The following is a 144,179-nucleotide window of genomic DNA, read 5'->3' as shown; positions in this document are numbered from 1 at the left end:
CATTGACTAGAGGGAGCAAAAAGTGTATTGAGCTTCCTGAGAGATGATTTGGGCCTCATTGTTCAAGTTCTAAACATACTAAATACAGAAAATAGAGTCAGCAAGCGTATCGTGGAAACTATTCATGGACTAGACAGAAAAATATTAACTCAAAGAAAGCTCACAGAGTTGATTCTTATAGTCAGAGCACCTGTGTGCTTTAGTTTCTAGAGGAGATATTACTATTAGAATTGTTTAATCTTTCTGGAGCTCAATTTTCTCATCTGTAGCATAGGAATAATAAAGCCTATTCTTCTCTTGGGGTTGTGAAGCTCAAATGAAATAATAGCCATTACTCTTGACTTTTGTGCTCTTCCTAGGACCCTCTGTGGGCAGACTATATCTTCTTGAATGAGAGCAAGGGGCACATGTTGCTCCAGTTACTGTGAGCCTACAATTCTTCACCCAGTTCCAACATGTAAGTTTTTCCCCCACGCCACCAAGCTGGGTGTCCTATAATTCAACTCAATTCTGACACTGTTTACTTGGAGATAGATAGTGTCAGATTCCACAGGTTAAAGGCTCAGTCCCCAAGACTAACCTCCACTTCAGATACCAATCATAGTCCAGGCTGTCGCCCATGCTTCTGACCAACTGGCTATAAATTAGAGCATCCCACAACCCAATCCTTGGGTTTGATTAATTTTCTAGAGTGGATCACAGAACTCAGGAAAACAGTTTACTCACTGAATTACTGATTTATTACAAATGATTTTAAATGCAAATCAACAGTCAGATGAAGAGATTCATAGGGCAAGTGTGTGGGGAGGGGCACGAGGTGTCCATGCTCTCTGAGCATGTCATTCTCCCCAAATCTCTACTTGTTCACCAACCTAGAAGCTCTCCGAAACTCCTTCCTTCCTTTCCTTTCTTTTCTTTTCTTTTCTTTTCTTTTCTTTTCTTTTTTAAATGCAGGTTTCATTACATATGCATGGTAGATTAAATCCTGGGCCATAGGCGATTAAACTCAATTTCCATCCCCTTTCCCCTCCCACAAGGTCCAGAGTGGTGGGTGGAGGGTGGAGGTGGGGAGAAATGAAAGTTCTGACCCTTCAACAGGCAAGGAGCCCCCATTCTTAGGTGACCTAAGAGCTTTCTGAAATTCACCTCATTAGCATCACAAAAGACACCATATGGCTCTCCACACTTAAGAAATTCCAAGCCTTGTAGGAGCTCTGTGCCAGGAAAGGGAAAAGAAGACCAAATGTACATTTCTTACTGTAAATCACAATATCACATATCCTAAGCCAGCCTTCTCAGGAGAGAAGAATAAGCCCGCCATTTTTCAGCTTAATGTTCCTTCCATGTAGCAATGCCAGTTGGAAAATAGTCAAGACCATGTGGATATGTCGTTACTTGATTTATTATAGACTGACAATGACCAAGGCCAGGGAAAGAAATACCACTTGTGCCCAGAAGCTCTCACACAAATAGGTTCAATTTAACCCCTTTATAAATAACTTAAGAGTGTTTCTCTCTCGACTTCATCCTTTGTAACCTAAATCCCAAGGTGGACCTAGAGGTGCTAGCTCCACCTCTAATTACTATTTACTTCATTTGGGTATGTGCTGTTCTCATTAGCAGTTGGGCGAAGGCAGGTCCTCACCAAGGCAACCCCAAATGAGTATGTGTTCAGGCTCTGTGGGATTCCCTGCCCCACTGGGTCACATTCCACCTGGGTTCTTTGCTCAAATCACTGACATGATTTCAAGAATGTAAATAATTCGCACTTTTCTCCTCCTCGTGCTATTAGTTTCTTCACAAAGTCTTGGTGACCTGAACATTTCCCTGAATTCATAGTTTTCAGACATGCCATTTTTACAACGGACCTCAATATCTTTCCCTCCTTTGCTACAATAAACTTCCCAACAGATCCTCACAGGCTCCTCATAGTGAAAAGGCCATGGATAAACATGAGACCCTTCATAAACCTGACATTGCTATTGTTAGATTTGTGTTGCTCATTTGAAACCTAAACCATTAGCAAGGGTGAGCTAGTATCCAGACAATAATTAGGACTACATTTTGTCTTTCTTGTTTCCACATTTTTGCTCCTGCCCTTCTACCTCTTTCAAGGTCCTCTCCTCTTCCTCGGAAGGTTTAAATAAACACTATAAACACTTCCTTAATTGTTATAAATTGTCTCTGACATCTATTGTTTGTAGAATACATTTATTAATTTGCTCAAGAACTGCTTTGCAATATTACTTTGCTTGCTCTCTTTAGCACATATTTATTTTTCACTCTTCAGTTTCATGTTAATCTCACTTGTCCCTGTCTAGAATTTTTAAAAAAATATTTATTTATTTTGGCTGCACTGGGTCTCAGTTGCGGCACTCGGGATCTTCGTTGCGGCATGCGGGCTTCTTAGTTGTGGCATGAGTGGGGGATCTAGTTCCCCAACCAGGGAACGAACCCAGGCCCCCTGCATTGGGAGCACAGTCTTACCCACTGGACCACCAGGGAAGTCCCTCCCTGTCTAGTTTAACCTTGAAAACAGGTGTTGATTATACTCTAGGTAATACCACCTTACTCCATCTAACGCCTTCATTTAGGGGGTCTTTTAGGAATTATTGTTTGTATTTTTGTTTTAAACATATGCTTCCTGTATTTTGTCAAAGGAAATAAAATTGAGCTGGTACTTTAACCATTTCCAACTCTTTCACTCTGTGTGTGTGTATAAAATTTATACGTATATAGAATTTAAGATTTAATTTTTAATTGAAAAGTTAACAAAACAAAGTTGTCATGGGGGTGGTGGTGATGACGATGGTATCTGGCAGAGTTTCCACAAGTTAAGAATAATTATCGTCCATGTTCACTGAAAGATACCTATGTATCATGCTGTAGTATAATTTAAAAAAATACATTTGATTTTTGTCCCTAGTTCCTGGCACAGAGATCCAAAAACCATTGGAATTTCCTCAGGATTATCTTTTGCTATTCATTTGAGCCCCTTTCCACCATACTTGAGTTTATGCTAATGAGGTGACTTAAGATGGAGTTCTTATATAACTTCAAGAGGGGGGCTTGTGACCAGAAAAATCAACCACCTGATTGGAAGGTTGACTTTCAGCCCCATCTCCCAACCACTGAGGAGGGGAGAGCAGCTGAAGATGGAGTTTAATCATGTGCCTAATTATTTAATCAAGCATGCCTATGCAATAAAACCTCAATTAAAAAAATCAACGAGGCTCGGGGAGCTTTGTAGTTTGTGAACATTACGTGCTGGCAGTGTGGTAGACCCACTCCATGGGAATAGAAGCTCCTGTGCGCAGGACCCTGCCAGACCTTGCATCCTATGTGTCTCTTCATCTAGCTATTCATTTGTATACTTTCTAATAAAATAATTCTAAGTATAGTGTTTTGCTGAGTTCTGTGAGTTGTTTTAGTGAATTATCAAACTTGAGCAGGTATAGGAAGCCCTGAATTTGTAGCTCGCCAGCATAAGTGTGGGTGGCATGGGGACCCCTGGGACTTGCAGTTAGCATCTGAAGTGGGGGGGGCAGTCTCATGGGACTGAACCATTAACCTGTGAGGTCTGTGCTAACTCCAGGTAATTTGTGTCAGAATTGAATTGAATTATTGGACACCCAGCTGGTATCAGAAAGTGTCAGAACGTACATGTACTGGGCTAAGCACTTTCTATATATGATCTCATCTCATCTTCACAGTAAACCCATGAGGTAAGTGTGGCTATGGTTATCCTCTTATGCAAATTAGGAGGTTAATGCATGCAGACAGTGACTTCTCCAAGACCAGAGGCCTGATTTCTTGATGTCAAAGTCCAATGATGTAACATCATACTGCTTCCAAGGTTACAGTCTCATAAGATGAGGAAAACCCAGTTGGCAGTGGGGAAATAAAAGAATGCTGGACACCTCTTTTGCTCATCTGCAAATCCTTTGGGCTCCACCTCTTATTCTAGCTATTGCCACAGTGACCAGTTCAGGAAATGCCTTGCCCAGCTTTGAGGGGAATGTATCTCATTCAGACCGGCCACTCCCCTTTTATGCAAATACCTTTGGGAACAGCTCAGCAATTATACCCGTGCACCAAAATGAGAAGGGGTGTGGACTCTTAACCAATGAGGAATGGAAGCCAATGGATGGGTAAGTGCTTCCGTATTTTGTCCCAGTGATATGTTTTATAAGACTCTTCAAAAGTCTTACGGGGTCAACCATCAGTTGGTTGCCACATAGTGGTGTCTTACTTTACAACGTATTCCTATTTTGTTTCTCTTTCCTGCCCTGATGTCTTCTCCCTAACCCATATTCCTGTTCCATGAGATTATTTTACAAATATACTATCTACATTTTTTCAGGCTCTGCTTTCCAAAGAAACTAGCTGAAGACAAAATACTGTTAACTTCAGCCAGAGAAATATTGATTTTTTTTTTTTTTTTTTTTTTTTTTTTTTTTTTTTTTGCGGTACGCGGGCCTCTCACTGTTGCGGCCTCTCCCGTTGCGGAGCATAGGCTCCGGACGCGCAGGCTCAGCGGCCATGGCTCACGGGCCCAGCCGCTCCGCGGCATGTGGGATCTTCCCAGACCGGGGCACGAGCCCGTGTCCCCTGCATCGGCAGGCGGACTCTCAACCACTGCACCACCAGGGAAGCCCTGATGATATTTTAATGACACAAAGGCACAGAGGTAAATGGGCTCTCACTGAATTTAATGCTCCTGCACAAACTCTGATTTGTGCTGAAACAAAGTATGTTGAAACTAATTAAAAGTGTCTCACATCATGGAATTTTTTGAAAGGGATTACCCTCAACTAATAACATCTGACATGATGAATGGTATGGCAATTGAAAAATTAACAGCAATGAAGCTTGCTCATTAGACCTCATGGAAAAATTAACATGAAAGGATTTCAGAGTAGATAAGACATTCTTTTATGTGAGTTTAAATTGTGTATTATTTTAAATAAATTTCAATTTTATTTTATTCTAAATCTGAGGGATTTAGAATAAAAATCTTTGAAAAGTTATTATCTGGCTGAAGAAGGCCAGTGGCTATATCATACTGATGTTTGCATCCTCACTTCATTTGGTGTCTGACATATATTAGACACTTAACAAAATGTGTACGGAATGAACAGAATTTTAAAATTGATGATCAGAGGTGGTAGTGGGTTGAGTTGGCCCACCGAAAACATATGTCCACATTCTCACCCCTGGGCACCTGTAAATGTGACCTTATTTGGAAAAGGGGTCTTTGTAGTAATTAAATGAAGGATCACAAGATGAGATCATCCTGGATTAATAGGGTAGACCCTAAATCCGATGACAAAGGAGGAAGGAGAAGAAGAAGCAGAGGGGAAGGCCATGTGAATTTGAAGGAAGAGATTGGAGTTATGCAGCCACAAACCAAGGAAGACTTGGAGCCACCAGAAATTGAAAGAGGCAAGAAAGGGATTCACCTCTAGATCCTCTGGAGGGAGTGAGACCCTGTCAACAGCTTGATTTCAGACTTCCGGCCTCCAGAGCTGTGAGAGAACACATTTCTTTTGTTTCAAGCCACTAAGTTTGTGGTAATTTGGTATGGCAGCCCTAGGAAACTAATACAGAGGGATTAAAATAAAATAAAACATGTGACAAAAGTTAATGGAACCTAAAAGATGGTTTCAACCATAAAATCATTCAACAAATATTTGTTGAGCATGTACTATGCACCAGGCATTTTTCTAGGAAAGCTTCAGTGAGCAAAATAAATGGAGACCACTGCAGTCATGGCACTTACATTTTAGCAATATTCTTTCTGATCAGAGGAGCTAATTTATTTAAAACTCCTTTACCCTTAACCAAGATGTGTTTGTGTCCATACCTACATATCAGAACCAATTATTAAACACAGCTAGTGGTAAAGACATCACTCAACGAATAGAGATTACACAACAACTTGGGAAGGACTTGCTTTCCATGGAGAATGCAAGCCCTAGATTTTCAGATAGGAGATATTATTTTTTAACAATGATAATAAAAGGAAGACATTCAGGATTTTATGACCTCTAGATTTCTATTCAGCTGATGGGATAGACTGGGTTTGTCCACTCAGCAGCAGTGGAATGTTGACCTCCTGTGAACAAGGACAAGGGTTTCTGCTATAAAGAAACAGTATTCCAGTTTGGGGGGAAAAAAAGCAAGAAAAATTTTCTCAAATTTGTTTTTCTACAATGCTTTTAAAAATATAATGTTTCTTAAACTTTTGACAGGTGCCATTGATTATCTGCCAAGGAGGACCAGCCAACTACTAGAGCAATGAGCATAACAAACCAATACCAAGGGATAGGCTTAGTTCAAAAGGCTTTGTGTGTCTATTTGGATTTTATACTTGTGATTGTGATATACTATTGTCTTTCATACTGTATAAATTTAATTAAATTAATTTAAAATTTAATTTAAATTTAATTTAAATTAATGATTTCAATCAAAATAAATGTAAAACAATCAAGCATATAATTTTGGGCTAAATTATTATCTATATGATTGGAATAAAACATACCAGTAGTTCCTCATATTCTGGGGAAAGCACTTTGGTTTCCAAGTACTTTAATACTAGAACAATTGAAGAGGAAGCAGAGCAAAGCTCTAAAATACTGGAAAGAAAACACATAAAATAAGATATCAAATCCTAGAAAACTAATAATTCAGTGCTTACAGATGAATCAGAAAACTTCTTTACATTTCAACATTCAGTATTGAACATAAATGTATTTAACTTCTATGAATTCAACTTGACAAACACACACACCCTTTCCAATTAGCACTTGCCATTTCATTGATCGAGGGTAGACCCACAGTCAGTGTGAAATGGGAATCTTTTCCCTCAGCTTCCTAAGCCCCTGAATTCCGTGTGTGTGTGTGTGTGTGTGTGTGTGTGTGTGTGTAGCTGAGTTGAATATAATTCTTGTGTTTAAAGGTACATCATTTTTCATACAGCCTGTCTCCTGATGCCAAGCCAACAATTGTCACCAGCTTTATCCAGGCCTTTAACTGTATTAAATTCTTTGAAGAGGATAGAGACTGTCTTTAGGGGTAATTTGAGGGTTTTTTTTAAAAAGTAAATTGATGCTGGAATTTCTGTCTCATACAGAATCTAAACTCAAAAAGAAAAAGAAAGAAAGAGAATCTGTTTAACATGATACTGAACAAAGCTAAAAATATAAAAAGTGATGACTGTAGCCCTAGCAAACAGTTTGACTGCAATCTTATGGGAGAACCCGAGCCAGAATCACCCAGCTAAGCTACTTCTGGAGAAACACTGAGAAAATAAGTGTTTGCTGTTTTAGGCTGCTAAATTTTGGAGCAATATTTTTGTGCAGCAATAGATAACTAATAAGGTATATATTTAGATTTGAAGAAAATGTAGCTTTTGAATATTTTGAAATCCAGCGGGAAAAGATATGTGCAAAAAGCAACTGTAAATCAATGTGAGAAATGCTGTAATTGGGTAGGTCACTAGTGGGCCAAATAATATTCATGAGCAAAAATTCCATTCCATTGCAGATCACTAGAGGAGGACCACATATACTCCACTAGGCAAAGAATTATCTGCTCCCAGCAAAAAAAGTTCCCTACTTTAAGTTCAAGGCAAAAAAAGGAATAATTAGAGGAAGGAAGCACGAGGAAAGGCCACTGACTTTTATCGGTTACCTACTAGGTCCTGTGTGCTTTATGTACATGACCTTAGGCAGTCTTCATACCAGTTGGTTAGGTAGGTATAGATTTTTTAGTTTTATAGATGGGCAGTAAGTGGTGGTGCTGAGATCTGAGTATGTGGGCTGCTGGCTCCAAAAGCTTATGTTTGTTCTACTGCACCAGACTACTCTCTTCCTTATGCCTCAAGTTCTCATGATGCTCAGTGGAATATCAAGACATGCAAAGCCTTTCCTTTTGGAGTATTCCACAGCATTTGGCAAAGGTAATCACTAAAACTATGCTGAAAGACTCTCTGGCCTGTAGTAGACAGTGGATTGAATTTTCTTACAAGTGAATTGCCATCAGACATGTGTTAAAATTTCATAGGAGTTGGGCAAATATTTCAGGAAGGTGGAAGAATTAAGCAGTGAGTAACTGTGACCTAACCAATAGGTTGTCTTCTTCTCAGTTCCTTAACTTTATAGACAAACAATTCTTTCCAGTCTTATTAACCTTCCCGAAGTAATCCAAATGGAAATGTTCCTGTCATCTTTGCCTTGAGAGTTATCATTACGTTCAAATTTCTAAAAGCCTTTGAGTAATTAAGAATAAGCAAAATACATTTCTTTTCCAAGAAAAAAATATCGACAGCTGAAATTTCTTTGGGAACATAAACTTTAGCATCACTCTTATTGCTAATGATCTGTAATTCTGTGAAATTAGACTTGTAAAACTGAACTGAAAGGAAAATGGTTATTACCAAATGAGTAATGGTTCAATTGGCCCAGATAATTATATAGGCAGGATAGTGAGCCATCTACTTCTGCACCTTGAGAGGTGCTCTAAAAGGTTACCTCACCAATGATTCCTTCATTGTTTTGTTAAAACACCTACAATTCCTATGATTAGAGTCATTCCTTTTGTGTTTCTTCAAGGCTTAATCCTAAACTTGGATGGGTAAGGGTCACATGTTCAGAAAACAAAACAACAGCAACAACAAAAAAACACCAACCTAGGGACTTCCAGTATGAGCAAATCTTTATAAGTAAGCCTCTTTCTTCTTCAATTCCTGAAACTATATAATATTTTCAAGGAGAGTAAAAAAAGCACCCCCACTCCCCCATAGATTCCATCTTCTGTGAAAGTAGGAGACAAATATGATCCACAGACTGTGAAATAAATAAAGCAGCAGAGATGAGCAACAGCTGAAAGAAGAAAGGGAAGGAAAAAAGCAAGAGATTAGTAAACTAAAGACCCAGAGAAAAACAGATCTCAGAAAGCACTTTTAGGAATACACTTGCTGATCCCACTACTGGGCATATACCCTGAGAAAACCATAATTCACAAAGAGTCATGTACCAAAATGTTCATTGCAGCAGCTCTATGTACAGTAGCCAGGACATGTAAGCAACCTAAGTGTCCATCGACAGATGAATGGATAAAGAAGATGTGGCACATATATACAATGGAATATTACTCAGCCATAAAAAGAAACGAAATTGAGTTATTTGTAGAGAGGTGGATGGACCTAGAGTCTGTCATACAGAGTGAAGTAAGTCAGAAAGAGAAAAACAAACACTGTATGCTAACATATGGAACCTAAAAAAAAACAAAAGAAAGGTTCTGAAGAACCTAGGGGCAGGACAGGAATAAAGACGCAGACATAGAGAAAGGACTTGAGGACACAGGGAGGGGGAAGGGTAAGCTGGGACAAAGTGAGAGAGTGACATGGACTTATATATACTACCAAATGTAAAATTGATAGCTAGTGGGAAGCAGCCACATAGCACAGCGAGACCAGGTCGGTGCTTTGTTACCACCTAGAGGGGTGGGATAGGGAGGGTGGGAGGGAGGGAGATGCAAGAGGGAAGAGATATGGGAACATATGTATATGTATAACTGATTCACTTTGTTATAAAGCAGAAACTAACACAACAGTGTGAAGCAATTATACTCCAATAAAGATGTTAAGAAAAAAATACACTTGCTGAACGTGATGGGCTAATGTGAAGTGACTATGGTCAGTGAATATAGATATGTTACAAAGTACAAAAATTGGAGTGAAGCTAGTAGTTAGAATAGATGTGCTGATTGTCTCATCTATAGCAACTCTGATTTAAATGACATCATTAAAAGTTGACTAATCAAGCAATAGACATACACATTTTTAATAGTACAAATAACAGTAAGAAACATAATATTATTGATTTAAGTTGAGTGGTAGAGGAGAGAAAGGGATGCAGAAGAAAGAGAAAACACTATTTTTATTATTTCTCATAGCAGAGGACTATTATGCACTGGCTAAATGCATTAATAAGGGTAATCACCAGAAAGTTTTTAAAATATATAAAAACAGAAAATATGAAACAGAATGACAGAACCAAGAGCAAACATATGCCATCTCAGTAAATATAAATGGGTTTAACCTACATATTAAAATAAGAATTTTAGATTAGACTGGATAATAAAACAAATGCAAATTCTATCAATATGTCATATATAAGGGACACACCAAACAAAGTGATTCAGGATGCTTAAAATAGAAGGATGGGCAAAATCTACCAAAAAAGGGCACATTTTATCAATAAAAAAATGAGGACTTATGATCATAACATCAGAAAAGTGTGACTCAGCCCCAAATGCAGTACTTTGTAGTTTTGAAGAATGCAAAAATTGCATCATTTATAAATATATATGTATCAAATAACATAGCAACAATAATCATAGAGCAAAAATTATAGATGATAAAAAGAGAAATAGAAGCATGTTGTAGAAGACTTCAAATCAACTGATAGTTTATCATAGTTTGAGTGGACAAAAAATATGAAAGGATATGGATGGTCTAAATAACATAGTTATTTATGTATTTGGTATGTATCAAACCATATCCTGAAAATAGAGCACATGTATTTTTTTCAACAACCCGTTAAATACTCATGAAAATTGACCACATAAAAAAAAATTAAGACACAAAAAAACTTCAGTAAATTCCAAAAGGTAGAAATACTTGAAAATCCTTTAATAAACCAGTTTCTTCAAAATCCCAAACAGCTTTGCATTATTAATTGTTCTCATTTTAAAGTGTAAAATATGAAATGCATAGTAGTAGAGGAACATACAACTCGACTGTACCATAAGCACAGCATTAGCTTGCATCCAAATGCTTTTTTTTTTTTTTTTTGCCGTGACACACAGCTTACGACATCTTAGTTCCCCGACCAGGAATTGAACCCGTGCCCTGAGCAGTGAAAGTGTGGATTCCTAACCACTGGGCCACCAAGGAATTCCCCCAAATGTATTTTTAAGGAGAAAAATGAAAGAAATCTAAGTGCAGGAGAATGCTGGGTTTGTATTTTGCTAGCTTTTCAGGGTAACATTTTTATATCTACGGGAATAGACTTAACATTATTCTAGAACTATTTACATAAATATTTATGGGGTTTAAAACATTTTGGAAGCCCTCTAAATTATCACCCAAAAAAGAACACAAACAGCAGCTTCATAATTACATCTAAAATTTACTGAATGGTACTGTGTCCCAGGCTTTATCTACTTTACTATATCTTTATTTCCATTTCTATCACATGTTTAAAAATTCCTCATTTAATCCCTATTACAACATTTAAAGGTATCTATTATGTCTCCATAGAGCAAAAAACTAAGGCTTAGAAAAATTAATTAACTTTGCAAATACCACACAAATAGTAAGCTATAGAACCAATATTTGTATGTAGATCTATACATTTCTAAGTATTTTCTTTTAAACAGTATCTACTATTAAAGTTAGATATAAAACTAATCAAAATAAACACATATTTGTACCATAATTTGAGAAGGTTTAGGGTTCTAGAAAACACAGATTGGCATTAGTTACTTACCTGGCATAGTTATTTTATGTAGATAATCACAAAATTTTGCTTCCATACTTGCTTTCTTCTTAATGGTCTTCCTGCTGAAACAACCTCAGAATTTCCTGCATCACTGAAACTGAAGAAAAGAGAAGGCCTATTTTTAAGAAATTAATATCTAATGATTAGTATTATAACTTATATATGCTTATTGTGGATAACTTGGAAAAGACAGATTAAAAAAAAAGTATAAGGTCAAAATTACCTAGTGCCATTTAGCTGTAATTCCTGTGTATATGTTGTTTATATAAACTTCCAAAAAAAAGTTGGGTTACAAAATCGGGCACCTTTGACAGGGTATGATGAACAGCTTTCTTTTTTTTTTTTCCTGATAAAACATTCTTACAACATCAAAGAATTAAAGTGTTTAATATTATATTTATATCATAGTGAATGATACTAAATATCTGTGGTTTTAAGACATGTGAGTAAAATGTTTTGAGGTTGACCTTTTGTAAAACTTCACAGAGTTGGATCATTTCAAAGACTATGTTGGAACTCATGCTAGGATCTCATTCAACTAAAGTTTTTATGTTGCATAGTTTAAACTGTTCATTTTCTGACATTATCAAACATGATAAATTAAAGATTATGTCTCAATGGTCAACTATAGATATTCTAAGTTAAAGAGTGCCTTTATCACTGTAGTGAAAACCTTTTTAAGCACTTTGAAATTTTTGCAGGTATTATATAGATATTCTTGAAGTTTCAATAGTCAAGAATATACAAAAATATCTCAGTAAACATTTATTTCAGTTTATGTATTCAATTATGAGTAGCTTCTTAAGCAAGAATAAAGATTCTTTATTCCCTATTTTCTTTACAAATGTTTCATGTGACAACTTTTGTAAAAATCTTGTAGTAGGCTTAAAGAGTGTTAGTATTTCATATTTTAGTTTGTTGCCACTTAATTGAACAGACATGAATTTAAGAATAAAAAGCATATAATTATGAAAATAATCATCAGTTATGTTTTCCCAATACTGCTTTCTATACCTGACATGATTATTAAATTGTAAATTATTTTATTAAAAAAAAGAAATACTCAAAAATGTTCGATGAATGAATGAATATTCTTGAGCACTTATGTTTTATTTTGGGTTCTCCTAAAAAACAGGTCCTGAGACAAGGATTTGAGAGTAATTTGGGAACTAATTTGAGTGTAAATTGGGAAGGTTTCAAGATTATTTAGGAGGTGAAGTGAACACAGGTTGGAGATTTTCTAGGTGAGACAGGGGAGGAAAAAGGAACCAGTGACATGTGTCTCACTGAGCCAGCTACCGTTATGGATGACTGGAGCTTGATTCTGCTGGGGAAATTCTGTAAGCTAGTGTAGGATACATCAGGGTCAAAGGAACTTGACCTACCTGAGTATCAAAGGAACTGGGACATTTATACACTGACTGGCAGACGGGGCTCTGGAAGAGAGTGAAAACCCTGAGGGAAAGAAAGGCAGAGGCTGGCTGTTGAAAGTTGGGCCAGGGTGCACTGAACTACTAAGAGGAGTAGGGGGATGCAGGTGGGACAGGAGCAGCAACTGATTTTCGGTGTATAGAAGTATAGCATCAATAATTGAGGAAAGCTAAAATCAAAATGGATGAGTTTTTCTGAGCACACAAGTTGGATTGAGCACAAGTATAAAATCAGAGTTTTTTTTTTTCTTCCAAAACTCCCTTGTCTTGTTTTTCTATTTTCTTTGTTCTTGCCCTACGGGTTTTCCCAACCAGAGCCCCCACTGCCAATGGGTGAATAAATATCCTAGTCACTTCCACTAGACTATGCTGTGCAGTTCTTCAATACTCAGTCTTGTCTCGATTGTGCCTAGAGCCCTCCCTTAGAATAGTTTGCACAATCTTTCCACATTCAGAGAGGCTGGGATGTAGTATTAAGATTGGCTTCCATTTTAGGCTTGGTCCTCCTGTTCTTCTTTGTAATTTGTCCCTGCTGTTTTTTTTTTTTTTTAATTTTTTGCCTTATAACAAATTTAATCAGTTATACATATACATATGTTCCCATATCCCCTCCCTTTTGCGTCTCCCTCCCACCCTCCCTATCCCACCCCTCCAGGCGGTCACAAAGCACCGAGCTGATCTCCCTGTGCTATGCGGCTGCTTCCCACTAGCTATCTACCTTACGTTTGGTAGTGTATATATGTCCATGCCGCTCTTTCACTTTGTCACAGCTTACACTTCCCCCTCCCCATATCCTCAAGTCCATTCTCTAGTAGGTCTGTGTCTTTATTCCTGTCTTACCCCTATGTTCTTCATGACATTTTTTTTTTCTTAAATTCCATATATATGTGTTAGCATACAGTATTTGTCTTTCTCTTTCTGACTTACTTCACTCTGTATGACAGACTCTAGGTCTATCCACCTCATTACAAATAGCTCAATTTCATTTCTTTTTATGGCTGAGTAATATTCCATTGTATATATGTGCCACATCTTCTTTATCCATTCATCCGATGATGGACACTTAGGTTGTTTCCATCTCCGGGCTATTGTAAATAGGGCTGCTATGAACATTTTGGTACATGTCTCTTTTTGAATTATGGTTTTCTCAGGGTATATGCCCAGTAGTGGGATTGCTGGGTCATATGGTAGTTCTATTTGTAGGTTTTTAAGGAACCTCCATACCGTTCTCCATAGCGGCTGTACCAATTCACATTCCCACCAGCAGTGCAAGAGTGTTCCCTTTTTTCCACACCCTCTCCAGCATTTATTGTTTCTAGATTTTTTGATGATGGCCATTCTGACTGGTGTGAGATGATATCTCATTGTAGTTTTGATTTGCATTTCTCTAATGAGTAAAGATGTTGAGCATCCTTTCATGTGTTTGTTGGCAGTCTGTATATCTTCTGTGGAGAAATGTCTATTTAGGTCTTCTGCCCATTTTTGGATTGGGTTGTTTGTTTTTTTGTTATTGAGCTGCCTGAGCTGCTTATAAATTTTGGAGATTAATCCTTTGTCAGTTGCTTCATTTGCAAATATTTTCTCCCATTCTGAGGGTTGTCTTTTGGTCTTGTTTATGGTTTCCTTTGCTGTGCAAAAGCTTTTAAGTTTCATTAGGTCCCATGTGTTTATTTTTGTCTTTATTTCCATTTCTCTAGGAGGTGGGTCAAAAAGGATCTTGCTGTGATTTATGCCATAGAGTGTTCTGCCTATGTTTTCCTCTAAGAGTTTGATAGTGTCTGGCCTTACATTTAGGTCTTTAATCCATTTTGAGCTTATTTTTGTGTATGGTGTTAGGGAGTGATCTAATCTCATACTTTTACATGTCCCTATCCAGTTTTCCCAGCACCAATTATTGAAGAGGCTGTCCTTTCTCCACTGTACATTCCTGCCTCCTTTATCAAAGATAAGGTGACCATATGTCCATGGGTTTAACTCTGGGCTTTCTATCCTGTTCCATTGATCTATCTTTCTGTTTTTGTGCCAGTACCATACTGTCTTGATTACTGTAGCTTTGTAGTATAGTCTGAAGTCAGGGAGCCTGATTCTTCCAGCTCCATTTTTCATTCTCAAGATTGCTTTGGCTATTCGGGGTCTTTTGTGTTTCCATACAAATTGTGAAATTTTTTGTTCTAGTTCTCTGAAAAATGCCAGTGGTAGTTTGACAGGGATTGCATTGAATCTGTAGATTGCTTTGGGTAGTAGAGTCATTTTCACAATGTTGATTCTTCCAATCCAAGAACATGGTACATCTCTCCATCTATTTGTATCATCTTTAATTTCTTTCATCAGTGTCTTATAATTTTCTGCATACAGGTCTTTTGTCTCCTTAGGTAGGTTTATTCCTAGATATTTTATTCTTTTTGTTGCAATGGTAAATGGGAGTGTTTTTTTATTTCACTTTCAGATTTTTCATCATTAGTGTACAGGAATGCCAGAGATTTCTGTGCATTAATTCTGTATCCTGCTACTTTACCAAATTCATTGATTAGCTCTAGTAGTTTTCTGGTAGCATCTTTAGGATTCGCTATGTATAGTATCATGTCATCTGCAAACAGTGACAGCTTTACTTCTTCTTTTCCAATTTGGATTCCTTTTATTTCCTTTTCTTCTCTGATTGCTGTGGCTAAAACTTCCAAAACTAGGTTGAATAAGAGTGGTGAGAGTGGGCAACCTTGTCTTGTTCCTGATCTTAGTGGAAATGGTTTCAGTTTTTCACCATTGAGGACGATGCTGGCTGTGGGTTTGTCATATATGGCCTTTATTATGTTGAGGAAAGTTCCCTCTATGCCTACTTTCTGCAGGGTTTTTATCATAAATGGGTGTTGAATTTTGTCGAAAGCTTTCTCTGCATCGATTGAGATGATCATATGGTTTTTCTCCTTCAATTTGTTAATATGGTGTATCACGTTGATTGATTTGCGTATATTGAAGAATCCTTGCATTCCTGGAATAAACCCCACTTGATCATGGTGTATGATCCTTTTAATGTGCTGTTGGATTCTGTTTGCTAGTATTTTGTTGAGGATTTTTGCATCTATGTTCATCAGTGATATTGGCCTGTAGTTTTCTTTCTTTGTGACATCCTTGTCTGGTTTTGGTATCAAGGTGATGGTGGCCTCGTAGAATGAGTTTGGGAGTGTTCCTCCCTCTGCTATATTTTGGAAGAGTTTCAGAAGGATAGGTGTTAGCTCTTCTCTAAATGCTTGATAGAATTCACCTGTGAAGCCATCTGGTCCTGGGCTTTTGTTTGTTGGAAGATTTTTTATCACAGTTTCAATTTCAGTGCTTGTGATTGGTCTGTTCATATTTTCTATTTCTTCCTGATTCAGTCTTGGCAGGTTGTGCATTTCTAAGAATTTGTCCATTTCTTCCAGGTTGTCCATTTTATTGGCATAGAGTTGCTTGTAGTAATCTCTCATGATCTTTTGTATTTCTGCAGTGTCAGTTGTTACTTCTCCTTTTTCATTTCTAATTCTATTGATTTGAGTCTTCTCCCTTTTTTTCTTGATGAGTCTGGCTAATGGTTTATCAATTTTGTTTATCTTCTCAAAGAACCAGCTTTTAGTTTTATTGATCTTTGCTATCGTTTCCTTCATTTCTTTTTCATTTATTTCTGATCTGATCTTTATGATTTCTTTCCTTCTGCTAACTTTGGGATGTTTTTGTTTTTGTTTCTCTAATTGCTTTAGGTGCAAGGTTAGGTTGTTTATTCGAGATGTTTCCTGTTTCTTAAGGTGGGATTGTATTGCTATAAACTTCCCTCTTAGAACTGCTTTTGCTGCATCCCATAGGTTTTGGGTCGTCGTGTCTCCATTGTCATTTATTTTTAGGTATTTTTTAATTTCCCCTTTGATTTCTTCAGTGATCACTTCGTTATTAAGTAGTGTATTGTTTAGCCTCCATGTGTTTGTATTTTTTACATCTCTTTTCCTGTAATTGATATCTAGTCTCATAGCATTGTGGTCGGAAAAGATACTTGATACAATTTCAATTTTCTTAAATTTACCAAGGCTTGATTTGTGACCCAAGATATGATCTATCCTGGAGAATGTTCCATGAGCACTTGAGAAAAACGTATATTCTGTTGTTTTTGGATGGAATGTCCTATAAATATCAATTAAGTCCATCTTGTTTAATGTATCATTTAAAGCTTGTGTTTCCTTATTTTCATTTTGGATGATCTGTCCATTGGTGAAAGTGGGGTGTTAAAGTCCCCTACTATGAGTGTGTTACTGTCGATTTCTCCTATTATGGCTGTTAGTATTTGCCTTATGTATTGAGGTGCTCCTATGTTGGGTGCATAAATATTTACAATTGTTATATCTTCTTCTTGGATCGATCCCTTGATCATTATGTAGTGTCCTTCTTTGTCTCTTCTAGTAGTCTTTATTTTAAAGTCTATTTTGTCTGATATGAGAATTGCTACTCCAGCTTTCTTTTGGTTTCCATTTGCATGGAATATCTTTTTCCATCCCCTTACTTTCAGTCTGTATGTGTCTCTAGGTCTGAAGTGTGTCTCTTGTAGACAGCATATGTATGGGTCTTGTTTTCGTATCCATTCAGCCAATCTGTGTCTTTTGGTGGGAGCATTTAGTCCATTTACATTTAAGGTAATTATCGATATGTGTGTTCCTATTCCCATTTTCTTAATTGTTTTGGGTTCATTATTGTAGGTCTTTTCCTTCTGTTGTGTTTCTTGCCTAGAGAAGTTCCTTTAGCATTTGTTGTAAAGCTGGTTTGGTGGTGCTGAACTCTCTCAGCTTTTGCTTGTCTGTAAACGTTTTAATTTCTCCATCAAATCTGAATGAGATCCTTGCTGGGTAGAGTAATCTTGGTTGCAGGTTTTTCTCCTTCATCACTTTAATTATGTCCTGCCACTCCCTTCTGGCTTGTAGAGTTTCTGCTGAGAGATCAGCTGTTATCCTGATGGGGATTCCCTTGTGTGTTATTTGTTGTTTTTGCCTTGCTGCTTTTAATATGATTTCTTTGTGTTTAATTTTTGACAGTTTGATTAATATGTGTCTTGGCGTATTTCTCCTTGGATTTATTCTGTATGGGACTCTCTGTGCCTCCTGGACTTGATTAACTATTTCCTTTCCCATATTAGGGAAGTTTTCAACTATAATCTCTTCAAATATTTTCTCAGTCCCTTTCTTTTTCTCTTCTTCTTCTGGAACCCCTATAATTCGAATGTTGGTGCATTTAATGTTGTCCCAGAGGTCTCTGAGACTGTCATCTGTTCTTTTCATTCTTTTTTCTTTATTTTGCTCTGCAGCAGTTATTTCCACTATTTTATCTTCCACCTCACTTATCCGTTCTTCCGGCTCAGTTATTCTGCTATTGATCCCATCTAGAGTATTTTTTATTTCATTTATTGTGTTTTTAATCGATGCTTGATTCATCTTTAGTTCTTCTAGGTCCTTGTTAACTGTTTCTTGCATTTTGTCTATTCTATTTCCAAGATTTTGGATCTTGGAAATAGAATCTTGGATCATCTTTACCAACATTATTCTGAATTCTTTTTCAGGTAGACTGCCTATTACCTCTTCATTTGTTAGGTCTGGTGGGTTTTTATCTTGCTCCTTCTCCTGCTGTGTGTTTTTCTGTCTTCTCATTTTGCTTATGTTACTGTGTTTGGGGTCTCCTTTTTGCAGGCTGCAGGTTCGTAGTTCCTGTTGTTTTTGGTGTCTGTCCCCAGTGGCTAAGGTTGGTTTAGTGGGTTGTGTAGGCTTCCTGGTGGAGGGGACTAGTGCCTGTGTTCTGGTGGATGAGGCTGGATCTTGTCTTTCTGGTGGGCAGGTCCACGTCTGGTGGTGTGTTTTGGGGTGTCTGTGGACTTTTTATGATTTTAGGCCACCTCTCTGCTAATGGGTGGCGTTGTGTTCCTGTCTTGCTAGTTGTTTGGCTCAGGGTGTCCAGCACTGTAGCCTGCTGGTCGTTGAGTGAAGCTGGGTGCTGGTGTTGAGATGGAGATCTCTGGAAGATTTTCGCCGTTTGATATTATGTGGAGCTGGGAGGTCTCTTGTGGACCAGTGTCCTGAAGTTGGCTCTCCCACCTCAGAGGCACAGCACTGACTCCTGGCTCCTCAATTTGGGATGATGTGTTGTCTATTCATGTATTCCACAGATGCAGGGTACATCAAGTTGATTGTGGAGCTTTAATCCGCTGCTTCTGAGGCTGCTGGGAGAGGTTTCCCTTTCTCTTCTTTGTTCTCACAGCTCCTGGGTCTCAGCTTTGGATTTGGCCCCGCCTCTGCGTGTAGGTCGCCGGAGGGCGTCTGTTCTTCGCTCAGATAGGACAGGGTTAAAGGAGCAGCCTCTTCGGGGACTCTGGCTCACTCAGGCCGGGCGGGAGGGAGGGGCACGGAGTGCGGGGCGAGCCTGCAGCGGCAAAGGTCGGCGTGACGTTGCACCAGCCCGAGGCGCGTCGTGCGTTCTCCCAGGGAAGCCGCCTCTGGATCCCGGGACCCCGGCAGTGGCGGGCTGCACAGGCTCCCGGAAGGGCGGTGTGGACAGTGACCTGCGCTCGCACACAGGCTTCTTGGCGGTGGCAGCAGCAGCCCCAGCGTCCCACGCCCGTCACTGGGCTCCGCGCTTTCAGTCGCGACTCGCGCCCGTCTGTGGAGCCCCTTTAAGCAGCGCTCTTAATCCCCTCTCCTCGCGCACCAGGAAACCAAGAGGGAAGAAAAAGTCTCTTGCCTTTTCGGCAGCTCCAGAGTTTTCCCGGACTCCCTCCCGGCTAGCTGTGGCACATTAGCCCCCTTCAGGCTGAGTTCTCGCCGCCAGCCCCAGTCCTCTCCCTGCGCTCTGACCGAAGCCCGAGCCTCAGCTTCCAGCGCCGCCCCCCCTGGCGGGCGAGCAGACAAGCCTCTCGGGCTGGTGAGTGCCGCTCGGCACCGATCCTCTGTGCGGGGATCTCTCCGCTTTGCCCTACCCAGGTATGTGGGGAGTTTCTTGCCTTTTGGGAGGTCTGGGGTCTTCTGCCAGCGTTCAGTAGGTGTTCTGTAGGAGTTGTTCCACGTGTAGCTGTATTTCTGGTGTATCCGTGGGGAGGAAGGTGATCTCCGCGTCTTACTCTTCCGCCATCTTACCCGGAAGTCTTCCCTGCTGTTTTTAAAGAGATTTGCATTGATTGTGTGCCGTGCTAGTGGATGCCTAGAGGAACTTAATTGAAAAGGGACTGTGAACAATTTGGTAAAGTGGGAAATGTAATGTAGGGGGTAAAATGAAAAATATTTAGCACACAACATAGTGAGGACACTTAACAATCACCATGGCCTCTTAACTGAAGTTTGGTTCTCTACTCTACCAGAGTTAACTTTCTGGTAGTTGGGTGATTCTGGGGCTTCAAGGGAGAGAGGCTGGGATGACTGGGATAACTTGAGGATTACCTAAGGGGCTCACAGCCATGGCTAACTACCAATTGGCACTTAAATATTATAATATTTTAACGGACTGTAAGTGCTGGCTGAAACTCAGCCCTGCGTATAACCTAGATAAAAACTTTATCAATATTTACTTCTTTGAATTGGGTTTTTTGCCTGCACCTGTTTGCATATGGGAAAAGGGAGTCGACAGAATCTCCGAAAGGTCTGTAATTCACACTGGTTGTGGTCTAGTGACAGTAGGCGGTATGACCTCTAAAGTGACAATATGGACTGGATTAGTCTAGATGGGTATCTTAAAAGCCTTGCTCCCATGTCATTTCCAAACAATAATCGGTTGTGTAAGTTTATTTATCTACTTTTGTATATAAGGTTATCAAGGAAAAGCTACAGGCTACGTTTTCCTCTTTTTAAAAAAATAGTATTTATTTTTGGCTGCATTGGGTCTTCATTGCTGCTCACGGGGTTTCTCTAGCTGCGTCGAGTGGGGGCTACTCTTTGTTGCAGTGTTTGGGCTTCTCATTGCGGAGCACGGGCTCTAAGCACAAGGGCTTCAGTAGTTGTGGCGCATGGGCTTAGTTGCTCCGAAGCACGTGGGATCTTCCCAGACCAGGGATTGAACTCATGTTCCCTGCCTTGGTAGGCTGATTCTTTTTTTTTTTTTTTTTTGGTAGGCTGATTCTTAACCACTGATGCCACCAGGGAAGTCTACTTCTTCTTGAAAGTGTGATCCCCTGATGCCTGCTATACATAGCAAATTCCTGAAGGAAAATACCAGAATATGGATGAGCTGAATACCAAAATCTGGGTTGATTTTTCTTTTCTTTCTTTTTTCTTTGTTTTTGGCACCCAATCTCTTTTGTGGAGTGGGGGGAGTGGTGGGAGGCCCTGAGGGGGAGCTCTCACTGCTCAGCTTGTTCATTAGCGATGCTTCCTGGGTCCTGCAGCTTCATCACTTCCGGCAGCTCCGGTGGGCTGGAGAAGGGCTTGATGGGCAGGGTCTCAAATGCTTCACCTGCCTGTAAGGCTAGCCCCACCCGCGGCTGGGTCTGGCTGGTGAAGCCACACTCACCCAATATCTTGCCATCGTCCAGAAACCGGTGGTCCTTGTACAGCCGCTGCTCATCTGGCAGCTGCTTGAGGATGCCCTCGACGATGCGCTTCAACAGGAACACGGTGTTGGACTCTTTGCCTTCCATGAAGATGATGGTATTTTGAGAAACACGTCCACACCGGCTACTGCCTCTCCCTTTCGAGTAGCCGGCAGCTCCACCCCCTTCCTGGCAGCCCACACGCCGGCCCCCAGGGTGCCCGAACCTGGCGGCCCCGCCCCGCCCCACCTCTACTGGGTTGATTTTTCTAATCAAGGGGAAGTGAGTAATTTGGAATGCTAAGGATTTAAATGGGTCATGAGCTTTCTCTTAGAAATAAAGAATTTGGTATTTCTCTGTTTTCAACATGTGCAATAGATTCTGAAGGAGATTCTGAGAATCTATGGTGCTGTTAAGCTGAATCCATTGTAAAAATGAATAGTGTATAATTATTGCAAAATGTATAATTTTCAATTGTATATTCGTGGATTTAAATCACTTCTGATGTGACTTTCCCCTGAAGCGATGTTTCTGATTTCATGTTCATGTTTTTTTAATATTGTTGCAAAGAAAAAATATCCTCCAAAACTTGGAAGAAAAAAAAAAAAGATTGTGTCACCTTTGTTTTTATTTTTAGACAATGTCCTGTTCCTAGGTCAAAGTTGGCAAGTTTTGTTTGTTTTCTGTAAAGGGCCAGATAGTAAATATTTTAGACTGTGTTCACCACCTGGTCTCTATTCAACTCTGCAACAAAAGCAGCCATGTATAATATGTAACAAATGGCTGTGGCAGTGTTCCAACAAAACTTTATTTACAAAAAACAAGTGGTCAGCTAAGCCCAACTATAGTCTGCTGACCCCTGCCCTAAAGTCACAAGATATACCAGTTTGTTTGATTTGCCATTTACTGTTGATTAAGGCCCAGACAACTCACAACTTTGTAAAGTTGGATGTTCCTTTATTGGAAACTGGTAAGATATAAATGATTTTGCCCAATATTAGGCAAGTACTTTTTGTGCAATGAAAATTATTTTTGCCTGATAATAACATGAATTATTTTTCTTATGTAGAAAAGTTAGTCCCAAACTCTGGTCTTATTTCTGGTAGGACAATGACCAATTTTGCATCTAACTTTGTGATTTATCACAGCATTCTTCCTTTTCTTCATTGATTATATAATCATTAGTTCTCTGTATTTTTTTTATAAAGCCAGAAATGGTACGATCCTTATTTATTTATTTATTTATTTATTATAAATTTATAAATTTATTTATTTTTGTCTGTGTTGGGTCTTCGTTGCTGTGTGTGGGCTTTCTCTAGTTGCGGCAAGCTGGGGCTACTCTGTTGCCGTGTGCAGGTTTCTCATTGCGGTGGCTTCTCTTGTTGCAGAGCACGGGCTCTAGATGCGTAGGCTTCAGTAGTTGTGGCACGCAGGCTCAGTAGTTGTGGCATGCATGCTCAGTAGTTGTGGTGCACAGGCTTAGTTGCTCCACGGCATGTGGGATCTTCCCAGACCAGAGATTGAATACCTGTCCCCTGCATTGGCAGGCAGATGCTTACCACTGTGCCACCAGGGAAGTCCTCCCTGTATTTTTTTCTGAACCAACTTTGTCATCCTGCTGTCTCCCTCATTAATGAGTTTAATAAAACTTAGATTTCTGCTCATTATGGTTTTATATAAGAATTGTAATCTATGAAACACTTTGAAAATTATACTTTGGAAATCATTCTGTTAAGATATTTACCTAGATTAGACACCATGTTCTTGTCCTTCAATTTTATGACCTGGGAGAGGAAGAAAAAAATGTTCTCAACTTCAAAACCAACTGGCGATTCTAAAATAATGGAACTAAGAGCTAAAGATAAGTAAAAACTATCTGAATGTGATACAGAAGCCATGGTGCCTTGGATGGAGCAACCATTTAATCTAAATGCTGGGATGTGGCTTCAAGTTTGGCGATAGTAGAAAGTGTAGGAGACCAGAATGTGCGACCCCAAAATATACCTCTTTAGCATAAATGTCAATATTTAAAATTGACTATTTTGAGAAACAGCAGACACAGGAGAAGTTCTGAAAACAGGGTATAAGTTGTCTTTTTGTAAGGGAAATTTCCATTTGTAGAGGAAATTTCCATTTGTGAAGGTGTCTTCCTCTCTGTACCAGGAAAAGAAGGATGACTCTAAATCACAAGAAACTCATCAATAGACAAGGAACAGTCTTAAATCTGCATAACAAACCTTATGCTTCTTTACATACTTTTCCTGGTCACCTTCTCATAACTTACCTCCCCACACCCCCACCCCACACCCTTCTTCTTTTGTTTTAAGTGAAGATGGCATTTAGGCCCAAGTTCTAGCCACCTCTTTGAGTTACTCATCTGTGAGTTTCTCCCATGTATATGTGAGATATACATGTTGATAAACTTCTGTTTGTTTTTCTCCTGTTAATCTGTCTTTCATTACAGGATCCCCAGTGGAGAGCCTAAAAGGAGAAGATATTTCTTCTCTCCTACAAAAGTGTAGGCATGTGTTTTAAGTTCTATTATAATTTGATAATGTGCACAGGATAAACCTCTCACATCAGTTTCTATTTTCTGGCAACATTTATCTCAAGATTGCAGGTATTTTACCCACTGGAAGTAATCAGCACACTTCTCTAATGTTACCTTTACTTCCATACATTGAAAGTGAAACAGAATTAAAGTAACTTTCAAGTGTATGCTAAAACCATTCATTTAATAATTTTTCCCAAAAAGCGACCCTCAGGGGAATTTGAAAATTCCACCTACAGTTCCCCCTTTGGCTCACAGCAATGACTGTACCTGCTTCCAGGAGAGGCTGAAGCTTTGAAGGACAGCTGAGTTCATGCCAATCAGCAGGCAGTGGCAAAATGAAATGAATTTTTTTTCACATTACACTAGATGGTGTAGTGCCAAGCTGAAAAATAGTCTGTTTCATTTTGGATTCATGTTTTTTTTCCCTAGTCTTTGATTTGACTTGAAAGTCAAACTGAATGTCTGAGATAAAAATGTCATGCAGATCATAACTCAGTTCTCCTGGGTTCATTGGAGATGGACACAGTTGAAACTGTTGACTGAGGTATAGAGAGGTCAGTTCAGCTATGCTGTTCCCCAGCCATCCCCTGCTATTCCTCACTCCAAAAGAGTAGTTCACTTTATTATGTCCAGTTGAACCTCAGGTAAAAGGTTCAGCTGGGATCCTAGAAGCTTAAAGACAGTCAATTCATGAAAGTATTAAAGGATAATTTTTTAGAAAAAATAAACCCACATACATATTTAAAATGGACACATGTCAAAGATTTTATTTAATTAATTAATTAATGAGGGAACCAGTAAGACGTTACCACCAGTTCAAAGGAGACTCCAAAAAGAATACACATATGCAGGCTATCAGAAATGATGCAATGAATTTGGATTTGCTTAACTTGTGCCAAAATAGCTTCTTCCACAAAAAGGAGGAAAATTAATTGAACCTCCTCCAAATTCATTTGCATATTTGTGGACAAGAATCATTTGTATCTCTTTCAGTTCTCTAAAACTTACAGATTTGTAGAAAACATTAATACAGTGAAGGGTGTAAAGACCCCATAGAATCAGATAACTTGGAGGGGTATGCTAGACAATGCCTAGTTTTCCATTGAAAACATCAGGAATTTTTTAGCTGTATTTCAGTCCTTCATAATTTTTCCCTACAAAAGAAAACCTGACTAACATTATGTTTGTATCTCTAAGGTTATATACAACAAAAAAGGTGATAGTGTTCTCCTGCATCTGTTTGCCAAAAACAATCAAAATAGGACAACAAATGGATGGAGCAGCAGATACTTGAAAGCTGGAGAAATCAAATGGAAGGAAAGTAAACTTTAAAATACCTTTTGCTTAATCACTGTCTTTATAGCACATTACTTTGTGTTTCACATTGTGGAAAATTTTAAGAGAAACACTACAGGGATGAGCTGTCCTTTAAGTTACACTGTTTTGATTTCACAACCTTTCAGCATTTTGGAATGTCAGGAAAAGCACCATGAATCTTTTAACCCTGAATCAAAAGCTTTGGAAAATAATATGAAAGTCTTATGACAATTTTTCATGGAAGAATTAGGAGACACCACACTGCATTCAATCCAGCAAGGCTTCCTAACAACTCTTCTTATACACCTCTCCCCTCACCCCAAAATTCCACTCCTAATGGCTGTTCCTGAATCTCTTCTCTCTCACCTATGTTCCAAAGGCCTTTAGTTGTGCTAGCTTATCTCCATATCATTTCTTTTTTTGTTTTTATAAAAAGTAATTTCATCTTCTCATCTTCTTCAAGTTTTCTCCACTATGCCTTCTCTACTATTTCTTCTACTATGCCTCTCAGTACAATGTCCTGGTAAATGAACCAAGCAAATACTATATCCTTTGAAGTGAATGAAGAGGGATACCACAAAAACTTGTAATTTAATATGTTCCTTCATGCCACACTTTATTTTCAACTTAGAGATTAAATCTCTTAGCTATATACCTTGGAATATAATAGCTGCCACATCATAATTTTAAGTAGATACACCACACAAGATAATGATTTATATAAAAATGATAACATTTATAAAAAAAGGATTCCTAAGCTTTTTCTGAATGTTAACTGGGTTCCTCCTGACACTCTCAAAATTCAGGCAGGCAAAAGGACTGTATTAGTTTTCTAGTGCTGCCATAACAGAGTACCCCAGAATGGATGGCATAAACAACAAAGATTTATTCTCTCACAATTCTGGAGGCTGGAAGTCCAAGATCAAGGTGTTGCCAGTGTTGGTTTCTTTTGAGGCCTCTCTCCTTGGCTAGCTATCTTCTCCCTGTGTCTTTGCATGGTCTTCCCTCCATGTGTATCTGTATTCCAATCTCCTCTTCATTTAAGGACACCAGTCACATTGGATTAGGGCCTACACTAATGACCTCATTTTAACTTAATTCCCTCTTTAAAGACCCCATTTAAAAACATAGTCACATTTTGAGGTACAGAAGGTTAAGATTTCAGCATATGAATATTGGAGGGCCATAATTCATCCCTCAACAAGGACTGTTCTTTCCATTTCAGTAGAAGAAGAATGTCAGGTGTTCAGGGACTAAGTGACCTCTGAACAGTCTAAGGAACACAGCCAGCGCATCCAATTGATAACCTGTACTATGGATTTCTTTAAGTCATTCTTAGAAGAAAGAGTTGTTAGAATACAGACCTTCTTAGAGTTTCAGAGTTGGCGTTATAGAACAAGAAAACAATGCTTTTTTTGTCTTTAATTTAAAGATATAAATGATGGACATATGCCAACCTTATAAATATCCTTCAAGGTATCTAGGTTAGCTATTTCCATAGCTGGTCTAAATATTCATGCAAAAGTATTATAGGTATTTTTTTGTGTTTTTTAACAACTGTATTGAGATATAATTTACATAGTATAAAGTTCAGTAGTCTAAAGTGTACAATTATCATGAATATTTATGTGTGTAATTATGTGGGAAATTATTCTGCACTCTATGTAGATTAATTTTGATCTCTATGATAACTCTACAAGGTTGACATCACTGACATTTATAGATGAGGACATGAAGCTTAGAAATGAAAATAACTTTCTCAGATTCTCCCAGGTAGTAAGTAGGAGAGTTGGTCATTCAAACCCAGGTCTGTGGGGTCTAAAACCTAGGCCCTATACACCACACCACTCAGTTAGTCCTTCCCCATTTTACCATATGTAACACATTCTCATTGTATGGAAATCAAAGAGCACAGCTAAATAAAAAGAAAATAAGAATCATTTGTAATCCTTACCCAGAGTTTACCATCTATAACCATTTTGATATGTACCCTTACAGTTGTTTTCCCATTCATATGTGTCAAGCACATATAACTTCATACACATAAACTCAGTTGTATCTTTATTTTCTTCAAATAAAATTAAGTGTATCTCTGACCTTCATCCTACAAGGTTGTCAAGAGATCCTGGTAAGTATTGAGGCTCCTGATCTTCCTTGAGGTCAAAGAGAAAATTGGGAGATTTGTGTACTACTGGGAGAGTAGAGGGAGGCCTCTGATCTTCAATCTAGCATGGCAGCCTTCATTATTGTCTATGGTTCAGCAGTTCAGGAGAACAGGAACTGTACTACTTCAGGGCCCAGAGGAGCACAGAGAGCCTTGCTCCAATGGGAAGCTCAGTGCTAGTTTTAGCTTCCTTCTGAGGTCTTGCTACCACCTAAGGGTACTGAGAAACGTGGGGTCTGGGTCCTCCAGCTCACTGTGCACCCCGCTCTACTTTAAGGATTTTCCTTTATCTGCTTCTGACTGTCACTCTTTCTCCTGCAATTCCTTCTCCCATTGTATAATCCTTTTTTTTTAACATCTTTATTGGAGTATAATTGTTTTACAATGGTGTGTTAGTTTCTGCTGTATAACAAAGTGAATCAACTTTACGTATACATATATCCCCATATCCCCTCCCTCTTGCATCTCCCTCCCACCCTCCCTATCCCACCCCTCTAGGTGGTCACAAAACACCGAGCTGATCTCCCGGTGCTATGTGGCTGTTTCCCACTAGCTATCTATTCTACATTTGGTAGTGTATATATGTCCATGCCTCTCTCACTTCGTCCCAGCTTACCCTTCTGCCTCCCCGTGCCCTCAAGTCCATTCTCTACGTCTGCGTCTTTATTCCTGTCTTGCCCCTAGGTTCTTCAGAAACTTTTTTTTTTTTTTTAGATTCCGTATATATGCGTTAGCATACGGTATTTGTTTTTCTCTTTCTGACTTACTTCACTCTGTATGACAGACTCAAAGTCCATCCACCTCACTACAAATAACTCAATTTCATTTCTTTTTATGGCTGAGTAATATTCCATTGTATATATGTGCCACATCTTCTTTATCCATTCATCTGTCGATGGACACTTAGGTTGTTTCCATGTCCTGGCTTTTGTAAATAATGAACATTGTGGTACATGAATCTTTTTGAGTTATGGTTTTCTCAGGGTATATGCCCAGTAGTGGGATTGCTGGGTCGTATGGTAGTTCTATTTTTAGTTTTTTAAGGAACCTCCATACTGTTCTCCATAGTGGCTGTATCAATTTACATTCCCACCAACAGTGCAAGAGTGTTCCCTTTTCTCCACACCCTCTCCACCTAAATAGACATTTCTCCAAAGAAGATATACAGATTGCCAACAAACACATGAAAGGATGCTCAACATCACTAATCATTAGAGAAATGCAAATCAAAACTTCAGTGAGGTATCACCTCACACCAGTCAGAATGGCCATCATCAAAAAATATGTATAATCCCTTTTACTCAAGCTTAAAAAAACAAGAGCTAGGAAGGGAAATGTTTACAGTTCACAACTCACTTTTGAAAAAGGACTTGGCTATTGTGAAAAAAAAATTTAATGTATTTATTATGATTGTTATTTACAAAATCATATTCTACCTGCTGTTTTTATCTAATTTGACAATCTTTATTGTTTTTAATTTGTTTTTTTCTTATTATTGAGCTTTAAGAATTTTTTGTGTATTTCAGATATAAGTTCTTTATCAGATATGTATTTTGCAATTATTTTCTTCCATTCTGTCTTTCATTTTCTTAAGTGTCTTTTATAGAACAGAAATTTTAAATTTTAATAAGATCCAACATATCAGTTTTTCCTTTCATATATTGTGCTTTTGGTATTGCGTCTAAACACTCAGTTTCTCAACCCATAGAGATTTTCCCCATTTTCTTCTAGATGTTTTATAGTTTTTCACCTTACCTTTAGGTCTATGATTCACTTTGAGTTAATTTTTGTAAAGTGTTAAGTCTATAATCTAGTTTCCAATATCACTTATTGAAAATACTGTTCTTTCTCCGTTGAATTGCCTTTGAGCCTTTGTTAAAGATCAGTTTGACTTTGTGTGCTAGATATTTGGCTATATTTTGTGGGTCTATTTCTGGGCTCTTAATTCTATTTCTTTGATCTATGTGTCTATTTTTTTTTACTGATACCATGCTGTTTTGATTATGGTAGCTATATAGTAAGTCTTGAAATCGAGCAGTTTAAGTCCTCCAACTCTGTTATTCTTTTTCAGTATTGTGCTAGTTATTCTAGGTCTTTTCCTTTTTGATATACATGTTAGAATCAGTTTGTTTATATCTACAAAATAGTTGCTGGGATTTTGATTGAGATTACAGTACATCTATAGTTGAAGTTGGAAAGAATTGACATCTCTGACCAGGATTGTCCACCAACGACACATGGGAGTTGGCTGATGAATGCCCAAGCTTTCCCATTGCTCAGGTGTGACATCTCTGTGCATGTTCCACAGAGCATCCCAGAGGTCCCCAGAAGGATCAAGCACCAGTTGCCCACAGTGGCGACTTCTCATTAAGATAACCTTTATTGAATATCTACTCTTCCCTGTTCACTTTCCCATTCCCCTACCAGTTTTTCTTGTAATCACCTCCCAAATAAACTACTTTTCCTCAAAACCTCTTCTTAGGGTTTGTTTCTGGGAGATACAAACTACAACAAACCTGTGATAACACCAATATACTAAAAGGCAGGCTTAAATAAGACAACTTCATTTTCTACATGCACCCAGTTTCCAAAGCAGTACCAGACCTAATCAATTTAGATAGAAATTGCACAGTCAGATAACTTAATGCCTACCCTGAGCATTCAAATTTATTCTGTAAGAGATAGAAAACAAGTGTCCCTCTCACGTCTGCTCTCTCTCCAGAAGGACAAAAGGATAAAAACACATTTAATTTCAACAAGCATGCATGTGTGAGAAAATCTACCTCAAAATAGCTAAAATGGTAAAATATATGTAGCTATTTTAAAGCCAGAAGATTTGGATTCTCCTCAGGCAGCTTTTAGCTTCTAGGGTTTTATGGCTCACTAGCTTTAGGTTAGAAGATTAGAATTGCAAAGTATGTTGTGGTTTTAGTCTCTGCCATTCTTTCATAGTTTTGTAATAGAAGGGTTTGGGGGAGGCGGGATATGGGAGGGGGGATAAAGTTAGGGAGGAAGGAATGAAATGTACCAGGAGAACTGGTCCAACTATCTGTCTTAATTTTTAACAGCCTTCAAAGCAAGTCATGCACGCTGAGCACTGCAGAAACACCAGACATTTGTTGGGGGAAAAAATGTCTTCTGGGAATGCACTCCTTGCGGGGAGAAAATGGCTTCATAAAGGAATGATGCAAACACTATACATTGCCCTGCCAGCAACTTCTCTCTTTATTTGCAATTGCAGAATTAAATATTCCCTACACCGAAGCCTCAGTCAGCTGCAAAAACAATGTGTTGTAATATGATATTTAGTTTTGCTGAAATGGAGCCACAGCCTTGCCATTCCAGATTCTGCAGCCTTGCAAAAACACCCAGAGAGGCTTCGCTGACCTCGGGGGAGTGCAGAAGGCTAATGAAACATCCTCACTTTTGCAATTTAATTTTTCTTCAAGAACCCAAGCCAGAGCTAGATGAGTTTCCATCTAGCTTTTGGAGGGAAAAACAAAAATGAGTTAATTAAGATTATCAGACAGCTTTTACAAAATGTAATATCAGCCCTTTATTATGATATAATATCAGCCAACACTTGCTTCACTTTCCCTGCGAGGAATCGGATTGGAGCTGCTGATCATGGAAGAAGTACTCTGTTGTCTCAACTCACACATTCAAGCAATTTAAATCTAGTCTCCCAGAGACCTGACATCATAAAGGGAAATTATGTTCAGGTCTTCTTATCTATGAAAACATTACCTCAACACTGTTCAACTCAGTCACTATCATGATTTTGCTCTTTCCCTGAATCACCAAACTTCACAGAAGAGAAATTATTGCTCCATTATTTCACCACCTAATATATCCTTAATTCTAAGATCGGCTGCCATAGAACACTTGAATGATGCTGTTCTTTGGAAGGCCATCAGGACTTCACCTTCTCCAATCCAATAAGCAATTTTCTGTCCTGATGGACTGCACCATTGGATACTGCTTACCTACCTCTCCTTTCATAGTGAAGCCTTGTGTTTTCTTGCCTTTTGTTGACATGGTGCTTCTCTCTTCCTGCGCATCCCCCCAGCCCTCCCTTGTGGTCATTCTCCAAAGGCTCTTTCTTCCAAACTCCTATTCTTTATATTCGATAAGCATCCATTCTCATATTTTTAGTCATCACCTCCCTGATGGCTGGAGCTTAAGCAGCAATCTTGAATGATGAAATGCCCTTGAGGATGGAATTCCCTAGTAGAGGATGATGAAGAGCACATTAGAAGAAACTTGGCCCCCTGATGACTTTGTTGGAGGCACCATATTTGTTTAGCCTTGCATATCTCCTGATGTCTTCTACGTGCTAGAATAAACTCTATGTGTTTAAGTCATTGTTAATTTGGATTTTCTGTTATATGTGACAGAATCTAATTTAGGTAGTAAAAATGGGTGTAATAATGCCTTCTCATAAAGTCAGTGTAAGGTTGACATGATATAATATAGGTCATATGTCTGGTTCTTGTGCTTAGCGAGGCAGAGCCCTATGCAGTCAAAACTTTGTAGATATTATTATTATAAACTCTATGCCTACACTCGCAACTTCATAATGACCATACCACAGGAAGTCAAGTACATTCAAAACAAATCCCTTTCAAATCCAACACCTCCTCCTGATTACTTTATTCTTTGGTTTATGACATTACTAATCTTTAGTTGTAAATCAAGGTTTTGATTCTCTTCATTCTTTTCCTCCTAATGTAGAATTAATTGCTAATCTTATTTATCTAGTCCTTCAAATTTTCTCCAATTAATTTCCTCATTTTTCTATTTCCCCTGCAAACACCCTAAAAAGTTGAAGCTTTTTTTATCACCTACCCAAACTATTGCAATCATCAACTCAGTTGTTTCCCCACTTCTTGCATTATCTTCCTACTCCAAGTTATCCTGTGGAAACCCTGAGATGAATCTTCCAAAAGCACTGCTCTAATCTTGTTACTCCTCCAATGAAAAACCTGAGTAGCTTGTCATTGCCCACTGTGTTAGACAACACACTCCTCAGACTGGTGTTTGAGACCTCAACCTATCTTCTGGTCCTCTTCTCCATCTCCTTCCATGCTCATCAATCTAGACTCTGATTTTCCTCTGCTATCTTAATTCTGTCCTTTGGTTCACACTTCACTCATGCAGAATGTCCTCTTCCTATTACGCTCCCTACATTTCAATATCTTAGCTAACTTTCAAAACTTTATGGAAATACAGTAAATCCTGGAAGTCCTCCTTCCAAAATAAATGTGATTTTCCCTTTACTCAAAGCACTTTGTATCTCTCTTTGGTGCTTGTGCTCTATTGCTTTATAGCAGAGATTCTCAAAATTTAGAGAGCATCATAATCACCTGGAAGAACTGTGAAAATAGATTTCTGGGCCTGACTCCCAGAGATCCTAATTCAGAGGGTCTGGGGTGGAGTCTGAGAATCTGCATTTCTAACAAAGTCTCAGGTGATGCTACTGCTGCTGGTCTGGGGATCACACATTGAGAACTGCTTTCTCCTTATCTGTATCTCATTCTCTCTCTACATTGTAAACTTCTTGAAATCAGACAATATGGTTTATTCTAATCTAATATTTCCTGAGGTTCCCAGCACATGGTAGATAGTAACTTTATTTAAATGGAATCGAATAGAACAAGAAGCCAAGTTTCTGCTTTCGAAGTTGGCATTGTTTGGAGTGACATTCAATTGTTGGTGTCCATCATCTAGAAAGAACACATCTAAGTGCTTTTGCTGAGAGCATAGCCAAATTCTTCCTGGTCTTTACTTTTTTCTTGGTCTGGGCAAGTGTGCTCATAGCATGTGCTTGGAGGATTGTTAGGTATTAAAGGCAATGACATGACATGGGTTCAGGGGAAGCAGTAGTTGAAGGGCACCCTGAAAGGAATAGGATGACAGAAGTTCAATATTTGGGAAATTAAGTGTGAAGGTTGCCATGGTAAAGTAACAACAGATTTCAAATCTATAATTGTACTTGGAGAGAGGCATGTTAGAGACCCCCTCCATATACTTTTGTTCCCTCTTATGTTTTTAATGTTTCAGGAGTCAGTCACTGTGAATTCAAGTTGCACTTCTAATTGCCCTTATTATTATTCTCAGAATGTTCTTTAGAACCAACATGATTTTTAGGAAAGGAAATTAATTGCAGCTTTTCTTGGTTTGGAAATGTATGTAACTGGGTATTTTGGCAAATTCATGTCCTGTTTTCCTCCTGTGTGTAGATAACAGACTGATAGTCTCCTGCTGGTCTATCCAGTTATCCAGTTAAGGGCATTTTTTGCAGGTGGGTGAGAGAAAATTTTGCATATGGAAAGTGTTTTTGAAATGACAAGAAAATAAAGGACAAGTCAGCCAAAGAAACAAAAATTCCACAGCCATCCCCCAAAGACCTCCGTCCTTAACTTTTAATATTTCATGTCATACTTCTCATGAAATAAGTCCTACAGAAAAAATGAAGGATGGATGGAGACCATTACAAGAAAGGATATATATTAAATAAGGATATTTTTTATTTTAAAGAGGCAATTCAGTTATACCTAGATGGAACATTAAAAAAGTCACAGCTATGCATCATCATTTTTCAGCAACTGAACAGATGGTACCTTTTCATTTGCACTGCTTGCGAACATAGTCAGTGCATTCAGCTGTCTGCCCCAACCCCATCATGACTGCAAGTTTGCATGTAAGAGCATCCTCTTATGTTGGTTAACATGTTGGTTAACTCAGAGACCGCTTGGGAGATTGCATTGCCTGGGGCTTTGACATTACTATTTTATAATATTTCCTTCTTCAAGGAAGCAGATGGGATAGTCAGACCGTGACTTTTATCTACTGTTCTTGAGCAAGGTGCCCCAAGGCTTTCTGCCCTTTCCCAGAGACAGACCACAGATCTACAGTGATGGAGAGAAGCAGTCAACATCGGCAGACCTTCTGTTAAAAGCTCTTGTTTACTTAAATGTCCTATTTCCTTGTTATTTTTGTTTCTAGAAATTAGGGAGGTACTTATCCTTTCTTGTCCCAATAAGGTTAAAATTACAACTGATGTCATTAAGGGCCCACAATTTATGTCCTAAGTAAAAAAAAAAAAAAAAAATCCAAAAAAAACCCCAGTGACAATACACCACCACCACCACCATCATCCCACCTAACTGTTGGAATGGTTTGCCTGGGGATAGTGGTAGAAATTCTGCTTCCTCTAGAGAAATTACTACAGTCTTTTGGGGGATGGGGGGCCCAAGAAAATCCCACTCAGGGAAGGCACCAGGTAAATAATAACTGAGAAGAAACAAGGAGAATGAAATTATTTGCCAGGCTATCTCATGCTGTCCCTCAATTTCTGCTTCACTGTGATAAAATAAAACTGGTCAGAAAGCAGAGAATCCCGAATTTTAGCATACTCTTGGGTCCTAAGGCATTTCACAGTCTAGCATTTACTTATTCACTTTAATTCTTTACTTCCTAAGTGATAAGCACTTATCATTTTCAACATTTCAGGACTATGTTAACCACTGTTGTCTCCTGTTCCCAGCTGTTAATGTAGAGCTGCCAGTCCTTTGAAAATCTCTGCCTTCCTATTCTTCAGCCCTTCCTGTGTCCCTGCCCTTGGCCCTGTGGCTTTATAGCTCCTTCCCTCTAGAGGCTGAGCTTGCTTCCCTGCCCTTTGATTCTGATTTATCCATGTGACCTGCCTTAGCCAATGGGATATTAGCAGTTGTGACTCAAGCGGAGGCTTGAGAAAGAGCTTCTTCCTTTCCATTGTGGTTTGTGTCTCTGCTGTCTCCATGAATGTGTGCCCAGGCTATCTTGCTGGAGAATGAGAGATGTATAGAGTAAAGTTATGTTGTCCCATTTGTCCCAGATAAAGACAGTCTAGATCAACCAAGGGCCAGTGGGCTCTAGTACCAATCCTTTATCTTTCAATCCATTGTCCAAGTCTGGTTTTACCTCCAATGTAATTCTCGAGTTTGCCCACTTTTCTCCACCTCCACAGTCACTGCCCTAGTTTAAAGCATCTGTACCATATTTTACCTGGATTTTGTAATGGCCTCTTAGATAGGGCCCTGCTTTCCCTCACCCTTCCCCACGAGGCTGTTCCCACTCAGCAGCCAAGGGATCTTTTAAAAACACAAATCAGAGTGTGTTAGTCCCCTGGGTAAACCCTTTGATGGATTCTCCTTGCTCTTAGAACAAAATCCAATATGTTAACACAACTCTCAAGGTTTGCATACTGTGCTTTCTCATCTGAACTTATAAAACGCTCTTCCATCCTCTTACTAGACTCCTATTCTACTGATCTCTGATTTTTTTACCCTCAAATGAGCCAACCCCCTTCCCGTTTTAGAGTCTTTGCCCGTAATGCTCCCTCTGGAATGCCCTTTCCCCAACAATTCAAATCACCATGCCCTCCATCAGTTTCTGCTTAAACATACCTCCTCCTGCAGATCCTCACTGTCCTTTATCAAACAAGCCCCTCCTAAGTCACAGTCAGACCATTTAGATGGTTTCTTTCATAACATTAATCACAATCTATAATTATTCTATTTATGTATTTGATTCTTTGTTGGCTGTCTTCTTCTTAGAATGTACGTTTCTCATAGATAAGAATTTGATTTTCTTATTTTCACTGATATTTCCAGCATCTCACCTATAATCAGTACTCTGTGTATGTGTGTATGAGAGGTTAAAACTGGAGGACTCTCTCTCATACACACACATACAATATACATGTAATAATTATTTGTGTGTATATGTTAATGAGTATTTTATCTTTAACTTCACACACATATGTAATGCATATGTGGAACACACATATGCAATGTATACATTTGGGTATAATGTACGTATCTACGTAATGAATCTTTTGTTTTTAACCTGACACACACACACACACACACAATTTACTCTTCAGAATCTTGAATTACATAAAAATATAAGTTGAACATCTTTTTATAGCAGCAGATATAAGTCTACCTCATTCCTCAGGTTGCATAGTATTCCTTTGTACCATGGATGTACCACAGTTTATTTAGCCAGTGTGAGCTAGTACTAAGATTGTTCCCATTTCAGTGATGAAGAAACAGAGGCTGAGGGAAATCATTTGCTGAAGCAGCCCGTGTTAGACGTGGAGTCTGAATCCCAGTAGTGGAATGGGGAAGTGCGGGCCTTGGCCTAGCACTCCCAGGGCATGAACACAGTTGGAGGCAAGTTTGTTGGGGGTGGGGTCAGTTCCTGTTGCTGTTGCACTTCTTTGTGGCTTTCTGTTGACAGTCCTCTCTCCAATCAATCCATCCCAACAAGTTGAATGAGAGATACATGCCAGTGGTTTCCAAATGTTAGTACCCATAAAATCACAAGGAGGTCATGTTAAAACACATATTGCTGGGCCCCACCCCAGAGATTCTCACTCAGCAGATCAGGGCTGTGGGCTGAAATTCTGCATTTCTAACAAGTTTTCAGGTAATGCTGATGCTACCAGTCCATGGACCACACTTTGGGTATGTGAAGTCCTCTGTAAACTCTAAAGCCCACACAAACTCAGGTGAATGTGAACTTTGAGTCTTTATTAAGCCCCTACTGAGTGCCAACTATGGTGACAAGCATTATGGGGAAGAAAACCTTTCCATGTGGGGCCTCACCACAAAGACTTAAGAATTTAGTTGGTGAAATCAAAACGTGTTGCAAAAACATAAATTTTCAGTGCAAGGAAGAGTGAGATAAGTGCCAGAGGAATAGTCTTTAATTAGAAACCAGTTCTGGGAAAAAGAAAAGACACTCTACTTTGTGCAGACATCCATTTTTTGGCATCTACTTACTGAATATCAATTTCAAAACTTTCTTCCCTCATTTTAGTGAGTGCAGAATTAGCATTCTCCCAGAAGTCATTGACAGCTGTTTTGAACTTCTGCTTGCTGACTTGTCTCTTAGCTAAGACTGTCCTAAGATCCACATCACCACAAAGGGAAGCTGTCTTAGGTAGAGCCTGAGATGAGGATTCTTGTGCAGTGATTTATTTAGGGAGGGCAGTTAGGAGGAGACTGTGACAGGGTGAGGGGAGCAGGACAAAGCCAGGCAGGAGTGGAATAAGGATGTGGTCTCATCTGTAGCCTCAGCCTGACACTCTGAGGAGCTCTGGAGCATGAAGGGCACCAAGAGCTGTCCCACTTTGAGTCAGGGGGCCACCCTTAATACCCCAATGTCAGTCAGGCATTGGCGGTGGATTGCCCTGGGGTGGTGTGGCATCATCTTCTGGGTGGGGCACCTCCCATCAACACTTTCAGTAGGACTCTGCAGGCCCATGGGCCCCTCTGCTGAGGTTCACTGGCCTCCTGACTTTCCCCGATTTCCACAGTCTTTGTAAATACATGCTTTTCTTGTCTTATTTCACAAGCATGTATTGCCCACATATTCCAGGCACTGGGTATTTGTGAGATCCTTTCAGGGCCTTAACTTCTCTGTTTCAAAGCCCACAGTGATGTTAATTGATAATGAAACCTGACCTGGTGGCTACAGGGAGAACCCTGGACCTCTCTCTCTCCAGGGCCGAACATCTGTAATTTAGCCAGTGTGGGATTTAATGGCCTGCCTTTAGTCTAGCCCTCTCCTACCCTACTCCACACTGTTGTCTGGAGAATCTCCAGTAAAGAAAGTCTGACCACTCTCATGCAAAATCTTTAAGGGTACTCTATTGCCCTCAGAGTCAAGTCTAACTTCCCTGTTCTGGTCTGTAAGACCCTTCATGCTCAGATGTCTGCCTTCCTCATCTCTCACTCATTCTTAAGCTCAAGGAATGCAGAAATATCCACTTACCAGGGTCTTTGCATGTCCAGATATTAGGTTGTTGTACTACAGGGAATAATGGTTACTCAAAGATGTTAAGTACTAATCCTTGGAAATTGTTAGTCTTAGTTTATAAGGAAAAGTGTCTTTGCAGATATGATTGTTAAGGATCCTGACATGGAAAGATTATCTAGATTATTCAGGTGGGCCTTAAATGAAATTACAAGTGTCTTTGTAAGACAGAGGCAGAGGGAAATTTGACACCGTGAAGACAGAGGCAAAGATTGATATGGCCCTAAGCCAAGGAATGCCAGCAGCCACCAAAAGCTGGAACATCCTGTCCCCTAGAGCCTCCATAGGGAGTATGGCTCTGTCAACACCTTGATTTCAGACTTGTAACCTCCAGTACAGTGAGAGAATAAAATTCGGTTGTTTTAAGCCACCCAGTTGTGGTAACTTTTTAGAGCAGCCTGAGAAAACTATTACAACTGTAATATTACTTATTTATGGAATGACCTGCCCCCCACCGCCACTCTCTCCCATAACACATAATCCATCAGAATGATTCCTATCTCGGCAGCTCACATGTCACCTCTCCAGGTAGGCTCTTAGACCTCTCCTCCAGGCCCCATTCTGAGTAGACACATTTCCTCTATCTCCCACAGTTCCTTGAACAATCCCCTCTTATTGTTCTTGTCCTATTCTTTTGTATGACCATCCCTAGGTCAATCTCCCTGTTAAGTTCTGAATCCCCAGGGGCCTCATTAATTTTTGTATTCCCTGGGTTTGGTACAATGCTGAGTCAGAGTGGCATCTTGGTGAGTGTATGTTTCTTGGCATGAAGAGGGGGTAGATGCTGCTGTTCAGTGGCCAAAGGGGAGATTCGGGGATCCGCAAGGCCTCACATCATTGGCCAGAGCCTGCTGTACGTGGGTGGGTGACAGCTCCCCTGGTGGAGTCAGCCACATGCAGGTTCTCACCTGTGCACCTGCCTGTCAAGACCTCCAGCTCAGCCTGCTCGGATGCTCTCTGAGGCCTCTGGCCTGGGGTGTTCCCCTCAGCTTTGTGTCTGCAGAGCCTGTGTTTATTTTCTGCTTTGCTCTTTTTATATAATCCTCCTCGGTCCACTTACCTCTCCTGCCTCCCAAACAACTGTGACTCACAGGCACAAACGCTGCTCCCTTTTCCCATTATTTTTAGGAGTCTCACGATTTCCCTCATTATCACCTTTGGGCTAGAACAGGAGTTGGCCTGCAGTGTTTTCTGTCTCAGGGCCAAGCTGGGGAGAACAAAGCAAGTGATAGTTCAATAAACTGGGGGTCACGTTAGTGTTCTAGCAATCTAGTTGTTCTGAGGAGGTAGCAGCTAAATGTGGAACTTGAAAATTAGGAAATGGGCTTCAGCAAAAGGGATAATGTTAGAGTTTTTTCAATTCTTCTACAAATTCGCTGTCATACTCAGACTTCCTGGACAGCATTTGCAGTCAGACTTAACAGTTTCTCCTAAAACTTGATTGTTTTCTATTAGCCTCCAAGGAAGGTAGATAGTTATTTTGTCCTTTTTTTTCTTTTTCTTTTTTAAACATTAGGTAAAGGGCTTCCAAGGAGAGGGTTTCATTGTTGTATTTTCTCTCCTTTATGCTGTTTAGAAGCCATTGTAATGTTACATTACATTCTCTTTGGGAGAAGGTTCAATAATTTATTCACAAGGTGGCTGAATTTGTTATCTGTTGCTGCATAACAAACTATCCCAAATTTAGCAGCTTAAAACAACAAGGGTTTATTACCTCACAAAGTTTCTGAAAATCAGGATATATTCTGGCTCAGTGTCTCTCATGCAGTTGCAGTCAAAATGTTGGTTGGGACTGCAACAGAGCAGGACCCTATGGGCCTTCCTGGGACAGACCCTACCCTCATATCTTCTGCTGTAGCTCCTCTCTGAAGTACCCAGGTAATAGTATCTCATGCATATTTCTTGAGTTTTTCAGATGTTAAAAACCACCACCAAATGGAAGAAATTAACTACTTGATGATCATGAGCACATAACCCCCAGACCTTCTGGTGCCTAAGGATTAACAATGTTAACTGCTCTGTTACCACACCATCAACAATCAGAGAACTGTGCATGAGCAGATCACATACCCTGTGATGCCCGTCCCTCACCTGGCCTTTAAAAATGCTTTCCTGAAATCCTTTGGAGAGTTCGGTGTTTTGAGGGGCATGAGCCACCCATTTCTCCTGCAATAAACATTTCTCTGCTCCAAACTCCAATGTTTTGTTGTTTGGCCTCACGGTGCATCAGGCACATGAACTTGCAGTAGGTAACAGGACTACTGCAGTCTTCAGAAGGAGCTGGAGTATCTGCTTCCAAGCAGGCTTTTTCAGATGCCCATTGGCTGGAGGCCTCAGTTCCTTGTCATGTAGACCTCTCTATGTATAAGGTTGCTTGAGTGCCCTTATGACATGGCAGCTGGCTTCTGCTTCCAGAGCAAGTGTCCACTTAATGGGAAGAGAATTAGCCTTCACCTACTGGAGGGAGCATCAAAGAATTTACATATATATTTTAAACCATCAGAGTGGCTTTCCTTCAAATAGCTCCAGAGAAGGCAAACAAATCCTTGTTACCCTGTGGATAAAATACCACCTGGTATTTGAATGTTCTGTTGACAGGTTGCAAGAGACATGGAAGTCTTACCTAATAATCATTGGAATAGTGAAAAAATAATACTTATGAGAATGGATGAGAGGGTATTCTGTTCTTTTAGGTATGGATAACTGGAAGAACTTGGGAAGAGTAGGGGATGCCATTGGCTTCAATTTAGTACTTTCTGTTTAATATATTCAATATTAACTAGTTATCTCATTGTGGTCTTCCATTCAGCAATTCAATACCAAGGGCCATGATGAATGAAACCAAATCCCTGGCTTCAAGGATGAGATACAGATGGAGCAATGCTATCCCAGTTAAGGTGCCCAGCCAAGCTCAGCCCAGATAGAACCCTATCAGACCCACAGATGCATGAGTGAGCCCAGCAGAAACCAGCAGAAACACCCAGCTCAGATCTGCTGAACCCGGAAGAAATGTGAGACATTAATATTTATTGTTGTATGTCACTGAGTTTGTGTGATTGCTTGTTACACAACAATAGTAATGGATACAAGTTTACAGTGTCATGAAAACGACAAACATAAAGGCAAACTTTGCAATGCAATGTGATGCATGTTATACTTGAAGATTTAATAGGGTGCTCTGAGAAAAGTGAGAAGGTAGTGCTTAAATCTACCTGAGTGGTCAAGGCAGTGGAAGACTTCAGCTGATGCCTGAATGAAGTTCTAAGGATAAGCAAGTGTTTGCTAGAGTGGGTTGGGAGACTGAGGTGGAGGTTGAGGAAGCACATCCTTTCCCAGTAATTGCAAGCCTCTTAGTAAGCTAAGGAGCAATAATAATAAATTGTTGCTAATTATTGGCAGCCACTGGATCATGAATAGCTTCATATGTCCTGCTAAAGAGTTTGTTCTTTATCTTAATGGTAACCAAACCACTGAAGGGCTGGAGATGCATAACATGAATGGATTGATGGCTTTTTAAGCTCGCTCTGGGAGTGGTGTGGACACAGGCAATTCTTGGGGAGGCTAGTCTTGAATCTGTGTTCTTCCACATGTGGCCATAGGAAAGAAGAGGCAGAGGAGGAAGATACTAGGAGGTGGTGCAGACACGGCTTGGCAACTGATTTAATGAGGGCGTGGTGTCTGGCTTCAGTCCTGAGGCAGAAAAGTTTGGAAGGGGGGGCGGTAAGCAATTCAGTATGGGTCATGATGAATTTGAAGTGGCTGTGGGTGAGCTGGGAGGAGGTGTTTAGTAGGCAGGCAGAAATGTGATTTGGGGCATCAGAAAAGAAGCCTGGAGTTCTAGTTTTAGGCATCATCTGCATGGAGGCTGTAGCTGAAGCTAATATAGGCAAGGTTGGGTTTATGCAGAGTGAGAAGCAAAGCAAATTCAGTACTTCAGGGAAACACTAACACCTCAAAGATAGGCAGAGGAAGAGAAATCAAAGGAGACTGAGAAAGAGAAGATTCAGAGGCAAGAGGTTTCTTATAAAACAAGGAAGGAGTTTTGAAGTTGGAGGTCAACAGTATCAAATATCCCAGAGAGGCTGGGGCATGGAGGATTGGAAAGTTTTCTCTTTGTTTTGTGCCCAGAAACTATGATGAACTTCATGGTGACCTTACCAAGGGTTGAATCAAAGGTCATGAAGGGTGAGAGAGTAATAAGAAAATTGAGAAAACAATGGCTGTTAACTATTCCTTGGTGGAAGATCCATCCATGGTCTCTAGACCTCAGCTCTGATTTCAGTCATGGAGGGGTAGATAGTCCTGTGCAGTCTTTGACTAATTTCAAGCAGGCGGTGTCTTGAAAACTTTGAGTTTTCCCTTCTGTCTAGGGCTTCTCCAATGCCATGAGCACCAGTGAGAGCTTGCTCAGCCCTGTACATGAAAGCTTGGAAGTATGGGGGAGTTAACACCTCTGTGGGGGAATCAACAATGCTCCACCCATGTGGATGTGAGCTAATGAATAAATGATTCTGTCTTGCATTATTCACAGTAGCCAAGATATGGAAACAACCCTAAGTGTCCATCAGCAGATGATGGATAAAGTAAATGTATTGATAGTATTTACATACAATGGAATATTATTCAGCCATAAAAAGGAGGAAATCCTGCCATTTGTGACAACACGAATAAACCTTGAAGATATTCTGTTAAGTGAGATAAGTCCAACAGAGGAAGACAAATACTATGTGACTTCATTTATATGTGAAATCTGAAGAAAAGCTGAACTCATAGAAACAGGGAATAGAATGGTGGTTGCCAGGAGCTGTGGGTAGGGATAATGGGGAGAAATTGGTCAAAGGGCACAAACTTCACAGTTATAAAATGAATATATTCTGGGGATTTAATATCCAGCATGGTGACTATAGTTAATAATACTGTATTATATATTTGAAAGTTGCTAAGAAAGTAAATCTAAAATGTTCTTAAACAAAAAAAATTATAATTATGTGAGGTAATGGATGTGTTAATTAACCTTATTGTGGTAATCATTTTGCAATATAAACATATCAAATATCACCTTGTACACTTTAAACTTACAAAAAATTTTGCATGTTAATTATGTCTCAATAAAGATGGAAAAAAAGAAAAGAAAAAAGAATGCTCTTGCCTTTCCTCTTATACTGGACAATTCTAAGAGGCATTCTGTAAAGTTTTCAGAGGTTCCCATGGAACTGAGCTCCATTGCCCAGAGCAGTGAGCTTGACAACACATGCTTGTATTGGTTTTTCTTCCTTACCAGATCCCTCACTCCTGCACACTGGGATTACCTCCCAAATAAACTGTCTGAATCCAAATCCCGAACTCAGGCTCTGTCTTGGGAGAATCTGAATTAAAAAAGAAATCTTTTAGACTAAAGATTTAAGGTGAATATATAGATATCAATAGGTACTCACTCACTACACCCCCTTTCCCTAAAGCTCCTGCTGCTTAGGTGGCCATGTTTTGTGTCACATGACCTAACTCTCCATCAGTAGCTAATTGGAGCAAGAGTGAGCATGTGACGGAGCTCAGCCTATCCAAACCAACTGTCAAAGAGTCAGCAACCTATGATGTTGCTTTTTGTGAAAATAAGGGAGGAGCTAATTGGAGTCCCTGTTTTGGGAAGCAGACTAAGAAAGATCTAGGGAATGAAGAAGTGATGAGAGCAGAAGCTGAAAGGTTGAGATGGATGAGTTGGACATGGTTGGTCCCCTGCAGCAGCATTATGAGAGCGCAAAAGCAGTGAGCTAATGAAAGAATATAAAGACACACAGGAGGGGAGCTTCCACAGGGCTCATAGCTATGCTCCTTCTGACAACTTCGAAACTGACAACTTCCGTTTTTCTCGTGAAATACAAGGTAAAATCATGCTAGGAGAGAGGAAACGAAAACGGTGGTTCAGAAGGGGTTCCTTTATATTTGAAAGACCCTTACAGCTGAAGGGAGAGCCAGATGAAGCTGGGGACTCTATTTTGTTGTTTTTATAACTCTTTTGAAACTTCTTGTTGAGGTATATAACATACATCCAAAAAGGTGCACACATATCATATTCTACAGCTCAGTGAATTTTTGCAAACTGAACACACCCATGTAACCAGTATTGATGTCAAGAAACAGGACATTATTAATGCCCCAGAAACTTCTCTGTGTCCTGGTTAAGTTACTAACCCTTCACTCTAAGGGTAATAACTATCCTAACTTCTAACCCTATGGATTGATTTATTCTGTTTTTGAACCTTATATATGTGGAATCAAACAAAGTGTTCTTTATATTTGACTTCTCTCATTCTGCCTTGAATTAATAAGGTCTATGCACCTTGCTTTAGCATGTAGTTGTAGTTTGTGCATTCCCATTGCTGGAAGAATTCCATGCGTAAACAACCATAATAGATTTCTCCATTCTATTATTGATGGGCATTTGAGCAAATCCCACTTTGAGGCTATAATGAATACTTTCTGCTATGAACATTCTAGTACATGTCTTTGATGAACGAAAGTACATATCTGATGGGTAGATACCTAGGAATGGAATTGCTGAATCATAGTGTATGCATATATTTAGTTTTTGTAGATACACTGATCCCTTTGTTTCCCCGGGGGATGGGTTCCAAGAACCCCTTCGGATACCAGAATCTGTGGATGGTCAAGTCCCTTACTGATAGATTTGTGGTCGGTTGAATCTGCAGATGCAGGATCCCAGATATGGAGGGCCAAATGTACCGCCAAATAGTTTTCTAAAGTGGTTGTACCAATTTACACTGTCACCTGCTGGGCATTAGAGTTCCAGCGGGACCATGTGTTTTTATTGACACCAATCCAGGTATTTGTGTGATGTTACCCTGTGTTCCAAAGGACTTCATACAAGCGGGATCAGGCAGAGGGCTGCATTTATCCAGAGTTTGGGGTTTATAGTCCATGGTTGAAGGGCAGGAAGTTACAGATGTTGGCACAAGAGTGGAGGAAGTTGTTGACCAGGTCTCTTGGTGACATGAGGAAGTTGGACTTTGAAAAAATGTAGGAGAAACAGCTAGAAGTTTAGTTGAGTTTGAAGGGCATGTACAGATATGTAAGAACACGAGAGAATGGAAGTGTAAAATTTTTGGTCAGAGATGAATTGTTTTCTCTGAACTTTGGAGCGATATTGGATGAGACTGAGGATGAGAGAAGCTTTGCAGTGTAGAAGCTTATAATCAAGGTCACCTTGATCGCTGTGAGAATAAAGGTAGAGAGAAGGACCAAGGACTGCAGGTGGGGTTATTTCCGGAAGATGAAAGAGAAATAGTAACAAGGAACTGAGTCCATAACCAGCCCTTATCCTCCAATCCTTCGGGTAGTATTTTTATCTAAAAGTTCTCTTTTATATTTCTTTCTTATTTCCTTTTAACTAGTTATGTCATTCTCTGCTCCCCCACCCCCATTCCCTCAATCTCTTCTGTGCTGTCATTTTGCCAGAATCGCTCAATATTATCTTCTTTGGTGTTCCTCTTCCTTATCTCCCTCCTAATGCTAAACTTTCTGGCCTTTTGCCTTTGGGCTTCCAGGACTCAAAAAACAAAAACAAAAAACAAGCCTTCCCTGTTACTTTTCTGTTAACATCAAAACCTTTGATCCATCACTAATGTATAGAATTTTTATGTTTTTCCATCTATTCTTCAGTTTGTCCCTTCTGTTCATCCTCCAAATTATTCTAAAACAGAAGCTTTTAAAGGTTTCATCTTATGTTGTTTTTACATTTTCTTTTTTAGTAGTGGAATCTCTTTCAAACAAAATCTCATTTGAGACCTTATATATAAAGCAGGGAAAATACGGAGCTGCTATTATGCTGTGAATGGCACCCTCTAGAGTTGAGCAGTATGCAAACCGCACAACTGTATGAATTGCTCATCAGATGCTTCTTAAACATACCTTCCAACTCTCTTGTCCCTGTCTCTTATCCCAGCCACAGCAGTAGTGACCAGTTTCATGCAGATTTCAACCAGCCTCACACAAGGATGAACTGACAGTACCCACTTCAGCCCCACCTCTCACTTCTGCCTGGAGGTCTTTGATCTTCTAGGGCAGGACATCCTTGAAAAGAGCCCCTTGACATTCAGGTGCCTCACCCAGAAATATAAGGGAGTTGATGCCCTGCCCTGTGGCTATCCTTACCTAAAGGCAGATGGAAGCTGATGGGTAAATCTCCCCAGCTTGCCCCAGGAAGATGGTCCTGATGTGCATTTCACAGGGCTTCTCAGCTGCCCCATGAGAATCAACACCCAGGTGCCTGTAGCTTGGCTAATTCCATATGGCTCCCCCTCCTTTGCTATTTCACTCTCTTATCCCTCTTTCCTGCTCTGTGAAATCACACTCCCAGATAAACTACTTAGACTTATGCATCTATCTCAGCTTTGTTTTCTGAGGAACCAACCTGGAATGCCTCCTAATTCAGTCCCTGGAGGTTGGGGACAGCATTTCCAAGGCACTCCCTTGTTTCTTCTTGGCTTCAAGTCACTGCTCTGGAATAAGATTATGTTGAGCTAGTTGGTCAGGATATCTTGACTGAAGAATTAATTGTTCATTGTTCTCAGAGCTGAGTGGGCTCTTCATATTTAAGGTACAGAAATGAAATTTCGGAAGCCAGGAATTCCAGTAGGCCATTGTCATGGTCAAATCCATAGGTATGGAAGGTAAAGTGGATTTTCAGTGCAGACATATAAAAGCTCTAGCCCCTTAGAGAATCCCTTTGTCCTAGTTGGGGGTTTTGCCTTTAATAACAAATGAGGGTATGGGTTTAGCTCTCTAGGGTTTTCTATCCCCCCACAGCCTCTGAAAGTTTAAAAACACACACCGTTAGCATTTTCTCATCTTTCTAAACTGGTGGTTGTCTCGGTTCCTTTAAAGAAGTTAAGACAGTGCCTGGGAAGACAGTAGTCGCCTCCCACACTCTCATTCCTCAGACAACCAGGATACATCTTGTGTGTACTTAAGCTGTCTCTGACACACATAATTTCTTTTTCATCCCTGAGTAATCAGTCTTTTTTATCCTTTTAGCAAAGAGAATGGTATATTTTTGTGCAGAAAAGATTGGGAGGAAAGGAAAATTAAAGAAAGCTCTTGCCCTCCTCCTGAGAAATTTCCGTGTAAATTCCCACAAAATAGCAACAAAAAAAAAGATGGCAGGGAAAAAACCACAGAAGTTTCTAGAATAAGGATATTTGTCAGGTGCTGTTTGAGGATCCAGTTCTATTTTGAACATTTTAAAATGTTTTCTTTCCAATTCTGGTGTTTAGGGGTTAATGATGGTGCTGAAACCCCATTGCTTTGAATAGGAGGGATTAGTTTCGTTATTTTGGGATTAAGGTCAGTCTTATCGACTGGCTGCCACATCCTGTCAGCAGTGCCCAGTCCTACAATCACTCTGCTCGGGTTCTCAAATCCTCGCTTGGGCTTCTGCCTGCTGAGCCCTACAGTTTTTCTTTTGAATATGACTAAAGGGGAAGAATATTCGGGTGTGCTTACTCTAAGGCACACAGAGGATCTACCCTGATCTTTTGTTTCCTTGAGACGATAAGGACACAGAGGACAGAAGGAGAATTCCATAGGCCTCTCGGTGGGCGTGGTGGATTGATTGCCAAGATAGCCATATAGTTCACCTCTCTCTGCATCCCTGCCCTTTGCAATATGACTTTACGCATTTCCCAATAAGAAGTGTATTTCCCTATCTCTTGAATCTGAACTGATCTTGTCACTTGCTTTGGCCAGTAGAATGTAGTAGAAGCAATGAGCCTAGGCCTCAAGAGGTTTTGCCTACTTCCACTCTTTTTCTTGGACTTTTTCTGATTTTGCCCTGAGAGCAAATCTTGGTTGACTTGTTGGAGAATGAGAGACCACAGAGAGAAAAGGGGAGGTTCCTCAGCAGACAGCTGGCCAACTTGCCCAGCTGACCTGCAGTTGACTGTAGTTATGTGAGGAGCCCAGCCTAGACCAGAACTTCCAGCCAAGCCCGGCCCCGAATGCCAAAATGCAGAATTGTGAGCCAAATCAATATTTATTAAGTCCCCATGTTTGGGGGCAGCTTGTTATGTAGCAATAGCTAACTGTTACAGAGGTTCACAGCCTCTGCCATATTCTTTGGATCCTTTGCCTAGTTTCCCTTATTATCACTGATAGTATTGGCAACAGTGATAACAATAGGTAATATTAAGACAGAACTGTAGAGTGTACAACTCATTTGGGTCTCACAATAACATCTAGGGGATGCCTTTTATTTTGTCTCTTTTTAAAAAATTTAAACTTTTTGGCTGTGCCACGTGGACTGTGGGATCTTAGCTCCCCAGCCAGGGATCAAACTGGTGTCCCCTGCATTGGCAGCATGGAATCTTAACCACTGGACTGCCAGGGAAGTCCCCGGGATGGCTTTTATTTTGGATGTGAACAATGGCAAAAACAGTGCTAACACTCTTGACTTTTATTACCTTTGGGTAAAGGTCAAAGAGACTGATAGAACTTTAATGGTGAAAAATTTAGCATTTTTTTGCTACAATTTTGCTACAACTGCTACAATTCGGAACATGGAGATAACTGAAGAGTTTGTTAGTAGGTTTAACGAAGTATGAAGCATCTTTGATATGAAAATTAATTTATTTAAACTTAAGGTGAAGTCCAGAGAGCACACTGTGTGTGCACATATGCAATGAGTGAATTCTCTAACCAAAAGTGGCAAGGGAGGCCTGTGTTCAATCCTGGTGGTGCTATGTTCTCTTTCACTTTATTTGTCATCTTGTGGCACATAAGATTTACAAGGCATTTTAATGAACATGATCCCACTTGATAGTCTCAACCATCCTGTGAAATTATATCTGTTTTGCTTAGACATATATACAGACTAAGGCCCAGGCTAGTCTTAAGACTCCTGATTGAATTCTCTTTCCATAGCACATCCAAGCTACCCTTCCGTTTATAACTTTGTGGGAGGGAGCACATTGTCTTTTACTATAAGTTTTCATCCCTCCAACCCTTGTTTGGGGAAGGTGGGTGCTACATGAGGGGCAGAAGCCGGATTTCACAAATGCAGAGCCATGAGCTCAGACAATAATTGGTACTGCTTTGCATGCAGCTCCTTGCTCACCACTGAGGAATGCCAGTTTCTAGGCACATGCAGTAGGAATTAAGGGGCATTTTATTGAAGAAGGATGGATCCAAAGAACAGTGGCAAGTAAAGAATGCTGGCAAGTGGGTGGTAGGCAGGGCATTTCTCTATGGCAGTGTTTTGGAGGAGATGATCAGAAGATGGCATGAATCTCATAAAAACGTGTTGTCTTAGGTAGGGCTTCCCCAGAAGGGGACCCTGAGGCAAAGATTTGGGGACAGATAGTTTATTTGAGAAGGGATTTCAGGAAATACAAGTAGGAAGGTGGTAAAGAGGCAGAGAAGAGAAGACAGCCAATAAAGAAAGTGACAATTACCAGGCAAGATGTCATGTGAGGAAGTTGAGATTGGTTCTACTGATGAGCTCTGGGAGACAATATATTGGGAACACATGCCTCAGAGCCATCCCAACCTGGGGCCGAAGAAGCTGGGGAAACCACTCACCCAGCCCCATCCATCCTTGGTTGAGGACCGCTTCCAGGGGCTTTAAAACTTCAGCACTTCTGGGGAGGGTGTGGAGAAAAAAGAACCCTCCTACACTGTTGGTGAGAATGTAAACTGGTACAGCCACGATGGAAGTTCCTTAAAAAAATAAAAGTAGAGCTACCATATGATCCAACAATTCTACTCCTGGGCGTATATCCAGAGAAAACCATAATTCAAAAAGATATATGCACCCCAATGTTCATTGCAGCACTATTTACAATAGTCAGGAAATGGAAGCAACTTAAATGTCCATCGACAGATGAATGGATAAAGAAGATGTGGTACACATGTACAATGGAATATTACTCAGCCATAAAAAAGAACTAAATAATACTGCATTTGCTGCAACATAAATGGATCTAGAGATTGTCACACTGAGTGAAGCAAGTCAGACAGAGAAAGACAAATATCATATGATATAGCTTATATGTGGAATCTCAAAAAATGGTATAAATCAACTTATTTACAAAACAGAAATAGAGTCACAGATGTAGAAAACAAACTTATGGTTACCAACAGGGAAAGCGGTGGAGGGATAAATTGAGAGATTGGGACTGACATATACACACTACCATATATAAAATAGATAACAAATAAGAGACTACTGTATAGCGCTAAAAAAGGAGGAGCTAAGGACTATATGGTGGGTGGGAACATTAGCTGGTGGCGCCCTGCCTGGGAGTGAGGCTCTAGAACAGCCAGATACTGGGATGTTTTGGCAACTCATTCTGGAAATAACTGAGAGTACTAGAGTTAAATGACTTGTTCATGGTTTAGTTTTTCTTAATTTCCTTGTTTCTCCTATATTCTAGGAGATGTATTTGAGTCTCCAAAACCTAGTTGGAGAGCCTGAGGTATATGACTAATGTACTTGAAGGTAAATTAATAAGTTGATGATTGGATGATGACCACTTAGAGCAAGAATTCCCAAATCTTGGATCATGAAGTCAACACTTTTTACTCTTCGAATAACATTTGACTTAATACTCATCCTTTGCACACTGTTTGTTTCATCCTTTGAACTTGCCTTCTTGCTCATAGGCCCAAGGATTTCACAAGTTTCTTCTGGACAATGTAGGAAATACTTAAAACCAGTATTGATTGAGTGGTAGAGGAGGTACGCCAGTACTACGAAATGAAAAGATACAGGTAGTTTGTACGTTTCTTCTACCACTCCCAACCTCTGCTTCCCAAATGGGTTCACTCTGGACATATCATTTTAGTTAGTCCCAACATTGAACTTCACTTTTTCTTCCTGGATCACTCTATTTTAAAATAACACCTTCTCTCCCACCTCCTACACTCTTTACCCCCCTCACTGCTTTATATTTTTCTGGGGAAGTTACCATCTGATACACTTCATATTTTAGTTGTTGGTTTATCTGGATAGATAAAACCCCCAGCTTGAGTGTAAGTTCAATGAATCGAGGGAATTGTCCCTGCCCCTCCCAGTCCCAATACTCAGAACAGGACCTGGAATAGAGGCTCAATAATCATTTCATGAATGAATGAATGAAAGGTGGGTTTACCAAGACCTTCTACTAAGAAGCCCAACACATTTGTCTTTACTGTTCTTTGTGAAGCCAAATGTCTCTCAGAGTTTCCTGACTGGCTGAATTGAGAGAAGCACAATCCTGGATTTATCTTCCAGGCCTCTCTACAGCTTTGGAGACACACACATCTGGCTTGAATCATGCCTCCGTCACTTATTAGCTTGAACAAGAGAAATCTGGTTCAAATAATCTATTAATTTCTTCTTCTGCAAAATGGGGCTAATAATGTCAAGTTTGCAGAGTTTTTAAGAGTGTTTAATGAGTCAACGTAAATGAGGCACTTCACACAGCACTTGGAATGTACTAGCTGACCACAAGTATGATTTTTCTTCCCTTTCTCTCAATTTCCAGTGCCTTTATCAATGTGCTGACAAATCAGTGACACAAAGATTGGGGCAAGGTGGTCAAAGCAGATGCTGGGGGAGGATGTGGAAAAAGGAAAACCGGAACTAGAAATGGAGAGGCAGACAAGAGGAAAGGACTCTGTCACTAGGACACAGGACCACCTTTCACCTTCTGGAGTTCTGTCAAAGGCTCACGGACGAGAGGGATAGAAGACTTAGGCTTCGTGGTGTTCCACCTTGCTCCAGTAATTATATTTCTACTGTACTTCCTGAGTTGGTGCATTCTACAGATCTGATTCATCCCTGGGGAATATGTCTTCCTTTAGCCAAATGAAGCTGACTGCATTAAAGCTGAGGCTAGACAAGCTCAATTATCAAAGGAAATATGCTTCAGAATGAATTATGTGATGGACCCTAAAGCAGGATACCCATGTCTTACTTTTCATGTATCCAGTGTGGGATTTTAATTACTCAAACAATGTGGAACCACACTCACTCACCTCACTGAGAACAGATGGAGTTTGGAAAATAATTTTCTAACTCGGCCCATACATCGACCCCTTAGCAGATTCGACATACACGGTATATTTATTCATCTTCTCCATCTTTGAGCATCCTCTCTACTACCTTAATTTTAAGGAATAAATGTGTTGCTAGAGTTGGTCCTTAGAATAACTTCTCGAGCACCTGGGTATCTCTAGAACCTGTTCTGAGGTTTGGGAACAGGGTAAAGAACTGCAAACATTTCCTGAGAATGATGAGTTTGTCATCACTCTTTTAACTTCTTAGCTGGTCTCACCAAACCTCCAGAGTTACTGGTGAAATGATCTGGCAGCCAACCAGAGCAATCAGGATACATTTGTCTGCATTGCCGTTATGAGGTAGGAGAGAGAGAGAGAGAGGAGGTGGCAGAGGTGAGAGAGATAATGGTGGTGTTAGTGAAGGTGGTGGAGGAGATGGAGGTGGAGGCAACTGTGGTGGTGGCAGTGGTGATGAAGGAGATGGTTGTGTCTGGGAAGGTAGCAGTGATAAAGATGGAGGTGCTAGTTAAGATGGTTAGAGAGGTGGCAGAGGCAGTGGAAAGGTCAAGGTGGTGGTAGTCGAAGCAGTGGTCATGGTGGAGGTAGGAGGGTATAGGTGATGGTGGAGGTGATGGTGGGAGAAGTGTTGGTGGCAGAGGAAATGATGGTGGTGAAGGTGGTAATATCAAGAGCAATGAAAACTTATGTCTGCCCCAAAACTTGAGCACGAACGTTCATAGCAGCATAACTCTTCATAGCCCAAAAGTGAAAGCAATGCAAATGGCTATCAGTGGATGAATGGATAAACAAAATGTGTTTTCCATACAATGGATATTATTTGGCCATAAAAAGGAATGAAGCTCTGTTAGATGCTACAACATGGATGAACGTTGAAAACATGATGCTAAATAAAAGAAACCGGTCGCAAAGGATCACCATCATATTGTATAATTCCATTTATAGGAAATGTTCAGAATAGGCAAGTCTATAGACAGAACTTAAATGAGTGGTTGTCTATGGCTGAGGGAAGTAGAATGGGAGTGATTACTAATAGGTATGGGCTTTTTTGGGGGGATGATAAAAATAGTCTAAAATTAGATTGCACAACTCTGTGAATATACTAAAAACTATTGGATTATACACTTTAAATGGGTGAATTTTATGACACGTCAATAAAGCTGCTAAATAAAAGTGGGGGCAGCAGTGGTGGTGGTTGTGGAGGGCTAAGTTTGGTGGGGATACTGGAGAGAGGAAGGAAAATGAGAGTTGATTGACACCTGATATACCTCAATCAATGTATGGCCAAGTCTGAGTACCACAGATATTTTTCCCATGGAATTTTTTTCTATGCCTTCTGGCTGAACTACATTTCCCCCACAGACAACACTGAATCTACACACAGGCATTTCTGAAACAGATTATAAAAGTCAAGACAAGTTTCAGCTGTCATTGGATCGTGTCTAGAAGGGACACCTTTGCTTTTTCCATGCAGTGTCCTCAGCACACAGAAGTGGCTTCTTAGGAGCAATGGGATAGTAGCCAGATTTCTTCCTCTCATGTGAGTGCAAACTCAGATGGGGGTCCGTGAAGAAATTAAAACAGACATCTGGAGTCTATAATTTTTAATAATTTTAAACTAGCTACAAAATGTCAATCACATCACAAACTTGACAGAGGAGACAAGGGGGAATTTAATATTACATGCTGTAATGATATTTATCTCACAGTTTATCTATATTTCATTCATTTATATTATTTTTTAAAGGTTTCTTTATCAGCTACTAAACATCTCAGCAATTTGGTGTGCATAGCTCTAGATTAAGCAACAGAGAATTGTACTGATAACAAACCACAGGGGAAATGGTGATTAATAAGAGTCAGCCTTATAAAATTTACATCTCCACATTGTTTCACAGCAAGGTTGCTTCCTCCAAAACAGAGCCTTCAAAAGCAGCAAACAAACCCTATGTTACATCCATTTGACATAGTTTCAGCCAAACATATATTTTGCTGGAAATGGTTAAATGGTGAGCGTGTTTAACCCATCGTTTAAAAATTTTTTTTTAAAAAAAAGGATGATTATGATTAATAAGTCTAAAGGTTGACAGAAAGAAAGTGACACTATTGCAGTTTTGCTGGTATAACTTAATCTTGACAGTGTCTCAATACTGAGCATGCTTTGTTGTTGTTTTGCTGTTGTTGCTGTTGTTTTATGTGTGTGTTTTCTCATCAGTATGCTACTGTCATGGAAATATTTTGTTTAAGTAGGAATCTAAAAATCTATTTAGTTCTCATGCATAAATGCATAAATCACATCACTTTGAGTGCAATGCCTGTTATGTAATTCCACATTGTCTAATCATGAAATCATAAAGACAGATGACAGCCGTGAGGAACCAAAGACAGCAAATTTTGAGAGTTTCAGAGCCTGACACCCAAAGAAATGACAGTGGCAGTAGCTCTGTGGAATGTCACAGTTTTACAAAAACAATACTGTGTATTGAAAGAATCAACAGCACATTGAGCATTCCTAAATTGTTGTCATTCAGCAAACGCCACTGAGGAGAGAAAAGGAAAAAATGAAACCCAAGACGTCTTACGTAGGGAGTTAGAGCCACCAAATGACCACTATATACAGCCTTTGGAACGAAAGAGACCCAGAAAGAACAAAAGACACATAGTATTGTTGGGCTGATGGATGACACAAGACAACATTCACAATGGGGGCGGATTGATGTGTGCATGTGTGCAGACCTACTAGGTAATACCATGAGAAAAGCATGAAGGTGCCATCTTGCCCGACAGCATTTGGAAGAGGACACAAGTGGGCACATTTAACCACTCCCCAGCATCTTTGTTGCACGTTGGTTGGCCTCATCAATTCTGGTTTTGTTGGAATCAGCCTGGAGAAAGGGGAAAGAAAACAGAACTCAGTTTACCCATTCACATTCCATTCATCCTTCTGGGTCTACTTCAAATTCCTTCTGTTGGGTGAAGGCGTCTTGAGACTTCCCTGATCAGAATGAACCATGCCTTCTTTTGTGTTCCCAGAACCATTGCTTATGGCTGGACTTGGACGTGATCACAGAAGCTTGATCTTAGTTCTCATGACTCTTTTCCCTACTATGGAGAGCAGAGTTATATCATTTATCTTTCTCTTCTGGAATGACACCCAGTGACTTCTATGGCAGGCATTCACATCCATTGGATTGAGTTGAATTCCTGCCATTTGTACAGTTATTAGCAGTGTCACTTTGGGAAAATTACTTAACATTTCAGGGCCTCAGCTTTCTCATTTATAAGCTGGGGATAATAAAGAACACTGCTCATGAGCACAGTTCCACTCATTCAACTTTGACAACATCAAGACTGACATCAACTATGAGGTATATCCTGTTATTAACTCCTTTTTCCAAGTGAGGAAACTAAGCAGAGGGGATTTAGGCAATTTGTCTAATGTCACAGAACTAATAGATGAGGAAACCAGAGTCAGAAGGCCAGCACCCTGGAGTCAGCGTCCACACTGGTAGTCACTATGTTAGTCGTTTTACTATTTAAGTTTGCTATGAGGATGAAATGAGTTTATACACATAATATGCTTAGAATAACGTTTTGCAAAAATTAAGGGTTCAACATATCTTATCTTGTAATTATTGTTATTGGGTGAAAACGTGGTTTGCTTTTAAGGATGTTCAATAATTGTTTAGTCCCATTTCTGAAGACTTACTCTTATGAGTTATAACTGGCTTGTTCTGGCAGGGGAACATTTACTATCATTTTGTCCCTTAACTGACCACTTCGCTGCTTGAGTTACCTTTTGCTCTGCATTCATCATGAAACCCAGGTCTCCTACCTGGATATACCTTTAAACTCCAGAAAATAAACTGTTCCTGACACCACTGAGAAACGTATGAGTCAGCAAGTAGAAGGGAAGACAAAAGTTCTTTTTAAGCTGTTGTTTTGCTCTATTATGATTGGTAATGTTATCTGTCCCTCTCCAGCCTGGGAAGAGGGGAAGGAAGCTGAGAGGCAGTGTAGGGAAACTGAACTGTTTTTATATCAACCAGTATTTACTCAACGGTTACTGATTTTGCATCTATGACTGTCCTTGGTGCTTTCCAATCTCCACCAAGTTGTGTCTTCTTTATTCAGTTTAATTGTGAATTCCCAGGACACTAGACTTATCAATATTCAAATAGAAATTTGCCAAGTTAAAATAAAAAATAATTCTAGATTATTCATAACTCTGAATTATCTGGCAATGGCTCCCTACCAGCTGTTTGGATAATTAAGAGTTGACTTCAAAACAGATAAGATAGAACACTAATTTTCCTTGATTGCCTTGATCTATAGATTCATATTTTTGACCTTAGGTTCCTAATTTGGGAAATGGGTATTCTCTCCCATTTTACTTGGCCCTTAAGTATTCCCTCTTCAGCTACAGAAATAATGACACTTTGGTACAAAGGAAAATTAGAGGCTCAGACCAGTGTGAAATGCTCCTGAAGATTGGATTATTCTATTTTTCCAGACTTAACTTTGAGAACCGTTCAAACGAGAAAAATCATCCATTTTAAAATGGATAGCATTTATGGAGGCAAACATTCTAGGATTTCTTACATTAAGAATGCACTGGTGAGTCTTCACATGATGGTACAAGAGGATATTTTGAAGTAGAGCATGAGGTTACTCTTTGGATATCCTCAAAGGATCTGGGAGGAGCTGGAACAGACCTATCTTTAACAACCATCTGTGATGTCCACCTGAATTATTTCTGAAGCATATCAAAATTCCAGCCCATACAATACAAAAGTGCCATATCTTTATTATATTATATAACAGTAGTAGTGCTTTTAGAAAAAACTCCTGAGATAATCTTATTTTAGGTGTCTTCCTGCTATTTGGAGAATGTGTCTGCGTTTATTCTAGTTATATGCTTTTTAGGACTTTATTTATGCAACATATCCCATTCCAACTTTCATATTTCTATGTAGAGAATCCTAAACTTGCTAATATACTCAAGATATGGTACATGATTTGCCCTTGTGAGAAACCCAGGATGCCTACCAAAAAAACCAGTAAGAGAGGTAGAAGGAGCTGTTTAGTTCACCCTTCTGAACACTCTGGAAATCTCAACTTCAGACCATGACAGGTAGATTTTAGGCCACAGCTCAGACTTCCAGAAGTGGATACTCACTACCCCACATGGCAGCCTGTTCTGACCCCAGATTTGCACTGTTCTCTTATTATCTTTCAGGTGAGAAACCAGGTCATGAAGCTGGTGAGCAGGAAGACCTTGTGGTACTCAAGATCTTAGTTTTCAAATTCCGTGCTTCCTTGTTGATGAGAGAATGTGAGCAAAGCTAAAGCTTCAACTTCACTGTATTTCAATGTGTGCATAGCATCTTCCACTGACAACTTTAAGTCCAAGTTTGAACATCACTAAGTTGTTTCCTTAGCAACAGTTCCCATAAAGATCTGATATAAACCTGCCACATTTTAGTAGTTTTCTAAGAGAATCATAGCTTTTTAACCTTAGAAGATTGTCTATATATAAATATCCTAAATCAGAAAACAAGGTTTTTAAATAGATGAAGTAATTTCTTGACAGTCCATAAGGATGTATTGAAAAATGGGTTGTTTTGGACTCCCAAAACTTCACTGCTAACTGAAGTGATGAGAAAGGATCATGACTGATGAAGTTGGGTGAAGACTGCTGTTGGGGTCACGAGAGAATATGGGAGAAACATCAGAAGATTATCTTTTGTTCTACAGTGTGCTTTAATCTTAGATATGCAGGAGATCTTTGCACACCATTTCCTCTTATCAGAAGTAAGAACTTGCACAAGAAGGTAGAAGTCTACTAATAATTGTGTAGCTCATGTAACATGTATCATTTGGAGCAATGCTGAGTTGAAATGGGCTTTATCTCACTCATATCCACATTGTTATTTTGAGGGGAAAAAAGGCTAGTTACTCAATGGCAACTAGACCCCTACCTTACTTCTTAAGCAATTCAGCATTCAAGGATGATATAAACTCTAATGACTATTTCCTATCCACTTGTCTGACTTTTGATTAAACCTTATAGCTGCACATGTCTTTGCTCTTGTAGCAAACTTGGCCCATAATGAAAGATATTCTCCTAAAGAAGAGAACTAGAAATACAAAGTGGCAGAATTAAGATGTCACTTGCCTTTCCAGGAAAACAGCTTGCTTAAAGCCCAGCTCTATCAATAAAGATTTGACCCCTCTTTTTTAGTAGAACTTCTCCTTCTAAGACTCTAAGTGAGTTAGAGATACATTATCTCCCTACATCTGAGTCAATTGGGTCCTTTGATAGAAAATGATTACTCTTCATTTTTTAAAAATCATTTTCCTGTTGGAAGGTAGTTCAGCAATTATTTCTTAGTTCATTTTTCTGGGCCGTAATGGTTAGGTCTATTTCTGTTGGCTCCAGTGCTTTATGAAACTCTCAATATTGTTCTGAAAATCTATTGATTTGCCTTAAAAGCTTTAAAAGCTTTAGCGTATCAAAGGCTCTTAACAATAATAAGCATGTCATGAGTTGTAAAGTAGGCAGAGCGCAAGTATTTTGTCAACTCACATTGACATCTGTGTGGCTTAATATTGATTAACCAAAGTGTAATGCAATCAAATATTTTTAATATAAAGTGCACAGAACACAATAGGGCAAAGCATTCCCTTTATGTCTACTCATTGCTTTCTCAAGTCAGTGGAGAATGCTTAGGTACTAAGACACTGAGTATTTAGCCTTATGATTCAAGAGACCTCAAAAACCATCCTTCTTCCCCCTACCAAAGTGGAATGAGTTGTTGAAAAGAAACTCAGGGTTTCAGGCTCAAAACTTCAATATCTTCCAAGGAATAAACTCACACAATATAAGATTAGCCAAGTAGAATCGATTATAGATGCACAATTACCATTAAACCCATAATGTGTCTATTTCTCCCTGTTGGCATTTGGACACCTTTAAGAGATTATAAGCAATATTTAGGAGTCTACTGATTGGGGAGGGGGTGGAATACAAAGACATAGAGACTGAATCAGATTTGCATAGTGTAGAATACCAGGTTTGGGTGCCCCAGATCTTTATATGAGCTTTCCAGTGTTTCTTTGTTTCCTCCTAATCTCAAGCCCAAACCAACCCTTTTCCATTCTACTGTCTCCACTCTTCCTTATGCCTCTTGTTGACACTAGGGGGCTCAGTCTTAGCATGACACCTGGTGTCCTTATGTGAACGCAGCTTTATCAGATTATGTTCCCTACTTTGAGATCTGGACATGTGCACTGTTGAACTGGAAATGGAATCTGGGACTTTTTGAACTGTCATTAAAGCTCTGGCACTTATAAAATCAAAGCTCATATTCATCATCTGGCTAACTTAAAATAACTATTCTTTTGCCAATTTCCTGATTCTGTTCCTACATCATCTCCACTTGACAAGCTCCTAACCATCCTTTAAGACTCAATTCAATTTCAACCGTTTTTTTTGGGAGATTTTCCCATCCCCTGACCTTTGAAATCTTTCCTCATCTAACCTGATTTAGTAGTTGATGTGTGGCTTTCTTGGCAAATTATATTTTCTTCTGAAGCTCACTGCCTTCTGTAGGCTGTGAGTTTCTTGGCGGTTGGGATGATGTCTTTCTCATCTTCAAATGTCCTTTGATTCCTAGCACAATGCCTGAAGTAAAGGTGCCTCTGAGGAATATCTGCTAGATTAAATTCTACCCTGTTATTTACATATCTGTTGCTGGATTTTTGTCTTAGAAAATTAAGGGGAAAATGTCTATCTACTGATGTCTGAATCCAAAGTCATGGATTGAGGGTCTTGTTATGCCCTTTGCACTTCCTCGGTGGTTATTTCAGAGGAAGTGATAAGCAATGGAAACTTGCTGAATGCCACATGCTCACCTTCTCCATGATCCTGTCGATCTGGCGGTTCTGTGTATCGATCTCATTGCCCATATCCAGGGCCATGTGACGGAGGTTTCCAATGATGCCGCTCACCTGCTCCAGGTTTTCATCCATTTCATTTTCTCGGGCATCATTTGTTACCCTGGGCATCAAAGAGCAGTTTTTAGAAGATAGGAAAAAACTCAAATACCAAGGACCCAAAGTTTAGGGAAAACCTGTAGACCTCTAGGTAGCAATCCTATCCTTTTAAAATTTCTGTTCTATACAAGAACACATGTTAGCTTTTGTACATTGGAAAATGATGTTTTAAAGTGCATTATTGAACACTCACATTTCTATTTTTAAAGAAGGCATATTAAATAGATTAATTTATCTTCTTCTCTTGCTTTCACCAACACATCATTTCCTCCCTTCATATGTTTATGCCAATTTTCATTTTTTAAGGGTAAAATCAGCTGGGAGGATTAGTTGGGATGATTCCAGGTCAGAGAATGGAACTAGTTAGAAACTGTATTTTCCTTTCTGAAATGTCAGTCAAAATCTCCAAGACTCAAATTTAGAATGAAATAAAAGCTACTGTACTAAGTGAGAGAATTTCTCCACTCATCTTCTTCCCCATTTGGGACCAATATCAATGGGAAGAGTAATGAGAATTACAGTCTTCCCCTTAATCCTGTTTGCTCTCAAGAATTCCAGAGGGAGTTACTTGTTCAAGATGAGTTTTACTTGCTCAGATTTCAATGCTATGGGGTTTTTGGTGGCATTGTGAATGGGTGATTTCAAGGAAGAAAACTGTGATAAAAGTTTATTGTTTCTGTTTGAATGGGGAGGAAGGAGTTGGCTCTCAAAGTGCCTTCCCATTTTTTTCATAGCTCAGCTTGAAAGTTAAGAAGGCACAAACTCTTCACTATAAATGGTAGGTACTTATTCCAGAATGTCTGGCTAACTAATATCTTTCTACAACAGATGGTGATGGGCTAAAATATGTTCAGAGAGGTTAAAATCCATCCTCCATGGTAAATCCCAATGCAGACTGCCCCTCTAAGGTTTTTAAAGCAGTCCAGGCCAGATAAAATTAAAGGGGAACTTCCTAGATTTCTTCTGTAGAAAAGAAGCTTATTTAAATGATCTTCAGCAGCTAAGGCATACTTCTGGTTCCAGGCTTCCCAGCCCTATTTGCACATTAGAATCACCTGAGGAGCTTTAAGAACTACTGATACCTGGATCTCATTTCTAGAAATTCTGATTCAATTGGTGTGGATTAAGTCCAGGCACTGATACTTTTTAAAAATTGCTCAGGTTATTCTAATGTCCAGCCAGGACTGAGGACCCCTGGTCTGGTTTCCCTTGGAGCAAATAGAAACATGAATAGAATTGTCATCTGTTATTTCTAGGTAGATATCTAGACCTTTATACACAAATGGCAGTGACTCATTTGAATCTGGGTTATTGGTTGGCAGTCTCAGCTACAAAGGCCTGGGTACAGATGGCTGTACAAACAGCAGCCCTAGTCACTGCTGAGTCCTAGTGTAGTAACCTGTAAAAAGTTTTAGTTTTTTCCTTTTCTTTTTAACAACAGGGATATTTGTTCTTCTTATCATTTTCTGATCTCTTGAGAGCTTAGTTCTGAGTTGGCAGATCTGTGTGACTTGAGATTTTTTTAATAGATATTTGTTAGCTTTTGCTTCCAGATCTCAAAAGAAATGATTAATAAGAATTCAGGTCTGCTCATTATTCTCTATTTGTACCCCCAGGTCTGTTCTCTGGCCTTCTTTGCTCTCTGCCCAGAGAGGCTGACCTCTCTACAACCTTATCACCCAGGTTCTCTTACTCTGCCTTCCAGTAGGCTTTGTCCAATGGCCAGTGAGAGACTGGAGAACAAGAGACTGAGGAGTTGGGGCATTTATTTCCCTTTCTAGTTTCCTGTTGGGTTTGACAGTGGCTGCATCTCAACCCACAGCCCCTGCCCATAGCCATAACTACAGTTGGGTTCTGGTGACAGCTCTCTCCTGTCCCTTCAGGATTCTTCCTGATATTCCTAGTTCATAAGTGCTTTGCCATTCCTTATTATTGACCCTGCCCACACCTCTGTAAATAATCTCTTTCATAAGTTCCGTCCAATTAAACTCACGGAATGAGACACCTGTTTACTGCCACACTGATGCTGGATGTGGTCATGTGACTTGCTTTGTCCAGTGTAATGTGGGCAAAGGCTTGATAAGTGCTTGCTCATCAGAGCCTGCCCCTTGGGTTGCTGCCACCACCATGCAAGAAACCTCGGCTCTCCTGCTGGAGAGGCCACATAGAAAAGAATGGATGCCCCTTACCCACAGCCCCAGCCAACCACCAGACAAGCAAGGAGGGCCATCTTGGATCATCCCTCACCGAGGTGCATGTAATGAGTGAGCCCAGGAGAGGCTCTTGGAAGACCTACTCAGCCAATGTAGAGGTTCAGAAGTAGAAAAATGATTTTTTTTTTTTGGCCTCGACACGCAGCCTGTGGAATCTTAGTTCCCCGACCAGGGATTGAAAGCAAGGAGTCCTAACCACTGGACCACCAAGGAACTCCCTAGTTGTTTTAAGAACCACTCAGGTTGGGGTGGTTTGTCACTCAAAAGTAGATAACTTACACAGCACCGGCTGCACAAGGCTCACCTGCGGATGAAGCCACCACTGATGGCCATCTGCTCCCGTTCGTCCACCACACGAGCAGGCTGGCTGGCCACAACTCCATCCTGATTATTGCCCCAGGCTTTTTTGTAAGCATCACTTGATTTAAGCCTATGCAAAAGAGAGGGTGAGTGACAAGCAAAGGGGGCAGAGCATCAAGCTCACAACAACGGTTACCTCTTCAAGCTAAGAACTGAACCAAGCAAATGAGTTCTAATTCGAGGCATTAGAGAATACCGATATATCATAATCTGGACCCATAGAGTTGGCCACCACCATGCCTCAGCTGCTCAGGATTTCATTTCCAATCAAGTCAATTGCAGTTGTCAAGATGGCAACCTTTGCCCACGGGTTGTTCTTGTTTTGGTTTGGTTTTGTAGTTTAGTTGGATTTAAGACAAGGATTAAGGTAGTTAGAGGACATTCAGTTCTATTTCAATGACACGGTTATATTTTGAGACACAAAACACACAGAAAAAAACATACTGGCAGACAGACACAAAACAAGACTGCCAAGTAGAGTGCGTACATCACACCACAGGAACACACTGTCATCAAGAAAAACATACTGGACCAAGTTTTTACACACCATCAGGCAAAGATTCCCTGCTTAATTGTTTTCCCCCAACGCCTGTGTGGAAACAAGCATTCCCACTCTGCATGGAGAACATAAAGGATTGGTGGTTGGCCAACCGTGATGGTCTGTGAGCTGCCTCTAGAGTGATTTGAATTAGATAATATATCGGTACTTCCAAACAGTTACCATACATCCAGAATCGATGTACAAACCTTTGTCCACAGAGACAAAAAGTAAAAGAAGCGTAGTGAAATGAATGCAGGAAAACAGAAGAGAGAACAAGCCATCTAGCACCAGAAAGGGAAATCCGTCTACATCTTCTTCATGCACCAGCTACAGGCATGAGTAGAAAGTGAAGCATTCTCATTTAAGCCAAACTACTTCAGAAGTTGACCATTCTCAAAAAAGGCACCAGCAGGACAGTAATAGCCTTCATGAGGATTTGAAACGCAGTTCAATAGCTTCTTTGTTGGGCTGAGGGGCAGGATGGGAGTGGTTACAGACTCCTACTTCAAACTGTCCTGGGATGTGGTGGGGGAGAGTGGTCTGGAACTGGTGTGGCCTCTGTAGACCATATTTCACTGAGCTGCCTTGGAGAAAAACTTAAAATCCAGGCATACCTGTTGTGCCCAATAGAAACATGTGCAGCATATTTTGGTGGGTGTGTTGTAATTGAGCAATCAAAGATGTTTTTAGGTTCTTTGCATAGTAGAAACCACATGCTTTTTAGTCCAAGAACAGAACTTCCTTTGGTCCCATTTTTACATTTTCTATTATAAGACACCAGAATTTAACCTTTTGTTTGTTTTCTTTTAGTGGAGGACCATAGCCATTTATTAAAACTGGCTCTAATACTAATACTTGAAGATTAGGGACCAAGAAACCTTGGAGACAAATTGGAAAATTGTACAAATGGAATTTCAGCAACTCCCACAATCTAGTGTATAATACCACAGCCTTAGAGCAGTCAGAATTCACTGCTCTAAAGAGCCAGGGGCCCACATAGTGGGATAGGATCCAAAAACTAATTTAATGGAGCTTAGAGTCTGTTTTTTTTTTTTTTTTTTTTTTCAAATCCCCAGCTCCTCCCTCCACACATTAACAGAAGTTATATGGACCTTGTGATGCTTTCTGCTATGTAAAATGTCTGGTATACCATCTTTGGCAGAGTCAAGGGGGTGGGAAAGTTTGCGTTTCTGAACGAAGGCGAATCACTGCACCCACAAGGCTGCACATAGACTCACATAACTGCCGGACATCTACCATAGTCCTTCGAAACATGCCGAGACAGGGCGAAGCCCTCAGAGAGTCCAGGGCACCACCAGCCACTGCGTTGTGACACATGGTTTTTAAAGCATTATTTACACACAATACGGAACACTTCAGTCAAGCTTTGAAGCTCAGTTAGGGTCTCTTGTGCAATAAGGAATTACTGCCAACTGGTATGTGGAATTCATAGGGGTTCGTCATTTCATCTGAACATTAGAATCCATCCCAGGGAGGGAAGGGGGCCTGCCTCCACCTTTTCTCCACACACAGTTGATGGATGGGGAAAATGTACCTGTGAAATTCATCACAAAGCAGGTAGACATCTCACCTGGGGGCAAGTGGCCACTGAAAAGGATATACAGTTAAATCTTGACTAACTGGAATGCTTAGCCATGTCATTTTGGTGAATTATTGGACTTTCTTAATTAGCAGTGGGCCATGGAGGTACATTTTATTTCAAGGGTGATGGTTGAATATCTGTTAGATTCTTGAGCTACTTTCCTGCCTCAGAGTCTTAGGGCAGTGAACATGATCAAATCATTCCTTGGTTATGGTTTCTCTTGATGTGTCTGATGGCCTTTCCTCTGCAGCTCAGCTCTTACTGTTTGGTCCTATTGGATGTAGAAGTTATACAGAATGGAGACTGAGTGAAAGAATGCAGACTGCCTAGATTGACCTTAAAGAGAAACACTTTAAAATCCTTGATGGGATTTGTTCTCTCCTTGTTCATTTGTCTCTTCTTGCTAAAAGTGGAAAGGAGCAGAAGTATAAATATACTCAAGGGTTCCAGTTAGCTAGATTCCAGTTAATCAGGCTTTACTGTAGATCATTCTTAAAAAAAAAAAGAAAAAAGAAAAGTTTAAATGTATTTGTAAATTGAGCCCCTCCCCCTCCTAAACAGGAAGTGGGATATTTTAAATCAGCCTCAAAGTTTAAAGGATGTGAATGGTCATATAATCAGCTAGAAATGACATCAATTTCTATGCTAAAAGCTAGGATCAGGAGAGCTTTTACGAAAAAGGCTTCTGTTCAAAGGGAAGTGGGAGGGGTGAACGGGATCGGGTAACGGGTTTAATTTTCCAAATGCATGTTGAACAATCCGCTCATGCATTTTTTTTTCACTGCTAGTCAAAGGAGACTACCTTCCAGAACCCTTATTTTCAGGTTCCTTCTGTTGCAAACCTTTATAACCACATGTCACATTTCTGCTACATTCCAAAAAAGCATTGCAGAACCTTAATAGTTGAATGTTTTGTGATGTTGTGCATGCAAAATCTACACATTTCAACATTTCGGCCAGTGTACAGGGAGGTCTTCCAAGAGGAAGAATTGGAGAGGGCTGGGTCCAATTTGGCTAAGCCTTGAGCACTTCTTGTGGAAGGACTCATTGCCTCTGCGTTGGGTGCAGCTGCGGCATCTACGATCTAACCACTGACACGATTTGGCAACTGGTGGGCAGTTGAAAGGGTGAATCGCTGTCATAATCTCTAACTTATGAAATGCTTGTTTGGGCCAAATTAACTGTTATTTTTGCTTCTGAAAAATCAAACCCTGATACGTGTTTCTTATCTTCCCAACTTACCCACAGTCTTTTCTAAATCTGAAATTTTGGCTTTTGGGATTTAGAGAACATAAAATCCCTCTTTTATGGGATTTTATGTTCTCTAAAGCACCTCTTTCTTGAGATTAGTCTCTGTCTCGAGGTACACTTTCTGGAAAATGTTGAAACGTTCATCAATAAAAGTTGCTGACAGTGAAGTTTTCACTGTAGTATGCCTGATTTTTAATGCATCAACAGTAATTCCCACTAATATCGTCTATGCTATGAGATGAATGCATTGGAGACGGTATTGATCTGTTCTGCATGCCACATACTCATCCTGCCTTTGCACCCAGCAGGAATGAGCTTGTCAAGGCTTGGAGATGGGCCTTGGGAAACCAAAGCTTCAGGCAGGCAGGCAGCACCTACTTGTTACAGGGACACACACAAAGCCCGCAGAATTTTCCTAGATCCGTCAAATTCTTTTCTGCTTCTTTCATGTCCTTATTGATTTGGTCCATCCCTTCCTCAATGCGTTCCAGTTGTTCTGATTAAACACAAGTATTTTATCCCCACAGAATGAAGCAGATGAAAAAGGACAAAGAAAAAAAAGACAAAACTTCAGACATTCACTTTGACATTAAAAAAGAAAAAAAAAAAAAAGAAAGAAAGAAAACTGGACGCCACAGATTAGAGCTGGTACCCAGTACCTACTTGTTACAAGGACATATGAAAAGGCCACAGCATTTCCCTAAATCTTTTAAATTTTTCTCAGCCTCCTTCATGTCTTGGTTGATATGGTTCATGCCTTCTTCGACACGATCGAGTTGTTCTGGTTAGGACAAAGGGATGACAGTGTGGAATGAATTTTTTTGGGGTTTCCAACAGAACATGAGAAATGTCTATGTGAAACGGAATTTGAAAAAGAAGGAGAGCTATTATAATGCATTGTTTGAGAGGATGCATTGCTGGAGTCGGCTGTTGCTCCCCTATGCAGCCAGGGGTGGAAGGAAATGAACAAAAATGATGCTCAAATCGTTTATAGTGCAGACATGATGGGATGGGGTAGGTAGGCCTGTTAGATACTGAGGGTCCAGGAAAACAGCACAGCATATCCACTTACTCAGACACCAGTGAAACCCAAGAGAAAGAAAACAGCATGTTAGTTTATGTTTTAGGCATTCAGATGTAATGCTACTAGAGAAAGTGTCTGCTTCAACTTTAACATGTCTCAGTCTTTTGGTTTTTAAGCATCCTCAACCAGCTAAGGGTAGAAAATAATCCACCTTCTTCTTTGGGAAAAATAACACTACAGTGATAACTATCAATGGATACCATATATTATTTTCCCCCTAGCAGTGGCTCTCTAGTCAAAGGCAGGCCATGGACAGCTCTTGGTTTTGAATACTCAATTAACACAAGCTCTAAGAAAAGCAACATCAGCACAGCAATGTTATAGGTAGTGGAACATTTAAATTCCTTTTATCCTATGACTTCCTTGTAATGAAAGCTTTGGAAGGCATTTCACTTCTCTGCCCCTGATTTCCCATTTTCCACAATGGGAAATGCTAGACCCCAACCCCAGGCAGAGCATGGGAAAAATGAATGCCTGGGTCTCTGGAGGAAGGTGATGGATTGGAACATTAAACAGTACCAAGTCATCACTGCCAGGAAAGCTGACCTTAGTATACCTAAGACATAGATCAATACCGATAAAAATGAATCATACTTCTAGGTCACCAGGGTAACATACACCAACTTGATTAATTTTTCAAAAGTTGTGTCATCAAATTGAGTAAACTATAAGTTCCATGAAGGGATTTTTAAAACAGCTTTTAAGACCATTAAGACAGCAATGGGATGTCTTGGCTGTCTATTTACAAAAGCTAATTACATTTCTATTCCTCCTTTCATCTATATTTTCATGCATGCATGCCTATGCCTCTGGGAAGGAAGGCATGATTAGAATAAAACTGGTAAATACATTTCCAGTCTAAAGGCATACATAATCACTTAAAAACAATTTCACATTAAATTGTCATTCCAGTAGAAATTGTCATTCCAGAAAACTAAGCTAGGTTCACTAGTGGCCCAAACTGGAGAGACTATCCATTTGGAAAATAAAAGCCTATTATGTTCTCTTTTGTGGGGCTGAGGAATAGAATTCAGCTTATTAGGAATCTGCTATCTCTGCTCTGCTTTTCAAATGACAGGGGAAAACAAAATGTTTATCCAGCATAGGCTAGCCAGAGGAAATAAGGGTGTAGTGCTGGCAAACTTTTGCTGAATAAATATAGGTACAGTAATAGCTTAAGAAAAATCTCTAAAGGGGCTAAAAAACAAATGGATGACAATTCTTTACAATCCAGAGAATTCTGTATTTTTCTGAAGACTTCATTCCAGTTTCCTTTAAGGAATGCAATAAATTAGTCTGTAGATCAAATTAACTATCAAATGAGGGGATTGGTTGGGGGGAAAGGAGCCCAATATCCTCAAAACAAGAACTATGTTAAGTACAGACAGAATAGGGACGCCAAATTCCAATCGAGGAATTGCTAATGGCTTCCTGGAGAGCTGGGTTGAGATGAGATTGAAGCATCTGGGTTCAGAGGGAAAACTTGTTGGACTCAACTATCACAGCTGACATATGCACAGGTTATGGCATGGGGACACACATTCAGGTGTTTGCCTTTCCTAAGGAATTTCTCTTGAGTTAATATTTTCAGCTAAGATAACTTTCTGACATTTCAGGATCCCCACTCACTGTGTCTCCAGGGATTAGAAAATAACATAAATAAAAGTGAACTGGCCCACAAGTGTTGAATTTCTGAACCAGAGAATTCAAAGATAAAAACAAACAGACAGGTTCAAATCCCTATTTCTGAGAGCAGGGTTTGGCCATGGTTTGCCAGTTTGTTCAGCAAAGATCATAGCAAAGAGGAATTCTGGAGTTCTTTCAGAAAAGTTGATTCAGAAAACTATTTTATTGCTCCAATATTGGTTGAATGTTTCTTTATACACAATTATAAGTCAAATCCTTAATTAAAAAAATATTGTGGGACTTCCCTGGGGGTCCAGTTGTTAAGACTCCACCGCTTCCACTGCAGGGGACACAGGTTCAATCCCTGGTCAGGGAACTAAGATCCAGCATGCCGCATGGCATGGCCATAAGTAAAAAAATAAACAAAAATTAAAAAAATAAATAAAAATATTAAAAAAGAAATTAAAAAATATTGTGGAACCATTTTGTCACAGATATTCTGACAATAATATTAATTTTTTTCTTTTTTTTTGGTTCCCTCTTTGAATGTAAATGCTATAAAGACAGGGATTTTTGCCTGTTTTGTTCAGTGCTACGGCACATAGCAGGTGCTCACAATAATGTCAATTTTAAGAGTGTCACTTAGTTACGTTTGTGGATATGTTTGGTGTATTGGGACTTCACAGCACTTAAATGATTTCTATGAAGATTTTTCTCAGGAAATGCTTAAAAGCAATCAATATCCTCATTCCATTCTGGTGTAGACAGCAGCATCTGAGAAGCTGATGCAATGCAGTGTCTAGGGTTGACTGCTCCTTACCTCCCTAAACTTACTTTCTGGCTGTTTTCTGTTTACTCTTGGAGACTGGGAGGGGAATAAGATTTTGGATTGGGGAGGTATTCCAGTACATCACACTATATGTTGGGGCAAGAGATTGTTCTTTCTTTTGCTATGATATTTGGATGATTGGTTATTTGTAATGGATCCACCAATGGCAGGATGCTCAGGGATCTAAGTTTAGACATCTTTTGTACTAATATTACATAAGTAAAGCAGCAGGGGACCATTAGAATCCTCAATCTAGTAAAAAAAGAAACAGTAGAAGAATAGCAAGAGGTCAATGCTATTGATTGACCCAATGTGCAAGCCTTCATGAGTGTAACCAATTACAAGATGCTGCCTACATGATTTTCATTTTCCTTAGAATTGATGAACATATGGAAATTCATTTAAATAAATTTAAATAGCCATGTGACTAGGGGCTGCCATATTGGGCAATGCAGCTTTAGTCATTCATAAGAGATATTGGTGAGTGGACTTTAGCAAGAGGGATGTTTTCACAAATGTTACCCTGTAGTGCCATGAACCCTTTAAGAAAGTTGGCAGGCTCTATGGATGAGGGTTTACTTTGCCTTTACTCTGCCAGCCAGTGGTGAAAGATTTCACTGTTTAGTTTGTAGTCGTTCCCATGGGATTGTCCCAAGAGCAGCATTTTCAGCATCGAAACAAACATATAACCCAGCAAAGACCAACAAAGGGAACAAGAGATATGGAAGTGAAAGGTTAAATCATCCCACATTAGGGCTAGGGGTTTTTCATGGGGATTTCTCTTGGAGACAAGAAAAGTCCAAGGACGTAGGACATTTCAGGGCCATCTGTCATGCTCAGTGCTCCTTGGTGTCTCCTGACACGTGGGTGTAAAACAAGAATCCCATAAGGAATTTCCTAGCACAACCGTTTAGCAGGACAACCTGGATTGGCTCTTTAGGCGGATGGCTGTTTCTTGAGACTTCTGTGCAGTTGCAGTCAACACTTTTTGGTGTTCAGGCAAAGACAAAATTAGTAGAGCATAACTGGAGAGAAATTTTAAAGCAGTTACTGATCTAAACAACTAAACACAGCATATGCAGTGTCAAAATGCATTTACAATGGCAGTAAAGATAGTTGTTGACTCATCAGTCATTTCAAAAGTTCTAATCTCTTCTTACAGTATAAATGGAACATGTAGCATTTAAGACCAGGCAGAAGCTACCCACTTTTGAGGGTTTACAGTTGCATGCTTCTCATCAGTATCAATTATTCACCACGCATCTGGTAAAACCCAGGTTATCCTAGGAAATATGTTCAACCAAGAAGTTAGCATTTACTGCTGTGTGGCCACAATTGAAATGTCTTAGCTGAGAACATTAACTATCTTGTGGGGGCAATCTGCAATTTTACTTCATTTCTCAGAGAATAATGTAAAGATGTTCCTGGGAATCATTTGTGTTTAAGAATAATATATTTTTGTATTATTTGGGAGATTTTGGCAAATTTTGCCTGTAGATTTTCTTCATCAAAGTACAATGAAATTTGAAACTCAATATCTTATTCACTTTCTTTTTGACTTCAGATTTGTATATATTATTTTTCATGTCAATGCTTTATAATTAGGGGAGAAAATGGTATTATCCTGAACCTTTCTCAAACTTTTTCTCCTATTGCAATGCTCCTTATCTACTCCCTTCACATGCAAATTATTAACTAAAAGAGTTAGTAAGATAGAACTCCTTATTACCTGAGTATATATGTATCAATTTAGCTCTGGAAATGAGGTACCACTCTTCTCTATGGGCACCTGCTGCCTAATTAAATAAATTTTTTAAAAAAGCAATGATTTGCTGTGTCCTGAGTTTCAAAGTCTGGGACATTGTTATACACATCAAGCCAGCAAGTCTTATGATTTATAGCAAATTCATCTGGAGAGCTCTGAAGACTGCCACAGCTATTGTAATTCCTTCAAAATACAACTCCACTAGGCTCCATTATTTTTGTATTAATTTTGACAATTTATATTTTAAAAATGGGAGGAGAAGTGTTGGGATTGATGTTCAATTGTTTTTTTTAAAATTTTCTTCTGATTTAAAAAAATTAGTTGGTGTATATTTATTGGAAAAGTTCAATACAAATAAATAATATAGAAACAAAAGTCTTTACATAGCAGCCATGAGGGTGTACCCCTCAGATCTCCCTTCAAGAGGGACCCTGTAGTTAGCTGACACCTCCAGCTGTTGCACCTATGGGATCCACCACATTTACATGGAAGCCATGCCCCCCCGGGATGCTTTTAGCCAACAGCTGAGCACAATTTACTAGAGCGGAGGCATCCCTGCCTGTCAAAGGACTGCTCCATTGGGTTGTCTTTGCTCCTGGGCTGCCTATCAGTCGGCTGAGACTTTCTCAGAGCAGCACTACAGTATGAGACTCTTCCTACCCAATCCTTCTACTGCCCCCCTCTCCTCTCACAAGTGTCAAGCCCGCATCACAGTCCAAAGGCTCTCCGTGCTTACTCCTGCTTCCTCTCCCCTTCACCCATTGCAGACATTTCCTTAAGAAGTCTCACACACTTCTAATTGATTCTTTGCAGTTGCTTCCCAGAGGACCCCAAATAATACACCTTCCTTCAGTCCCTCCCTGTCCCTGCTGTAACTCCTCAGAAGTCAGTAAAAATTGATCTCCTATATTGTAAAGGTTGCAGAACATTTTATGCAGAATTTCTTTCCTTGCCATATCATAACTGATTTGGTCGGTCTCCCCACTGACAGACATTTAGTTTCCAGTTTTATACCATTACAGGTAAGGCATGTATATTTTTCTTCATGGAGTTGTCAATGAATATCTGCAGCATACAATTCTATGAGTGGAATATCTTGGTCAAAGATGGGTATGCATCAAAATTTGGAGATATTATCAAATTACTCTGAAACTTTGTACCGATCAACAGTGCCCATTTGTAGATTGAGGGTTTCTGTTTTCCCAACATATTCACAGCATTGATTATTATCAATTAAAAGAAGCTGTGCCAATCTGCTAAAGAGTGGCATCTCATTACTGTTGTTGGGTGAAGCATGGTTTCATTTGTCTACTTGTAAACGGATGATTTACATATTACATCCATTTTTTTCTTGTATGTTGTTGTCCTTTTCTTTGATAAAATGCAAGGTCTCTCTGTATTTTAGGGAAATGCCTTATGTCTGTTATCTGTAAGGTAGTTTCCCACCCCGCAACCACCCCCTCCGCAGTTTGAGGTTTATTCTTGGAGTTTGTTTATGGTGTTCCATGTTGTAAAAAATTTTATATTTTTATCTTTGACAAAACATTTCTTGTGATTGCTAAGAGTTTTCTAATGTCTTTGTAAGATATACATAAAGAGAAAAAATTCTGCTAAATCTGATTATTATGATAAGAATTCAGAATGGAATCAGATAACTAACTTGTGGCTAGAATTAAATAAATCATTGCTGTATGACCGTATGTATAAATCAAAGAAAAAAATTTTGGTATTACCTTTCTAGGTTCCACTGTAGACTAAATATGCTATACTAAAATGTTGGCACTCTGATGTTCACTGCTTCTAGTATTTCCGTAATAATTAAAAGAAAAAGTTCAAATATTTTATGTGGTTCAATTTTCCAATGATTTCCCTCAGCTTATTTCCTGTTAAAAACAGCTTCCAGTTATTCAAGGAATTCCCATAATGATTTGGAAATCAATATTGCCAGATGCTGAATTAGGATGGTCAAAAGAAATGGACAATATGGTATACTATTCTCTCATTCTATTTAGGAATTATCACATCAAATTTATGGGAAAGATTGGGGATGAGGAGGAGACTTCTCAAACTCTCCAAAATCCTATCATTAAAAATTCAAACAAATGACTTCTGCCTTCAAAATTCTATTACCCCAACACATATAACAGGGTGCATAGTACCATTTATTCAACTGTGAAGATCTCAATATTTCCATACATTTACCAATCTTTTCAAAAGAAAAAGGAGAAAAAAAGCAAGATAAAAACCATAGAACTCTTACACACATATATGTGCATAACACACATCAATGACCACCTGTAGATGCACAAATCATTTTTAATGGACTTTATTCAGATGAGGAATTGTTCTTACTGAAGAAATCTGAACTTACCTCCTTGTTCATCCAACATAACCAAAGTCCTGATACCAGCATCTTTACTCTACATTCCAATAATGGTAGCAAAGTGGAAAAAGAGTTAGAGAGAGAAAAGAGAGAAAGAGAAATCAGTAAGGGGACAATTAGCCCTAGCTATGGAAAATGAAGAAGGACCAAAGGAAAAAGAGGGAGGAAATATGGCGAAAAGTATTAGGGACTGGGGAGGAACTCAGAGAGGTGGGTCACCTGTGGACTTGCTTCATCAGTGATTCTCAGATAGAAGAGGGGGATGTTGCTCAGTCTCCATGGGATGGGGCTTGGGATGGGGCTTGGCATGGACTTGAAATACACATACTTAATATTATAGCATGATTTTATATCTGGAAAATAAAAATGCCTATAGTTTTTGTAACACCAACCACAGAAAGCAAATCTTTCAAAATCTTCAAGACTAAATCTTCTCTGGCACGATAGATCAGAAAGTTTCCATAGGTGAATTGGGGAGGGGTGCTCTACTGAAAAGATGTGTAAGAATCTTGGGAGTGGTGATGAGATTTTTAGGTTTATCAAAAAAGATGGCATCTTCACAAAGGTTGAGAAACATAGCTCAAAAGGAAATTCAATCTTCCATTTCTTTCTTTATGGAGAGAAGTTTTGCAAGATTTAGAAAAGGGAATGACAGATGAGAAATAAGGGCTTTTTCTAATGAAATCTGAAATTCTGCACAATAATATGGTGTTAGAAAATAATTCATCCACAAGTTTTACTGCAGTTTTTTTGTTCACCCCTTATGATCTAAATAAACCAAACAGCCCTGAACTATTTGGTGGAGGGGAGTGGGAGTTTGTGGGTGGGAAAAAAGGAGCAGAGATATTTGCATTGCTCATAATCATCATTTCCAGGAACTAGTTATGTAAAGACCTTCCGTTTTATAGGGTGATTATTAATAGGTGTTAAATGGCAGTGCTTACAGTTTGGATTAATTGTTTTTTCAAGAAAACTCATGGTGGTACCTAGAATAAATTTTAAAATACGTCTCTCATGGCCCCATTTATTTTCGACTGACTTACATTAACCTAAGAGAGACAGATGTCAACAAAAGTCTTTTGTTTTGTTTTTTTAACAGTATTTCAACAATTTAATTCCAGTAGTGCTTTTAAAAAATAAAATAAAACACTGAAAATTATTTCTGTGAGCTTTTATCAACTCACCATTTCAGATAATGTGTGCAGTTAACTCTCCCAGACAGAAAAGCCTATTTCGCTTTTTTAAAAAAAAAATTGAATGAAAGATTCTTTAAATTCTATAGTGCTTTATAGTTTTCAAAACTTTCACATACATGATTTCATGTAATCACATAAGAACCCCTTTTTTACCCCTACACCTCTATGGCCCCTTCCCCCTTCCCTCTCCCCACTAGTAACAACTGGTTTGTTCTCTATATCTGTAAGTCTGCTTCTTTTCTGTTTTAGTCACTAATTTGTTGTGTTTTTTTAGATTCCACAGATATCATACAGTATTTGTCTTTCTCTGTCTGACTTATTTCATTTGACATAATACCCTCCAAGTCCATCCATGTTGCTGCAAATGGCGAATTTTCATTCTTTTTTATGGGCTGAATAGTATTCCGTTGTATATATATACTACAGCTTCTTTATCCATTCATCTGTTGATGGACCCTTAGGTCATTTCCATTCCTTGGCAATTGTAATAATGCTGCTATGAACACTGGGGTGCATGTATCTTTTCAAATTAGTGGTTGAACACATTTTGATAAGGTTTAGTTGCAATGTCAGGATGTAGTTTGGAGAGTGAAGGCTCAGGATGACTTCAGGAGTCATTGACAGCACAGATTCTGGAGCTAGAATCTGCCTTGGAATCCTGGTGATTTTTTTTCCTGGCTGCAGAACCTCGGGCAAATGTCCTAATTGCTCTGTGCCTCAGTTCGCTCATTTGTAATAGAGCAATCATAATAGTTCATACCTCATTGAGTTCTTATGCAAATTCAATGAATTAATAGGCGGCACATGTTAGAACGGTGCTTATAGTTAGCCTTACACCAGGGTTAATAAGATAAATACCTTCACAAAATGCACCTATAGCAGGATATCTGGGCAAACTAAAATATCATCATTACAGACTACCACCAGAAGTTTCTAGACCACTGCTCAAACTTGAATGTGCATATGAATCCCCTGCATAGAAAACATCTTGTTAAAATATAGATCCTGATTCAGTAGGACTGGGGTAGAGCCTGAGATTTTTCATTTTGAACAAGATTGGCGATGCTGGCTGGTGCAGGGTCATACATTGAGCAGCAAGATTCTAGACCCCAGAAGACATTTCAAAATCTTGTTCTTCAATGTGTTATAAATGGACATTTGTCTACACGAGACTGTATTTTAACAATTTCTATGCCCCTTTTCTGCAGATTTTAACCATTGTTTATGAGAGGAAATTGTAAAAAGCAGATGGCTCATTCAGGCATGTGGATGAGACAATGCAAGTTCCATTGAGGATGGAGTCATCTCAGAGAGCATCTTCTTCTCTAAGGACCCAACTCAAGGCCATGCATGAGATCTCTGTCCCGTTCTATTTGGGATAGAGGGTGGGAAACAGGTGAGTGACTTCAGTTTAGTCAGTTCAGCTCTCATCTGTTGACCCTTTCTGCTCTACCCATTTATTTTATATAATAAATAAAATAAAGTATAATTTCCTCTGCAAGTATAATTTCCGCTTTGTTCAATTTGGTGCTAAATGTTTCAGTGCTGGAATGATTCACAGAACCACCAAGAGTTTGCCCCAATTTGGGAGAACAGAAGCAGTGAGCACAGGTCAGAGAGCCAGGAATGCTGGATTATGTTCTTAGCTCAGCCAGTTAATAGTCTTGAGATTGGGGAAGAGTCACTTGAACTTTCAGGATGCTTTCCCATATTTAAGATAAGGATAGAGATGCTAAATAAGATTGGGTAGTTGCTAGGTTGGTTCATTCACTCACTTGTTCATTAGTTCATTCATTCATTCATTCATTCACTAAATGGTTATTGAGTTTCCACTCTGCCCCAGGCACTAAGGTAAGGGCCAGACAAATGCCTGGCTTCTAAACTGTGCTTCACAGAATGATAAACAGTTTGGTCAAGTGAACAGAGCTGGCATCTGGGAGTCAGTAATTCTGAATTCTAGACTTATCTTTACAGATCTATTGCTCTAGAGTCATCTGTTCTGTGTCTCAGCTTTCCCAGCTATCAGATGGGGACAGAAACAGCTCCCTCACTTCCCAAGATTTATAAAGACAAAATAAGATACAGAACCTAAAAGCTTCTACAGGTTCAACACCACTGGAGGCCATGATTCAAAAACTGAGATAAAGGATTTCATTTGTGTGGAATCTGTCAGTTTAGGATGAGCTGCTATGTTTGTTTTCTTGAATCCTTTTGCTTTTTGTGGAATTCTCAAAAATTTTTTAAATATTGTGGGAGTTGCTGGTGTAAGGGAAATGTAAGAATTCACATTCTGGAATCAGGTAGATCTGAGTTTGAATTTCATCTCCGTCTTTTGTGGCTGTGTGTCTCAAGCAAGTTCCTTAACCACTGTGGACTTCACTTTCCTCCTTGGTAAAATGGAGAGCAAAGCAGTAGAAAAAGTGACTGCAGGGATTAAATTAGATAATACACTCTGAGCACAGTCACTGGCATATAGTAGGTTCTCAATATATAGTAGAACTTATATTTGGCTCCACTTTTTGCTGACAACTTTTATCAAAACAACTGGGTCGTCCTTTGGAGGAACTAGGAGGGCAAGAGAGAAGGACAGGGATGGGACGATATCTTGGGGGAGGCAGAATATTACTTTCTCTGATTCCTTAATGAGTATTATGTTTTAATAGCTAGGAGGGAGAGGAGGTGGTTCTATTTTTGTCTTAGCTCAATTCCTGGTTCCTGTTCAAAATCCCTGGGAAACTTGTCTAACTGTGAACAGGGGGAGTTGGAGACGTCAGTGATTTTTTTTTTTTGCGGTAAGCGGGCCTCTCACTGTTGTGGCCTCTCCCGTTGCGGAGCACAGGCTCTGGACGTGCAGGCTCAGTGGCCATGGCTCACGGGCCTAGCCACTCCACTGCATGTGGGATCTTCCCAGACCGGGGCACGAACCCATATCCCCTGCATCAGCAGGCGGATTCTCAACCACTGCGCCACCAGGGAAGCCCGTCAGTGATTTTTCAAAAAAATATTTATTTATTTACTTATTTTGCCGCACTGGGTCTTAGTTGCGGTGTGTGGGATCTGTGTTGCAGCACGCGGGCTTGGGCTCTTCGTTGTGGCACATGGGCTTCTTTCTAGTTGCAGCACTCAGGCTCTCTAGTTGTGGTGTGTGGGCTCCAGAGTGCGTAGGCATGGTAGCTGCAGCACGTGGGCTTAGTTGCCCTGTGGCATGAGGCATCTTAGTTCCCCAACCAGCGATTGAACCCGCGTCCTCTTCATTGGAAGGCAGATTCTTAACCACTGGACCACCAGGGAAGTCCCTGATATTTTTTTCATTTCTTTCTTTTTACTTTTAATTTCTCTATTCTTATTTTCTTTCTTGCTGATGATCTAAGACCATGTTTATAGAACATTTTAAAGTCTTTTGTCATCCTGAAATGCTTTTCCCAAAGTCCAATACACCTGAGCTAAAAGTAGGCCAGTCCAGACACTCTCTTAACTGAGAGAGTTCCAAAAGATGCCTACAACTGTCTACCTGAAAACAACTGCTCAGCCTGAATTTTCCACCTTTAGTACAAAGTCTGGCATAACAAAGACATAGCTTTAGAATGCTTATTTTCTTCTTGTGGCCAACGTTTCGAAAGATAAGTTGGAATGAAAAGAAAAGATGCTGAAACACCCATAAATGTTGGGGAGCCCTCAGTAACCACCAGTGCATGAAAGCTCTGTGTGGGGCTTTTGGATCAGCCTGCCCTAGGGCAGTGTGGCTTTTCCTGGCTTTGTCCCATAGCCCAACGCATTAACGTGTAGAGCTCATTTCCTGCAGTTATTATTAGCAGAGTTAACTTTTTTGTCTGGAATCAAATAGTATTCCTGACTCTCCCTCTAGAATTCATTGTCCCCTCCTCTATGCTCCTGAGGCAGGTGTGGCCTTGAATTTGGAGAGCTATTTTCATATCTGTTTTTCTACATGATATCAATATTGATCTTCCACCTCCAGCGTCAGGCGTTCCATAAATATTTGCTGAAATGCATCCATCAAAAGAGCCAGTTCCCAGCCTGGGGCTGGGAACCAAGTGCTATGTGATTTCTAATCTTTTTATGTGTGTATGGTATTCAGCTTTTCTGAACTTTATCTACTGATCTCTGTGTAACTTTACATTGTCCTTGATACACTGATGATGGCTTCTATTAAAAACCAAGCTTCCATGCCTTCCACTCTGTTACACCGTAAAGTCCATGAGGGATGGCACAAAGTCCTATATATTCCACTGAAAGTGTGATTGTTTGCTTCAGGGAAACTTCACAAGTTGAGTAACCTTTCCTGTCTTTGAGACTGAATTTCAATAAGCATTCAGCTCAATTCAAATTATATGGCACTGATGGACTTTGGGATCATGGGCAAGATCCTGGTATTTCAATGCTCAGATTTTCCAAATGATTTCTGCCCTTGATGAATATTTAATGCTGATTCTCTTTAAAGAGAATTTCCTTCTTGATTGAAAGCAGAATATCATGTGACTGGCCAATGCCCTAGACATAAGGGATGTTTGACCATCAATATAATATAACCCAGGAGGATGTAAGAGCAATCAATCTAGTCTAATAATGCCTTGCTCATAATTTCCTAAGGATGGAAAGTCTAATAGCCTCCTCTCATTTATTAGAGGTAGGAGACAGCATCCATCTGTTTCACCCCCTGTTCTAAGATGCAACTTCATGCTTGATCGAGAAACACTTTAGGAAAAACAAAAATGTAATATTTGAGAATCCTACTTCAATTAATAGAGCTTTTGAGATTTTTTTTTCCAGAATAAATTAGAGCAGACACTCCTTTTCCAAGACTGGCCAACATTGCCTGCAATTTAAGAAGACACAGAAAAAGAAGTCTCTGTGGCCCAAAGACTCTGATGGGGGAGGGGCTAGTTGGGAAAAGTGTGTTGGATTCATTCCTCCATCACTTTATGTGTTCTAGGCAGTTTCAACATTGCACAGGTGGGCAAACTGGTGATAGATTTTGTAGTTTAGAAATTCCCTTCACATGAGCACACACACAAATGAAAATGAAATATGAGCTTGGAGGCCATGGTTGAAGGTCATAAACACGAATCAAGATAATGATGTCAGCTGACTTCTGGGCTCCCTTCCTTCCTGTCACGGTGAGAGCTCATGTGTGGATGTTACTCAGATTTGTTCCTTTTACTTGTTCTCATGACAAGATGAGGGGCAACATGTGGATTCTGAAAGCCTCACTGACACTAGTAGATTTAGAATATCTGCCTCCTTTTTGGTCCTCAAGTACTTCTGCGTGAGTGGTGTTCCCAGGACAGCACAAAGAAAACATTTCTCTTCATTAAGGGAGGGAAGGTTGCTTTCCTGTGCTGCCGAGGGCCCCTTGCTGGCCCACCTCCTGTGGGGGCCAATTTGTGCTACACTGCAGGCTCAAACTGCCATTTTTCATGATAATAGATCTCCTTCAGTGGACCCCCTACCCTTCCCAGGAGTCCTCTGAGCTCTTGGTTGCCGCCCTCTCCTCCCCCTCCTGTGGCAATTCACATTTAGCTATATTCCATTCTTAGCTGAGAAGCTGAAGCTGCAGAAGTACGGGAAAATGTTGGCTTCCATAGTGTGAGAGGAGGCTGCCCTTGCTTTTAGCCTTATATAATTGACCTTTTTCTCCTTTCACATCATTGCAAAAGCAATTTACAGTAGCATGAGGCAAGTAGGCTCATTTGATCATTCTGCTAGAAAACCCCCAAGATCTCTAAAGATGATAACCACACATGAATTTATACATTGATAAGCATTTTCAAAGCGTAGATAAAACAGCATCTCACTGAATAAAAACGATTAGACTTGTTTTATTCAGTTAAGATAAATATAGCTCATCCCACTCTTTTTCCACTTCATCTCTCCCAACGGACAAGTTCAATTAATCCATTTATTCTTCCTGGTTGACTGCCGCTCTCCCAAATTGGAATAAATGAGGTTTATTGCAAATGCCCTTTTGATTCCATTATTGCTGTCTGCCCTATTTCACCCATTTAAAAATAGTCACGGATTCATTAACCGTGCCTTGCAAATGGATGTTAAATCCAGAGTCAGGAATATAAAAGAGCTTCTATATTTACATGACTAGACCTGATGTTTCCCTTTATTAAAAGATTTTCCTATTATTTCATGAATTTTAGTGCCTGACTATATATGTAACAATTTCTGAAGATTATGCCTCTATGGGTACATCTTTTTTAAAGTGATATATGTGGCTAAATTTAAAACAGTAGGCCAAGATTACATGTAATTTAGAGGCATCAAAATCAGTACAAATGAGGATTTTATGTAGGTAATTCTTTCATATATAAAAAATCGCTCTGATTTGTTTTTGTGATTTCTTGGGAGCATTTATTTACTTGGAAATACCACCCTCCTCTGCTTCCCAGACTAGGAAGATAGGCTGGGCTGGAGGGAGAGTGAATACTTTGATGGCTACCTGGAAACTTAAATATAGCATCTCTCTCATTATGTGGCCTTCTGGTAGCTACATTCGCACTGGAATCAATGGGACGGTGGTCTAGGGAAAGGCAAAGGGTCTAGGCAAAGAATATGTCAGCCAAAGGGATTAGTTCATCTTAAAATATAGTCACTGCTTACCTCTTCAACCAGTTGTAGCATACGACGGGTGCTTTCCAGCGACTAAGATAAAAAACATAAATATTATGAGTGCAGGATCCAGAGTTCTTGGAATATCAGAAAAACTTTCTTCACTTGGGAAACATAAAGGGTTGTTATCACATGTTCTTTGAAGTTTGTAACTGAACCACAATTTCAATCTCTTTCCTATCGGGCTTTCTACATAATAAGATTCCCTAAAGCAATTACATTAAAGCTGATTGTCATAAAATCAAAACCAGACGAAGTTGATTTTGATATCAAAGACAAAGCTTGAAAAGGTAATTTTGCATGTGCAGGAGGCATGAAAAATTATCTCAAATACTCAGAGGACTAATTTGGCCTCCCTGGACCAGGAATATTGAAATTTAAAGGCAAATATCATTTGTCATGAATTGAGATGAATCTAACATCGATTTTCTTATAAAGCTCCTAGAAACACAATTGGAAGTTCTTATCACTGCAAATTAAGTTGTTGCCCTAGGGTGGAAAAAAAATCAAGCGTGTTTGAAATAACTAGTCTATAGGAGACAGCTATAATAATTATCTTCATCCTTAGATAAGAAAAAATGAATTCAGCGCTGGCTCTTGGCATGTATTGTATCTGTAGTGTGAGGACACAGTGGGGTCACTTTTTTCTAAGTTACATTTAAATTACTAGAATTCAGCAACCAGTGTGATTTCTTAAAAGCTGTGCTTTTCAATGACAAACTTATTTTGGACAAGAGTTTGCAGGAACATGAAGCATGTTCACTTTCCTGGAAGCACTGTCAGCAGGCTGCTTTTTGAAATAGAATGGCTGTAAGCAGAGGTATGCTGGTAAATGTTAACAATGGGCTCTCCAGAAAAAAGATGTGTTTGTGTGTCTATGTGTGTGTATTATTTTAATGATATAAAGGATGACTACCATAAAATTTATAAATAATAATAAAATATGCACCACTTTATTGCAAATTCTGTATAGCCAATTGATTTTCACAGAAAGCTTTTGTTGATTTTTGCTGAACTCTTGTGTCCACAGCTAAGCACGCATAAAACAAGTGCAGCTCTGTCATGAACGCTGGTTGATATTTTCATTTACTTGAGTGAATAAAAGGCAATTGAAAGAATGAAGACATGTTTTGGAACTTTATTCATTTGTCAATGATGCAAGTGGCTTCTCTGCTGAAGAGAATCATTGTTTTCAAATACTGGAAGATTTTCTCAATTCTTTTTTGTGTTGCTTATAGTGTAATGGCTGCGGATGTTCATACTTAAGTTTAATCTGCATTATTAATATTTTTCCACTTTCTTAAGTCTAGAGGATCAACAAAACAATAGTTCAAGCCCTGATTTGTAGTGTTTGCAGATTCGTGGTGTAAATACTTTTTCCCTCTCTGATTTCTAACTACACCATGGTGTCACTGAAGGTGAACTTGGGAAGGTTCACAGTAACACACCACTAGACGGTATCCTCACACTACAGATACAATACATGCCAACAACTTTGAAAGCATAGATAGTAGTAAAATCATTAGGACGTGATGAGATCTGAGTATTTATTACCTTTGATTTTAATATGATCTATTTAATTGTCAGTTTATATAATTCAATTTTAATACCACCTTGCAAAGTTCTGGACAATGTAACAACCAGCTCTCAGAATTGAGCCAACTCTGGCACAACACTGGCTGTAAGACACCCAAAGACAGTGCTTTTCTTAGAGGATCTTGACTTCTCTAGATTTCTAGGAGTTGGAAGTTTGGGCTCAGTCACTGATCTGCATGCAAGTTTTATAACCAACCCATTCCTGTGTGCAGAGCCCTTAGATATATAGGAAATCAAAGTAATACTCCTCCTGTTTTTTTTTTCTTTTTTTCTGAGACATGAGAAGAAGCCCTTTTCCCACCTCAACCTGAATAAGACAAACTATGCAGCTCTCCATCTTTTGCTCCCTTCCCAGGTCTCCATCCCTCACCTCATCAGCCAGCTGGTCAGCCCTTCGCTGCATCTCCTCCAGCTCATTGCGCATGTCCGCGTCTTCAGCCATGGTAGGGGTGGGGGTTGGCGGGGTGCCTGGGCTGGGGCGTCAGTGATGGGTTTGGCCACGGAACCTGGAAAGAAGCAGATTTGAACATGTGAGAGCTTATATGTGTACAGGCAGGTGTGCTCAGCTAGGGGGAAGGTCTCAACGGTCCATACTCTGTCTCCGTGACTCATCTTCTGAGCTGGAAGCCATACCCAGACAGGAGTCCACAGAATTATGCTCTTTCTCCAAAAGCCACCATGAATACCTATTTGCCTACTTTACAGTGGAGATGGATACCTGTCTGCCTATGAAATAATTTTTAAGACACACACCACTCAAGTTTGAAATGTCAGTAGGGAAGGATGTGGTTCCAGGTTAGAATACCTTTAACCTCCCACTTATTTATTTCTATTTTATTTTTTAACAGCTTTATTGAGGTATAATTGGCATACAATAAATCCCATATCTTTGAAGTATACAATGAGAAGTTTTGACAGATGCATCCTCCCAGGAAACCATGACCACAATTAAGAAAATAAACATATCCATCATCCCCAGAATTTTCCTCATGCCTTTTATAATCCTACCCACCCACCCATCCCATCTCACTGTAGCCCGGTGCCAAGACAGCTGCTTATCTGCTTTCTGCCACTATAAATTAGTTTGCATTTCCTAGAATTTTATATAAATGGAAAGATACACTATGGATTATTTTTTTCTGGCTTCTTTCACTTAGCATAATCATTTTGAGATTCCTTCACGTTGTAGCATGTACTAATAGTGCATTCCTTCTTGCTGTTGAGTAGTATTCCATTGTATTTAGGGGCATTTAAAAGCAAAAGACAGAAAATCTTTCATCTCTTTCCGTTGTTATCAGAGGTTGCCAAGAGGGCTTATGTGGGTGTGCATAGGAATTTTTCTAAAGAATGGGTCCTTGGTCCTGAAATGTGACCTGTGCATTTTTCTGGCTGCTCTCTTGAAATCCTGTTTGGTGCAAATTACAGATAACCAGACTAGGTTCCCTCCAGAGCCAATCAGCCCCTTTCTTTTCCTACCCACCTCCTCCATTCTGGCCACCAGAATATGTACTCATGATATGATGTAAAGTTTTAAATGCTTTGCATTTTACTTAAACACAAGTCTTCATTTTAGAAATTAGGGATCTAGGAAACAGAATTTGGAAGGAATTTATACCAAGTCATTCCTAAACCTTGAGATGAGCAGAAACAAAATTCCTATATTCCTCTGAGTGACTGGGATCTGCCCTCCAGGATAAAATGGTGGACCAGAAATGCTGAGTAGATTGTGGGTCATAGCTTTGATATCAAGAAGACCTAGTTGGACTGCTGGTTCTGGCACTCAGTTGCTGGGTGACTCTGGACAAGTTTATCGCTGTCTCTGAGCCCCAGCTTTCTCAACAGCGTAAATAATACCAGACTCATTGGCTTGTTGAGGGGCATATATTATAGAAAGTTCTGATCAATCTTGTTTGTCAGGATGTGGGAGCTTAATATTCAGAAAGCTTGCTCATTCAGGATAAGCCTGTACCCTTTGCTAAGAGTGAAACAAATCCGGTGTTTGTTAATTAGCTTTCATTTACTGATGGCTGGGCAAGAGGCATGTTGCTGCAGTGCTGATCACCCATGGAAGCCTGAAAACAGGGAAAGCAGCCGAGTGCCTGAATCTCCAGTCTCCAAGCAGCACCTCTCAAAGGATTTCCAGGTGGAGACAAACAAGAGTACCTTCTCACCCTGTTCTCCATCTTCGTATTTTGCTGCTGGGTTCCTTGGCAGAACTTCTTCCTTCAGTCTAAGCCAGCAAGTGACCTTTCTTTTTAATAGGCCAGTTTGTTAGAAGATAGAGGTCTTTGTGCTTTCAGACCTGTAGTGCTGTTGCTATTTCCCACTTCTCTACATCTGTTTGCAGATGGATGTGCCCTTTCTCTCTCTCTCTGTTACACACACACACACACACACGTACACACACACACAGGTCTCATGTGTTTCCTTGGCAATCTCCTCTCAAACTTGCTATTCTCATCACCTGAAGAACAGCTGTAGGGCCCCCTATGTTCAAGCTGATGTTCACCTATAAGGATCTGGTTGATGGGCAGTTGGTGCAGTGACAGTGAAGTCATGGGGTAGACACCTTGTTTTCATCACTTTCACGGCTCCCCCGGGGAGCTCCCACCCCTTGTCCTGCTCTAAAGGGTAGGGGTATGTCTGTGATTGGAAGGGCAGAACAAGGAATATGACAAACCTCAAATGCATGGCATTTCAAAGCTGAAAAAGTAATGTCCACTCTCCTAAGAAGAATGGGGGGAGCAAAAGCATGGAATGCACCTTGAAATCTTCTGTTGGGATGTTTATTGCTGGTGTTAGATAAACTGCCCCTACAAGCTCCAAACCCATGCATATTAGAATGCTGAGACAGCACTTGAAGAAGCATACTGATGGTGATTAACAGTAATTTCAGTGGCTGAAAGTGAAATGGCATTTATTATCTAGGTGACATGCAACACTTCACTTACATTAGCACATAACCTCCATCCTGTGTGTTGCCTGAGCTGGTAGTGTGGCCCCAGCCAGCAAAACCTGATTGTTAAGTGAGGAAATTAGAAGCAGAACAACTCAAATCTATTCCCTGGGGCTCTGATGTAAGACTATCTCCCAGTCCATTAAGGGCCCAACAGTATCTATTAATTAGCTCAAATCACCAGTGTTTAGCAAAGTATCTGGCCCCTAGTAGGTGTTCAATTCATGGGAATTGACTTGTTGAATGAATGAATGGACTGTTCTGACAGCCCTAGGTAGCATCCGATGTTTCCAAGACAGTAGTTTTCCAGGTGTGGTCCATGGCAGTGCTTCTAAAACCTCAATGGCTTCAGAATCACCAGAAATCTTGTTGAAACAAATTGCTAGGTCTCACTCTCAGAGATTCTGAGTCAGTTGGTCTGAGATGGGGTCCGAGATTCCGCGTTTCCAATGAGCCCCAAGGCGATGCTGATGTTGTTGGTCCACAGACCATAATTTGAGTAGCACTATCTATAGAATGCTCCCCTGGAATGTTAATAAGTGTCACCAGGTGAGGTAGGGCAAGGTCCTGTAGTTATTAGGTTGGGGGAAACAGTGGGCTCAATAAGGGCTGCAGGGAATTATGGCCAAATCCAGATCATTTCCTGTTTTTGTACTGGCTGTGAGCAAAGACGGCTTTTACGTTTGAAGATGGTTAAAAAGACTCAAAAGAAGAAAAAATACTTTGTACATGTGAAAAGTGTATAAAATTCAAGTGTCAGGGTCCATAAGTGAAGCTTTATTGAAGCACTCCCACACGCATTCACTTCCTTATTATCCGTGGTCCTTTGAGGTCACAATGGGAGAGCTGAGCGGTTGCTCTTTGAGGGCCACGTGGCCCTCAAAGCTGAAAATATTTACCCTCTGGTCCTGAACAGTTGCTGATCCCTGGGCTACATAAAGTTAAACAGAAATTCTTAAAGCATTTCCTGTCCACAGGGCACCGTATATTTGCTATAGACAGATACAGGGTGTGGTGTGTTTTTCTGTCTGTAGTGGTTTGTAGAATTTCCTTTGCCTGGAGTTTCCAGTGATGGGGTTTGTGTTTCCTGGACCATACTTTAAAACAAGAAATGATGCATGGAGTACAATATAAAAGTGAATTTGCCTTTGATGGACAGAGTTTTAGGACTACAAGTCAGATTTAATCCATGTGATTAATCTGGGATGACCGTACAGCCCTCATAAAGATGCCTAATTTTCATGACCAGCTGGCCAAGGTTCCTAGACTCAGCATCAGCACCGGGCCGTTTGCATCAGAGACAGAGACATCTGAGGATGTGTCGCTGTCGAGGTATGCGGTACAAAATGGGTTGTCTGCAGTTATCCCTTGATGGCAGGTGTAAATTGTAAAGCTCTCATTCTCATTCTGCATCCAAGTCTATTTGAGACCCACATTGGACACACAGCAGACAGGCTCCAGAGAAAACCCTTTCTCCCACATCAAGGGGCTTACTTATTTACATGAATTAGCCTAAGACTGCTTTCTCATGTAGAATCTGGACTCACATATGGGGTTAGGGCTCAGGAACAGAAGGTGAGTGTGCGTATTTAAGTGTGCGCCTTTGATATATGAGGTTGACAGAGACATGGATGACTATTATGCTGGGGACATCGGCTGTTAGTTCAAGTGCCATAGGGCAGGAATGTCATGGAAAAAGTGTAAGCAGAGTACGCCCTGAGCTAACATCTATTTCTCTCCCTGTTTCACACTTTAATTAAAAGAACAAACCTATATACATCAATACCCATTGGCTGAATTATCATAGAAAGCTGAAACCTACATCTTCGTGTCTCCCCACACTGCTAATCATTTGAACAAGGCTTCTGTAGGATAGATCTCTCTTCCTGTAGACCCTGCCTGCTTTCTGGTGGAGATATGCTTTCAAATTCAACAGAAGTTTATTAAAGACTCACTATGTTCAAAAAGCCCAAAGAAGAACACAGGGACTTTATAAACCAAGTCTGACAAGTCTCCTTAATTATTAATACAATCACACTAACACTTAATGAGGGCTACTCTTCGTAGGGCACTGTTTTCAATGTTTTCACATAATAACTAATGTAAACCTTAAATGACATGTGGTATGCAACCTGTTAGTATCCCTACTTTGTAGATCAGGACACAGGCTTAGAGGTAACTCTCTACTGACACACAGATAAATTTCAGATCATGAGTTTGGGTCATTTTCAAAAACATATTTTCAAAGCATATTTATTCTCAAAGCAAGTTGTGTGGATATTTTGTCTTTTAATTAAAAACTAGAAGTGATTTTATTTTTAGTTTCATTTATATACCGGAAAATAATGTAGTGGTCTGACAGGTACATCTTTTTTTTAATTGAAGTATAGTTTATTTACAATGTTTCAAGTGTATAGCAAAGTGATTCAGAACATATATATATATATATATACATATATTCTTTTTCAGATTCATTTCCATTATAGGCTATTACAAGATATTGAATATAATTCCCTGTACTACACAGTGGGTCCTTGTTGCTTATCTACCTTATATATAGTAGCGTGTAACTGTTAATCACAAATTCCTAATTTATCCCTCACCCCCCTTCCCCTTTGGTAACCATAAGTTTGTTTTCTATGTCTGTGAGTCTATTTCTGTTTTGTAAATAAGTTCATTTGTATTATTTTTTTAAGATCCCACATATAAGTGATATCATAGGATATTTGTCTTTCTCTGCCTGACATTTCACTTAGTATAATAATCTCTAGGTCCATTCATGTTACTGCAAATGGCATTATTTCATTCTTTTTTATGGCTGAGTAATATTCCACTGTGTGTGTGTGTGTGTGTGTGTGTGTGTATACACACCACATCTTTATCCATTCAGCTGATGATGGACATTTAGGCTGCTTTCATGTCTTGGCTATTATAAATAGTGCTGCTATGAATGTTGGGGTGCAGGTATCTTTTTGAATTAGAGTTTGTGTCTTTTCTGGATATATGCCCAGGAGTGGGATTGCTGGATCATATGATAACTGTTTTTATTTTTTAAGGAACCTGACAAGTACATCTCAAGTATATCCCAACATTTGATATTATTTATCATCCCTATTTATGTTGTTAATTTCCAATTCTTTTTTTCCCTTGCATTTATTCTTACTTTATTTCTCTTTTCTTCCTAAGATGTGTTATCATATTGTTCCTTTTCTATCTTCTGGAATTGACAAAAGATTCATTTTACATTTTTTCTTATTTTTGGTACAGTATACTACTTACTGCTCTAAATTGTCCTCTGTGTGTTACTGTGGCCCTATCCTACATGTTTAGGCATATAGAATGGTCTTTGTTATTTATTTCTAAGTAGTTTTAGATTTCAGCTTTAATTTCTTCTATAACTCAGGAGTTATTTGAAAATATGATTTTAAAATTTAAATAAGGGTTTTTTTTTGGTAATTTCTAATTTTATTTTCATTATGGTCAGTGAAGGGGACCCACATGATTTTTGCTTTTTAAAATCTGGTGAGATTTCCTTTGCACCTTAATGTATGACCAATTTCTGAGAATGTCTGTGTTTGAAAAGACATTCTATTCCATATTTGACTCTGTCTAGCTACCTACCTACATCAAATCGAGCTGAAAAGGAAGGTGTGTTATTTAAACTCTCCGAAATCCTTACTCAACCTGATCTATTGATTTCTGTGTATTCAAATTCTCCATGGGAACTATAGTTTTATCGATTTCATCTTATATTTCAGCCCATTTTTTGTTTTTCTATTTTACAGCTAGGTTGTCATACTAACAGACCCCCAATGGCTACACATTCATGGTGGACTGTAACTTTTATCAATATTAAAGAATAGTATTGTACCTGTATACCCCATTTCATTATTTTATTTACATTACACAATTCTGGTCAAAGTCAAGGGACTGGAGTATATGTCTTAGCCTATCCCTTTCATCTTCACAAAACAAACCCAAACAGCAACAACAACACCAAACCAGTATCACACATCTAAACTGTGGGAGTTCTCATTTGGTTCATGACTCAGAATCTAACAGAGGGGCAGCCACCTGTTTTCTTTGGGCTTTCGTCCTCACCTGTAGAAGAAGCCAGCTCTTGGATGTGTTTGGAGGAAGGTCTCTTTCCCCAACTGTGATGGTACAAGAATGTGATCAAGGATGGGCCTAGTGCTATTATTTTCACTGGTGCAATTTCTCCTTGAGGTTAATGCAATTGTAAGACTCAAAGTGCTCATTCTTTTTTTAAAACAATTTTATTAGAGTATAACTGATTTAAAATGTTGTGTTAGTTTCTGCTGTACAGCAAAGTGAATCAGTTATACATATACACATATCCACTCTTAAGATTCTTTTCCCATATAGGTCATTACAGAGTACTGAGAAGAGTTCCCTGTGCTATACAGTCAGTCCTTATTAGTTATCTATTTTATATATGGTAGTATGTATACGTCAATCCCAATCTCCCAATTTATCCCTCCCCACCCCCTTTTCCCCCTGGTAACCATAAGTTTTTCTACATCTGTGACTCTATTTCTGCTTTGTAAATAAGTTCATTTGTACCACTTTTTAAAGACCCAGGCTTCTTAAAGATTGCTCAGAATTACTCATTGATCAAAATCGATTAGGCAGATTGTTCCCAACCCTGGCTGCACAGTGGAATCAATCACAAAGTGCTCATTCTAAGGGAAAGGTGAGCACAGTTACTACTGCTGAGACAAGTCCCTAAGTTTCCTCAAGCACATCGGAAGCATTATTTATTGTGAATTATACGAATTAGGCCTAGGTTTGAAGCAGCCTTTCTCAATTAAGATAAATCAGCTGCACTTATCCAACATTCTGTGTCACATAACTTGTCAAAATATTAGGTGTAGACTTCCCTGGTGACACAGTGGTTAAGAATCCACCTGCCAATACAGGGGACATGGGTTCGATCCCTGGTCCGGGAAGATCCCACATACTGTGGAGCAACTAAGCCCGTGCACCACAACTACTGAGGCTGTGCGCCTAGAACCCATGCTCCGCAACAAGAGAAGCCACCACAAGGAAAAGCCCATGCACCGCAACGACGAGTAGCCCCTGCTCGCCACAACTAGAGAAAGCCTACGCGCAGGAAAGAAGACCCAATACGGCCACATGTGTGTGTGTGTGTGTGTGTGTATTAGGCATAGTAATAGTCAGTTATTGACAACTTGCTATGTGATAGGAATCAAACCAGGAACTTTATATAAAACTTGAGGGTTTATATAGGATCCCCCAAACCTTTGCTATTCCAAGTGTGGTCCTCAGACCAGAATTAGCTTCACTTGGGAACTTGTTAGAGATGCAGAATCTTAGGCTCCACCCCAGACCTACTGAATCAGGTCATCTACTGCACAAGATCACTGAGCATCAGAAGTTTGAGAAGTGCTGCCCTAAACCACATTATCTCCATGTTAAACGAGGAGAATGAAGTAGAAGTTGATAACCAACCAAGATCACAGAGCTGCAGTGGAAGAGGCTGAGAGCCCCACCTCAGGAGCCTGACTCTGCCTGTCCCTCCACCCATCACTGCATGCTGGTACTTCACTCTGCCCCTTCTACACGACCTGCAGACTTCCAGCAGCATTTGCTTCCCATGAAGCTGAGAGCTCCATGGGGTCATGTGTTCTAAATGTCTCACAACAGAGTCTTGTACTCGGAGGGTGGACAAACTGGCTGATTTCCATGAGATTAAGTATTTCATTCAGAAAGCAAAGGGGAGATGCTTATCAGAAAAAGCACACTGGAGACTTTCCATCTTCCCCCAATAATAGAGTCTGTGAAGGCTAAGACTTATTATTTAAGATCATTAGAGCTCAAAAGGGAGAAAACATTGAGGATTTTGAATACTGGAGACTCTATGGATGGTCCTGATAAATTCTTCTTCTTCTTCTTCTGAAAATGATGATAATTAAAGTTCATGTCTTAATGCTAAAACTAAGGACCTGAGCAAAGAATAATTTTAGCAGGTAAGAGGTAGCAAGGTTCTGTTGGCACTTTATGGTTAAAAATGGCCATTTCTTAAATCTGCTGTGTTCATGGTTGTGTAAGTTCTTCACAGTGTGGACTGGACTTGGCTCCCTGTGACTCTACTTTGAACATTCTTGTGCATGAAATTCAACGTCCTCTTTTCACTACTGGTTTTAATAAATTTCTTAGTTGAATGAAAAGAGCATCTTTCAAATATAAAGAATAAGTGACTCATGAATGAACTGATTTATTATCCTACATACACTTTATGTCCATTATGTGGTTCACAGATAAATCTCAAGTGACTTCGGGCTTCTTGGTAGTGTGGTCTGAGGTCTCCTTGTATCTAAAACTTTTTAGTTGCTTATTAAAATACAGATTCCCAGTCACACCACCAATGAAAAGAGATCTATGAAGGTGGGGCTGGAATTTGCATTTTTGACAAAACCACAGGTCCTTCTTATGTGCCCAGAATGGGAGAATCCATGTGCAGCATCACGTAAGGCCAAAGGGCTTTGCAAGTATCCAGTGGGCTGACAGTCCTATGATAAGGCCATCTAGAAATACAAGTACATGGTTGTCCAGCATTTAGGAGGCCGTCTTGATCTGAGATGGCAGCCTTTTTTTCTCCCCACCATGTTCTCCTCAATATTTGATGGCATAGTATGTGCTGGGTTAAACACCATGAATGCATTCCCTATAAAAGAATTTTGCTTAAGAACCATCTCAAGTGACAAATATTTCAACCAGCTCACAGAATTGTCACTGTCTCCCTTAGTGTTTCTGAGGGATGGCACTGACCACCATTAGAGCCCAATTCTTTTCAAACTTGGCTTATTTATTTTCTAAACCATTGCACCCCACCCCATTCTTAAATAGGACTCTATATTTGTACATCTGGATATATAAACAGATACAGTCCTGATCTGGTTTCTTTTCGTAAGGTAAGTCCAGCTTCCCCAATGAGCCCCTTCCCTGGGTTATTCTGGGATTAATGACAGCATGGCTGACAGACAGCTTTGCCTTCGTTTTTGCTTTTTACTGACCTGGGTCAAGGGTGGCCTGGCATTTCAATGCAGCCAGCTTTGGCATCTCTTTATTGCAACAGGGAAGCCAGCCACAAGCAACACTGATTATGCCTAAATTTCCCCTTTTCAGAAATGCCAGGGCTTCCTTTGTCTGTTTTACAAATGTGGCCAAATGGTTATTTAGCACTGAGGTTTGTATTACGCAGCAGTTCCTGATTGTTTACTTGGGAGCCAAGCACAGAGGACTCACTGACCAGAAGAGAGGGAAAGGCAGAACTGAACCTCATCTCATTTACCCTGATCATAGTCAAAGCCAGCCAGAGTAACGTGTTCATCCATTTAACCAATATTTACTGAGTGCTATGGGTTAGTGCAGCCACATTTGGCTTGCAGCTGGAGGGGAATGGCTGCCTCTAAAGGGTGGCTGTAGAAGCTTGAGCTGGAAGCCTTTGCTTTCAGTTCTCCTCCTCCATCTTGCCTTAAGAGAGAACTGATGAAAATGTTTGTATCCCAAGGTACCTGGCTAGGTTCCTGAGGGAAGAATGATGTCCATGTAAGACTAACACTTGGCCACATGAAAAACAAAGTGCCCTAAATAAAATGATTCCACTCAGGAGTGCAAGAACATATAGAATCCAAGACCAGGCAGAAAAACCCTCCTTCTCATCGAAACAAATTCTTTTTGTGCCCCCATGACCAATCAACAGAAGGAAGCTGCTGTATGTTCTGGCTGCTGCTAACTTGCTTTCAGTTGTAGATGCTGTTGGTGCTCTGCTTGGCATCCCCAGGATTTCCCTCACTTGGTTCCATGTGGTCATCCCCCAATTTCTGCATATTTTACTCTGATTCATACATGTGACCCTCTTTGTAAAACTGCCTTAATGCTGCTTCACCTGATCCACTGAGAGCTGCAAGTCCCTGGGTCTCTCCAGGGCAGACCCATAGCTGGTGACCTGCTGGCCCAGGAGTACAGAAGCCCAGCTTTTTTTTTTTTTTTTTTCTTTTTGCCTTAAGGTGAGACACACCATGAGATGCAGTGGACACTCCAAAAGTTCTCTCGAGGTCATGCCAAAGCTAGGACCTCGCCTGCCATTGCTCTACTGCCTGGCTTCCTCTCCGCCTCGCTGTCCTCTTCCTCCCTCTCCCTTTCTGGTTTCTCCTGGTAGCGCCTTCTTAATAAAACACTTGCACACAAATACTTGTCTAAGGGTTGGCTTCTCAAGAACCCAACCTAAGACAGCTTCCATTGGCTTGTGAGCTATACTTTATCAGGTACAGATGATTGCGAATCAGGTACTGAAAGAATTAACAAATCACTGCATTAGGAAATGTTGGGGGAGAACAAAAATTCCCTGTGTTCCCAGCCCTGCCAAACAATATGGGAAGTCCTGGCTGGACTTCATTGGATTTGAACACTCCACATCCAAAATATCAGAGTGGTTAGATTTGAGGGTTATTGGAGCATCATCCTCACAGAGGGAAGGGAAACTCAAGGGTGGAGTAGTTTGTTGGTGGCTGCATCATCACCTGGAACCCACGTCTTTTAACTCAAGAGCTAGGGTTCATAGACCTAGAGTCTCTCATACAGAGTGAAGTAAGTCAGAAAGAGAAAGGCAAATACTGTATGCTAACACATGTATATGGAATTTAAGAAAAAAAATATGTCATGAAGAACCTAGGGGTAAAACAGGAATAAAAACACAGACCTACTTGAGAATGGACTTGAGGATATGGGGAGGGGGAAGGGTAAGCTGTGACAAAGCGAGAGAGAGGCATGGACATAATATACAGTACCAAACGTAAGGTAGATAGCTAGTGGGAAGCAGCCGCATAGCACAGGGAGATCAGCTCGGTGCTTTGTGACTGCCTGGAGGGGTGGGATAGGGAGGGTGGGAGGGAGGGAGATGCAAGAGGGAAGGGATGTGGGAACATATGTATATGTATGACTGATTCACTTTGTTATAAAGCAGAAACTAATAAAAAAAAATTTAAAAAAAGCGCTAGGGTTCATCTTAAGGTATCACTCACTGAAACAGGAAATATCAGAAAACTCAGGAGGGAGGAACCTGTCTTGTCTGTGCACATTGACTGTTTTCAGAACGTATAAACAATAGCATGACTAAGGCCAATATGCCCTGTGCTCTTTTCCCACTGTTGATTTGAGGCAACCACTCTTTATATCTGCCATGATATCATCCCTCCACTAACAAAACCCCAACTCTAGTTTCTTCTGGCTTAGGTCTTTTTGGTGGGTACTGGTCTTGGCATAGAATGTTTTCTTTCCTCAATTGAAAGGAGGCATGTGAGCTGTATGCGGTTTATCAAAGAATCAGTAGTGTTTGCATTGCTAAACTAATTGAGTTTTGGCATTTTCTGTTATTTTGCCTTCCTCCTGGAGACATGATGAATAGCTTAACAGGCAAATGATACTGGTTACCATGATCTCTGTTTTCCTAGGAAAGGTACTCATGGTGAAGACACCCAAGGCCAGGTCCTCCATATCACAGACCTATTATCCTTATGAATAGTTTATCCAAAACCATAGGCTTCCTGTGCCTTCACAATTTAAGCAAAAATGCACACCAGGTTATTAACTTGATCTTTTTTAAAAATTGATTTTAATGGACTCACCTTTCAAACTTAGCCTTGTTCTAAGTAATAATGTCTCTAAAATCAGAAGTTTTATATTTTCTTTAATAGACATTAAAATAGACACATGACTATTAAAATCTTAAGGAACAAACGTTTTTCATCATCCTCTTCAGCTCACTTGGAGAGCCATCAAGGGGGTGTGTGTGTGTTATATTTGAGAATTTACTCACCCACCCACATTCTTGTCTGTATTTCCACATGTCTGACCATGTAGAGAGGTCAGAGATAGGCAAGAGAAGCTTGGAAAAAAGGGGTTCTGAGTTTGAGCAAAACCAGAGCATGGATGTAGAATATTTGGGGTGTGTGTGAGTGTGTGTATGTGTGTGTAAGTACCTTTATCCTGGAATCAAGGAGCCCACAGAACAAGAGATATCTACCATAATTCATACTCATTATTTTGTGGTTAACTTGAAGTTGGGAGGAGTACAGGGTGGTCAAGAGCTTTGACATATTACAAAGGAAGGTATGAGGATGTTTAGCTGGGAGAAAAGAAAGCAGAGCAAGACTTAATGGTTACCACAAGGAAGAGACATGATGACTGTTGTTGTGAACCCAGAGGCCCACCTTCCTGAAACAGCTACTACAAGTGTTTCAGTGTCCTTTATCTGTGATCTACTGGGAGGTTTGCTAATTAACATAATGGATGTTAGGGATGCTTTTTAATTGGTGAATTGAGTGTTCAAAATAGGGTAATTGGCTAGAAATGTAGGCACTAACATCCCACTTAATATGAGGGGTGTGTGTGTGTGTGTGTGTGTGTGTGTGTGTGTGTGTACTCAGTCCAGACCTACATCATTGGCTTAAGGCTGCAGTTTGGTCCTTGATTCTGTTATGGTTAGGGAATTGTCTTGCCCACTGATTCTCATCTGGAGAGCTTACTAAAACTCAGCTTGCTGATGCAGTATGTGATTCCGGAACAGGGTCTGATAATTTATATTTCTAAGAAATTCGCAGGTGACAACTTGCTGATGGTTCATGGAACGCTCTTTGGGAATCACTGATGTGGTCTGACTATAAGGTCACCTGGATCCTCCTACTAGAATATTTTTGCAGCTTCCCTAATTAAGCCTTTTCTGCAAGGTTCTTAACTGGAGTGTCAAAAAGAACAGAAAGCTGGGACATTGTACTGGTAGAACAGGTTGTCCAACTAGGATTGTGTCTTCTTTCTAATAAATATTTGCATGAAGGGAAGACTTCATCCTGAATCTTGTTTTCCTTATAACATAATATCTAGTTTCAAAGTCATGGGAGAAGAGACCCACAAGCATCACCTACTCTAACTAGGAGAAGCTGTGGCTATCTATGAAATAATTACTGAGAGTTACCAAACTGTGAGAAGACAATCTGCAACAGACTCCAAGGAACAAAACCATCAGCACTGGGGGGAAGTTACAGGAAAGTAGAGTTTGGCTCAGTAAAGAACCTTGGAGCCATCTGTCCAAAGTCTGAGTTGGACGCCTTGAATGAAGTGAGTTCCTGTTCTTGGAAATATTCAGGAAAAAGCTGGTGGCCTATGGTCGATGGATTCAGTCAAGAGAGGGGACACTGGATCAAGCGATATGTAAATTCCTTTCCAAACCTGAGGTCTCCAGCTCTATAAAGGATGTCATGGTGGATTTATGATGTTGATGCTGCAAGGCCAGGCCCTTTGCAAGAGTGGGGTCTTTGCAGCCATGGCGACTGGGATTCGCTGAGTGGCAACACCATCGGCCTCTCTGTATTAAAGGATCCTTTGTGGGTAGAAACCAGGAACATATTTCCCAAGTGAACAAGCTCCCAGGAAGGGGCTGATTCATTTGCAAAGTCTGCTTTATGGAGGTAAGAACCAAAAATGCCAACCTAATGATTATTTCTTGAATTCATTGACAATCTCATATCAAACAACACAGGCATTCGCCCTGGGCTTTATAAGTTTCACCTCTGATGGAGATAATGTGTTTTTTGTTTTTGTTTTTTTCTTGGCCTTAGATAACAGTTCTGTTCTGTCTCTCCTTGAAGCAGCCAGCACCTTCAAAAACAATCCCGCTCCAAAACACACCCATCGCGGACCAAGCTACTGGGCAGTTAAGCTAAGAAACTCGCAGAAAATTACTTGCTCTAGAAATGAATTCACTGCAGGGTTTCTTTAAATAGCAAAGCTCCTAGCTTACATTCTAGCATTTTCCATATCATTAAGTGTTTGACAGAGAGAGGGTGAACAAAAGATTAAAAAGTCTGGCCGAAGCATTAGGAATCTCAGCTAAAGGCAGAAAGGCTCCAAATGATGTGATTTGTAAAATGAGAATTTACTCAAATCTCCAGTTGCTTATGGTAAGTAACCAGTGTATAAATTTGATTTCTTCAATTACTCAATTTGGCATTCACTAACATTAATATGGAGTAGATTTAAAAGGCACTTTGGACTAAATCTTGTGGGTGGAGGGCCTGGGAATTTTTTTTTTTTTTTTTTGCATGTACTGAGACCATCGGAGGGAAGGAAGCTTCCTGTGACCAAGTGCTAAGATATTCAGGCCGGATAAATCCCCACTCAATGTGTTTCCAATGTTCGCTTCTATCATTGTATCTGTGTTTAATCATGGACAGTTTCAATACACAATTCCAAAAAGTTAAAAACATGACTCTCATGAAATTATAGAGTGAATGTGTGTCAAAAATTTATTTAACTCATTAATGAGGGAACCAATTAGATGAAAAAGCTGGTTCACAGATAATTCGTATATAACGATGCTGGATTGAGATTGCTAATTGGATACAGAGCTGGTTTATATCTTACAGGGCAGTAAAACTGTAACTTTTCTACTAGACAGAAATCATTTAAATCTCTAGCACACAAAGATCTCCAAGTTAATGAACCGGTAACTTCACAGGGTCTGGACCCTGATCAGAAGTTAATAGTAAGTCAAACAAAGAGAATCAAGTAATCCTTGGGTGGGTCCCTTAGACTTGTATCCACCCTTTTGCCTTATTTCCAAGTTTTGGATAATTTTTCTTAATGATAGAAATAATAGAAAGATGTGAGTTTTGCCTTGGGCACTACGCCAGGAAATTTGTAGCAGCCACCAGATGTTTCTTTTGCTTTGGAAGGCTGAGTGCTTTCTCCTAGTGTGCTTAGTAAAGAGGATTAAAAAAAAAAAGTTTCTCAAATCTGGGGTGGGTGGGGGAGCACATTAAAATCTCCTGGGGAGCTTTAAAAAAATCCAGGTGCCCAGGCAACACCCCAGAGTAATTCAGTGAGAATCTCTGAGAATGGATCCAGGCAGCAGGATACATTAAAGCTGTTTGGGTGATTCTAATTGCAGCAAGACTGAGAACCAGTGAACTACTTAGAGTCAATATATATTGTGTATGTCTAAAATAAATTTATCTTTAATTTAGGGTCATACTGATATATATATATATAATCCAGTTTTTTCTTTTATTTAATTGTATTTTGAAAATTTTAATTAATCATTAAATGTTTCTCAAATACCATTTTAAAAGACTATACTGTGCTTCAGCATATAAATGTTATGATTTATTGGGTTTATTTCTGAACATTTAATGCTATTTTCTTTTTCTTTTCTCTATTATTATTATTATTATTATTATTTTGCCATTATAAGTTAGACTGCTATGGACATATTTATACAAAAACTTTATCTACTTCCTGGATTATTTTCTTCTAATGGATTTCTGGGAGTGGATTTACAGGTCAAAAAAAAATTGTTTTAAAGACCTTCAAGACATATTACCCAAATTGCTTCCTATAAAGTCTCATCAGTGTATACTTTTAAACAGATGAGTTCTTCAATTTTTTATTTACAAAATATTTACATATTCTAATAACAGTCAAAAATTTATTTTCTTTTAGTCTTTCTCAATGGTTATTTTTAATTTAACTTGGTACGTGGGCCTCCCACTATCGTGGCCTCTCCCGTTGCAGAGCACAGGCTCCGGACGCGCAGGCTCAGCAGCCATGGCTCACGGGCACAGCCGTTCCGCAGCATGTGGGATCTTCCTGGACCGGGGCACGAACCCGTGTCCCCTGCATCGGCAGGCGGACTCTCAACCACTGCACCACCAGGGAAGCCCTAATTTAACTTTTTAATCTGGCTTAAATTTATGTTAGAGTGTATTCAGAAACAGTTAAAACTCTAATTTCATATTTTTTCCAAACAGCCCCTATTTTCAACATCCTTTGTGGAATAATTCATTCTTTTTCCATTAATTTACATAAAATAAAATATGTAGGTGAGTTAACTGTGCTTTGTAATGGTTGATAGACTCATAGATACACATGCCAGTTTAAACTACTAACAAGCTATTTTGAGTGTATTCTTGTCTCGATTTTAACCATCACTATTTCTTAGAGATGTCTAGTTCTGATTTTAACTCTCACTCAGAGAACTCTTAGGTGTTGAAAAGCAACACAGAGCTCATTCTCCCTAAGATGGCTTTAATCTGTCTGCAAGCAGCTTGTAGCTTCGCCAATAAGAAGCCTGCCTAAATCCATCTGTTCTACTTTAAATATTCTCCCTCTGTAATATTGGTTATACCCTTGCATTATCTATGAAGAAAGATTTTTCTACACTATATCCCAGACTGACTTATTACCAATTCTGAATTTAGTGGGATCTATTTTCATATATTTTTGTTTGCATATATTTAATATTACTTCTGTAATAATTATAGCCTTGTTGTTCTATGCTTAATAGCCCTATTTACAGTCATTAAATGAAGGCTGAAGTTATCAAAGCCACATCACACAAAAGAAAAGGAGGCCAGAATTTTTAATTATGCTCAAGAAAACAGAAACATTTTCGATGACTGCAGAACACACATCTCTCCCTTCTATTCCTCAGGATTCCTCTATTAAATCGCAGGAAAGGTAGACTCGCCTACTCAGTTTTTTAATGAGCTGTGCTTCACTAGCTTTATTACTCTTCGTTAGCTTTGCTGAGTCTGAGAAACCTTCACTGTGCATCTCTTATTTCCAGATGTTGAACAGACCCCTAGTGACTGTGGGTTGCAAAGAGGAACAGCTGACCTTGGTGGATTTCCATAACCCTGAGAAGGCAGAGGAAGTTGTATGTGTGTTAATTGTATGTAACCATTCCAGAAACTGAGAATAGCTTACCCTGACTCATTCACCCTCTCCCACCCAGCCTCTGTCTTGATCAAGGAGTTATTTGCTCCTCTGAAACGCACACGCAAGATGTTGGACAAGAATTAAAGGTGTTGTTTGTGGCCAGGGGAGCAAGTATCACTTAGAAGTGCTTCCCAGCACCAAAGAGTCCATGTGAGACCACCGAACTTTTGGAAACCTGGCAGGTTGGTGGACCCTTAGCTGGCAGATGGCTGGGCCGAGGAGTCCCACTGAGTCTCAGCAATCTTCTTACTTCAAATGAAGAAGCAGTTGGAAGCCCAGACCCCCTGCTGTGGCTGAGCTGAAGGAGGAAGTTGAACAAACCTTCCTGAGGTCAGTGAGGCGCAGAGCAGGCTGTACCTGTTTGGGGAGAAGTTCCTGAGGCTCTGAGACTGCCCAGTGCATGAGAAAAAGTGTCCAGTGACACAGGCCTGACTGGAAGGCATCTTGCCTTGGGGACACAATGTTCTTCCTTGGAGGATTCTGAATGCTGCTTTCTTCACCCACTGCGAGCCCCAAGCCTACCTATCCTGCTTCTCCTCCTGCCCCCAGAGTGCTTACAAAACAAGTAGCTCAGGGTGGGGCCAGTTGCTCAAAGCAAGCCCTGGCTTTGTGGGAACTTCAAGGTTGGAGCCTCCTCTTTTGGGGCTCCACAAGTTCTAGGCAGAGAGACACTTTTAGAGTTAAGAGTAAGAAGAAGAGGAGGTGGTCCTAGACTGTCTTCTCCTAGGAGTCAGCCCTACGCCAAGAATCTGTGTACCAGAACCTGGTTTACTGGGGGAAGTGCCTCAGCAGAGACCAGGGAGGGAATAGAGGAAGTAGACTGAGGAAAGAGAAGAAGGCAATCAAGACAAGATCATCCCACAGGGAGCCCTGGAGTGTAAGACGTACCTTAGAGTATGTGCTACGTCAAGGCCATGGAGCTGGGCTTTTGGACTCCCACACCAGTCAGTTATGGGTGAAAGCCACTGAGTAGGCCAGGGGCACAGAGAACCCCCAGGTATTTCTGAAACTCTATTCAGGGGAGGCAGTCCTTAAGGGGTTACACACAGGCAATCCTTTGCATGGGTGGAGTCGTAGGCTGTCTGTAGCAGCAAAACCTGCAGACTCTGGGCAAAAGGCTGGTGGAAGGGATCCAAAGAGATCTTATGGTGGACCCACAGTGCCTGCTATATGAGCCTCTGGGGACACATCTTCTTCCAGCTCTGAGTGGAGCGATACCCCAGAACCAGAGAGAAGTCATCTTGCCAAAAGCAGGTGGTAAGACATCTGTGGGCTCTGTGGGAACACAAGGCACTTCCTGCTTAGGGAACCCTGCCAGTCAGCAGGGGGAAAGCCTGGACAGGTTACCCTGAAACCTGCCTGGATGGGACCTTTGCACTGACAACACCTTTTCTCCAGTCCCAGGGGATGCGTGACATGTAGATCACAGAGCTTTTTGTGTCATTAGACTGTATGTGCAGCTGTCAGACAACCTGTGTTAGTAAAACAAATACACCTTTGGAGTTATTATTGAATGACACCCCAAAGGGGAATTCTTCTGCATATACAAATTATGTATTCAGTCCTTATCACTCTGAGAAGTTCAACAACACTCATCAGTTCTGCTAAATGTCCAGGACCCTTGGCTTCCCAGCCATTCATTCAAAGGCCCTAATAATAAGGGAATGATCACTGAACACTTAGTATCTGCCAAGCCCTGTTTAGATCCAGGGTAATAGTCCCAGCAACTCTGTGAGGTGGGTGCCTTTATTATCTCCATTTTACAGATAGGGAACCAAGGCACAGAGTGGTTGAGTGAATGGCCCAGTGTTCCCTAGCTGGTAAGTGGCAGAGTTGAGATTTGAAGTCAGAGAGTCTGAGTCCAGAGTCTTTGCCCGTGACCACTGGGCTACAGCATGGTGGACCGACAGCTCTGAGAGCTTATGAGTAGATGCTGGATGAGAAGAAGCCAGAATTCCACCACAATTTGGCTCAAGGCCCTGTAAGTCAACTCCACTTTAAAAGTTAGACCCTGCTCTGGCTCTCATCTGCTCTTCTCATAGTTTATAGCTGAGGAAAGAGAGATAAGGTAAAGGGAAATGGTGTGGTCAAGATCACACAGTTCTTAGTATCCTTAGCACCTCATTCTTGGTCTGTAGTCTTTCCATCCACCTTATTGTCTTATTCAGATTCCTCAGCTCTTTTCTTCCTTAGAAACAATAATTAAGAACAGTGAACATTCACTAGGTCCTCAATATAATATGTACCAGGTGTTTTGCTAAGCATTCCACATGGATTATTTTCTTTAATCTTAGTTATATGTCTATGACATAGGAGGCTATTTTTATCTTCATTTTTTCAGACAGAGAGCCTGAGACTTAGGGAGGTTTAAATATTTTGGCCAAGGTCACACAAGTAGCAGGTGACCAAAACCTAAATCCCTTTTATTCTAGAATCAGTTGCTCTAATTACTGTCAAGAAAAATTATCCAAAACTTGGAAATAAAGCAAAAGGATGATCACATCCTTTTATATCACACTGGGGAATTGTCTAATTGGCTCATGCAATGAGTATCTAATTTTCTAGGGGAATGTGCCTTTGTTTGGCTTTCTATTTTTTCTCTTTCTCTTTTAACAGCTGTATTGAGGCATAATTGATATACAATAAATACATATATTTAAAGTGTACAATCTGATCCACTTTAATGTCATATGTACATTGCCTGTGAAACCAGCACCATGATCAAGGTAATAAATATACCCATCACCCCCAGAAGTTTTTACTATTTCCTCTTAATTAGAGACCAGACTACCAAGTGAAATAGTACTTTATAGAAAATTGAGCAGATGACTTTTGTCCAATAGAGATGCAAATGATTCCTCTTTGATAGAAAAGATAACCCCAAGTGTTATAGTTTTATTGCCCTATAAGACATTAATCAGTTTCATACTTAACTGAACGAATTTATTCTAACATTCCTTTCCTGACTGTTTATATAAATCTTTGTTCCTCAAATGCTCTGTGAATGAGCTTTCCCAGCCTACTGGTTCTCTCACTAATGACATAAAGGAACTTTTGACATATACTCACTCTACATTGATAGGAGAGTCATGTTTTAACTCTTTGGACATTGCACTTTGCCACTACTGAGTTAGCATATGTGTGTCTCAGAATGTGTCAATGTATTCCTATATCCCCAGGCTCTTCCAGAGAGCAAATCAGGGCACATATTTTCTTATCCACCTAAGGATGGTAGAACTCTAGATGGTTCTAGATGGTCATGTCAGCCAAGGCAGAAAGCAAGCTTATGATCCTCACTCATTCTTATTTGGTGTGTGCTGGTGGAGTGCCCGGCAAACACAAGTGTACAGAGAATTTGTGCCTTGAATCTCTCCAGGTTCCTCTTCTTTCCATTTCCCGAGGTTTGAGATTTCTTTTCCTGTAGCTGCACAAATATCTAAAATTTCCATAAACTCACTTTCTAGGAGGCAGGTAATACAGGCGAAAGGGCTTTTCAGGGCCCACAGTTCACTAGAACCTCAAGGGGATGTGATGTGAAATGAACGATTTCATGAATAACAAAAAGGAAACACAAAAGCCACCCAGGAAAGGTTGGCCTGTTTTAATCACAAGTGCAAACATGGCTCCCTTCAAATAGATTTATGTGTTCCTTTTCAGAGGTAGCAGCGGGTTGGTTTAACATTTTCCAAGGAATCAGATCTCATGCTTATTAATCATTGCTCCCTCAGGAGCAAACCTGATGAAAATGCTTACCTACCTACTTACTTTTACTGTAATCCTCCAAACCCCTGTGATCTCATTTGCCATAATATCACCTCTCAACCCTGCTCTGCCTTCTTTATCTGGCCAGCTTCTACCCAGCCTTCAGAATTTAGCACAAGTGGCATCTCCTGGAGGAGGCTGGTGGCTTGGCCAAGGCCCCCTCTGGACTCCTGTGTGCTCTTAGGTGTCCTGTCCTAGTATTTCTCACTTCATGCTACATTGGTCTCTTTATGTTACCTACATCTCCCACTATCCTGTTACGGGTCCTCAAAAGCTACCCTTTTAGTCCCAGGGGCTAGCACACAAAAAATATCAAGTGACTGTTTTTGAGGACAAGGATCAGAGCTCACACTTTTTTTTTGATGTGGACCATTTTTTTTGGGGGGGGGGTTATTGAATTTGTTACAATATTGCTTCTGTTTTTTATGTTTTTTGGTTTTTTGGCCCCGAGGCACGTGGGATCCTAGCTCCCCGACCCGGGATCGAACCCGCACCCCCTGCATTGGAAGGCGAAGTCTTAACCACTCACTGGACCACCAGGGAAGTCCCGGAGCTCACACTTCTTTGTAACAGTTTTTGTTTGACTTGATGCTGTGCTCTCAAACATGAGTAGACACTCACATACGTGTTGCTTGTTTCCTGCAGTTTTTTGGTACCAATCTTCCTTTGAGCATTGAAGGCAATATGTCCTCAATTAATTTGAGTATTTATTGGACAGTCCAATGAGCAATTTAAGAAATCACACACACACATACAAACACACACACACACTATCTGACCTCAGAATCATAGAAGGTTGAGGGAAGTATTAGGGGAACATGTTAAGGCTTCCTTTCCAAATGACACAGAGACCACTCTTGGCAATTGGGTGTCACTTTTGTGGGGCCTGGCTAATGAGCCCAGAAAATGTAGCCCCAGTGCTGTTTACCAGGGACTCTGGTTCTAATGGAACCAGATGGAAGGCCATCAGAGTCCCCCAAACATGAAATCATGAAGCTATACCTTACATAGCTTACACCCTTCTTCTCACTTAGACTCAGCTAGCTCTTTCAGAGATTCCCTGGACACCAGAACCAGCTCTATTTCAAAACAGTTTTTGTGAACTATGGTTAAAAAATAAGTTAAAAATAATTGGTTTCCTGAAGAAAATGAGTTCCCTAATTAAGAAAATATCATTTTAAAATGTAACTATAGAATCAGAAATCTTGAAAAGTTCTTGAAAATTGAGGTCAGTTTTTTTTTTGTTTGTTTGTTTTAGAAGGATGTTGGCTAAAGGAGTGCAAGTTGGAATGGGGTCCAGCACTAGCACATCAGCAGCCCTAGGGAACTCACTGGGAATACAGATTCATGAGCTCCACCCTAAACCAGCTGAATTGGAGCCTCTAAGGGTGCAGCCCAAGAATTTATGTTTTGCCAAGCTCTCCAGGTGATCCTGATGGTCACTAGAGGTGCTGACTTAAAACTCTCCAGAGGATCAGCTGTCCTCCTTGGGAAGCAAATCAATCCATTCTGCAGGGTTCTCAGTAGACCAGGGCTTCTAAAAATGTAGCTGCATCAAAATCACTAGGAGAGTTTGTTAAAACACCGATTCCTGGACTTCAACCCTGGGGATTCTAGTGCAGTAGGTTTGGGGTGGGGCTTCTGAAGTTTCATTTCTATCAGGCTGCACAGTGGTTCTGCTGGTCCATGGACCACACTTTGAGAAGCAAGGGCAGACATCCAGAGAGCAATGAGCTGATCATACATGGCTACAAAAGCTGTACTCCATGTAGTCAGGACATCATGAAGCCTTGGCAATCATGAGGAGGTTTTTGTTTTTTTCCCTGTAAGAAACTCAGCGAAATATTACTGGGCTCTTTGTTGTTTAAAAATAGCATAGAAGACTTTGGAGCAGGCTCCTTTCTGTATCTTCAAAAGGCAACATCTTTGTGCAATGTTTTCCTTTCATATCTTTTTTGATGAGGACAGTCACTTAAGTATCAGTACTTAGAGGCTGCTGGGACAGGTCTCATAACACTACCCATCCCAGGGCTTCCCAGCTGAGCCCCTCACCAAGGAAAGGAATAAGTGAATAAATGAATGAAGAAGGAATGACTACAACCTCCACATCTAACTGTAATGCCTGTTATCAGAGAGCCTGCATCTGAGTTCAGAACTGTCTCATTGAGCACCATAACGTCACCAGAAGAAAAGCATGGGCTATAAAATGAGGTGAAAATTACCCCTGCTTATTATTTTCAATGAGAGTGAACTGGAAAAGGGGTATAACATAGAACTGGCCAACTGTGTGTCCATTCATTGAACCTCTCTGAACTTCCATCCTTTCATCTGTGAAGCAGCATTAACAGTACATACCTCAATGTTGCTGTGAACAGAGCTTGTGGACAAGTGTGGTTCATGGACCAGTGGCATCAACATCACCTGGAGTCTGCTAGAAATGCAAATTCTTAAGCCCCATCCCAGGCTAACTGAATCATAATATCTGGAGCGGGGGCTCAGCAATCTGTGTTTTAACAAGTCCTCCAGGGGATTCTGATACACACTGCACACTAAAGTTCGAGTAACACTGGATATGAAGACCAACAGTAGATTCTCATGGTCAAGACTAGTTTAAGGAGGTTGCACTGCTGCAAATGCTGGCTCTACTACTTGCTGTGTGATCTCAGGCAAGATGTTTAGCCTCTCTGTGCCTCATTTTCCTCATTTTAAAATGGATTATTGTTGTAAGGATTAAATGAAGTAACACAGGTAAAGCAGTTAGCAAAAGGGCTGACACATAGGACTCAACAAATGGTATTACTGCATATTTAAGTATAGATAGAAGCAAAGCCAATGTTATACCATATATATAGTATAATAATTATTTATAATTATTGCTTCTGGACCATGATGTCACTGTTGACTTACTTTTTTATACTTTCCTTCACACTTTTTCTACAATTTATATGAATTTTTTAAAACATCTTTATTGGAGTATAATTGCTTTACAATGGTGTGTTCGTTTCTGCTTTATAACAAAGTGAATCAGCTATACATATACATATACCCCCATATCTCCTCCCTCTTGCGTCTCCCTCCCACCCTCCCTATCTCACTCCTCTAGGTGGTCACAAAGCACGGAGCTGATCTCCCTGTGCTGTGTGGCTGCTTCCCACTAGCTATCTATTTTACATTTGGTAGTATATATTAGTCCATGCCACTCTCTTGCATCGTCCCAGCTTACCCTTCCCCCACCCCTGTCCTCAAGTCTATTCTCTACATCTGCATCTTTATTCTTGTCCTGTCCCTAGGTTCTTCATAACCATTTTTTTTTTAGATTCCATATATATGTGTTAGCATATGGTATTTGTTTTTCTCTTTTTGACTTACTTCACTCTGTAAGACAGACTCTGGGTCCATCCACCTCACTACAAATAACTCAATTTCATTTCTTTTTATGGCTGAGTAATACTCCATTGTATATATATGCCACATCTGCTTTATCCATTCATCTGATGATGGACACTTAGGTTGCTTCCATGTCCTGGCTACTGTAAATAGAGCTGCAATGAACATTGTGGCACATGACTCTTTTTGAATTATGGTTTTCTAAGGGTATATGCCCAGTAGTGAGATTGCTGGGTGGTACGGTAGAACCTCCATACTGTTCTCCACAGTGGATGTATCAATTTACATTCCCACCAACAGTGCAAGAGGGTTCCCTTTTCTCCACACCCTCTCCAGCATTTATTGTGTGTAGATTTTTTGAGGATGGCCATTCTGACTGGTGTGAGGTGATACCTCATTTTAGTTTTGATTTACATTTCTCTAATTGTTAATGATGTTGAGCATTCTTTCATGTGTTTGTTGGCAGTCTGTATATCTTCTTTGAGGAAATGTCTATTTAGATCTTCTGTCCATTTTTGGATTGGGTTGTTTGTTTTTTTGATATTGAGCTGCATGTGCTCCTTGTAAATTTTGGAGATTAATCCTTTGTCAGTTGCTTCATTTGCAAATATTTTCTCCCATTCTGAGGATTGTCTTTTCATCTTGTTCCTTTGCTGTGTAAAAGCTTTTAAGTTTCATTAGGTCCCATTTGTTTATTTTTGTTTTTATTTCCATTTCTCTAGGAGGTGGGTCAAAAAGGATCTTGCTGTGATTTATGCCATAGAGTGTTCTATGTTTTCCTCTAAGAGTTTTATAGTGTCTGGCCTTACTGAATTGTTTTTATAACCAGAAGAAACACTATAACAATGATGTACATTAAAGAAGGGAAAGTGTTAATAGCTGAGTTGGATGAGTTATTGGGTTGGCTATGGAATATCATCATATGGGTTCTCATGGGTCTCCCTCCATTCATGCCTTATTCTTAGAGCCAAGCATATCTTTTATTGGCTTCTGTACATACATGTGTGAGTTTGATCATTCCTATGCAATCAATCAGGAAGAAAAACCTCTTAGGCCTCATTACCAATGGGCCTGGGCGCCAGATGATTGATTGGATTGAGGTGATTTCTATACCTGGTGGAACATAAGACAGACCATCTGGAACAGAGATAAGTCATCTCAGCTAAGGCCACTCTAGATCAGCTAGCCCCCAGCTGACCTAGCAACTGACCACAGATTGAGCCTAACCAAGATGAGAAAAACTGCCCAGCTGAACTCAGTCTGAATTACTGACTTAGAATCATAAGCTAAATAAATGAATATTGTTGAAGCCACTAAGTTGGGGGGGGATTACTTGTTACCCAGGAAAAGCTAACTGATACACTGGGTGTACGTCAAGAGTTTGCTATTATGCCATCATCCTATTCTTCCCTCATTATCCAGCAGTCAATTTCTTTTTACTCTTTTATGTTAAGAGTTTTACAGACAGTGGGACTATCAGGATAAGTAAGCAGCAGGCAGCAAGTACAGCAGAAATAAAGCATGCTCGGAAGACATATCCGTAATGGAAGGTGCTGTCTTCACGTCCTTTAATAAAAGAAAATAGGCCAAGAGGAAAAAAAGAAGCCTGACTTAATATAAATTTTTCACTTGGCATCTCAGGAATAACCAGCCAGTCTATTCTTAGCCTTTTCCTCTATTGAAGCTGAAATTTATTTCCACTTTAATATCTATCTTGGTCTGAAAGGCAATACTGAAGTTATGGGCCAGGACAGGAAGAATGGAGTTGGGAAAATAAAGTGTTGGCATCTCATTTCTTTCAGGAGCCTGAAAACAAATCACTGTAGGGCTGGACCCAGATGTTACCAGCAATCTGTCTCTTTACTGCTCTGCTGATGGCCATTCATGAATGAGACCTCAGGTGCAGCATGCTGGGCAGGACCAGGGTGTTCTCTGCAGCTTCACCCATCCTTTAGGGAGTAAGAAAGCTCCTTGCTTACCTGTTGAGAAATTGCCTATTCTGTTCTAGCTTTTGGGTCATATGGATTTTTTTTCTTGTGTTTATATCACATTTTCTGTTTTTTTATTAGTTTCTGCTTTATAACAAAGTGAATCAGTTATACATATACATATGTTCCCATATCCCCTACCTCTTGTGTCTCCCTCCCACCCTCCCTATCCCACCCCTCCAGGCGGTCACAAGGCACCGAGCTGATCTCCCTGTGCTATGTGGCTGCTTCCCACTAGCTATCTACCTTACGTTTGGTAGAGTATATATGTCCATGCCTCTCTCTCGCTGTGTCACAGCCTACCCTTCCCCCTCCCCATATCCTCAAGTCCATTCTCAACATATGGATTTTAATAAGATGAATTTGGCCATCTTAAGTGCCTGGAAGCACCACAGTTGACACATAGTTGACTCACCGCATGCCAGGTAGTGTCTGACCTCTTTGTGTGTGATAATCTCCACAACAACCTCATTATCACTTCTCTACCTTATACATGAAGAAACTGAGGAATAGGAAGGTTAAATAGCTTCCCTCAAATCTGAGGTTGGAGCACCCACCATTAATGCTTATGTTAGATCTCAGCCAGATGATAGGACGGTGCCTAGGATATAGTAGATGTTCAAAAAATACTGTGTCTGACTGACCATGTGAGCCCTAACAGAGATGTTGTACCGGACGCTGGCAAGAGCTCCTAGAGAATGACTATTAGTGATGGGTACTGATTAATTCTCTCCTTTTATCCCTACTTTTCCCTTTATAGGGCCACTCTTAGCACATCTATTCTTTATGGATTTTGAGGGGCCCATGAAATTCTTTATGGCTTAAAAGGTGGTGATTTGGTAGGAAGTTCAGGAGACTTGTCTGGAAAGTGAGATTTCCCAGCAAGCACACTGTTTTCACTCGGGTTCTGTGTGTGCTGTGGATGACAGCTGGGGTAGTGGTGGAGATTCTGGGCATGGTGGATAGCAAAAGCACCATCCCCCTACACACATCTGCCATTGTCAAGGTGGCTTGCCTCTTTCCTTTCTTGTCTATGTTTTAGCCAAACGTCAACATTTCTTGGGCTTCACTGATAAGGAGAACCTTGCAAGTACACTTTGCTCCCCTCTCAATAAATTGGTCAGCCCCTTTCATCTCTTTCCTTCCACTTTCTGTCCCCACCCCACAAACACATACAAATGTGCATGGAACACACACACCCACCATACTTTCTTTTGCTCTCAACCAGGAAAATTCAATGTGAGACTCTATCTTTGAAATACAACCACTCAGAATCAGCTTGGAGTCAACATGGCCCCAGTGAAACCCCTGGAATTCTGAGTTTTCCCAGCAGGCTTCAGACAGAAGTGGAGTCAACATAGTCAAGCGTAAGATGAATTCCAATTAGCTCCACTAAATAATGCCAAACTCGAGGACACTAGTTACCTGGGCTGAAGGGCATACAGTTTTGAAGTCTCAGATGTCAGTAAAGGTGTGTTTAAAATTTCAGTCGTGATGTGAATTAACATACTTTATTCCCTGCCAATTTTGGAAGCAGAAAGATGATTTTATATGGGGACAAGACAGGACAAGGGAAAGGACATAGCTTATAATTTACATGTGCTCTTGAGGTCTCAAATATGGCTGCAGTGGTAAAAAAGCAAGCCACAGCACTTCATCATGAGTCTGCTTAATTATAAATTCATTTAAAAACACATATCAAGCACCTGCTGTGCTGGAATTGTCAGTGTGAGTGTGTGAAAGATGAATAAGATAGCATTCCTGTCACCAAGAAGTTTGCAGCTGAGTTCAGGTGCAGGAATATGGATCTAGAGACATACCCAGGCCGTGGACCTGGCAATACTTTGAAACCCACACTGACCAGAAAATAGTACTTATTTTTGACTCCCAAATTTAAATTAATATTCATTCTCCTGAAACATAATTTAATAGCTAATCTAAGTCTTCACAACCAGAAACTTCCTTTGCGTTACCAAACTCCTGACATAAAAATGAAGGACAGATTGATTCTCTTAAGTGTGGAAGACAAAGCACAAGGATCTGTTTTGAATGGTCCAGATTCTTTTATACTGACCATCAGTTTGAGTTATTGAAAGCGTCGTCCTCCCCACTCCTTTCTCCCTAAAATCAAAGACCTACTGAGTTTTCCCAAGGGCACATTCCAGAATTGAGAAAGCAAGGGAGAAGGTAAGAAAGCAAGAGAGAAGGAGACTTCCTGTGTAAAGGATACTTAATGTCGGATGGCTTTGGGGGGAGCCAAATCTTTCCATACATCCCTGACCTCCTTCCTCTAACCTACCCCCCAACACCCTTTTCTTGCCTGGTATAAATTTACCCAAGATTTCACAGATGCTTTCCCTGATGGGGTTCCCCTCCCTTGACCAGGCTATGCCCCATTTTAGACAGTCTCCCAACACTCTATAATTCTGTTTGTACCATTTAGCGTAGTGTAGCGGTTGCAAGCATGGACTCCAAAATGGGATTTCTTCAGTTCAGATCCTGCTTCTGCCGCTTTCTGGCTGTGTGCCTTTAGGCAAGCTGCTTAACCGCACTGTGCCTCAGTTTCCTTATCTGTGAAATGGGGCTAAGAGTAGTTCCTACCTCATAGGCTTTTTATGAAGACTAAATGAGTTAGTATTTATGAAAATGATGAGAACAGTGCCTGGCATATAGTAAGTGCTAATAAGTGTTCATTTAATAAATAAACATAGTGGAATGAGTTGTTTAATATGTTCCTTTCACATGTAAGTTCCAACTTATTGTTTTACGTCACTGAGGTTAATTATTGTGGCACTAGATGTCTGATGCACAAGACTGGAGTAAGGAAGGTGTCACTATCCTACTGTTATTACTACTGTTGGTACCTAACATTTATGGACTATTTGCTCTGTGTCTGGCACTGTAGTCAAAACTTTATAGGCATTGTCTAATGTAATCTTTACAGCAAGTCTTAGAAATAGATACCCTATTCATACTCATTCCTCAGATGAGGAAAAGGAGGCTCAGAAGGGACTAAACAATCTGCCCAAGGTAACATAGCCAGGAAGTGCTGATTCAATCCCAGGAGATTTGAGGAGCATTCCAAGTTCTGGATCATTTGAGGAGTTCGCACGATAGTGACTGGGAACTAAGGCAAAGAGATGGGGATACTATGATGGCCATGGAAATGTGTCTCTCAGATTTTTGCCTATAGGTGGGGTTTGAGTACCACCTCCACCCCCCCACACACACACACATACCCCTTGAGGGTGGGCTAGACTCAGTGACACATTTCCAAAGATAAGAGTATGGAAAGGGAAAAATAGTAACTCCACAGGGGAAAGACTTGGCAAGCGCTACCTTGGGCAAGTAGTATAATATCACCAGTGATGTAATATGGATTTGCTGTCCCCCCTGACATAAGGTGATGAATAGGACACTTCACTTCTGCCATATTCTTTCCAAAAACCCATAACTCGAGTCTAATGGTAAGAACAACAGCACACAAACCCAGATTGTGGGACATTCTACAGGGTGCAGGGCACTGCTCCTCGAGGTCATAAAAAACGGTCAAGGTCATAAAAAACAAAGAAAGATGGAGAAACTGTCATAGATCATAGGAGACAGGGAGAAATAACAACTAAATGCAATGTGGTACCTGGACTAGATCCTGGATCAGGAAGAGAACATTAATGGAAAATTAATGTACCATGTGTTCAAACGTACAAATGTGAAAATGTAAGGTGTTAACAATGGAGGAGATTGGGTGGGAGGTGTACTATCTTTGCAACTTTTCTGCAAATCTAAAATTATTCCTAAATAAAAAGTTTATTTATTTTTTATTCCTAAATTAAAAATGCCTTCAGAAATTGTGATTTGATTGGTCTAAGATATGGCCTGAGCTTTGGAATTTCTGTAAGATCCATGGGGATTCTGATGTGCAGACAAGTTTAGGAAACCATTGATCTACGTTCTTAAGAGCTACTGAGTTGAGTGGTAAAGCCAGTTTCCTTTAGGTAAAGTCACAAGGGGCAGCTGCTTTAAGGTGGCTCTACCCCTGAGCTACTGGTTCCTTCTCTGTGATCACAGTACAGTGGTTCTTTCTGGAACAGCACTCCTTGCAAATTTACTCTCACATTTATCCTCAGAAACAGAATCTTATCTCTTTGGTGGGACACTCTAATGTACTGGTTAGATTAATCCTAATCTCCTATTATGCTGGCTAAGTGGGTATTCAGACCTACCTTTGGAGAACCAAACTAAATGGAGTCACTATTGTCAGGGACAAAATGTAGATGGTCAATACAGGCATATAAAGAAAACGTAAACTAGCCTTACAGGAATTTACAGCTCTTCTCAGAAATCAGCAGAGGACACTAGCCAATCCTCAAACTCCAGGTCTGTTCATGCCAGCTCTGGATTTCCTTGTTCCCCTCACTCAGCTCTCCTGATCCAAATGAGAAAGAAGACCACTGGGCAACCAATCAGCTGAAAAAGACAAATAACTTCCCTATGATCCCATAAAAATCCCTTAGTCTGTGAGCAACTCAGAACTCATTGCTCCCAGAGTCTTGAGTTTCCCAGTTTGCATGCAGGTCAAAAGCCTTGCAATAAACCCATCCTTCTGCTTTGTTTTATTCAGCGGGCAGAGTTTGGTTTTTGACACCTTCTAGCATGCAAGGAATTTATTCCTGAGGAGCTGGGTGAATGAAACAGCCGTATATCAGTTAAGTGCCTAGTGGGAGCTGACTATTTAAAGGTTTTTTGAAGAGGACCTGTGGGCAATGAGAGGTTTCTCCTGTAACAGACCTCCCAGGCTAGCTCATTTAATTTCTTTACATTTGGGTTTAGTGTTTTCTGGCAGCAGGGCGCTTCACAGACTAGCAATCTCCCTCCCTCACCCAGAAGCGTAATGGCTACCATAATGGATGCTGGAGGTGCCCTGCCCAGATCCCAGTTACTCTTTACTGGCAGGTGTACCAGTTTCCCAGATGCTGAGCTTGCTGTGGCTCACAGGTTACACCTGTGATTTCTCCTGAGCCCTGCTCTTGACTGACAGGGCCCACCTCCCCTGAGATGACTGGCAGTTTCCAGGCTGCCCAGTGACTGACTGATACAGAGCTACCTCCTTGCCTCAAGGCAGAATGAACTGTGATGCAACCCACACTCCAGAGCTGAGGATCGGGCTGAGGCTAGTCCACAGCAGAGATGGCATCCTTGCCGGGCTCTTTCCCTTGCCCCATCCTGCTCCCCTCGTGTTATTACAGGCTGAGCTGAAAATCCTTTCTCACTGAATCACTTGCGCTCAAATTCCACTACAACCAGGGAATCAGACTTACATCAGGCCGCATCCTGTTCCAGGCAGTGACTGAGGGGACAACAGATAGGGTCCTCCAGTGGCCTCCCACTCTGAGGATGCTCACCAGCTGGCCATCCCTGTCTAGCTGGGAGCCCCTAGTAAGTCATGTCCTCTCACTGGGTCTCAATTTCTCCATCCACAGCTACCTCCTATTGGGCTCCCTGTTTCCGCTCTTGTTTCACCCCAATCCAGGGTGATGTTGGAAAATGATCAGGCACATCATGTCAATTCCCTTCATAGAACCCTCCAGAGGCTTCCAGTGCTCCTCCACCAAAAGCCAGACCCCTCACCAGGCTTTGCGGTCCTCGCTGATCTGGTGCTTCCTAACTCCCGGCCTCATTTCACACCCCACCCTCTCCAACAGCTTTGGCCACTTGCTGTTGAAAACACACCATCCTTCCTGAAATACTAGCCCCCACCAAGATGGTGCCTCCTTCTCCGGAGCTTGACTGCCATTCCCTCAGAGAGGCCCGCCCTCACCTAGTCTCACATTTCCACCTCACACTATTTTAATCTCCTGTTTAGCCCTGGTTCCATCTGATGTGGTTCTTGTCTGTTTGCTTGTTTGTTGGATGTCTGTCTCCACCCACTAAAACGTTATCTCCACGTGAGATCTTGCCTGACTTGTTCACCCTGTTTCCCCAGTGCCTAGAGCAGCACTAGGCATGTAATAGATGCTCAGTAAATACATGGTGGCGACGGGAGGGAGGGAGGGAGAGTCGACGGTGCTTTGTACTGCAATGCCACAACACGAGGATCTGAACCCACTGATGACCTCGGAGGCCCAGGAGGCTTTGCCGGGCTGCCTGTAAATCATAGAACAAAGAGACCACCCTTGCCCCACGATGGCACCCCCTCTGCCAGCATGCCCCCTCGAGGTCTGTCCCAATCCCTGTCTTTCTGGCCAAGTCCTCACTGCTCTTTCTGGCTCAGGGCAGCCCAGCTTTGGCAGAACTGAGCATGCTGAGGGCCCTACAGTCCACACTGGCCTCTCTTGAGCAGGGTGGGCTGCCCTAGGTCTCTTGCTCAGCTCCATGGAAGCTCAGACAGGCCGCAGGGCATCCCCATTACCCCCCAGCAGCTGCTTCACAGAGGCGTATCCGTAGCTCATGTCAAGGACCCCCAGTGCCCACAGTGATTGCTGGCTCCACAGAGCAAATGAAGTCATTTGCATCAGTCTCCAGGGTTGCTAATGGCAAACTCTGCAAGTCGACTTCTCTAGAGGCCCCTGCCTGCTCTTCCAGGGCTCTGCGGGCCTTGCCTCTTCTGGAACAATGATTGTGGATTGAGGCAATCAAGGTCAGAAAAGTGTACGCGGGCCCCAACTCAGGCTGGCAGGCAGGTCTGCAAACAACCAAATTATCCAGTTCAGAGTGAGAGCTGGCTGCTGAGAAAGGGTCATTTGGGAGGCCGCTGACTGCGATGTGGATCCAGGTGTCCTCTAGGGTAGGAGCCTGTAGATGGCTGCAGGAAGCAGAACTGGCCTTTACCCCGGGGTGGGGGGCGGTCAGAACTCTAAGACAGCTCTCAAGATTCCCACATAGCTCTGTGTGTAATCTCCTCTCATTGAGTGTGGGCATTTGTGAATAGGACAGGATGTCACTCTGTGACTAGCTTATGTTCAATGGAAAAGGGTAAAGGGGTTCTGCAGGTGTAATTAAGGTCCCCAATCAGTTGATTTTAAGATCATCAAAAGGGAGATTTTCTGGGGTGGGCCTGACCTAATTAGGCAGAAGCCCTTAAACCAGGGAGCTGGCCCTCCCTGAAGAAGTTCTCCTGCTGGCCTCGAAGAAGTAACCTGCAATGCTGTGAGAGGGTCTGCAAGGAGGCCATGTGGCAAAAGGACCTGAGAATGGCTCCTGACGACCAGCGAGCCAGGAATCGGCCCTACAACGCAAGAACTGAATCTGTCAACAACCTAAATGAGCTTGGAAGAGGACCTCAGGCTCCAGATGAGGATGTGGCCCAGCTGACCCCTGGACGGCAGCTGTGAGACCCTGAGCAGAGGGCCCGGCCACATGGTGCCCAGACCCTTGACCCATGGAATGTGTGAGATGTTTTAAGCCACTAAGTTTGAGGTAATATTGTTTCACAGCAATAGATAATACACCTGGGTTCCAGAGAGGCCCCTGTGGGTTCCCAGTGCCGCCTCCCCCAAGTCAGAGGGCTTCTAACCCCTCTTGTCTCCCTCCACTCCTCTGCTTAAGGAAGGCTCACGGGTGTTGCAGTGTAGTGTGGAGGCTCCACTTAGCAAGCATTATAACAAAGTCACAACAGTGTCCTAACCTGTGAGTGAGGGGGTTGAGCTGAAGGCTTCTCAACATTTCTTACAGCTCAACATTCCATGATTCTACAATGTAACCCCACCCCTGGGGGCACAGGGGTGGCATGGCACGTTGAGCGGTTCAAAAGACCCCAGAGCTGGGATCTAAGATGGGATTCAAAACTAGGTGTGAATGACCGAAGGCGCTCTAACCTTCATTCTCCATTAAAGCACTTTGGATTGTACCATTTAAATGGTCTTTTTGGACGCATGGCATGAAATTTACACTCACTGATCTATACCAGGGCATTTTCCATCAAAGACCCCTTGTTTTGGTTCTTTCAAGTCCAACTTTAATTTGTTTTTGTCCCATGAGAAGTGTAGAGTTTCTGCCACTCACCAATACTGACTTCAGAGCAGCAGAGTTCATACTGGCACTGATGCTCTATCGATAATGTTTTTCAAAGTAATAGCAGGGTTCCCATGAAGTCCGATATAATGGCTCTAAAATGGAGCTGTGCAGCATCACTTTGCACCCCACATGCTCCCCTTTATATTTTTTTGCCATCTGGAGGCTGAAGTTCTGTGTTGACTGCTGTGGTATCCTCCCTGGGACCGCAGGAGCTGCAGACTCCTTCCCACTCCCCTGCTGGCAGGCTGGAATTAATTATTCCCTCCTTGTTCCTCACCCCACGCCATTTTATTTTTAAAATACCAACAACGGTAAAGTGGGACTTACATTTTTGTCTGATGCTTAAAAACAAACCATTTGATCCTGTTTGCTTGGGGCTCATGGGTGAAATCAGCCTTAAAATCACAAGATGCCACAAAGAGATGATTCTCCGATTCCTTTAGTAGGAAACCAGAAGTAGCAGGACCTGCCAAAACCCCTGACAGACACTGGTTGGAGGAGCACAGATCATGGGTGGGTGTGAGTTGAAGGTGTTTAAGGGTCTGGAGATTCAAGGATGTAGTGAGCTTGGAAAAAGTGGTCACAGGGCCTAGGGTAAGGGGGGCCTGGAGGATGTGAGGGACAGTCCACTATCCTTAGAGAGGGTTTGCAACACTGAAGGGACAGGAGTTAACTCACTAGAGCCAACTTGAGAACTGGGCTGGGGTTACAGTGAATGGAGCTTAGACTTGAAAATGGACCTGGATGAGAATCTTAGCTCTGTCATTTTCAAGCTGAGGGACTAAGGTAATTTTACTTACCTTAAATTACTCACTGAATCTCAGTTTTCTCAGCTGTAAAATGAAACAAATAATACCTTGTAGGTTGTCATGGGAATCAAATGAGATGATGTATGCAAAAACCTTAGCTTAATGCCTAGCAGACAGGTGCTGAATAAATGGTACCCAGTTGGAGCCCAGTGAATACATATTGAATAAATGAAGGGCTGAAATATCAATGTGCCAAAGCTGGAGACAGCTTTTTTGATGCTTGGGGTGTCTGGAGATGACAAGCTGCAAAATCGTAGCAGCCATTCTTGATGCTCCACCTATATCACCTTGGTACTCACCTCTCCTGCATATTCTGAGAGCCTCTATGACAAGCATCTATGACTCGGTGCCTTAGGGATTTCTCCAGTCTCAGGAGTAGGCTTAGCTTCTTACAGGGCTGGGTGCAAGTTTACACTCCTGGGAAGAGCCCTTAGCCACTGAAGGATGGGAGTTGGTACATAAATACCCTAAATTCCTTGCCCTTCAGGTGGGGTAATTCAGGCATATTGTGCACTCCCTCTGAGAGAGGTCCTAGCAGGACTGAACCCCAGCAGGTGGTACCCTACGCTCTGATGCCCCCTGTGTTTGCTTCTTTCCCATCCCATCTAGCTTCCCTGCTCACTGATCACCGCTTCCTAGGATCATCTCCCAAATAAAGTATGTGCACTACATCCTTCTCTCAGGGTCTGCTTCTGGGAGGACCCAACTTAAGAGAGCATTCTGATTAAAGAATTTAGAAGCCTTTACATTTTTAGTTTCTTTTGTTTTTTTTGCTTTGGGGGTTCAGTAACCTGAAGCCGGTAGAGGATTGAACAAGTGGACAGCTCTTCTGCCTAGGGTGTGATGCTAGGAGTCTGCCATCTGATATCTGAAGTGATTTGAGAAAATGAACAGCCAGGTCTCAGAATGCTCTTTGAGAGTGCCTGACTAGATACCTGGGTGAGCTGGGCATTCTCTGCTAATCTATGGAAGAGCTAAGACGAAGGCTCTAGTGGGTCTGCTGCGAGGCCCCGATGCAGGTGCCTGGTTTGTTTCCATGATGCAGCAGTGCAGCTGAAAAGGCTTCAGGGCTTTTTCCACTGTCTCATCCCTTGGGTTCCCATTTCCAAAGCACTCATTGGATAAAGGGTTGGCTGAGGATTGTTTCTACCATTATGGGGAGATCTTGCAATTATAGGTGAAATCAGGGTTTTCTTAAACAGGAGGGACTTCTGGAAGGACAGAGAAAAAACTTCAAATACAACTGCTTTTACCAAGACAAGCTCAAGTGAAATTTCAGATAAAGAAACATCATCACAAAACAGTAGGAAACTGATATTTTTTTTCCAGTTTGAGCCCAGAAAGGCTTACTCATCCTCAAAGTTCAGAGCAGAAAATTTACCCTTTGACTTTCTCCTGAATTTACCAGACATCTGGGTCTGTGATTGCTTAGTTGCCTTGGAGAGATGCAGCAAGGTGTTCCAGGTGCCCTCTTGACCCAAGGATATCCAAAACTTAAGCCCAAGGGCTCCAAATCTGGCTGAGGAAGGAACTGGAAGTCTGACAGTGGCAGGGTAATAATAACGCCTGCCCAGGTTTCGTGCTTTGTGGAATTTAGTGGAAGTTATGCAGCCCCAGGATGGACAGGTAGAGCCTAGAGCCAGCCTAGGGCAGATGGAGGGGCTTTCTGTGACTTACGCTCCCAAGATTGGGGGGTTGTGGTAGATATTTTTACAAAAATGGCTGTAATAATTCCCCTCTCAGTATCCATAATCTTGGGTGGCCCCTCCCACACTGATTCTGTACTTGGCCATGTGACTTACTTTGGCCAATGGGACAATAGCAAATATGGCCTCACCAGACTTGAGAAGTGCCTACACCTGGTGGCTTGCCCTCTTGTGCTGTTTTTGAATGGTATGTGGTCTAGTCACCCCTATTGCCCTAGCCAAGAGCCAGCACCAACTGTCACTCATGGAAGTGAGAATGTCGTGGACCAACAAGACTCCAGCCAATCGACCAGCTGAATAAAGAACCGCCTACGTCACCCACAGACCCGTAAGCGGTAAGAAATAGTTGTTTCAAGCCGCTAAGTTTTAGGGTAAATTGTTACCTAACAAAGACCAACTGTTTCAGGGTCTCCTAGCTGTCACTGGTGTCTGAATGACATGAAGACACACCCCTCCCTCCACTCCATCGACTTCACCCCACCACGCCGCCACCGAGGGGGCGGGAAGAGAGCTCAAACCCTGATGAACCACCAGTAGAAATCTCAGGATGTTTTCGTATCACTTTAGAGCTGTTGCAAATATCTCAGAATATCATATTCTCAGCACCACTTTGAAATTATGGTAGTTATTGGACCAAATATTATTATTTAATGCTTAATTTTTAAAAGATTATATATTGCTAACCACAATTTAAATATTTTTATAACTATACTTTAATATAATTGGTTTCCTATGAAATCCTTTGTATTTTATTTTATACATTAAAAAGTACCACTCTGCAAAGGGATCCAAAGGCTTCCTCAGACTGCCAGGAGGGTCAGTGGGAAGAACAAAAAAACTCTATTCAGATTAAAAAAAGAAAAAAAACCCCGAAACTTGGTTGATCTATTTAAGGCAACCAATCTTGTCTCCAAATACTGACATAACTTAAGAAGACTAGGAAAAGTTGTGACAAAATAACCCAGGAAACTTCTAGCTGTATCTGATTCTGGCAGGATCACACAACCACCAAGAATGCCACAACTTTGGTAAGCAGTGGAAACAAACTCAAATGCCTACAGGTGTTGGGAAGATAATACAGATGTATGGACTGAAGCAGGTATATGAAGACATGTAGTGTTAGGCTCTGTGGCAAATTGGAGAAGAAATACTCTGCCTTAAGGCATTCAGATTTAAGATGTTTGCAAACTCAGCATTGGCCAAATGAAACAAATTTGTGGATCGTATTAAGCCTAGGGGTCATTAGCTTGTCATCCATGGATTAGGAGCAAAACTGAACATCTGTTCAATCTTCATCCTTTGAGCTGGCTCTGCCATCAACTTAAGTAGGTAGGTGATGTTTTTCCAGGGCAATCAAATTTCTTAGGCCTCAGTTTATATATCCACAAAATGGTTACTTTTAAAAATACCATCTTCCTTTCCAGAGCTGTCATGAAGTTAAAAAATTAGATCATATTGGGGAAAAACTTGTAAAAAAAAAACCCCAAAAATATCTTTAAACAAATACAAGTGTTTGGTAAGTGACCTGATAAAAATTGTCTGTGTATATAGGACACATAATATGGCTTATTATGTCAACCTTGAACTTGGTTCTTCCCCCAACTGAATTGTGGCTCCAGCACATAAGACATATTGTTCCGTGATGCTCCACACCATTGGTGTGGAGATTGGCATTCATTCAATTCATTGGTGTAAGCTTGGCATCTGGCCCAAGCTGGACCAATCAGAGCCTTTCCCTGAGATTTTTTAACATGGGGTACAGAAAATGGCAGTCCCTTTTCTATAGTGGATGTGCAAGGGGTACAAATTAGGTGTCCATGTTTCTGATATATAGAGGGAGGAAATGACTTTTTAACAAGAGAAAATGACGTCAGTGTATAGAAAGAAGCACAGGGAGGAGGCAACACAAGAGCCTTGGTGGTGCTTGACTCAACTCAACTCAACCCTGGGTTGTTCCTGAATTCCAGCAACCTCTCTGCCCTTCCCATGGTTTGACTGTTTAACATTTACTCAGATTCTTTGAGCAATCAAACATCTCCATTTTTGCCTAAATCACTTATAGTTGGGTTTTTCTGTCATGTGCAAAACCCAAATAGACATAAGCAATAGAGCCAATCATTTCAGGCCGCTCCACCTGGCAGCTCAGAATCATGGGAATGTTCCTAAAATGCTTTTATAAATGTTGGGTTACCATTTGAGGCTGGAGACCTCTGAGGGGAACAGCAGACTGAGAGATTTCCTGAGCATGGTGTGGGCCTGTGCTGGAAAGAAAATTTGGAAAAGATGAGGCAGAAGCGGCAAGAAAGCACAATGCAGTAAAAGAGCACTGAACTGTGAGTCAGGAGCCCTGGCTGTAATGCTCACACTGTGACTTTGGTAAGTAATTTATCTCTGAGCCTAGTCATCTGTCATTTTCTAAAAAAGTGCTAACTTGTATGTTCTGCCCTAGCAACCCAAATCTATAATTCTATGTAAGATGAGGGCAAAAAAGAAGGGTGATGTGAGCCATCAGGATCTTTTTCCCAAGGGCAATTGGTGCTCTGATCCAGAGCAGAAAACAAAACATTGCAGGATGAGTGGGAAAGGGTCAGGCCCCTTCTTGCACCTGTGGCCGTTTATTGAGGAGCCCAAAGCAAAAGCAATGGGAACTGCTTTATCCTTTGCACAGTGGGTGTCATTTCCTCTCTGGTGTCCTTCAGAGGTTGCAGGCTCCGACTGCAGAAAGAAGCGACTCTCCTGTCATTTGGTGAGATTTTTATACTTTGTTAAGTTTTGGGAGCAAGATTCTGGGAGCCAGAGATTGAGTCATTGTTGCAGGGGAAAAAAGATAACAAAGGAGCCCTATGTCCCCCACACACAACCCCCGTCTTCATTCTGTGGACACTAGTCTTCCTCATCCGTCAAACTCATTCTGATGGACAATAGCATCCTTATAAGAGTGAGTGGAGACTTCTCTCCAGTGCCCCAGGACAGCACTTCTCTCTCCAAATACCTAGTCACAGCCTTTGTAAGGCAGAGAAGAGGGGAAACGCCTCATCCTCATCAGACCCAGTTCAAGATCAATGTGAACACTTGAAAGAGCTACTAAAGATCTCTAGGATATTGGTTCTCAAACTTGAGCATGCATCAGAATCACCTGGAGGTGATGAAAACAGAAAACTCTTCCCCCATCCCTAGAGTTTCAGACAGTAGGATGGCGTGGGGTCTGAGAATTGCATTTCTAACAAACTTTTGGGTGATGCCGATGTTGCTGGTCCAAAGATCACAGTTTTAGAACCAGTGTCCTAGAGTAAGGAGCCACTGATTCTGAAGGGAAGGTAATATTGCACTTGGGATCTTAAATTCAAACTCAAGTTCCGTCTTTTATTCGCTGTGTGGAAGGAGGATCCATTCTCTGCCTCTCAGACTCATTAATTCCTCCCTTGTCCCTTAAAATAGGAACCTTCACTCTCTGGGAAGATTAGTATTAGGAAGATAGTTTCCACCATCCCTTCCACCCCTTCCTTTATTTGCCCTTCTAACCCCCAGCTTAAGTGCTCTGTGAGATGGGAAGTGGGCAGTGAGCAAGCATACCTCAGTCCTCCACTTGGCTTTTTCTTTTTCTTACTCATAGCAAGGTTGCATTTTCTTCTCCTCCAAGCTGCAAATCTTCTGAGGCATGTTCTGCGCCTTGGGAGGGGTGCGTGGGGGAGTAGGGGCAGGACCTAAGGTATTCTAGCTGTGCCTGACTACACTTATCTCCATAGTTCTTCCTCCTTTGGTGGCTCTCCATGTCTAGACTTGGAGAAGGACTAGGAGTAGAACTAGTCTGATTCTGGCTGCTGGTTCTAACCATTTTCTCCCAATCAAGCTTTGACAAAAATCCTGATATTTTCATCACTAACGTATATATCAGTTGGTTCATGGAGGTGGAGAGAGGCAGCAATTAGCACCTTGGTAGGACCTTGATGAAACAGTATCCTCTCTGAGTCAAGTGTGGAAAGTTATGTTCACCATTTAGGAGGTTGTGTAGAAATTAAATATAATACTACTAGCTACAATGGACAGTAATATAACAAGTAGAAGATAGTAGGTGCTCAAAAGACAGTGTGGATTTCAAAAATCTTTCCCGGCAAGCTCTCTTGTCCTGTAAGCCTAGATTTGCAGGAATTCTCCCAAAATTTGAGGTCATTGCTGCATAGAGACTTGTTTTGGGAGCATTTTCCAACTTTGGAGGGGAATCATTCTGTGAATGCAGCCTAGGATCATACATTTTGCAGTTCACATAACTTGCTCTGTTATATATATTTTATATTTATTGGTTTATATGAATATAGCTAAAGGTTTTGACAATGAGGTGATGCATGTAGGAATCTTGTACCTAAAGCTGGCTGCAAGCAAGAGTCTGTGTTTGCACCTCTCTGCCTATATGTTGTGTGCACATACAAAAACACACATGCAATATTTACTAAGGAACCCAACACTCCCCGACAAAAACCATTACACTCAATACAAAATGAAGCCAACAGACGCAGCTTCAATAAGGGTTCACTAAATAGCTCAGAGCAAAATTATTTTTCTTAAGCTAAAGAAGGGCAAGTTATTTTGCATATCATTTCTTTTTAACTCCTTAAGGGCCTTAACACCCAATGCATTAAGCAAGAGGGGACCAGTGTTTCATTAAAGCATAACCTGAGCTTCTTCATTTCCAAAAGTTATCCTGAAAGTCACAAAGCCAAAGCAGAGCTGCAATTCAAAGGCATTTTAAAAACCCTCCCACAAATAGAAAAATCCAAGACTGTTGACACATTTTCCCATTTTATCATCATGCTGCTCAAGCTAAAAAATAGTGTGATGGCAGGACCTGTTACTTCTTTAAGCAAAATCCACATTTTAAAGAGGAAAAGAAGCATATGGCCTGCAATAAGAACACTGGAAATCTGGCACAGCAAACAGCAGACAATGGAACATGATAACAACAGTTCATTCTTCTCTCCCAAGTGGAGGTAACAATACTTCACAAGCATTAGCTCAGAGTCACATAACAACTACAGGATGTATGCATGGCAGCTATTGCTTTCTTTGTACAGATATGAAAACTGAAGCTCAGTTCAAGTTAGGTAAGTTGGTCAGGGTGATACAACTGAAGTGGCAGAGATGGGCCAAGTATGCAGCCTTCTGACTCTTAATCCAGTGCTCCATGAGTTTGTCTGGATATTTAGTTTCTCCAGGTAGCTCATACCACCACATCTCACCTGACTTTTTAGTCCACGGGACTGAGTTCTTTGGATTTTGCTGACTCATGTTCTACATATCAGGAGCATACTTTCTATTAGAGGATCTCAATGGATTGTGTGCGACTCATGGGAAAATTCATGAGGTGGTGGGGAAAAACATGGGCTTTGCAGTCAGAGAGACAAGAATTCCAAATGCTTTTAAGGTTGCCATGGAAATTAAATGAGACAATGTATGCCAAGGGTCTAGCTCAGCATACTATGGGCATTCAATAAGTTAGTTACTTTTTTCTTATGGTCAACAAGTGGTACCTTCATTCTCAGCTGGAGAATGTAGGGCACAGAGTAACTGACCAGTGGTTTTAAAGTTGTTTCATAAGAAAGACTGGGGGGAAAAGTGCAACATTCAATGCTCCATTGGTAATGGCTTCTCCTCAGTGATAAATGGGACTGATTTACCACATCATGCCTCAGTTTACTTTTCTCTCCTAGGCAAGAGGACACTGGATGTTTGAAAGGATAGGTTAGAAATTGATGTGTTTGGAGGACATTTTCTAGGAAGCCAAATGAACATGGAGAGCTTGTATACACCATGCCACCAATTCTAACAGAGAAGCAGCAAATATGTGGCCTCAATGACAAGAGATGGCTGAAGCCACCAATCTACTTCCTGGTTGACTATATGTCTCAGTGAACGTGTGAAGAGGGGCATCAAAAATATTCTTTCCAGGGCTTCCCTGGTGGCGCAGTGGTTGAGAGTCTGCCTGCCAATGCAGGGGACGCGGGTTCGTGCCCCAGTCCGGGAGGATCCCACATGCCGCGGAGCGGCTGGGCCTGTGAGCCATGGCCGATGGGCCTGCGCGTCCGGAGCCTGTGCTCCGCAACGGGAGAGGCCGCAACAGTGAGAGGCCCACGTACCACAAAAAAAAAAAAAAAAAAAAAAAAAATATTCTTTCCATATTAATGAAAAGTAAAGAATTTTAACTGCATTATTTTATATACGTTAAACAGCTTTGTTTTATGTGTGAAATTGACCTAAATAGGTCATAGGCAATGGTTCTTCATTTCTTTACATAAACCTGCTTTTAGCAATGCTTTTCATGAGACTCTTCAGATTCTTCATTAGCATTTTAGCCCCTGATGCATAGGTGATAAAACAGCAGGTCAGAAAAACAAATTATTTGCCAAAGTTTGGCAGCTAGTTGGGATGAACAAAAGTGCTTCCTTGGGACATAATTTTATTCCAACATTTAGGGTGAACCTGTATTCCCAAGTTGTTCTGATCATAACATCTGACCAAAGAAGGAATTACTTACAGTGGTAGAATTCTTTTCTCTGCAAAGGGGTAGCTGGTATCCCCACTCACTCATTCTTTTCCTGTATAGCTGGTGTGTGACAGGAACTGTTATAGGTACTGAGGATTCAAAGATGGTTAAGATATTGCCCTTGCTCTCAAAGACTTTTATATTCTGTTAAGGAAGAGAAATGCATAAGTACAAAATTACAAAGCAATGTGATAAATGGGAGCATTGCTCATTGGTAAGAAGAGGTAAATTTTGAAAAGCAGGAGTTGGGAGACTAATACATTCTTCTATCTGATCCTGAATCTGTAAACTTGTTTAATGATAAGGAGTTTTCAGAGGAGGAACGTGGATTGGCTCGGGAGGTACTGTCATCCAAAAGATGCTGCCGTTTCTCTGTCATTCTATTCTTGCATTGCTTCATGAATGTTAGAGTTGGGACTAGGTTTTCTAGACTAGGAGGTACCATGTTTCTTGAAGCTTGACCTGTTCTCCCCATGAGTAGTGGGGAATGGTCTATATAGGGAGAGACTGGGATACTGGAATATAACATGTACTGAAAGGAAATTTTAGCAATACTGCCACATAAATAGAGGCAAATTTATACAGGGGCATATCGTAGATATTCACTAAGTTCCTTGATGGCTGAGGCTGGTTCTTAATTTACATTCTGTTTATGACAGCAACCTTTCCATGGACACTGATCAGTCAGTAGAAACCTTTAGTCAATTGCATATTTTGGATAGACAGCCAAGTTCTTTTCTAAGTTGGGTTAATGTCTTAGAGTCTAAAAGGGATTCTATGTGAAACATGTCTTCTAAAATAATACCTCAAGAAGGGATGCCCATCAAAATACACTGAGGGCAGAATCATTCATGTTTTATTCACTGCTCTATCTTCAGTAACCAGTACTATGTTTTCCTGGTACAAGACAGATGCTCAATAAATATTTGTTGAATTAATTAATTAGTGAAGAGTGCCTTAATGACAGCTGATTTATGTTTGAGGAATACAGGAATAGTCATCTTGAAACTGGAAAAAGTAGATATATTCAGCAATTTCTCAGGCATAAATTAGGAACACTATCTTGATTTCTAGTGTTATAATGAAGTTATAATGGACTTTCCTATCAAAATAAAAAAAAATTCACTCTACAGGACTACTGCATATTGAAATCTTTTGCCAGTGTTCTTTCTAGCAGACTTAACTGGCATTTATTTCCTTCTACTTTCTGTTTATCAATGGAAAAGCTGCAGTGTGATTTATCTGTAACTAGCTGTCAGACCAACCTCAGATTAACTTCAGGGAAAGTTAAGAAATATACTGTTTTGCAATTTGTCAGTCACTATTCTATGAAATTGTACAAAACACGAATAAAGGTGATTAGCAATTTGGTCTGAGATTTTCCATGGAAGGGAATTCTGTTCAACTTGCAGGACTCTCTGAGCTGAATTGAGAGATTTCTCTAGAATAGGAATGAGGCAGGAGTACAGGGCGACTCTAGCCTCGGGGGGCACCTAAGAGGCTTCCACTTTCTTACATGTTGTCATCAGTAAAGGACAGAAACCACTCATTCAAGCCTGCAGGCATGAAAAGTCAGCTCCTAAGTTCAAAATCTACAACTAGGGTCATTTGGATATAGGAAGTGATGGGGAAGCCGGGACCAGATGGTCATTTTGTCAGACCTACCACTCTAGCAGGAAAATAACATTGCTCTTCAAGTATAAAATGGACCATCTTCAAGTATAAAATGAGGTGGGTCAGCAGAAAGTGCAAACAGTCTCAATTTAAGACATGAGAATTAGCCATCTTTGGGTAATAGGAACCAAATCAAATCAACAACAAAAACCTCAAAATAGAATAAAAGATAAGTAAGATCTTTTCATTTTCCCTTCACAGGGATCATAATTCAGCTTCTTTTACAAGCTAAGAGGATCAAATTTATTTTTCCATGACCACAGAAAGCAGTTCATAAACCTAGCACAGCTGTCATTCAGTACCAATCCGGTGTGAGCATTGTTAGTTCACTTTGAGTTTCTCCAGAATGGTTGTTAGGCATTTAAAAGGAAGTACTAACCCTTAAGCAGGATTTTCCCCATCTCTTTTTGGGAATGCAGATTTGTTCTCATCAGTTCATCACTAATGAAGCTAACCTCTGTGAGTCAGCAATAAGAAAATCAGTTAGCAACTCCTCTTGTCAGTGCTTTACTGTGATGGAAAGATGCTGAAATCTGCAGCAAGAATGAATTTATAGCAACAAGGAGAACATGGCTTTTCTGGAACTTGTGTATTTAATTAATAAATATTGTACTGCCAACTGCTAGCCTCTGAACTTTATATCTCATAGGCTTTAAAGCTTCCTCCTCTCCTAGTCCCTTGTCCTTGAAGATTTTTTGTAATGTTATTTTACCACCACCTCTCCATCCTCCAGATTTTATTAGTTTTTGAGCTGGCTACTTAAATCATGTAACTCAGGTCATATGGAAATGTTACTTTTTAAGTACTTAAGAGCTCACAGACTCTTTAAAAGCTCCTGTTTCCCCTTTTCTAAGAGGCAGAGGAAAAAAGAGGAATGAGGAAATAGCTAATAAATTGCTTTAAGTCAGACATAAAGACATGATCAAAAGGGGGTCTAGAAAGAAATTTTTTGTAACAGTTAATTAGGTTGAAAAAAGAATTATAAAAAGTTTAGGCAGGTTGTAGAAAATAGTCTGTTCCAGACAGTAATAAATCTGATTGAGAAGGAGGGGAGATCCCCATAGCAGTGATGACTCAGATCAGGGCTTTGAGGAAAAAGTCAGGATTTCTTAAGTCTGACCAGAAAGACTTCAGAAAGATGATGTCAAAGAAATTACTGAGGGAAAAAAAGAGAGAGATTGCAGAGGGTGCTGTGGATATAATTAATCTTACAATGAGGGAGGGAGTCAGGTCAGTTACTGAAGCAGTATTAAGGCAGTGCCATCTGAGACCACCAGGTCACTGGCCTCAGACTTACTACCTAGAGTTTTCACCACCGATATCATTGACTTCTGAATGGCATATTGGAAAACATTAGTTCAATTCTGCTGTCATTCTACAGATGAAGAAACTGAGTTCAATAGTGGTTGAATGACTTATTTAAAGAAAATGACAAGCAATTGCTTCAGGGCTAGATCCAGGTCTCCTGGCTCCTGATCAGCATCCTTGCCATCATGCTCAGCTGTCCAACTGAAAGGGAAAAGATATCGCAAAAAAAAAAAATCATATACATTCTCTGTGCCTTATTTAGCCAGTATGAAAAATGTGGATGATGCAAGAGGTAGCAGAGTATATAATTAAGAGCTTAGACCCTGGAGTCAGACTGATTGCATTTAAATCCTGGCTCTGTTCTGTGATGTAAGGCAAGTTATTTAGGCTTTCTTTGCCTCAGTTTCCTCAACTGTAAAATGGAAATAATAATAGCACCCTGATTATAGGATTGTTATGAGGATTCAGCGAGCTAGTACAGGTAAAAACTTTTAGAATTAGCAGTTCTCTCTTCTCTCCCACAGACCTATTCTGAGTAATCATTGCTTTGGGTATCTCTGTTCTAAATCAGATTTATGGCTTACTAAATGTTACCTAAATATCATATATGAAATGTTATCTAATATCATATATGACTATGGTTTGTATCATTCACTTGGAAATCAGAAACTGCTTGGACTTTTATATTGGGTGAAGTGCTTTGAGATCCTTGTGAAGAAAATTATGTAGAAACAAGTAGCTATTATTACAGCAATGACAGTAATTTTGAAGAGTTCATAGTGCAGACAGGGTTCTCTGAAAATTTCTCTGAAGCTTCTTTCCTCTTGAAAGAATAATTTTTTAAAACCTCTTTCTCCACTCATCATGTCCTGCTTCCTCAATGCTCTGTCATATCTCCTCCTTCCTACTTAATAACTTGGAAGGCCTTCTGCACTTGGTTTAATAACCACCAGTCTGACCTCCTAAAGCATCAAACGTCACTACCTCCAATTTTGCCCCAGGGAGTCAACTTAGAAATCAACAAGTTATCCTAAGGATGTCTCTCCTGCCAGTGTTTTGGTGAAGAACAGATGAGAATAGTCCCTTGACACTTCAGAGTGAGAATTGAAATAGCAACAAGATCTATGTCTGCAACTGCCATTTAGTCCTCCACATGAAGCCATTGACTCTTTCAGTTCAGCAGTTCTGTCAGAATTTGGAATTGTGAAGCTCTGCTGTGAGAGTAGTAACCACAAGATTTAAAATGAAATGGGTATAGTTCAGACCTCAAGCAAACCCTGGAGTGACGGTAATCAGCAAAAGTCAGCTAGGATGCTAGGATGGTAGGGAAAGAAATGTGATATACTGCCCACCTCACCTCAGTTTTTCAAAATTTTACCATAGTATCTTTTTCTTTCTTTCTTTCTTTCTTTTCTTTTCTTTCTTTCTCTTTCTTTCTTTTTCTTTCTTTCTTTCTCTCTCTCTCTTTTTTCTTCCTTCCTTCCTTCCTTTTTTTTTTTTTCCAGTTTTAGCCACTTAAAGCTGGTTCTATGTGTCATGCTGCCTGAAACAAGAACAGAAAACCTGGCATCTTTTTTCATCTATCCAGTCAGTGTGTTTGACAGTGCAGAATACTCAGAGGGTCCAAGAGAGTGTTCTGCATGTTTATTATTTAAGTGTACCTGCAGGACACCTCTCATCCCCAGATGCCTGACCCGATTTTCAATCTTCTTGGTAGGCACTCATCTTGAATAATTTGTTCTAGTCAATAATGCAAATTTGAAACTTACAATTAACTTCTGGGTAGGACTTAGAAGCCCATGTACATACTGAAAGGTGGTCTTAATAGATGATTAAATGAAGACTGGTTACTAGTTTTTAAATTAATCATCCTTTCTGATAACAGTCTGCTCCCCTCTATTTCTGGAAGAATGTAAATTTAATTCCACTCAGTCAACAGCAATTCCAAGATACTAAAAAAGACATGGTTACTTTGTTATATCAGCTTCTGCTCAGAAATTAACTTTAGAGGATAAAGCACTAAGTCCTCAGTGTGGCATTCAAGGCCTTTCATAGACGGCTCCAACTCACAGTTGCAGCATACTCCCCTTTATAAGCGTCCCACTTCACCCAAATGGATGGGCAGTTTTACAGTTTGCTGACCATACCTTGGGCTTGCCTAACGTGCAGTTCTGCCTGTGCTATAACTTTTACTTAGCAGAGTCCCCTCACCTCTCTCCAACCTCCAAAACCAGCTCAGGTCCTGCTTCCTGTCTCGGATCATTCTAGTCCACTGAAATATTGTCCTTCTCAGAATTTGCATTCCTTATTTTTGGTCGCATTGACTTGGCAGGAATTACACACTCCCTCATGATTCTTCTTCTACTGTTTTATTGCACTTTCCTTCTGGTATTATTAATTTTTATTGTTTGTTGTTTTCATTAAGAGTACTAGATGTTAGGGCTTCCCTGGTGGTGCAGTGGTTGAGAGTCCGCCTGCCGATGCAGGGGACACAGGTTCGTGCCCCAGTCCAGGAAGATGCCACATGCCATGGAGCGGCTGGGCACGTGAGCCATGGCCGCTGAGCCTGTGCGTCCGGAGCCTGTGCTCCGCAACGGGAGAGGCCACAACAGTGAGAGGCCCGCGTACCGCAAAAAAAAAAAAAAAAAAAAAAAAAAGAGTACTAGATGTTAAACTTATTGAGGTCAGAGACTATATAAGCATGAGGTTTTACATCCTCAGTGAGGCTCATTTACGTATCTGGTGCTCACTGATTGAGCAATATCTTCCAATCAGGTTGGTCCCTGCTGACAAGGGATGACACTGCAGAAATATATTTAGCACTGAGGTTGAAAACACCAATTGCCTTATCTTTATAGAATTGTAAAGTAGTTCCATGATGTGAGAAAAATGGTTTATTCATAGTGCATCATATAAAAAGCAGATTTATCTATTTTTATCCTTCATGTCTCCTTTGTCAACCTCTTTCTCAAATTATCTCTCATTTCTCCTAATCGTCAAAACCCACACGCTCTGCTGAAGGCTGGCTGCTATGAGAAGAGGTGCTACTGGCAGACACATCAATCTTCTGGTTGATAACCATCACTCTGGAGTCAACACCTAGAGTTTAGAAATGTCTTTATATAAGCTAATTCAGAGGCAGTTTGTATTGTGTTTGTGCATGTGTGGTCGTGCATGTTTAACGAAGTAAAAATAAAATTGTGAATTCTTGGGAGATTTACCATGGAGAGGTTAATAAGATTACAAATTGTTTCATATTCTGAATGCCAAGGTGGTAAAGCAGAAAATGTCAATGAGCAAACAAGCAGGTACCATTGGAGGGTCTGTGTGAGTGTTTCCTGGCACATCTCTATGTCCATCTGCTCCTGCCTCTGCTCACCATATTGCCCTGGATTGTTAAAATTTGAAACTTAAAATAGGAAATCTCTTGATTTTTTTCCTGAAGCTTATCAATAATGTAAATGTTAAATTCATGTTTCAATTACATTTTTTAAAAAACTTTTCAGTAAGCTATTAGCTCCATAATTGTGCACATCACCACTTCCTCCCAGATTTGTACCCTTTGCCAGCTTCACTGCAGTCCTCTACCTCTGCCCCCACTACCCCAGTCTTCCACTAGCAAACAAACCCAGCAGTAATTATTAATGTCCAAGCACATAATTCCGGCAGTGTTAGGCTTTTTCATTTGTCGCAACTACGCAGAGAGCTGTCTGGACATGCAGCATGAAGTCAAAGCATTTTTCAAGACTCCTACCCATCTTGTCTCCCCTCCTCCTATCACTGAAACACAGTTATTTATTTCATCTGCAGATTGCACAGTTGTAAAATTCTTCCATGCAGTTACATACTCTTGAATAATAATTTTACCTCCATATCCAGCAACAGATCTGTATATACTTATATGGAACCACATGGTTATCCATAAAAAAAACACTAGGAAATAAATAGCTGGGAATGAAAGTACCTTCTCTATGTGGACAGGGCATTGGAGCACCTCTAATATATAAATGATTGGAGTTAATGACTAACTAAACCCAATCCAAGATCTTACTTTAAGGCTTTTCAGGGGATCATGACAGCATTTCTTTAATGTGCTATATAAACATTCTTACATATGACGCTATTACTCTTGTTTAACAACTACTCAAAGAGCACAGTTTTGTTCCTGGTCATTTTATGTTGATTCTATCTATATCAAACAGCTGGAAATATCCTTGTGATAATTTTTGTTCACTCAGAGGCTCCAAACGTCAGAGTGGAAAATGGTTAAAGTACTTATTACTGCCTCAGCAAAATCCCGCAATGCTGTAATGGAAATTGCAGTAGATCTTTAGGTCAGAGTCCAGTTTCAGTCTAACACCATGGTCCTTTCATCTGCATCACCCTGAAGGACACAGTTAGATTCCCCTGAGGAAAGCCAGTCTTAATGTTGTCAAAATCAGAAACTATCCTGAGATAACAAATGTCCATAGGAAATATTTCCCCTCACTGTGAAACTATGGCCAAAGAGGTTAAATCTATACCCTGTAAGATCTGTAATATTTCTTAGAGATGTATTTTTATGGGTATGTGCTTGTGTCAATGCCTAATTACAAGGATGGGAGAGAGGAAGAAGGATACATTGTTAAAGTTGGTTCTGCTTAGTTCAACTACCCCTACATTTTTTATCAAATAGAAACATGTAGAAAGGTATATCGCTCCTATAAACAGATTGTGTTGGCATCTTCATATATACCTCATTCATGACCACCCTGGATCTGTAGACAGATCTGTTCTGTGTTAAAATAAATAAATAAATAAAAATAAATAAACAAAACCCTTGATTTCTGACTGGAGGATAAATGCAGATTTTTAAAAATGTGTTTGTTTTTTACCTAAAAGGGGGGGCGGGGAGGGGAGAGGGCAACACAGAAAATTTCCACAAGTAGACTTTTTTTTTTTTTTTTTTTAGGCTATGCAGGAGCTAAGGATGGGAGCTGGTAATTGCTTCCAAAGGAGTCCTGTAGGCGGGATTTTGTTTTCTTTCTTTTTTTCTTTTAACCTACTCCACCTGCTCTATTAGGGGTCTCCGTGAGACCTAAGTCTCAGGGAAGCAATTTGGCCTGCAGCCCTGGAACATCTAGCCCCGGCCAGGCATCTCTGCAGCAGGTAGGTGCGCCGGCGCGGCCGGACCGCTATCCGCGGTGCTGAAAGGTCGCGGGCGCCAGCGCAGTCCCTTGGCATTGCTGTCCAGGGTGCTGAGCGCTGGCCGCCGCAGTACGGAGGCGAGCCCGAGCCCCCGCCCCCACCCCCAGCCTTCCGCAGAGCCCTCCCACCCAGCACTACCCGCCCGCCTCCCGCCAGCCTGCAGTTGACGTGGAGCAGGCGGCATAAATCAAGTCCGTGGGGCATGGAGGCTGCTGTGGCGGCTGCAGCTCAGCTTGCCCGGGGCGGGAACTCTCCCTTCTTTCGCCTCCCCAGCTCCCACACCCTGCCTTCTCCCTAATTCTTCCCTAGATAATAGCGCCCTAACGACAAGTCATACTCGGGTCAGAACCACAGGGTTTGTTTGTCTTGATCTACAGAAACAAAACAAAAAAACAAAACCAAAAACCCAGCAGCCTAAACATCTCTTAAAACTGCATCGCAAAATGGAAGAGACAGACGGTCCCACTACTGTTTCAAGAGAGTAAGTTATTATTCCGCACGTATTCTTGCGCTTCCTCCCCATCGCTCCACCTGCACTGTTTCCATTCATCCCTTCCCCAAGCAGCTCACCTCGAAAATACTTTATAAAGCCCCGGGCGGGAGTCTAGCCAGACGCGCACACACGGAATACCGCACCCTAGGTGCACAAATTCTTGTATTTGCCCAAGCTCACTTGGTCTGCCCAGCTGTGGTCCCCTCTGGGTATGTAGCCATCTAGAGCCAGAACCACGACCTGGGGAGGGGGGCTCCTTACCTTGGCTTCTCCAGAGGGTGGTGTTCGCCCGGTCCGTGCAGGTTCCAAGTGTGGAGGAGCCGCCGAGCAGGGAGGGAAGGAAAGACAGCGCCTGACCTCCTCGAGGTTTCGTCTTCAATGCAACGTGAGCTCTGCCCTCATCAAAGATGGCCGCCCCTTTTGACGTCAGCAGCTTTTAATAGCCCTCTCCTGGAGAGGCGGGGAGGAAGTGTGTTGAGGGGAGGGCGGAGGGAGGATGGGGGCGGGCAGTGGGAGGGGAGGAGCCGCGAGGGGCCGAGCGCTTGGCTCAGCTCCCAGTTCGCTGTACTGCAAACCTTTGTATTTTAGTCTTTTATAAACACCAGAACGGGACGATTCTTATGACTCCATTTTAATACCCGGTCACGGGCAAACTCATTTATCTCGCGACTGGTCATCTGATATTCTGTTTTTTTGTGTGTACGTGTGTATGTATATGTGTGTGTGTGTGTGTGTGTGTGTGTAGTGATATATATGCAATATATTTGCGATTATATATACAAAAATTTTCCTCTGCTGAGTTCGTCTTTGGTTGAGTCATAGAAGGGGAAGGGAAGGCAGAGGAGGAGTAGACGGTAAGGGGGTGGGGGGAGATTTCAGCTACGATTTGCTTTTTCTAAAAAAGATAGTCCAAAGGGGCATCCCTGTCAACTCTCACCAGCTCCATATATGGCCAAGCTACGTGGGCTGCTATTTTTATGAGTGATTTCTTCATTTTATCAAAGTAGCATCGAGGCTTGGCGTTCGCCTTAATGCGGTCAGTTGGGGAGAGAGATTAGTACACGTTATTTTAAAGTACGTCAGAGCAATTATCGCTGAGCGATTTCAAAGGAATTGGGGGAAAGGGGAGGGAAGGGTAGTTAACCCAACCAGCGTGGGTTTGCTGGAGTTCAGAGCTTGGGGTTGAGAGTTGTTTGCGGAGGGCGAAATAGCTGACGCTGTTTGGGTTGAATCTGCAATCGGAGCCTGGGCTTTTATGTTGGGTTTCTTAGGAGTAGTTCACAGAGGCACGTACACGCCTCCTAGGACTGACCAGACTTCGGGGGTGGGGGTGGGGGTGGGATAATGTGGGGGGCTGCGGCTTCAAGGATTGCTGGGACGCTACAAAATTCTGGTGCTTAATTCAGTGCACACACCCTGGGTACCAGTCGAGGCTGGCTTGGGGGCCCTCTGATGCTCAAAACAGGACGTGGGCGAGAAGCTATTAGTGCTGGTCATAGGAGAGATTAAAAAGAATAATCATAAAGCAATAATCCTGTCCTCCTTTGCTGTGTGCGTTAGGCGCCAAGGAAGGGGGGTCATATGCAAATGGTAGCAGCCTCTCGGATGATTCACAGGTGTTGGGGAGGCTGTCGCGGGGCACTCCGCGGGGAGGGCGGGCTGGGAGCGCGTGGGACGTGGGGGACCTCGGCTGAGGAGCTGTTTGTACTTTTCCGGGAAGGATGCCTCTCAAGTCGTGCCTCTCAATGTTAAAACTTGATGGTTTCTTTTAGGCAATGGAAAATCCTTGCCTGGGGCGGGGGAAACGAACATCACCTCCCCGACCCCAACACACACCCCTGCTCTGTGGGCTGAGAGCAAGCTTAGGTTTTTAACTGCACGCGATGAGAGAGAGAGAGAGAGAGAGAGAGAGAGAGAGAGAGAGAGAGAGAGAGAAGGGAATGGAGAATGAATCCCAGGAAAGAAAGGAGGAAAACAGAGTTTTAATGGGGGCATTTATAGCAAGCAGAGCTGTAAGAATTTAATAAACAATGCCTTTAATTGAAATAAGTAGAAGTCACTGACTGTTTCTTTAAAGATTCCTTGACCCAAAGGGTATTTTGAAATATTAATGTTTTCAATAATAATTAATGAATAGTGTTTGGATTTGTATTAAAGCTGGATTCTTAAAACATGGCATGTTGCTGAAATTTGTTTACTTCATTAAACATTTAAGATTCATATACAGTAAAGAAGAAGAAAATCTGCCTGGTCCTCCGATACTTGACAATAAAACTTAGTTATGGTTCTCACTTTCATTATAGAGCAAGCTGGAATGGGCTGGGAGAAGTGACAGTGAATGCGGTGATGTCACTACAAAATCCTTTATAGTCAGGATTTTTTCCCCCAAAATGTGACCATTTTTCAGCATGTAGAAGTCTTGGGGGGGAAGCCTGAAGTGGAGAGAAACGAAATATGTGTTTGGCCCTCAGTCTGAAAGTCATTCAGGCAGAAAGTTTTGTGCAGGAATAGAGGAGGTGGGGGATTTTCCAGATTAAAAATAATAATAAAACTAAAAAAGTAACTACGTCAGTGATGTAGGCTCAACTGTAGGCAACAGCTCTGTGGCAGTCACAGGGGAGGACTGGCTTGGTATTCTGAATTTTCAGCTGCTGATGCCCCACATTGACATCTTTAAAAATTACATAGTAGAGGAGAGAGTCAGACTGATTCAAAGCATTACAGAAAATACCACAGGCTCTACAGGATTATGCTGTGGTGGCGGTAGCATTTCTCATTCTCCTGTGCTTATGTTAAAAAGATGCTGTTTGAGAGGTTCTTCATCTTGCTCTGGGAAAGGTAGCAGAGTCTAATTTAGAAAACATAAACATTGGATAAATGTAAGCCTACTCAGGAAAACCAGACATCCTTAAATGTATTTTAATAGGATAATGAGATTTTTTTCCTTTTTTTTTTTTTCTTTTGGCTGTGTTGGGTCTTCGTTTCTGTGTGCAGGCTTTCTCTAGTTGCAGAGAACAGGGGCCACTCTTGGTTGCTGTGTGTGGGACTCTCCCACTGCAGAGCATGGGATCTAGGTGTACAGGCTTCAGTAGTTGCAGCACGCTGGCTCAGTAGTTGCAGCATGTGAGCCCTAGAGCATGCGGGCTTCAGTAGTTGTGGCACACGGGCCCAGTTGCTCCGTGTCATGTGGGATCTTCCCAGACCAGGGATCGAACCTGTGTCCCCTGCACCAGCAGGTGGACTCCCAACCACTGCGCCACCAGGGAAATCCCTGATAACGAGATTTTTTCCCCCTAGTGTTTTCTCATTGCTTGATTTAAAAAAAAATCCATAGTCATCTTTGCCAGTAGGGAACCAGCAGATTTATGTTATTCAGGTTCTATAAAGGCCTAAGCCATACAGAGAAGAAAGGTGATGGAAAATTCACTCTGAAATGATTCAGCTCTTGTGAGTTATTTCTACAAAGATCCAACGTGTAGAGTAACGAATGCTTAGGAACTCATTTGATGAGTAATGAGAAAATTACCTGCTCTGCTGGAAGGATATTTACACTATGCTAATGTAGTCTCTGAAAGCTTTTTCTGGTACACCATGCCCCAAAGTACTCTGGTTTGCAGCAACTCCAGATCTAAGATAGTTGACTCAATAATTACAACTTCATGAAGAATAATTATAAAAGTTTTTATAAAATGTTGTAAGATCTTTCCAAAGTCAGTTTGCAAGTAGTTTAGAACTAGCCCAGCTCAGAACCCCCTTCTCCAAGGTCCTCTTTTGGGTCATGCCAGGCACCCTGTGACGATATTTCGAAACATTGTGAGGGCACAAGAATACATAATTTGACAGATCAACTGTTTTAATTCCTTGGGTTTTTTTCCCACATGGTTTGCTTGCCACTTTCTCTTTATATGTTCTTCTAGCCCTTACCCCATCTCCCAACCCATTTATAAATAGTGACCTAAGAGTACCTGGGGAAAACTTAAATGCTGTAGATCTAAACTACTTTTCCCCTGAAGCCTCTGAGGCAGAGACATATCCTGTAAGAGGTAAAAGCAGAACTAGGGATATTGGTTGCTGTTTCTGGCTTGCCATGTTGAGAAAAAATAAGACTGCACACCAGAATTTTAAATAACACCTCGTTCCTTACTAAGAACAGCATTGCAGGATGGAAGGAAAGGGGGCTCAGCAGCCAGATGCTGAGTGCTTTCAAACTCCTGTTCCTTAATGCATCAAAATTACAAGGTCTCTTTTGTAGTGAATGCATCCCAGGACCCTCTCCAATACCAAGATATGCAGGTGGTCAAGTAGGGAGGAGGAGCCCTATGTCAGGGACAGAGGGAAGGAGAAAATAGTAGTTGAAATAAGCAAACTTCTAAAAGGCTATTTGAAAGGGATCACAGTATTTCTTTAGTAAGTCTTTCAAGAATCTTATTAGCTCTCTAAGCTCTCTGTACCTCAGTCGTCTCATAGGTAAAATGGGGACAGTAATTATAACCAACCCACAAAGAAATTGTGAAGTCTTGGTTAAATAAATCTCTCAATTTGATGAGACTTTTAACTTTTCCTCTAAGTAATGAAATGTAACTCTGCTTTAATATGAAGGGTTGATTTTTTTCATTAGCTACTAATGAAATATGTATCAATGAATGGCTCTGGGCCTTGGTTTCTTCATCTGTATTAGTTCATTCATTTACTCAACATTTACCTGCCGTATACTTGGCACTGGAATATATTGGGATTTAAGTAAAACAGAGGAGGGAACTAAGGATTAGAGAGGTTAAATAACCTGACCAAGGGCACAGCTAATAAATGGTACAGCTGGAATTTGAACCCCAGGGCCCAAGCTCATAAACATTGTGCTTTAGTACAGACTCTGCCAGGCTCATTGGACTTAGCCCATCTGTATCTCTCCAGAGAAACAGACGCAATAGAATATGTATATATATCTAGACACACACATTCTCTCTCCCCCGTACTACCCTACCCCTCTCCCTATACATATATATGCAAAGGGATTTCTTATAAGGAATTGCCTTATGAGATTATGGAGGCTGACAAGTCTCAAGACCTGCAGGGTGAGTCAAGCTGGAGACCCAAGACACCAAGCCAATGGTGGTATAGTTCTAGACCAAAGGCCAGCAGACTCAAGACCCATTGTTTCAGTTCGAATCTGAACTCAGGAAAAAGCCAGTGTCCCAGTTTAAAGGAAGCCAGGCAAGAGGAATTCTCTCTTACTCAGGGGAGAATCAGCCTTTCTGTTTTACTCAGGGCTTTAGCTGATTGGATGAGGCCCACCACATTAGGGAAGGCAATCTGCTTCATCTGCCTATTGATTTAAGTGTTAATCTCATCCAAAGACACTCTCATAGAAATGTTTGACCAAATATCTGGGCACCCTGAGGCTCAGTCAAGTTGACAGATAAAATTAACCATCACACTCTCCCTTTACAGCTAACCTCAACACGTTATGGCTTGTGACTGGCTATTTTCGTTAGCAGCTTTAGGGTTCCACTTGTTAATGGGATGGGTCTATGGATCACTGACCACAAAGTGTGGTTGGGGTGAATTTCAAGGGAGGATCTAGGCTGGCAAGATGATAACCTGGAGTAAACAGAAGAAACGTATTCCAAATAAAAGAGTGCCAAGTACAGTCAAGAAGGGAATTTAGAGATCAATACTTAATAAGGAGCATAAATAAGAATTGGGTCAGAAGATGCACTCAAAATATACCTGAGAGAGTCAGCCAGAAGTCAGAACAGAACATCAATGTCAATGACTCGTTCTGAGGGGATGATATGAGGTCTTAAATCAGAATTGATCCCAAGAGCCAGGAACTCTGGCAGTGAAAATCAGGTTGAGATGGGTTGATGTGAATAATTCAGGATATGGCTGGGATGGAGCGAGACTATCTGGCACAATTCTATTAGTGTTGACCGTGAAGAGCAGTGCAGTTCTGCCAGCCAACAGGTACCAGGCTGGGCAAGGCACTCTAATATCTCAGCAGATAGCATCAATGATCTCTTGGTCATAACCAATGGACTTCCCATCTTTTTAACCTCTGACTTCACTTGACAATCTGTACCACTCATTCATTTCTTAAAGTGCTCTATCGGGCGCTCTCACCTGTTTCTCCCTTTTTTGTTGGCTTCTCGTTTTCCATATCAGATGGGTTGAAGCAATAAAATTGCTGTGCCCAGCAGGTTAAGCTGGACATTTCCCTGGGCCCCACACAAACCCTCTGGGAGCTCCATATGTCCATGGATCATGTCCTGACTCTCTACCATGAAATCTTTTGTACTCTAAGTCAAAGAGAAGAATATCGAACAGCTTACGTTTGTACAAATTGTAAAGCACTGTCACACACGTGATCTCATTATATTCTCACCATTCTCTGAGTTATGTGTAAAAGTAATTATTATTTTAATCCCAGTTAATACATGAGAATTCTGATTGATTTCCCGGACTCCTGAGCTGACCACAGTACATCAAGAGAACCCAATGTCTTATTCCTTCCTTCACATGTTGTCTTAAAAATATCTGATCCATGGGCTTCCCTGGTGGTGCAGTGGTTGAGAGTCTGCCTGTCGAGGTAGGGGACACGGGTTCATGCCCCGGTCCGGGAGGATCCCACATGCCGCGGAGTGGCTGGGCCTGTGAGCCATGGCTGCTGAGCCTGCACATCCGGAGCCTGTGCTCTGCAACGGGAGAGGCCACAACAGTGACAGGCCCACGTACTGCAAAAAAAAAAAAAAAAAAAAAAAATCTGATCCATGCCCTTAGTTTAGCCGTTATTTATATATGACTCTTCATTTTATATTCCCAGTCCCACCTTCTCTCATGAGCTTCAGAAGCATCTTCCTAGCTTCTTACTGAATACTCTTACCTGAGGAATCAAGGTGTCTTAAACTCAACATATTTATGCATCAGTTGGTTTCTTCCACTCTCCTCCTCTTATAGTCTTTATTTTTTTAATCTTTTCTTTGAAGGGGATCTTCAGAGGTTATCTATCTGGTCCAGCCTTACATCTGATGCATATTCCTATTAGTGGTTTACAATTATTGAGTACTTATAAGATATTAGGCATTGTGATGTGTGCTCTACATGTATAAACTCATTAAGTCCTCACAGCAACCCCATGGGAATACAATTAGCAGCCCATTTCGGATGTAGAAACTGAAGCTTAGGTGAATAAATGACATGGCTAGGAATTGGCCTAGCTGAGATTCACCCTGAGGCCTCTCTGGCAATACAGCCATGTTCTTTACCCTTTTATTATTACTCTGGTTCACAAAGACCCTGTGCTACAGTGACTCCTAAACTTTGATAGTCAGTGTTTTGAGGAGGAGCTTGAAGTTCTATCAAGCTCCCAGGTGGTGTCACTGCTGCTGATCCATGGATAACACTTTGAATATTAAGACTGATTAATTTGGCCAAGTGGTAGTACAACTTGTACTTGAACACCTGCAGTTATATGGGACTAGCTACCACCTCAGAAAGGCAAGTCTTTTCATACATAGATGGCTCTACTCACTATAAAATTTCCCTTTTTTGCATTATATTTCTCAGAGCGGCCAAAATCTGGCTCTCTTGAGACAGCACAGCACAGACTCAAGAACCAAACCGCCTGTGTTTATATCCTGGTTCTACTCTTAACTGTGTGACTTTGGACAAGTTATTCAAATCTGTTTTCTCAGTTTCCTCATTTTTAACTTGAAGTATAATTGACCTACACCACTATGCTAGTTCCAGGCATACAACATGGTGATTCAATATTTCTATACATTATAAAATGATCATCATGACAAGTCTAGTTATCATCTGCCACCATACACAGTTATTACAATATTATTGACTATATTCCCCATGCTGTACATTTCATCCCTGTGACTAATTTATTTTGAAATTGGA

General features: G+C 40.7%; 1 protein-coding gene across 3 annotated transcripts; it reads right to left on the bottom strand.

Moving 5' to 3' along the window:
• Positions 1 to 55,002: 55,002 nt before the first annotated feature.
• On the bottom strand, positions 55,003 to 136,660 carry SNAP25 (synaptosome associated protein 25). 3 transcript variants are annotated; one of them, XM_082645014.1, is made up of 8 exons: positions 136,536 to 136,660; positions 84,004 to 84,139; positions 82,029 to 82,070; positions 74,194 to 74,242; positions 67,182 to 67,299; positions 63,068 to 63,193; positions 60,410 to 60,554; positions 55,003 to 55,377 (listed from the first exon to the last, which is right to left on the bottom strand). In XM_082645014.1, the coding sequence occupies exons 2-8, from the start codon at positions 84,073 to 84,075 to the stop codon at positions 55,309 to 55,311; spliced, it is 621 nt and encodes a 206-aa protein (XP_082501140.1). In that variant the 5' UTR covers positions 84,076 to 84,139; positions 136,536 to 136,660; the 3' UTR covers positions 55,003 to 55,308. The 3 variants fall into 3 exon arrangements, with proteins under 3 accessions (XP_082501140.1, XP_082501142.1, XP_082501141.1); XM_082645016.1 differs by lacking the exons at positions 67,182 to 67,299; positions 136,536 to 136,660 and adding an exon at positions 66,897 to 67,014 and having other exon boundaries at positions 84,004 to 84,135; XM_082645015.1 differs by lacking the exons at positions 67,182 to 67,299; positions 74,194 to 74,242.
• Positions 136,661 to 144,179: the final 7,519 nt, after the last annotated feature.

The sequence above is a fragment of the Mesoplodon mirus genome (genome assembly GCF_964341445.2).
Source record: "Mesoplodon mirus genome assembly, chromosome: 15".
Lineage (NCBI taxonomy): Eukaryota > Metazoa > Chordata > Mammalia > Artiodactyla > Ziphiidae > Mesoplodon > Mesoplodon mirus.
This window is presented reverse-complemented; position numbering and strand designations above follow the sequence as displayed.

Coding starts and splice junctions, on each gene's coding strand:
- SNAP25 (XM_082645014.1), bottom strand. CDS start 84,075: ATGGCTGAAGACGCGGACATGCGCAATGAGCTGGAGGAGATGCAGCGA. Junction 74,243..82,028: donor TGCTACAACTGGTTGAAGAG/GTAAGCAGTGAC, acceptor ATTGGAATGTAG/AGTAAAGATGCTGGTATCAG. Junction 55,378..60,409: donor TCGACAGGATCATGGAGAAG/GTGAGCATGTGG, acceptor CCCTTTCTCCAG/GCTGATTCCAACAAAACCAG.